Below are 113886 nucleotides of genomic sequence, written 5' to 3'. Positions count from 1 at the left end.
TCACTCGGTCTATCAATTCCATCTGTATGGAACTCCAGCTCGGGAAGTACACGTAAGTCGCTCCGGCGATCGCGTAGAACCGATGCGGACTGTGCGGTATCCAATTGCCGGCGGACTGCGCTCTGATCCAAACGAACACGTACAATTAGCGATCGGACTCGCGTCCATGCTGTTCAAACGCGTTTAACGCTGGAACTAGCCGAACCGACCGAACCATTTTCAAATGATCGAATTTGCCAAGACGCTTTTGCCGGCAAGTTCCGAAATACATTTAGTAATTAACCATGGAATTCGAGTTAACTAACTGGAATTGACAATTTCAACCCGAGAATTTCAACCCTGTCTTGCTATAGAGACATAATGCATCACGGATCTCATATGATCGATTATCAATTGTAAAATACTTCTTTCTCTTTTTACTCGAATAACACAGATCGACGAAAGAAATTAAGAAACCAAACGAAAGATTGCGATCCATGAATATTTATTATTTCTTCTTTTTCGAAATGAAGTTTTACGTTCTTGAAAGTTTCGCTATAGAAATTAATTATTAAGATATTGAACATGTTCGGAGTGCGAAGGTTTCAATTTTGTCGCAAGCAAGATAACGGGAATCTTCGAATCTTAAAGAATACTCTTTTCATATTTTGTGGAGAGTTAATAAGCAAGTCGTTCTAATTGATAGGTAGTTCCAACGTTGAAGCGTTTAGTGAGAAGCCTCGACGTTTACCGATACATAGACAGTGCCGATTCGCGTGGGCCGCTAACAGTAACCGCTCGCCAAGGGATCGATCGCTCTTAACATTTGATACACTCGCAAGATTTCTTCTGATTTTTTTTTAATTCGTTTGTGATCATTGCGTACTTTTTGAAGATTGAAGTTGCTAGAGTGATTCTTGAAAAATATAGAATAATAAACGTTTGAAAATATTTCCAGAAAACCGATCGTCCTTGAGGACTGCCAGAATTCGCAATCGCTTGAATATTAAACACTTCTACTTAAAAAGTAATAACTAATTTCCTGACTGTTCTTTGTTTCGTAAAAAGTACACGCGAGAAACATTGATTTCTCGTATTACCCCTTTCACGGTTGTTAATTACGGAGCTGTAACCGGCAGTTAATTGTAGGATAATCGAAAACGACAGCCATGTCTGGAGCAGCTGCTAATTGACTAGAGAATAGCTACAGGCATTCGTTAACCTTAAGTGGATTAAATTATTTCCAACAACACGTCTCAATTATGATTCTTAGCTTCGAGTTAATTGTCAAAATTCAACTACGAGTTTTATGTATAAACAAAATATACGTAATAGTATGCTCGAAGGAGGTAATAAAATTGATCAATCTCATATTTACGTATTAGCTCGTTTCTCCTCCATCGTTACTGTCCAATATCGTTTTCATCTTTTTATACGCAACTCAGTTTTCGCTTTTCATTGAAAATCTCCCTCTGCCTCTGATTGATTTCATGTTTAAGCTCGTCGATTTGGTCTTAGCACGCGTTAAGCAACAAAGGGAGATACCGCACGGTTGCGTAGAAAAATGTTGAAAATGAAATTAGTGACTGGGAGAGTGTGCAAATATAATTGAATAGAATTGCCAGTAAAGTTCTCCGTTTGTAATAGGAAATTCTCAAATCCTCTGCGTGTAGCGAGCAATCATTGATGTCCCTTGACGAACGATTCCCGTGATCTCATCGCTCCAGCCGTCATCGGTCGATGTTAGCGCAGCTAACCCTTTCACTGCTGATTCCTTGCACCCTGGCACGTACGCTCACTCGCGGATTTGTAAAGTTACAACCGGGGACGCAAATTTCGTTTTATTTCTCTACTATCCAATGAAAAGGAAATCAAACGAAAACATAACATGTACTCTGGCTACATATAACACGCTAACCCACGAATTGATGTTCCTCCCGTGTGTGTACAATTTCGCTTGTTCGCCTTCTTATCACTCGTCGCGTCGAACAACGATATTCAACTAACATCATATTTCTTATTTTTTTTTCTCTTCTTTATCTAGGATTTACTCAACACAGACGTTCTACTCTAGATCGCACGGTTAGCAATCTTGATCCGCGTATCCAACCAGCGAACATATTGGATCTCTTGATTATAACCGTGAATTCTCTCTTGATCACGAATCTCTAATATATTGTTGCTTATCCGAGGAACATTTCAATGTTAGTTTCAAATCAAATTCATGTAAATTTCCATTCGATCAATTCGTAATTAATCCGTAATTCTATGTGTAACTCCTTTCAAACGAGGTCTAAAATATTAATCAAAATACATTTGCAACAAAGGTACATTTTAGAAATTACGAACAGAAACGAGAAAGCTACTGTACCTATGGTTTTAATAAAATTCGATTAATGTTATGCTTGCTCTATTGTTACAAGTTTAATTATAAAAATAGGAACGTATGGTCCGAGAGAGAAGGCAATTCGCGTTAATTAAGAGATTGTTTTTGTTCAGTAGGTGGATACGAGGGACAAGACAATCGCCGAGGTCGTTAATTAATTGATTTAATAATTGAGATTCATAGTCGACGATTTAGCCCTAGGTAGAACCATTCGCTAGTAGATCACAAGTGTTGTGTGGAGAGCGCGCTCGTCGCCGTCTCCACAAAGCAGCATACGTGTTCTATGATAGCAATGAAAGCGCTACGAGCGGAGATTGCCCCGTTACCGTGAAAATGGTAGCTCGCGATCACACGTGACAAAGCGTGTCACGCGACAGCGGAACCTGAAATATTCCGCGCCGCGAAATGGAAACATTTATCAAAGATCAAAATATTTGTCTAAGCTCACGGTTCACGTCAGCATGAAAATTTAGTTCTCGCGCGTCTCAACACTAGAACTATCAATTTGCATTTCAGCTTTTGCAATTCTTACGTGAATAAAGAATGAGTAATTCATTTGCTTATTCGATGGTAAGCAATTTAAAATAAAGTACTTAAAAATAAGTAGTCAGAAAGTATTTGAAGTAACTGAAGTACAAATCAATCGGAATCTTAACGAACGCATTTTTGTAATAACGAATAAATATTTCAATAAATAAGTGTGCACTTAATATCGTCTCGCAACAATAATTTCATCGAACCTCATCTGATTGGTCAATTACACTTGAATTCGTCTTTTTATTGACTCGAACGTTACGTAATGGACAGATGTGAATCCGCTAAAAGAAGGAACGAAGTCGATGATCTTGAAATTTTGGAGAATATAAATTCGAAAGAAACATCTTTTTTACTCCAATATCTTCTACTCTTAAAAAGAGACACATGTTTCTTTTGAAAAGACTTTTCCGTAATCGCTGAAACGAATAAAAATTTGTTCAAACACAACGTTACGTATCACGCTCTGTGTACGCAGCAGTGAATTTATACGCCGTTTATTTGAGACGATATCGTTGTTTTCTATCTACGTTCGTGATAAAAAAAATAACTGCGCGCCGTTTCATCGCACAGCTCGTTTCAACGAACCAGCGGATCCCTTCGTCGCGGTTTGCGAAAAGAAATCGACGCTTCACCGAAATAGTATCAAGTACTTCGGGCAGATCGATTCCAGACATAGACATAAATTATTTCACTTAAGCGGACCAATGAATTTAAATAATCAAAATGATTTGTCTGTTAGCTAGGAACAATTCTTTTTTTAAAGAGCATTGACCTATTTGTTGCGGCACGATAATGGATAATTAAGAATTTGACATGTAGATCTCATGTATTCTTCATTCTAGAATGGATAGACGTATTAATACTCTCATTGCCCTTGATATCGTTCAATATTTGTAATACTCCAATCACGATTATGGAGTGAAATCCGTGTGCAGTTAATTATGGATTTAGAAGATCCATCCAGAGATTAAGGATAGAGTAATCAATTATTGAAGTAAATTAGCTAATCAAACTGAGTTTCGTTCGTTAAGCAGAATATATGAAAAGATCGCGTTCTCATTCGTACGCTACGGTCGCATGATTTAATCGTTAGATCCTGGTTAAGCGGAGTTCAAACGGTACCGTCGGTGAATATGATGTTCCACGTACCATGCTACCATTTTCCGGTGACGAGCGGTCGGCTTGAGAATTTGTTTGCAGTCTTAAAAAACGCACCTGACCATACAATGAGCGGCTGACAAAACGAATCTCGGTGCTATGTAAGTACCTCCGCAGAAATGACTACCGTGTCGCCGTTGGATCGAGACCTACGAGAAATTGACATTGAAAATTCGGTTTCGCCGTCCGCAAACCTTCTGGTACCTTACAAGGTAAAGGTGAATACACATACGACGATCACTCTCAGTATTTTGAGAAATCCGCTCAATAAAACGAACCGTTGTATACGGGTAGCAACATGTTCGGGATGTGCGGGTATCCGAGATTAGGGGTCGATTTCAATGTTTGACGTTTATCGTTTGAATACATCAATCTAAATGTCTAATAGTATATATGCATATTGTTCTCAGTGTTGCGCGGACCATGCATTAGAAAAGTCAATGTTAATTTTTTTAATGAAAAGTTAATTTCAAATATTCAAATATCCAAATATCCAAATATTCAAATATTCAAATATTCAAATATTCAAATATCCAAATATCCAAATATCCAAATATCCGAATATCCAAATATCGGAATATTCAAATATTCAAATATTCAAATATTCAAATATTCAAATATTCAAATATTCAAATACTCAAATATTCAAATATTCAAATATTCAAATATTCACATATTCAAATATTCAAATATTCAAATATTCAAATATTCAAACATTCAAATATTCAACTATTCAAATATTCAAATACTCAGATATTCAGATATTCAAATGTTCAAATGTCCAAATATTCAAGTATTCAAGCATTCAAATACTCAAATAACTAGCTATTGGAACATCCATTCAACCGTTCCCTCGAGCAAACTATTCAAAGACTTCGGTGCACAATAATCCGAACTTCCCACTAAAATTCAGTTTCCCCAAAATCCTGAAGTCCCAATCAAACCTCTCCCGCCTCTCGACCCACGACCGCCGAACACCCGCACCGTTCCGCAAGATATACAAGTACAATCTCCCAGAAAAGAAATCGAAAAGCTTCTTCGTCATTACGCGGTTTCTTCTACGCAGCTAATATCAATCAATTCCATCGATAGGACGCACACGCCACGCGCTCTTTTTTCAGCCCACCGCGTTAAGAAAATAATTCCCAGTCAAGCAATAATTCGCCGTCGTCATACCAGACGTTTAGGAAATATACCGTGAATCAACGTACATATGCGGTTATTGGGTCGTAACGTAAACACGTTCGGGTGTATCGAACGTTGCTTTCTGCATCGGCTTCGCATGACTGTGAAATAACAATGCTCTGGCTTCGAGTTAACCGAAAGTTGCTTCTCGCTCGTCACGTTCATCCGCGTTTCCAATAAATCGCAATCAAATTCTCATAATTGGAACATGCTCGCGCTTCGAACCGAACTTGCTTACGTCACCGCCTAACAAATCTCGATACTCTCGCGTTTCCTCTCTTTCTCGCCCATACAGGCGCGCACGCGATGACACGCAGCCTCTCAAAGATAATCAGAGTGATACGTGTATCGAACTATTACACTGGTAAAACGTCACGGGCGCATTTCACCTACAATGTACGGATAATCCTTTATATTGACGACCTGTCCGCCGACTATTCTCGTGGCGACCATCTTCCGCGGCGGACCCGTCCCGTTCGAGGCGGATAAAGTCTCGTCGCCGTTAACAGCCGCGATCGACCACTCGAGAACGTGCATCAACGTAACCAACAGCATCCCTGTCCCGCGAACTTTCCTCTGACACCGTACACCGTGAACTCACCGCGTCAACCAACGACTCCCGACGCCCTTTTGTTTCACGTTTCACGGCTCGCGTGCGGCCTGCACGCGGGGTGTCTCGGTTTTAGGCCCAATGCACACCAGCGATTACGGAGAAATGACGTAGTTGCGATTCTTTCGGAACAGAGACACAAACCTCGCTTATACTTCTGTTCCAGCGACGAAAAAACATTGTTTATTCTTCCAAAACAATCGGCGCTGCGACGTTTCGCCGCCAAACGCTTGTCCGCGTTTAGCTTCGACATCAGAGCGACGTATTGACTTCTTTGAATTTCTCCGTAGAAACTCCGAGAATGTATTTATTGAGATTTCAATTGATTTACGATCCAGTCTTATTAAATCAGTTTCTTTAGTCATCTGAGAAGAACGCATTTGCAGTGATTGTGTAAGATCTAGGATAGTTCTAGCGTTAAAGAATTAAACTAGTTTATTCTGGAAACAAAGAATAAGTGTCATATGGACACAGACATGATCCTTATGGGAAAGTTACTGAGGAAATATAGAAGTTAATTGTTTTGAGTTAGGTCATTACGTTTGCATTTGATATGCAATTAAAATTGATATCTCTGGGCGATTGAGCTCGTCTTTAGCAATCAATTTGATATTTATCCCGATATGTTATCATCTTAATAATACCACGCGTATTATTACATTATCTTCTGATATGTCAACAATATCCCCATACGTTTCCATACGTTTCGTTCAGCATCCTTAAAGAGACCTCTGCAAACCTAAGTTTACACGTCTTTCTCGATTCCGCTCGCAGAACATGATAATAAAGTTCGATCGTTTAAAACCAAGACACCCTGTACACGTATTTACACACAGAGCACGCCCTGATGCGGCGCGACGCGTTTATCAGCGTTTGTCCATTGTACTCAGGCTATTATCGCACGTATTATCCGCCTTTCGAGCGAGCACAGGCGATCAAGAACCCCGGAGGATTTGAAAATATTAAGTTTCCCCGCGCCAGGTTTAATCCCTCGCCTCATAATATCGTGTTGGAAAAATGTACAGGACAATAGACAGATATAAATGTCCCAGAATTGTTTCAAGTGAGAAATGAATGATTTAATAACATCTTTCTATTGCCAATCGATAATCTTTGGACCAACCGGGCAAAGGATCAGTGTTCGCTACCAGCGTCGTACATTTATAACAATCAATATTTTCTAATTAGCGTGAAGAAAACGTACGCTGGTTTCACGCGAGACTTGCCTTGAAATTTCTGTCCCACAAAGACGATATATGTATTGTGTTTCATGAAATACCGCAGCTTCGAAGACCGCTGCTGAAATGCTGGTAGCGAAACTCGTTAACGCGTTACAATACGCCACCCGACGTGTCGGAAACGTCGGGGCGGTTTAATAAATTCGTTCAGAGAGATGTTCCTTCGTTAAACGAGTCGGATAGGATCAACGATACCCACTCGCTTCTGTCCATATCGAAGTACCTTATAATATTTTCCCTTTCTCCCTTGTAACGTTCCTTAATCGAGTTTAATAACACTTTCGTATTTAAATAGCTCAACATTTTTCTTAACGTTTCCCTCCGCTCGATCAACGGCTCGCTAATTTTCCATACTTTAAATAGCTCGACACTTTCTTCGACGTTTTTCCGCACCCGATCAGTGGCTCGTTAATTTTTAATATCTTTCCCCGCCCCCGATCGACGGCTCGGAATTTCCGCGCGTTGAAACCCGACGCTCGTTACGCGCGCGAGTGTTCCGCATTGTGGAAGAGTTGCCGTGAAATGATGAAACGTTGGTCGAACGCGCTCCTCTCGTCGTATACATTCCGGGAAACGCGTTCCGCGTGTTCATTCGCGATTTCACCGGGATACCCCGAGATGTTCCGCCGAGGAAATTGTAAAATCGTATAAAAAGGCTCGGCGCGCGTCCGGCTGCCTAGAGTTTGAAGCTGAACGAACATTGTCGCGGACTAGATGCGAGGAGATTACGGACGATGAACGGAGGATGTCGAATTCGCGGTAGAATCGATACGCTAGCACGGACGTTATTGTCATCGACGAAGTGACGGTTTATATTAATCAATTTATTTATAGCGACGATGCGTTCAACGCCTACGTTGACGATTCTTTTTTAACTTTTCCATCCTTTACCTGAAAAAAGTCTCTATTTCTACGTTGAATCTAGCGAAACGGAGGAGCGAAGACTATTTCTGCAATCATTTCCACGACACTGTCTACCTCCGTGTAATTATAAAGACAATGCTCGCGATCAACGTGTAATTGCTGGCTGGCAAACCGAGGACGAAAGCCACCGTTCGCGTTTCGTTAAGAATGTACGGTTAATGATGAATTAATGAATCGATCGTCGAATATTGACTCGAATATCTAGATTAAGGGGTGATAGTTACCTTAGAATTCTAGAATCCTCTCTTTTTTTTCCGTTTTTCTACGTTACTCAACGAAAGCCTCTAAGTAAATTCGCATCACAGAAATCCGCTTATCGTTAGTCTCCCTAATTATCTTAGCTACTTGATTGTAAAAGCATTTTGGGACCCGATTTCCTTTGGTCTAGATATAAAGCTGTACATCGACTACCGTAAACCGCTAGTTTTAATTGATTTCCCTCCTATAGTTAACCGGTTTAAATAATTTCCTAGATTCCTATCTAAATTCCTGTGTCCCCCTCTTCCCGCCGTTCAGCAACTTTGACACTGTCGGCTTCCCAGAAGACCGCTACTTCCGCCGCAATTGGCCGTATAAAAAATCCCTGTGTGACCGATACGCGACGATAACTCGCCGCCGTTTTGTCCAAATTACACACGACTTACGATAACGCCTATAAATTACAGCGCGCCGCATATGAAGTTATCGCGACCACGTTGCACCCCGTGTCGATCGGTAATGACCACTTAACTGGCAGGAACGTGGTAATAACGTTTTATACCGGGTCAAATCGCTATGTAAACGAACCCCTCTCTTGGACAGACATTAAAAACGACTTTCAAACTTAGTCTCGTCTCGTTTCTAATTTCGTTCGTGAAAGTTAGCAGCCTTGTCGTTTGCTTTTTAAACAAAATCCTTATTTTGGAGAATACAGTTGTATAAATTATTGATATTTAACTAGGTAACGTTGCAATTATCTTTATAACATTGTGTATTCGAAGTACACCTGAAGAGTTTCTCTTGGTGTAGCCTCATCGGTGTAAAATGAGGTGTAACCTCAAAATAGTGTAATCTCGTCCGAAAAACGAATGGACGATGATTATAAAGGATATTAAATATATTATAAATTCCGAGTTTAATAGGACTTCATTTAATTTCCGTTTCAAACGGAGGAATCCGATTTCATGTGGAAAAGTAAGTCGAACATATGGAATAAAATTGTCTAGTTCCAGCTTCAGTTTCGAAAGAAAAGCCATTTTAACGGTGTAACATCGTCAATTAGCAAACGCAGATGACGTGAAACATTGAGTTTCTCGGGAAAAGAGAACGAAAAGATTTCATTCTGCGTTTCCCACCCATTTTCTCGTACATGAGTAACATCCTGTCGATTACATTATTCTTATCCTCCCGGGTGGAGCGCACGTGCACTCCACATTTTCGCTATTGATCTCGTCGGAAACGGGGCCGCAAATGAACAAATTTTCTTCTACATTTTTGACTCGGTTTTTCTTATAGAACGACTCCCACGTTCTTTATACCACTCGCGTTCGCCTGAGCCGTTCGAGCGCCCCGTGCACCTCGCATTTTCACTATCGATTTTCTCGAAAACGAGGCCGCGAACGGGAAAATTTTATTCCACGTTTTCGACTTACTTCCTCGCGTGGATTCATCCCCTGCGCGTGTCGTTCGAGGTTCCTTTAAACGATAAAGAGACGAACGGATCTCTCAACCCTCCTAATAATGTTCGTTCGAACATTATCGTGTTGTAGGTAAGAAATTATCAAAACCAAGGTGATCGTTCCAGGAAAGTACCATCCATTCGTATAAATAATTTTCTATTGAAACTCTGCTCTTCCAATGAGGTTCTTAAAAACTTGCGTAAAGTTTCGCGATCTAGATATTAACTTTTATTAGTTACCTGTAACCTATTAACAAGTAGCAAATGAGTATCGAAAATGGGACGAGACAAGATGAAAAATAATTGATCCGACCGTGTTTCGTAGTCTGGCAATCAGTTTACATCGATGACTCGATAATCAGGTTTTTGAAATAGCAACTCTGTCCCGGTAAAAAAGCGATACGAATACCAAATGTCTACAAATATCACAAATAAAACAAGAAAATACGAAAACTAACCAAATAGACTCTCAGCTCAACCATCTGACAATCAAGCTACATCGATAACTCAAAAATCACGTTTCTTCAGTTGCAATTCTATCTCAGTAATAGACCGACACGAAAACCATATGTCTATAAATATAGAAAAAATGAGAACTAATTAATCAAACCTATGTTCCTCAACCTAGTTATCAACTAGCCATCAAGCTACACCAACAACTCAAAATTCACGTTTTTAAAGTTGCAACCCAGCGAAACAGCGACACTAGACACGTCCCTACCAGGCGGTCGTCAAGGGGTGAACGAATTGAACGCGATCATCGCGCAGCTCGCGGTGAAATCAGATCGCGCGCGGTTTCGGTGTCGTTGCACACGTGGGTCGGCCCGAGCCGTGTACACAACTTTTATTGATCGGCGTGCGGGGCTCTCTGTGCGTAAACACGGAAATTCTATAATTACACGTGTTGTTTTTCCGCCGGGAATATATATATATATATATATATATATATATATATATATCATTCTTTCCAGCCTTCCAGCGGTGGCAAAAGGAGAAAAAAGCCGCAGTACTCTTCGCTGATAGCGGGGTCGGGGCAAAGGGCGCGCGCTCTCGGAACTTTTCACCGTGTCATTTCGTCGACGTTATCCTTCCGCTTTTCTTCCTTCGTTTTCCCCGCTCGGCCGATAAAAATAGCGGCCGCTGTAACGGCTGTAATGGAAGGGGACACCGTGGCAGACGAATCTAAGCGACCGATAAATTTTCTAGTACCCATTAACCGCCTCGAACGCGAGACACGCCGGCTAGTTTTGCGAACAGTTCTGTAAATTGGTAGACTGCGGACCCTGTCGGCGGCGCAGCGTACGTTCGGTACTAGATTTACGGCGTTTATTATACAATTTGTTCTATTGTTCCTAGAAAAGTTGACGATTTCTTCATCTGGACCTTGGAAATCAAAGGTTTAAATGTAGACAATTAGGATACATATTCGTACAATTGCATCGATCGAGACCGACCTAAACATTTATCAAGTAATGTTTGTAAAATTAAATGTGCGTCAAATTGACGCATCGCGTAAATCTAGTGTTATTGACTTTAAGCTGTAATTTAACGCTCGAACTGACGGACAAGCGAAAATGACCCATTTCATTTCTTCTATATGTATTACACAAGGATACCAATTGTCTTTCTGACACATTATTAACACTAACCGTACCGCGATCTTTAAACGAAACACACTGCAACGTGAAGTTACTCTCCGAGATTTTTTGCAACTTAACGTGCTTCAATTGAACTCTTCTGTTCCTTGCAGGTTATTGTTTTTTTTACGACACAATTAGTTTCCTAATAAAGAAGGATGTTTATGTTTTGTAAATATAATAAAGAGAGTAATAATAAACAAATATTTACATAGACATTTCTGCGACCTATATGGCGACTATCGTTGTTAAGGTTTGCGTTTTCTTTCGTTCATTTAAGTTTACATCAGTGCCCTTATTGTCAGATTAATCAATTTTTCATGTTTGTCTTTGCTTTTGATTCTATTTCCATTAAAAATAACTTGTCATCGAGCTTGTTTACCTTTATGTTGCAACTATTCGACTGGTTATCGGTTAGTGTTAAAGTAGTTTTATAGTGCGCGTTACAAAATATATAGGTGAACCGATCAATCAGGATTTTAATTCAACGTATTCTTGTGATTTATACTTATGGGACAGCGTGAATCAGTTTGGTAGTTTTAGTGTTCATTTAGCAGGTCGACCGCCGTCGTTGACGATGTCTCGTAAATACAGTATACTTATATCATATTTAATGTAAATAAAATCGTCTCCTCGCGGCTAGAACCGCCGAAGTTTCCGCGAACGAGCAGTTTTATGGAGATTTCGAATGGAATTGGTGTTTTTAGCGATTTAATGCTCGTCGAAGGCGGTTGCGGTGAATTAAAAGTCGAGCGAAATCTCATCGGCACGATTTATGCCTGCGGTTTATGCACTATAATTCCTTGGAAAGTTTCATACGCCGCGAAAGCGTAAACTTCCGCGATCTAGCCGTTACAATTGATTACCGATTACAAGTTTGTCCCGCACGATATCGGGAGATTAACTCGTCACTAAGAATCGTTCTTCGTGTGTACAACCAACGTGGCGGTCGATGAATTAAACATTCATTCTTCATTTCGTCTCTGGCGAATTCAGGAAAATAGCGAAACATCGTTTAATATCCATTCTCAAGGATTTCCGGTGGGAAATGCGAGTTTAAGACAGAGATCCGCAGTCTATTAACGAGGGACTTCAACCGAAAATGTAGCAGTCTAGACTGGAATCATCGTGATTTTAGAATACAAGAACAAATTTAGAGTAGAACTGAGTAGAAGCAATTTTAACGGAATCTTGTACTGGTGTATTAACATTAAACAATTAACGAAGAAATCAATGTACTAATAAGAATATTGTTGAATCAGTACCGACGTTCGATATTTTTCGTATTTGAAGTTTTGTAGAAGATACGGATCTCTATTTCGGTGAAAGTCCCTTTTTAAAAATAATATCGGGCCATCGATGATTCACCGAAACGTAAACGTCGGATTATGTTCACGACGAAGCCTGGAAACAATATACAGACGTAAACAAGCGAATAACGGTTCTTAATATAACAACGAATCGTATCTCTCCACGTGTAACAAGGAATAACAGTCTTACTTTGTGATTTGTCGATACAGTGTCTACTTTGAACTATGTTTATGCGAACGCTAGTTAATAAATATACATATACATATACATGTACATATATATATGTATATATGTTCGTTATGTATTCATATAATAGGTATATAAATATCTGATAAAACTTCAGAATAAAACTTACGTGCACACGTTACGAAGCTCTTACAACGTATCGCAATATGTAGTATAGTTCATTTATAGAGGTATGGTATGTATAGTTATCGTAATTTCCGTTTCTTACATTAACTTAATTTCGCGACAGGTTGTCCGGATTCCGTGTGTTTCCACGATGCACGAACTGGGCGTGACAAATGATCGATCACAATGTTTATCTTCGGTTGACGATGATTAAAAAAGTAACGAGCACTTCAATCAAGTTGTTCTTTATATAGTCGTCGATGAAAATAAACAATCTAAGCCGGAGACATGTTTTAAAATAGTTGTTTTTTTTTTTTTTTTAATATCTGGGATCACGCATCTTAATTATGAACGAGAAATTCGATCTACGAATTGACATTTATTATAGCTTCCTTACTTCCGGGGGAGGTCACGTTCGTACGTCGGAATTGGTCGAATGAAACCTGCAGCGATTAGTGGGCTTGATAACACTTGTAACGCTAAATCGTCGGAGACACAAGTTTTCCGTAGATTTTCCTGCCGTCTCGAGAAAGCTTCGATGCGCAGTTCTAATCTGCGAAGTACCTTTAACTTCGTAGCGTTTCAAAAATTGACTTTAAAGTTGAAGAACGGAAGCAGAACTTCTCGAATAGACTCTACTTTCGAATATTGGATTCCAATATTCATATTCAAATTTTCTACAAACTCGTTCTGACTGTGTCCAAACGTTGTCACGTTTATTTTATCCAATTCAGCGTTTCGTGACCTCCCCCGATCAGTGCGATACACCGATTACCAAGTAAATCTATCTATGAAACGCTCGAGATAGAATTTGAGATTGCCACGTTCTCCTTGAAACAATCGAATCGATGACCCTAAAGATCATCGCCGACGAAACCTTCGACTTTCAAAATCATCCCTTAACCCTTTGCAGTCTGAAGTGTCGTCGACTTCTTCTCACGGAACTCGCGTCGACGTTAATTAATTAAATCGTGGTTCAATACAGCATCTTAATAATTAACCCAGACATTCGGAAACCACTGAAATCTCACTGATATCTTATCGTTTACATTTGAAATATATTACAACATTCTGATATCATTCATTTTACTCTTCCATTCACGATCATAATATCACGAACAATTGTAATTAACAACCGGTAATTCATACATCAAATACGACGAAAATCGACAAGAGTACGTAGCAAGTGGCAAAGGGTTAAGTCTCGAGAAAACGTGATCAAAAGTAAGAATCGTCGATCACGAGATCCCAAAGGGGAACGACGCTGAACTGTCGCTCGCTTTTCGCTCTGCCCGACACACCCGACAGGTGGCAACCCAAATTGCTCCTCGCAAATTCAACAACCACGACATACATCGCGACAGTTAAATACAATCCGCCCTTAGGTACAATTATGGATATGTGAACGCAACGCTCAAATGATTCGTGCCGCTCGACCAGCGACTGTCACAATGAAGCACAGCAAGAATTATCCGAGCGACACGCGTCTCAGCCAGACGACTACACGGTGTGCCGCCGGTATCTACGTTTCGCATGGAACAGTGATTCTTAACCTATAGGTGCGAGAAAGCAAGAGATGTTTCAAGATTTTCGAGTGAAATGAAAACAAAAGCGAGAAATCTGAGTGATGTCTTACTTATGGCTCTCTCGGAAAGGAGCCTCGCTTCAAAAGTATTGAAAATAAACTACAACGTAGCCATCGAAAACTGAGATATTAATGCAATAAATAAATTATCTCGCGATAGATGTAACTTCCTCAACAAAGAAATGGAAACACATTTTTCAATGGGGTGCGATCGCTAAGAAGGTTAACCAGTTAGCTATTGCGACCTTTGAAAGTGCCTAAAATGTGTTGCAAGAAGTAACTAACCTACTCCTAGACGAGTATACCCACCAAAACACGAAACCTTGCTATTCCTTCTTGTCGGGTATACTCGTCGAAAACAGTGAACCGGTTAAGAACAACCGTAGAACGTTTCGTCTCGCGCGAAACGTAGACACGGCGAACCGCTGTCGCCGAGCCGCGTACGCAAACGTTACAAGATAACGTTTCCAACGCAATCGTTATTTCATCTAACAGCGTCAACGTGGTTAAAAGGATCTCAACAAGGGCCGGGGGAAAGGAAAAAAACGCGGTTCAATTCGAGAGGAGCGCGCGAGACCGTGAACGCCGCCTAATCCTCGCGTCGACGCGTGAACGATCGGTCGGAAAAATGCGCCCGTGCACAACTACGTTATTCCTTTTTTTTCCTCGGTTCTCCGTTTTTTTTTCGCTCGGGAAAGGAACAGGAACAGAAACACAGAGACAAGAAGAAGAAGAAAGAACGAAAAAATGGCAAACCCCTCTCGCCCTCCGTCTTCGGCGAGAATATTTTAATCTGTCTACCGTTTCTCGCCGTCGTCGCATGGTTCTCTTCCCTCTTCTCTTCTTTGTTCTTTTTTCGAACGTTTCCCTTGTTTTCTTTTCTCTCTCTCTCTCTCTCTCTTTTTTGTGTAATTTTTCAGCTTTTTCTAATCTCGTCTCTTTTTCTGTTCTCATCGTGGCCGTGCTCCGTTGCGGAAAGGCTCCGGGAGGAAATCGGGCGTCCTCGCCGTGAGATTACGTTTCCGCGGGATAGATAACGATCGATACAAGCGACAATCGAAAATAGTTTTGCACGAAGAAGCCGCGTCTATGAGTTTATAAAATTCTTTTTTTTCTGCAAGACAATAAAACCGCTGCCCCCGTGTGTTTCGGTATAATCAAGGAAGACATTGTGATTGTTCGTTCTTTAATATATATATATATATATATTTATATAATATATATGTATATAGATCCCCCCACTCCTTCCCCCTCCCCCCGAAATTCACCCTTTTTCTCCGCTTGTTTCTCCTCGGTTACGTATATTACATGATTACCGTTCTCCCGTTTCGTTCTCGTGTATCCGTTTTTTTTTCTCTCTCTCTCTCTCTCTCTCCCTCTCATTCTCTTGATTTTCCTCCGTTCTCCCTTTTCCTCCGCTTTTTATTTTCTTTTTTAATTATCCTAAAGCAATTGACTTTTATTAAGGAATGATTTTGTGCATCACGCTGAGTATGCACAGCAACGCAGGCAGGGCCCAACCCTGCGTGATATTCAGTGCCGAGGACACGACGATCGGTGCCGGTATAATTTGCACTGGAACAGCCGAGAATAATTTTTTTTTTTTTCGGTTAAACCGGAACGTGGCGCACGCTCAACGGGAAATGCGGGAGCGGTGAGGACCGGTCGCCGGGAATGCTGGGGGTGTTTCATGATGTTTGCGGGCACGAGGAATCGAGGGAGATTTTGGGGGAAAATTGTGCGAGGTATTCAGATGATAGGAATGAAAGTAATTTGAGTGAAAGTAACACCAACGACGGAAATGTAGATGCAACGAACAGATTTTTTAGTCATGTGTTAATATGTGTGAATGGCAATGCTGCGGGTTATATTTTTCAGAATCTGCTGAAAATATTCGTGTCACACATTTTTTATATTCCTCACGAATCTATAGTTTTTGTCTTCGAGATCAGTGTACGTGAATGATACTGTAGCAAATAATTTTGAAGATTCTCAAGTATCGAGTAGAATATAGATGCATTTTAATGTTAATGGATTGCGGATCTGTACGCGAAATCGAATGCTTAAACTATCAATATCAACGGTTATGATGTCAAATGCTGATAAATACTAGAAACAGTATATTTTCATTTCGTATATCTCTTCGTATCGAATTGCATCTTGTGCAACTTTGCATTCTCGGATTTTAAATACATAAAAATCCGCAGTCTGTTAATCACTTTCATAACATCACTTTGTGTTCCCCACAGGCTCGTTTTGCGGTAGGTTCTTCTTGTTTATTTTTAAAAGGGCTACTCACGGAAATGCTTTCAACGGATATCTAAGGCAAAAATCGAGCTTTTAATGTTTTTAATCTATTGCTCGCAGCAACGGCGAGACCTCACTTTCCCCGGTTCCAATTTTCGCGGGATATTCTTTGAAAACACGAATGTTTGATGAAACGTCTTTTCTAATTTCCCGTGAATCTCTTTTCACAACAGATAGCGTTAAGGGCGTTCGCCCGAATGAACCCGGCTCAGCTGTACAGCGAGATGATAATGAAACGACTTCTGCCCGGGTGTATATACGCGGACAGCTTTTATGTAAACATTTCGCGCAGCTTTAGATCCCGAAAGTCGCGAATGACAATTGCCCCGGAGCGGTACACTGTCGGCCCGAGGACCATATTTTGATGAAGCTTCGCGAATATGTACCCAGCTCGGATCGCGAATCGCGGAAATCCCGGTTCTAATTGAGAAACTTCTTTTGCAGCATCCCATTGACTCCTAAAAAGGCGCTAATTAGAAAACTCGTGCGTTCCTCGAAGTCACGCGTCAGATCTTTTTTCCACTTTTCTTCCTTTTCACGTTGCTTCGTGCCTTTTCGCGTGTCGCGCCCGGTATCCGCGAGAATTTCGCCAAAACTCATTGTTAACCCATCGAACGCGAAAGTTTTTCGTCGGAAACATTCAACGTCTTCTGATGAGGTGTACTTAAGATTTTTTGAAACTAACGATATGTCGCGCATGAATTAAAGAATCAAGCTATTTTATTTCAATATTTCACGCATCGATGCATTATGCAAGGTTTAACGCCAAATATCAAATATTATAATTTTGCTCTATTAAATCGTGTGAAAATTCAGTGGCGTCTCTCGTGGGCAAAGGGTTAAAAACTTGAAACCTTGATCCTTTGCGGAATAAAAATATTCAAACTTTAGTTCCGCGTGCAACTGCATTTTACATACTCGCGAAACTGGATAGCGAGCCTTCGGGCGAATTTGTATTTTGAGAGAGGATTTTGCGCGCTTTATTATTTTCACGAGTACCTGACCGGTATGAGTGTCATGAATGCGCGACGCCTGTTGTTCAGAATGAACGGACGAAGTAATTAGTAATGTAATAAAAGAGGCATTTGAACAATGACGAGGAATGTGGTGCGTTGTTCGTCAAAATTAATGGGTTGTGAGTCTGAAAAGAGGGATGACAGTGGTACATAGGAGTTCATATAGTGTTCCGTGCTGTTTATAATGAATGTGTTTCGATAAAAGGATCAGTAAAAAAATGGAATGGAATATCATATTACTTTACGAAATAATATGGGAGCAGTAAAATTCTTTTATAAATAACTCTCCGAGAAGATTCAATTTCTACAATAAAATCCTGCAATGTTCGAACTGGACTTTTTTTTCAGATCCCAGATTTTTACATTTCTAAAAATGTTCCATCAGTCTTTACCGAGTCTATAAAGCAAAAGAGATAAAAGAATGCTTCGTATGAGGTACGTTTCATTTATAAAATAACAGTTCATATTTTAGCGCATACAGGTTCGTGCCTGTGCTTCAGAAATTTATAAGAACGTACATTTTTATAGAATAATTGATACGGCTAATAAGGTTCTACAGATGGACCTACTAAATTCTTTAAAGAACTCTTATAATCCTTGACCTCGGTTTCAGTTATTTTCGTTTCTTTTCAGATATCACCAGAGAATTCTCTTGAGAAACGTCCAATGTAGAAGCTGATATACTTTTTACGATATTCCGGCTCATTTTTACGATCCTGAGTAGACTACGAAATCTCTAGTTCCATGGGACCCAGATCGGTATATACACGTGAATATGTAATTCCCGTGCATACATGTACGCGCACTGGTTCCAATTAACTTGTCAATGACTCGTTGCCAAACGGGAAACTTGCGCGTTAAGCTCTTCAAGACTGATGTATACTTTATAATCCATTAGCTCGAAGAAACTTAGAGATCCAAATTATCCGTCACCTCGAACTTCAGATACAGAATGAAAAATGCGTTTCATCGATAATTTGCAAGCTCTGATAACTTCATTTGATACCCTGCCTTTAACTCATTTGCATCACACGAAAGAATGAAGTATGCCATTGTTATTAAAGTTCATTTTATTACATTCGAATGATTAAAGTAGATATAAATATATAGATCATGATATAAGATCATAATAATATGCAGATGAATTAAATTCAAGCTTCTAACTTACAATAACAGGAACAGCAAGAATTTCAAGAGACTGAATGAAAATACAACAGAAACTCAGGGATGAAGCAATTAATCCCCTATGGGATGGAGTTAGTAAGAAGTTATCGAAGAATTAAATAAATAATTACCCGAGACCGTTTCCTTCCTGATGTCAGCGTACTGCTCGTTCACGGGGTAGCTCGGAATGGTTGAATAGCAGCTGATTTCCAAGTACCCATTCTCGCCGGCATGCAACGCGGACACCTCTATCATTAACTTCGCAGTCGCGGACATCAGTTGGTCATTGTGCCTCGTGTACGGATAATGATTCACCAAAGCGATATCTACCTAATAGAACGAACACAATACGCGCTGAATAAGAATATTGAATTCGGCGCGGAAACTATATTTCCACTGTTAATCAAAATGACCGACGGCTGACTTCTACAAAATGGCTGCCTCCAGACCGCGTGTGACTCAATACTCTTCAGTGGATTATTCGTAACGCAAGGAAACCAAAATATAGATATTATTAAAACAAATGATCTTTTCATTATGTGCACTACCAGTGAAGAACGTGGAATCGATAATCGATTTTCCAATATTTCTTATATTATATATTTGGATTTTGCGCACAGATAGTTTTGTCTTTCAATATTTATAGAATAATACAATTACTTGTTTATTGAATTATCGGATCGCTATATTTAGAATCAATAAAAGGAAGGACAGATGAAGAATTTTCAATTATTCATGTTCACTTAGAGGACAGCAACTGACATTTACGGACAGTTATAGGTCCAGTATACTTTTCAAATGTAAGTGTTGAAATTGAAGAAGTGGAATAATGATAAATCGTTGTTTAAATTTACCTCCTCGCCGTTTATGAACCATGTCAACTGAGGAACTGGATGCGCAGCCGACGAGGTACAATTCGCCTCAAGACTTTCGCCAACCACGTACATGCTTTTCTTGAACGTGATCTTCGGGTTTTCAGTCTGTGGTTCTGTACAATTTCAAAACATCCATTTATAAATGTATAATTATGATTATTCTAGTAACACGTGACGGTGGCCTTCACGGGGCTGGCGACAATTTAAACAGATTCTAATTCCAAATTGGTATTCCGATTAATGATCACGCGTTAGAAATATTCGTATAAACTCTCGCCGAACGAAAATTCGATTGAACTTAACTTCTATCGTGAATCCGGCAATTAATTCTCAGCTTTAATCGTCCGATTCGCACAACACTAAACTGTGCTCGGTAAACAATGGATTATAAGCTTCGACAAACGCGCAGTCGTTGACCTTTACGAATAGATTTCATTCATGAAATTTTGATTAAACCAATGCATAATATTTACTGTTTCGCCGAGCACCGACACCTTTATCGTGTCAGTCGAAATGACTGGAAAATAACTCGCGTTCCGAACAACGGGATTGCACGCTGCATATCTTCCCTTAAATTAGGTTAATGAAACTATTCTTTCCCGGGTGAACGTAAACACACACGCTCGATATATATTCATGCGATCGCAGGAATTTAAGCTGACAAACAGTCCGACAGAAGCGTGGTATTTTATCGCGACTTTTTTTCACGTTACAGTCAGAACGATTGCATAATTAATCGATCGGACAACAAAGAAGTGGGCAGGCTTTATTGCTCGACTTTTTCACCGACCGGTTGATAAATCTTAATTGGATAACTGCGCGGTGCGAACGTCGGAATATTAATTCAGTATTTGAACGTCTTTCTGCTCGCGCAATAAGAAGTCATTTTTATCGTTACACGCCGCAATTCGAATGAAAACATACTGAATCATTTACAAACATCTTTGCATTCTTAGTCCGAGAAATCTTTCGACGGTTGGTGAGAAGGTGGCCTATTTCATAATATACTTGACAATTAATATTCATAGCGATATATGACGACTGTTCATCATTTTGAAAGCTTATCCAACAGTCATCGTGTTACAGACAAGCTACAGTAGAATGTACACAGTCCACGAAGTCCAGTCTGGACTAGCCCACTCGAGACCAATTACACTCCAGGTGACTAATACAACACGTAACCGAAAAGACCAAACACTCACCGTGCATGTAACAATTATTTTCTACTTTCAGTAAAGGACTAGCCACAAAGATCAGATCCTCTCGTGAATAAACTAAAAATTAAAGGTATCCAAAAATGAAAACTAGCGCTGGTTTCAGGATAAAATACCAAGAAATGTCACTCAAAAAACGAATACAAATCAAAATAATGATTCCGAGTGAATTTTGCGTCTTGAGGACCGTCCTCCAGAAGAACCCTGGTCCCAGATGGGCTGGCCTTTACCAGATCCGGACAAGCTTCTCAAGAGTTCGGGACTTTTGAAGGAAAACGGAGCGGCGTGCTACTTACCTATGACTTTCATCGAAACGGGTTCGGATGCCGCGGTATAAATAGGAGTCGACGTCGAGACCTGACAGGAATACGAACCAGACGCCTTGAAGCGAACGTCCGTTAGTTTGATTGTCGTGCCATTTTCCAAGTACTGTAAACAAATAGCGCACCGTTTCAGACGTCGATTGTGTTTAAAGCCGGGTCGTTACCTAACGCCCCTTAAACAACCGCGCCGGCACGCCGCGTACTCTTTCAGAACCGTACCGCCATTGTTCCCCGGGGCTTTATTATTGCCTCCCACATGGCAAAGCGCACTCAAGGGAGGCGTATCGATCCGTCAAAAATGGATCGAACGGATGGCCCGATCGCGTAGGTGTTAGAGGATAGCTGTCCAAGCCTTCTTCAGCTGATCGCGGTAGGTGGGGCTCAAGCGTTACGGTCTCTTCCGACCGATCGCTAGATAGAACTCGGTTCAGTACGTACTTGAGATTCTCAATCGCTTTATTAGGTTACCGGGCAAGTGATTCGCCGATTCTCACTCGAAGCGTTCGACCTGGTGTTATATTAACGCTAGAACTACCGAGCACTCAACCCCTGGCTTCAGAATATTGTGTCAGACTTGTGACGGAGGTTTCAAGTACTGTTTAACAAATGTAAATGGCATTCCTTTGAGTTCTAATGGAATATTATCTTTCTTGTTACTGATTCGTATGGCTTAGAGTAAGTTAGATATAGAAAGAGTATGGAATTTGTTGCTTTCCTAATTGAATCGTAGGGCGAGGGGTTAAATTGACTTTTTAGAATTTCTTTATGGATACTTTAACAGTGTGTTTATTAAGATTCTGAGTGCTTTATATTTCAGTTTGCGTGTTACTGTATCGTATGCTTCAATAACTTTTCGAAAGAGTATGGATACATTTTCAGTAATTGTGAGAGAAATCAGGAATGAGTCATTTTGAATCATCTGGTAGTTCTAGTGTTAATTGCAGGAAGACCAGACGTCTTGTCTACGGAGATAAGCGATTATTTCTGAAGATTTGGTTTCTTTTGCTAGTGTTAGATTATTTATTGAGTTGTTTAGTGAAGGGACTCGGAAGACTATTTCCGTACACAGGGGATACTAACAGCCCCTTGCTGCACCTTTTCCTGCGCAGCACTATGTACACTAAGTATTAGCGGTGTTTACGCTTAATTACCGAGATATTTGACTTCGCGAGTTCGAAAGACGAATCGCTTTTTATAAATTTTTTGAAACGAAAATAACGAGAATATCAAACCTTGCACATGGATTTATTAACGTTCATAGAAAAATACGATAAATATTGGTTATATAATTCCATTGTATACGAAAGTCCACTGTTGCGAGCTACGGTGACGAATAACCGCCATAAAAAGGTTACGCACGGACGGAGAATGAAAGTTCGAAACGTGAGCTATACGCGTTTTTTTTTTGTTCTAGAGTGCACCGCTATTATTCCAACTAAAATAAAATGGACAATCAAAAAATTGTGTGAGTGGCGGCCATTGAAACGAAAAACTTGATAATTCCATAGCTTCATAAATCTTCCTCTTGGTAAATTAACAAAAATAACATACACGTTATTCTAGCCTACACGGTGCAAGGTGTTCACGTGCAAGTTTCATGAAAGATCGATGCTACTAATCGTTTCGAAGAAATCACGGTCGTTGCTTTAAAAAATGCAGCATGTAGAGGAGAGACTGAAGTTTTCACTTAGGCTTAACGACACTCGCATGCCACCAGCGCAAATACCTTTCAACGTCATAGAAACTTCGAATTTTCACGAAATCTTCAAGGAACAACCACATAAATCTTCAAAGATTAAGACAATGCAAACTTTGACTCGCGGCAAGGGTAGCAATGCAGTTTCTCTGCACTCTCCAAAATGTTCACTTTGCATTGCGACATTGACGTCGTCTTGCTGAAATTAACCGTGCAACGTTTATCTGCGAAAATGATCGAGAAAAGGGCAGTAATAGAGTATCGAACGTTCCAAACTAAAATTGTTAAAGAAAGGATATTTCGAAATGCGTCACTGTAAATACAGTATCTTGTTCCTCTGCCCTCCACCGATTCCTAAATAGAAGATGGAGGCCGGGTGGGAACGCACCCTTAAGCTCGCAAAAATAGAAATATTCATCCGGCGGAAATAGGATGTGTCACGAACCACGTGCCCGTTTTTATTATTAACATTGCATGTTACGGCGCACGTGCTCGTCCAGTCAACTCCCCGTCCCAACAGTGTGTCCCGTTGTTATGCCCGGACTACGTCTGTGTCACTCGCAATCCCAATTTTCCTGGTGAAACTCGTTCCCGTCCTCTGCGAGGTATCCTTCTAGTAACTCCAGATTGCTTAGTCTCTTTAATGGAAATCGATGTACTTATCTGATTCCTTATTAGGGGATGTACAGAGTATCTATAAATTCTTCCCTTGACTCATCCGAATCTTACCGTAGAAAGCACGCTGATTTCCGGGGATCCGATAAAATGGAAGCAACACGTCCGCAGGAACGCTTTGCATTACAAGATTAACGTGGTCACCGATGACTAATTTTACTTGAAAACAATTGCAAGAAGAAAACTGATGTATCAAAATATTTAGTTACATAGATACCGTCAATTACTAGCAACCTGGCACTCGTGACGTCATAGGGGCGGAGAGAGTCGCTCCAAGAAATCCAATAGCGGTGGGCGTGAGAGCCTTAGCCAATCAGGCGTGCACCTTCGAATCTGAACACTTAGACGAGAGTGCCAGATTCGCTGCAACGAACTATAGCTAAATAATAGTGTACCTTAAGAGCTATGATAGCAAATCATTGTTAATTAATTCTAATGCGTTTGTTATGGTACGATAAGTGATCTTATACGAAACGCTATAAATTCTCGTGGCGGCCAACGCGTTAAACGGGCACGTTCAGCTTTTCGTTTTGTATTCTGCTTGTGAGATGTACCTCCAAAGTAGTCTGTATTCTTGTGTCATTAACACTAGACCTACCGAGCAGTTAAAACTTTAATCTGAAGTGCTAATTTTAATTTGCGTATCGCCTAATCGACTGCTCTAATTTCTGACAGAAGCATGTACGCGGAAAGAATAAATAATTACGATCGAAGAAATCGGTGAAATAAGTCATTTACACGCATTCAATGGTTCCACCGTTAAAATGCATAGTCTCCGGACGGCGCAACAAATCACCCGAAAGTTTCAAGATAACAACAATAACCGAGTTTTAACCGCGTGGCAATCGGTAAACACAACGTCGGGCGAACGGACGATAATTGAAATAACAGTCACGTAAATGGCGGGGCGCGGTTTAATTGCTGTCGAAACGCCCGACAATTTTAATGAGTAGATCGCAGATTTTACGCGCGTATAATGAACCCGAATCCGCAGGAAGCGGGAGAAATGGGTGCAGTAAAAATATTTTACAATACATGCGACTGTGCGCGCAATTTTATCGCGACCTGTGTGCACGAAGTCGAGCTTCGCGAAATCACGAGAAGCAGCGCGGACCAATGCATTGGAAAAGGAAAACGGTGCGGCGAGGCATACATAATATTACTTATCCGATAAGGGATCGGGCGTGACGTGACGAATTGCGATCGCGGATCCGTTTCGGTCGGCCATGTTTCCGAAACAACCGGGGAACAGAGAGATCTCGCCGCGCAACCGCGACGTCAAAACAAATTTAATATTGCCGTGTAGGTACGCGTCACGGAGCATACATTGCGCGACATAATATTAGATAAGAACACGGTTTAACGCGCGAGGGTAATATAAAGGGAACTCCGCTTTGCAATATCCGCTCGGTGAACCGTAACGCAAACTGAACGTACGAGATCGCAATTTCTGGTAGTAGAAGGCAAAGCCAATGCCGCGGCATTATGAAGTAAGATTGGACAACGCAGAGGAAACAGCCAGTTGTTTATCGTTGCCGGGGATACCAAATTTATTTTACAACCCCGGAACGCGTGGAACTTACATTGGATCGTGGCGAACGGGACGGGAGAGAGATTACGGCGGGAAAAGGAAGAATAACAGCGTTGACTGTAATTATTATATCAAACGCCTGAGAGGGTATTGTGAATAATACAAGATTCAAAGATCATGCGTGGAAATTTGTTACCGAAGAATATAGAACGAGCAATGAAATTGAAATAATCAAAATTGCATTAATGAACTATACCAGAGGGGAGAAACAATTATCGAAAGAAAATTATATTTGCCGATTTCGCAAGGCGAAGTGGAAATTTCGAGAAATGTAGTAATCAAAGTTGCAATATTAAACTTTACATGGTGGACGAATAATTATCGAATAACCTTTGTCAAGCGAAAGAAGATAATTCTATTTATCGATCTCATCTGCCGCAGTGAGAATTTGAAGAAGTTTGAATAAGGATTGGGATTGTACCTGCTGGACAAATAATTATTAGATAAAAACGTTTGTCAAGCGGAAGAGGATAACTCTATTTATCGATTTTACCTACTGGAGTAAGAATTCAACACTAGAACGTTCCAGTTTCCTTATTTCGCAATTACGGATGTCTTCAGAGTGTCAAAAATACGAAATGGTTCTAAAAATAAATAGTTCCGCTTGAATACTATAATGAACACATGACTGTCATAAAAATTACATATTAATCATATCAAGCGCTCGGTAGTTCTAGTATTAAAGAAGATTAAACAGCTGAAACTGAAATAATCGAAGCTGCAACATTAATCCTTAGCACTCCAGATGGTTTTCTAACCTGTCAGCAACTCCAGCCGATCTGTATAGTACCCCTACCGAAAATGAACAATATTATAACATTTCTTAGATCCTTTATTTTCCTTCTCAGTACAACATTTGGATATGCAGAAAATCTAATAATCTTAGGGTAGTTTCTTGCAGATTCATTAAAATATTTAATATTATAACCGGTGCAATATTGGAGTCTACAAAGTGCAAAGAGTTAAACTGTACGAACCGGGCAAATGATTATCGAACGTTCGCCGAGCGGAAAAAGATAATTTTATTCACTGTTGACAGGTCGAACTAGCTGGCACTCGAGTCGCCCGCTGCCGAACCGTGACGTTCACCCGGCCGTATTATCGTCGCCGGACATATGTGTCACGGGGAACAGAATAAACAGAACAGACACGTTTAGCGGACGATAAAGTGTATGCGTCACTTTTTCTAGGTTACTCTTGACGTTCGGGGCGCAACGCGGGTTGTAGCGCAAGGTAAATCGCGCGATACACGGAACCCGCGAAATGCTATTTCTACTCGCAACTCGATACACCGCGTTCCCAGTGCTCCCGTTTTTCTCCCGCGCCGTTGTAGAACGAGCGTGTACACGAAATAATGGAGGAACGCGCGGACAACGCCCGTGCGTCGATGGAAATTACAAGAATGAATCAACCCCCGCGCTATTCCGATTAACTCGTCGATCAACGCGTTGACTGCCACGAGGAATTGCAGTGTTTCATGTATCACTTACGCTTTGGTGGCAAGGATACAAAGGAACAATTGCCAATTATTTGGTACCGCGTTTCTTAGATTGGACCGTTATCTAGTTATTCGCGCCATTGAATATCTGTATTCGACGTCGGTTATCTTACGAATCGTAATTGTTTTCAAGTAATTGCAAGTTCCGCTCGTCGATGACCACCGTGGCAGTCGACGTGTTCACGCGTTGAAACTGGGTCGCGGAAACTTATGGACATTCGGGTTTTCAAGTCGTCGTCACTGTTTCGAAGTTTTCGTTACATTGAAATCTACTTTCATTATTAACCTTTTGCACTGGATAAGTGACTCTCGGCCGTCGCTCGATTTGATACAGCGAAATTATAAAGTTTAATATTGATGTTAATTAATATTGAACTCCGGGTAATGTGTCGATATATGAAATACAGATAGTTCGGTCCCTTAATTTGTGTGTGAATTATCGCTAAGCTATAATCTGAAAATGTTGAATATTTCTAGTGAAACATTGTCGAGTGCAACAGATAAACCCTTAACAAGCGAAACAGACTGCCATTGTCCTCATTAGACGATAGAACCTGTTTGGTTGGGAATAAATTCCAAAATGTTACCAGTAATAAAGAAATTTGAAATGCGTGAGAATTTACGTCGACAGTTAAATAAGTTTATTTTCATCGTTAATCGTGTCAATAAAAAATGGTACGGAAACATCGTTGAGCTTCGCTGAAGTTATTAGTTTATTCTAGCGAGGTGCGCTTGTAATTCCATGTAGTCTGTAGTCTAATTACAAAGTTCCGGAAGGACATTACGAAAAGCGTTACAGCCCGTGAAGTACGGCTGGAGTGCTAAGTAGAAAAGACGCGATATAGTCCGACATCGCCGTTAATGGTACACACATGTAGAACGGGTGAGCGAGTAAACTGTCAAGTAGAACAAGTGCGTAAGCCGTTAAGCGAGGAGAATGGGTCGATGATTTGGCTGACCAGTAGAATGACCGTGTAATCGATCAGACGTCTCGATACGATACCTGTTTTCGCGTGAGAATAAAGTCTGTTGTCGATCGGATAATGGACAATCCCTTCACGAGTTGAATCACGTCGTTCAGACTTTTCACTGTTGCCTGTAAAACCTTCAATATTATCCAAGTTCAATTTAAATAACTGGAACTGAATACAAATACTTATTCATAATTGTAACATTCTGAACAAAGTCTCTTTCCTACTACTTCGAAATTGTTCAATACTTATATTCGTAGACACCCTTTGCACTCCAGAAATTTGTCACCAGAAATATTTATTTTTATGAGATATAGATGACGTTTTTTTAAACTAACTTAACGAGGAATCTATTCACAAAATAAGGGGAACAGTGGTATTTTATTCCCACAGTTCACGTATCGACAGATTACTCAAGACTTAATGTTAAATACGGAAGTTTACAATTTTGATGCACCAATCGAGTGGTGACTGAGGCACCTTTGGAGTGCAAAGGGTTAAAGAATAGAAACACGTTTGGTTATTCAAATAGTCAACAAGAAATAGGATTTTCTTTATGCCTGACTGTTAGTTCTCAGCTATTAAAAAGAGGGTGAAAAACGGTAAAACTTTCTCGTCTTTTGTGTTACATCGCGCACTTGTCGTTCACGAGAGAAGTGGGCAAGATAGTAACCGCTCGAACACCCTGTATAAAAGCGAGACCCTAGACCGGCGGGATACAAGCGTGACTGGCCGGACAATCAAGCTGAACCGATTCCGCGATGGATAAGTAAACCGGGACGGAAGATGACAGGATAGGTAAAATGAAGGGTAATTAGTCACAGCAATACCCTGTTCCGTTGACCGTAGAGACGGGCAAAACGTGACAGCGACCGATCAGATAAGCAGAAGGGAACAGCGACGAGTAGCACTCCGAGTGCAACGGAATGGTGTATATTTAGCTAAATGGAATGAGATCTCAATCAAGTGAAGCACGGCAATGACTGGCGACCGCGATTACACGGATCAGCGGAACGAGTGGAAAGAACCGAGGGTACTTACAACTGCAGCGGGTATCTGGCAGCCAGGCAAGTGACTTTATATTTTTATGAAGCCGTTCGATTCTTTACGACCGTCCCACCAGATAACTTGCAAGGGAAGTTATCGAACCCGGAAATTCGGAAAATTGTAAAACTTTGTGTGCAAGAAGAGTGAGTGGAGGCAATTTTTATTTCATGCCGAATTTCACTTTTAATGGGTGACACCACCCCTTGAAAGAAATGCGAATTCTTCTTTCTCACAGATTATCTCGATTGCAAAATAAAATTTTATAGACGCGAAAGAACGATGTAGTTTTTCTTTAAACTTTTCTCGCTGTCTTTTATCGTTCTCAAGATAATCCACGGGAAAGTGAAATTCGGTACGACAAAAATTACAATGCATCGGGTTTGACTTACTCTATTTAGATAAAGTTTTATAAGTTTCTGAATTTCCGGGTTCGATAACTTTCCTTGTTAATTTAGAATTTCTGCGTGATGCATACTTAGTGAACCAAATGATTTAATAGTAGCTGGGTCTAGTAACAACTATATGAGTCGCAATGATGAATTCTTTGTTTTCTTAGCGAAATTACCGAGGTAAGTGATTTGATAGCTGAATTGATTTAAAATCTTGACGAACCTTAGAGTTTCTGCAGAGAAATGAAAAGAATCGATTTGACTTCTTGATGATTCTTGTGGTAAGAAGAAGGGGTTAAGGAGAATATTAGATCGTATTTTTAATTGAATTAATATATGAGTGATAAAAGACGGCTTTTTACGAGGAAAGATTTATGTGGGACAAAGTTACCGGGTTAAAAGCGACGCCGCTTCACAAATGAAACGTTTAAACACACGGCATCCGTTCGGTAGATCGAACTTTAAAGGAGGCAACCAGCAATTTGCTCGGATCGTACGAATTCCAGGGGCACGAACGATTATCGAACTTTTCTGAAATATTAATTTCGTCACGAGTCCAATTTCTGCGATTCCGCTGAGAACGAGGAGCGACAGCCACGATTTTTCAAGCTTTTCATCCACTTAAGGGCACTTTGAAAGCTATTACGAAAGATCAAGCCGAAATTCACGCGGCAGTATATTACATTGATCCTCGAAACGAAGTACAGCCAAAAAGAGTTCAACGGAATCGTAAGTAGAATTCATTAAAACGGAAACAAATTGTCTGTGCGCATCGTTCGTTACCAACTTTCGCGTGAACTGTGTCAATTTAACGACTCGAACTTCCGGAATTATTTCGGAATATTTGTAAACATTTATAACACGAAGCGCCGTCGAGACCCGAATTCCCAAAATTGGTTCGAAACGAAACTGTTCTCGCGAGTAGGCACTCGTCGATCGTCATAAACGGTAACGAACAGCCAAACTTCTCGCCATTAACACATTGAATGCCTGGGGGTCACCTGTGACCTCCAACCAAATCGAATCGCTATAGTTCATTCGATTAAACGACGATTATGTGAAAACATTTCTATATTATAAATAATTCTACCTAATGCGATGGCGTTCAGCTACACGAACGTGCCACAATAATAATGCAATTCAATCGAACGTTTCAATATCGTATTTTTTCCGTTCCGTGTATTTTGTTCTATGAAATCGTGCCATTCAACATGTTAAAAGCTTCGAACACGAGGCTCGAAATCGCCGACAGAGTGAATTCGAATGTTACAATCGATATATACGCCGGGGCTTTATATTATTGGGAAAGAATGAAAAACGAAATTGAGTGGCGCGGATAATGCGATGCACGCGCGCAACGAGTCACGTAGACGAATGAACTTCGGGTGTATAACACATTTTCAACACGTCGTAAAAACTTCCAGAGCCGCGATATGAAGCACGAATACGCGGAAACGCCACGTAATTCAGCCACGCGACAATCTATGGCGGAATCGTTGAACGACCACGGATCGATGAATCGCTTTTTCGTGCGGAACGTTCATAACCAACGAAATAGTGCGTTCCGAAACCTTATCGTTCAACGTCCGCCCGTTATTATCACAGTATTAATCCCGACCTTCTACGTTAAAGACAAAGTCGCGAAACTCGGATCAAACCGATCCATCTTGGTCTAACGAGAAACGGATTCGTTCGTGTCAAACGGTGTTCCCTTCGGAAACGAAACATCGCACGAAAGATTTCTACAATTTTTCGACGATTCGTTTCCGTCCAAAGAAACACCGATTCACTCATTTCGAGGGGAATTCCCTTGGGAAACAGAGCCTGGAACGAAGGGTTTTTCACCTTTTCAAATCGCCTTTGCTTTACTCTCGATTCGGCAGTTCCGTCGGTTTCACTGTAACTTTTCCTGCCGCCTAGTAAATCATCCATTTTTTCGCCGCCGCATGAAAATTCGAAACCTTTTCTCCCTCGTAACGAACAATCCCGGATTTCCGTGGGCCGGGGTGACTTTTATTTTCGGTGCGAAACTCGCGCGGCGGTGTTCGATCGTTGTAACGCATTTCGGCCGAAAAAAGCGCGACGAAGGCGGCGCGCGGCGATCGTTTGAAAGGCGTGATAATTAAAACAGAACCGGCCCGATTGTGCGCGTTAATTGCGCGCGGGACTCACCTGCATGTTCGCGCCGTCCACCCGCCATTCGACGAACGGCGGATTTCTGTCCTTTATGTATTGCAGTATCTTCTTGTCGTCTTTCATGAATTCCACTTTGTGCAAGTAATCATCATGTACGCTGTGGTTGCAATGGAGAGTGGCCTCGCTGCCATGCGTCACGTACGACGGCGCTATCAATTGCACGTGCACCGTGGAAGTTGCATCTGGAAGTCACCGATAATAATATCCTGTTAAAGAACTTCGTTTCCTGAATTCTCGATGGATTGCCGCGGGTCACGGTGGGTTGGAATCGTCGAACACTAGACGTTTGACAGAAAAATAATCTTTGCATCTTGGTTTCTGTACTGTTGTACTGCTTTTATTATTTTCTTATTATTGCAAACTATAATGTGCCAGAAAACTAATTTTTTGTTTCTATACTGTTGCACTGCGCTTGTAATTTTATTCTTACTAAAAACGATAATTTAATAAATTATTTTCTGTTTCTGTACCGTGTACTATGCTTCTACTGTACCCAATCTAACTATTGATAAGATGATCTAACAATTTCTCTTTGCAGAACAATAACAGTAAAATTATAGTAAATGTGTCTGTACTATTACAGAATAACCGTACAGAAAGAAAAGATTGTTTGTCCATCAATTGCTTTGTTTCTTACGATTTCGACCCACTGTGTTACCCCTATATTTTCTGCGCGACTTTAATCGTGTCTTTTCGGTTTCAGTATCTACGCAGCGCAACGTGGCGCGCGAGATAATCTTCATCGATGCACCTCGTGCTCCATGTTCCATTCAAATAGGTAAATCGCTTGTTACTTTACAAGCTATTGTTCCGAATTGTGGAAAAAGCAGCAGTGTTTTTGCAAAGGAATAACAGATCGCGAAACAGACCCGCAAAATTTCGCACCGGATTATGCTGTTGCGCCCCGAATATTAAGCGAACAAACGGAAACTCGCGATCGACTGTCACCGCGGGTAACATTGTTAACCGACCAACCAACCAACGGAATAGTAATATCCCACGGACACCGATTCGTTCGCGCTGACATTGAAAATATCGAGAATATACAATGAATATCAGATAATTGCGACATCGCCATCCCTACCACATCCCCATTTTTAACATACCATCGCGCTCGACGACAGGTCGCGGTTGAAAGGTGTAACATGATCCGACTATTGTCGAACTCGACGATTTCAATGTCCCTTTCTTCTCTATTCGCACTCCTTTTCTATATCGGAAACATGAATCGCTTATTATACAAGCAATTATGATCGTAATTCTATCGTACTTGTTGTCATTTTAATCAGAAAAACAAGAAACACGATGGCGAAAGTTTCATTCATCAAAAATCAAGAATGAAACAGTTCGATTTTCGAGTTAAAGGTCTCAAGCTCATCGCGAGCCTTCAATGTACCGAACGTTTCGACTTTGTCTTTCTCTTTCCTTCATCCGCGCTGTCCTTTTCTACGTTCGCCATGCTAGAATCTTTGTTTCTTGGTACGGATTCGATTCTACCTCTTCATAATTGCAACCTTCCGGTCCCGTTAAGTGCTGCAGTTATCCAATGTTCATTGTACCCGTTATCGTCCCGCGAAGGACGCGCGACGCGAGAAGACAATGAAGCGCCGGAATTGAATTCCAGCCGAATCAACAGGATTCGCACTCTTTTACTTCGACCCTGCATTTTAATTTCGATTCGCGTGCTCGCCAGGAGTTCCGCGACGGTTCTCGTTCCGCGAAAACACGGACGCGAGAATATAAAAAAAGGAAATTTTCCACGGGGAACGAAATCTGGATGAAACGCGGCGAAAAGTTGGTGAAAAATGAATGAGCTCCGTGCCGGGAATACGGGATTCGTCGATAACAGAGGGGGGGAAAAATAAGAGGGTTGCAGTTAATTGGTTCATTAATCGGCGCTGTGTAAAACGAAAATAATAACCGTTTTTCACCGGTTCCACGTAAATGGCATTCCCCTAATTACGAACGGACGGGACGACGGTCCGCGGTGTTTGACGACGACGATTAGCCTGTTGAAATATCGTCGACGGATAAGCGCGAAAGTTGCTGCGAAGCAATAAATTACTTCGCCATTTATGTAACGCCGCCGCCTATAAAATTGTTAATTAATTCATCCGCCGAGATAAGCTCCGTCTGTTGACGCGGGGAGGACGTAAACATCATTAAATGTAGTGGGCCCCGTGTTCACTTTAATGCGAATAACCAATGAATCAACTAATCGAGACACTTGAACGGAGCGCACGCAGATTATATCCGCGAGCTGTTTTATCCGCGTGCACTCGTGTACGCGCTCGCGCACGTTTCATCCGGTTAAACTTAATTCGGTGAATAATTTTGCTTTGATTGCGCCGTATTGTCCGCGGCACACCGTTCGCCGATCTGACTTTTAAATAGATCGTTTCGGGCCAACAGACTTAAGAAAGGAAAACGGAATTTTAATTGGACGCAGTATTGCTGCAGCGGGGTAAGAATAAATCGACCGCGGGCGAACTGAACACGTCGAAAATAAATCAACTGATTGTGTTACAATGTGATTTCACTTGATCGCTGTTTTGATCGCATATTCGGACGTTCCTCAAATCAATCTTCGTCTTCCTAAATGCCTGTAATGCATTTCAGGTATTTTACACGTCGGTCGAATGCTCTACAGTTTGAATATTTTACGAAACATTCGATAAATTAATTAGATAGAAAGCGAGGCGGGGAGAGTACGAGTGAACAGTTGGTGTAAATGTATAATTGTAAGTGGAACGACGGAATCCGTTGCAAGGCAAATACCATGAGCAGATATTAATCATATTAATCGTGTAAAATAAGATCGTCGCCGCGAACGCAAATTGTACATAATAACGGGAGTAATAACGGTGTTTAATTAACCGATCGCGATGCAGCGTGATACGGTGCAACGATATTGTGAAATCGAACACAGGAAACCGAATTAATATACTTCGTCTGCGGTTGCATTACCTCGATGAATTGAACGTTAACTTCGACGGTTTGTTCGGGAAAAGTTCTGAAATGTGAGCCGTTTTAATCTCCATAGACAAATGATTATTTCGCGTTCGACGATTCAAATAAAAGAATTACTACCACAAAGGAATACGAAACGAGATGTTAATAAAAAGTGACGCAGCTGGAGAACGTGAAGCGTGCATATTGTTCCATACAATATATGGATCCCCGTATGAAACGGGAACAAAGGGAGATTTCTTTCCTTCCGAGCCGGGGACGTTCATTATTGCATTATAATTTCAACCGGCGAGGAGCTTTCCGCGTTTTAGGAATGACAAAAATTGTCCGTCCAGAAAGGACATTATATTTAATGTGATAATCGTGTCTTCTTTATTCGTTCCACGTTCCTCAGTCGGTCCGCGCATGGAAACGTTCCGAATTGGGCCGTGCAATCATATCGAGATTAAATGCTCGGCTAGTTCGACTGTAATTATTGAATATACACCGGCACAAACTAGTGCGTTAACGTCTATTAATTCGACGAATTTCTAGACGGGAAACTGGGTCGCCTGGGACGATCAACATTTACGCGTTAGCCTGCCGCGCTCCTCGAGATCCATATTATTTTAGTTAACTGCCACACCTTTGTAATGAATTAATTCGGAACGGAAAGGTCGCCGGAAATTAAATTATTCTGCCACCGCTTCTAGACCGTCTTGTTCCTCGTCGAAACACAATTTGGATCTTCCGTGCATTGATTTTCACCGAACACCGCCCGTTCGTTCGTCTGTTCGGGAAGGAAAAATTAAATACCGTAACTATTGTTGTCGTTGCCTATTGACAACGTTCCTTCGGTAATGAGATTTTCATTTTTCCCTATGTTAACGGGGAACTCACAGTATTATATTTCCTGTCACCTTTCGCTTACGATATTATCGTAATTTGTCAGCGTCAGCGAGCTTCGCGCGAAATCGAAGATAGATAGTGAGGCGGCGTTCAGCCATTGAAGGATTTATGATCGGTTTTCAGCGATCGTGAAAGAGCATGAATCAGACTAGACACAGCTGTCGTCGGGTAATGGCCGGTGACCACGTTGAATCATTCAGTTGTCAGTTGTCAGGCTTTCGCTGGTGCTTATTTGAATGAGACCAGTCGCAATCGGGGCTCGAGGTGTCCTTAAAAATAAGGACATTGATCCTAGAGGTTCTAGCTACAGGTTGAGGAAAGCGAGAGGGTAAAAGGACTACGACAACCGACACGAGACTTGTACTAAAATCTTCGAAGAATTTTCAACCTCTTTACAAAATGTTTGAAGCATTTTTAAAAATCCATAGTTGCTTTTAATTTCAATGTATATAAGAGGAAAAATTAAGTACTGAATGGAATAGAAACGGAATTTTTATTTAACGTTACTGCTTATTGACCCTTTTATTGAAAGAAAACAAACGGTTTCGCGTGTCACATTATTTTCGTGTCGGAGAAAACTTTAGACTAAACCTTCCTACGCTTCAAGCATTTATTACCCTATTGTAATTAGTTGGTTGAAACTTCCCGACGGAACTTCAAACGAAACTTTCCAACTTGTTAGAGGCAACAAAATTCTTCCGTGTTTCCAAAAACTTCCGTGCTCGGCGTGTTCAGCTGTTTTTTTAATCGCGCCGTGTAAATTAGCGTGAAATACGTGAATGAGAATTCGCGAGTGCACTGACTCGCCGACCTTCTGTGGTAATCGATAAAAGGATAAGTTTGGTAATCGATAAAAGGATACTTCCCAGTATACCGGGGCCAGCGAAACGTACAAACAAGAAGAATTTGCCAAAACGACGCAACGGTAAATTTTTCAAACGATTTCTCCTCGTGACGGGAGCAGACGTTTCGAATACCTTTCATGCTTCTGAGGGAAAAGAGTCAGAGAGGCAGTAAAAAGGGGGAGCAAAAACTAATGGCTACACTCTGCCTAGAGAACCCTAAAGCAAAATGTAAAAGTCCGGAAGAATGGAGTAAATACTGGTTAGGTGTGGATAAGAGGGAGTACGCGATGTGCAGACGTAAGTGTGAAGGATTATAGCGTTTAATAGGGGATGTCGTAAAGTTAGAGACAGCACTGTTAAAGCAAAACGAGTACTAAATTGTTACGGGCGGATTAGCTTTCGAGATATCAGCAATACGATACGCAAAAATTCGTTTCGAATTTCACGTGTAGTTTTTACGTATAAAAATAACCGTACACGCAACTTCTACTGTACCTCGTATCATTAATACCAGAGGCAGAAACAAAAATATTCTAAAATTTATTCTCTATCGTCCCATCCAGACGTCTGTAGAAATTCACGAACGATTCGAGTGCATAATATTCATTAATTCTATTAATCACTCAAATAGATACGAAAATGTGAACGGATTCGATCAGCTCTCAATTTTTCCATGTTTAATATCCGCGCGATCCAGCTCGCGAAGGGGAGCTTTCTATTAAATCGGGGATTCCTGGGCTGGAAACTAGGTCGTCTAGGACGATCAACGTTTTCGTGTCAAGACTCCGTGTTAATTCGATTCGGGGCGGACACGGCGATTAACTCGGGCCATGCATGGCCTCTCCAGGTGCGATTCAGAGAACGTTCGAACGACCCCGTCAAAAATACGACGTGAGCTAATGAAACCGTGTACGGAAGAATGGAGAGGTTTCGGTCGGCTGTAACTACTTGTGGCAGTACCCTGTTGCTGGGAGGTGTTACTGTATCGATCACTGGAAGCGCGTGTTACCAACACGCGCGCACGGCGTTCGAGGCTTTCAAGACGTTCCGAAAGCACCCCATGGTGCTCGAGGGGCAACGAAATCGTAGAAAATAAAATTGCCCCGCGCAAGCCGTTGCCCGCTATACACCACGGCCGGGTCGGTTTCCTGTCGCACGGCGGCTGTCCCCTCGATGAACTCGAAGACGGAAAAGCAAGGGGTGAATGAGAGAGAAATCGAGGAAAATGAGACGACGAAAGAAATTCGATATTGGTTGTTTACTTACGTTTCGGCCGACAAAGCGATTTTCGAAAAATAAAATGCACTTAGGTTGATGCGTGTCCATGTGAAAGAATATTAATTTATTAAGACATATATCAACGAAACAAAAGTATATAATAAGTATGAATAAAATGTATTACACTTGTCCGATGGCTATTCGACGTTGTGTACAGAGTGTGAAAATGAAAAACTGTATTTAAGTAAGGTTCTCGCTGAAAGACTCGTAGCATGTAGCGTTGAGAGGTCTTTGAACGGATTACACGTTCCTAAAAAAAAAGAATGCAGTATACATAAACATAAAATAAATTGAACTTAAAATGTACAGTGGAAATTATAGTAACATAGATTTTCGTGATACCGTGATACGCTTAGACGTGTTAAGCATGAAGGATTGGTTAAGGACCGCGAAAAATGTAAATGTCCGATTATACGCGTAAGTCGACTGACTGTCGCGATTAGCACGATGATCTTCTTAATAAGAGTATTTAATGCGTCTCTTAAAAAAAAATGTTCAATCACATTCCTGTCTGTTTGAAGAGTACAATTTTGCAAATAAATTTCTTTCAATCTGTTATTAGGTGTTACGTTGTACATTTCAATGGCCTGTCTTTTCATCTACGTTTTATCAATGAAGCAGCAGTCGTTGCGATGGCTTTCATTCAAATCATGACACACACACACACACATATAAGTTTTACAACGGAACACTTTTATATACAAAAAGGAATAAAACCGGAGCGATAAGCTTATCAAGATTGAAAGTACTCTTCGAGAGAAAGGTTACACTGCGTACAAAGAACGATGACATATAAAACACGAATAGAAAATAATCAGTTATTGCACGTAGTCTGAGAGTAAAATGAACTGGCCGGGTGGGTGTTTACGATTGCGTGCGACTTACATGAAAATAATTGGAAAATATATACGAGTACGATTTTTCCCCAGTGTGCTGGCTGGTGCGACATTGCCATACGGATTCGTCGCGACGTATCTACGTAACTGTTACCGCCTCTACGCTACTTAAATTACAGAAAAAAACGTGCTTCTATTTTGTACAGTGACGTGCCTTTAAACTACACAACTTCGAGCCGAGTCGGCGCTACAACTGACCAAGCTTTTCGATCGTTCCGACCAACTCCCATAGAATATGAAACATAGAGTGGAGGCTCACCTGGTTTCCGGTTTATCGCGCGATCTTCGAAATCGGATTTGCTAATGGGTCTGGCATGAAATAAGCGACACAGAGCCGCGACCTGAGTCGATGCTGAACTGATGTCTTTATGGCACACCGCAGCAATAAATTTGAACCTGCATTGAACACGTTTATCCGCAATATTTTGGATATGCCGGGAAAGCTGTAATTGTCTTGACGACTTCATATAACTTTTTATATCTTTTCTTTGCATTTGTTTCAATACGTAAAGAAAAATCTTTTTTAGTTTGAAATATTGCATTACAGAAAATTAATTACTCAGAGCTATTTATAAAACTACGAGATTATGAAACATATGCGTGAACATAGGATCATACAATTTAATTTTTTTTTTAATTATTATTTACTGGAATACTTAAGTCGAATTTCTGTACACTAAAAATCATTGTATGTTTGTTTTGATATAGTATTATTTATCCTTTGTATATACATGTGAAAACAATATAATAATTATTACATAGCATATGTTTTTAAATAAATAACAACTTTGTAGTACGAACATGATTAGTTTCATATGTTGTAAGCCTGAACTGCATTTCTATAAACATATTTTGAACGTGGCTTTTGACGTCTTGTATGCTACATGAACGATGTGTGGAAAGAAGTACGCATGAATTACGGTGTCAAATAAATTGAAGCTTAGGCAAAAATGGAAGGACACGAAGAAGATGATTTAGAAGATTTAAATTCAACTATTTGTACACTTCCGCCAAATGTACAAAATGTAATTGAACAGGTTAGGAATGTAATAAAACTTTCAAACTGTTTACAGCTGTCACTTTAATCAGTATTTAATATATTCTTGTCAGTTATAGTCTTTTTTATTGCTTATGAGTTTTTATCTAGACTTTCCTAATAAAATGAAATCACATAAACAATCTTCATAGATTGTGGTTAATTAAATTGGAAAACTATTATTTACTGACATCCAATAGTTTTAAGATTTATTTTTATGACAGTTTGTATTATTTAGGCTTATGTATATAAAAATTTATACCTATTTTTAATCATTAGGTTCTACCTAGTACGGATCCATTGGACCAACCAAATTTTAATGTAGTAGATTACATAAATTCATTGTTCCCGACAGAACAATCTTTGTCGAACATAGATGACGTGGTGAATAATATGGAATTAAAAATACGTAATATTGACAAAGAGATCCGTTCTGTAGTAAGGGGTCAAACAAATGTAGGTCAAGATGGTAGAGCAGCATTAGAAAATGCGCAGAAGGTCATAAAACAATTATTTGTACATATCAAAGATATAAAGGATAAAGCGGAACAGTCTGAAGAAGTAGTTAAGGAAATAACAAGGGATATTAAGCAAATGGATTTTGCGAAAAGAAATCTTACTGCCTCTATAACTGCTTTAAATCATCTTCACATGCTTGTAGAGGGTGTAGATACTTTAAAGTACAGTATCTTGATTTTTATTGTAGAATATGTACTTATTATAATCGGACAAATTAAATATTATTTCACATATTTGTTTTCTCAGAGTATTAACACAAAAGAAACAATATGGGGAAATTATTTTGCCATTACAAGCTGTAATGGAAGTAATGCAACATTTTAATAGTTATATGGATATTCCTCAAGTGAAACAGTTATCTGATGAAGTATGTATATTTTAGTTGAACAAATTCATGCAAAGATGGATATACATTCTTTCTAACAAATATTTTAATTTAAAGGTACGTCAAATACATGTTGAACTAGCTCAACAAATTACAGCAGATTTTAAGCAAGCGTTTTCTGGTCAAAACCCAAAATATTTTAATCAGTTAACAGAGGGCTGTTTAGTGCTGTCCATATTAGATCCAAAAGTCAAGTATGTATAATTACAATGTTATATTGTATGAAAAAAGTTCTTAGGTGACTATAATATTTCATCTTTTTTCATAAGGAAGGATTTGCTTACATGGTTTGTGGGTATACAATTGCAAGAATATGCCCATCTGTTTGATGAGAATCAAGACTTTGCATGGTTGGATAAAATCGATCGGCGATATGCATGGATAAAAAAGCATTTACTTGACTTCGAATCAAAATTTGGGACAATCTTTCCACAAGATTGGGAAATTTCAGAACGAATCGCTGTACAATTTTGTCATGTTACACGAGAAAATCTGACAAAATTAATGCATAAAAGACGTTCTGAGATAGATGTGAAATTATTACTGAATGCAATTCAACGAACTAGTAACTTTGAATCGTTATTAGCAAAACGATTTAGCGGCATTACTTTGGAAAGTTCTGAAACAACAAACAAAAAAAGTACTGCTAGTACAGATACTACAGATAAAGTTCCAGGCAATCCTTTCGAAGAAAATGAGCAGGTAACGTATTTTTGATACATTCTGTAAAATAAATTTACATACAACATTTATAATCATGCACTTACACATTAGGTACATAATGAAAAACCAAAACCATCGCCGTTTTCCAATCTCATTGGAACCTGTTTCGAACCATATTTAAGTATTTATATAGAAAGTTTAGATCGTAATTTATCAGATTTAATGGAAAAATTTGTATCGGATTCTAAAACACAACCACCAGGTGCTAGAGAATTTGATGGTATTGAGGGACCCAGTAGTGTCCTATCCTCATGTGCAGATTTGTTTGTATTTTATAAAAAATGCATGTTGCAATGTACACAACTTAGTACAGGTGCAATAATGTTGAGTTTGTCTGAAACCTTTCAAAAATATTTACGTGAATATGCTCTTAAAATACTTCAAAATAATTTACCTAAGTAAGTACAATACATAATGTGAATATCATTCAAAATTATTACTTTATGAAGTTTAATTCTGTCTAATCTACTGTAGAATTGGAGGTAGTGTAGGACTTGCCACGAGTATGAGTAGTATAACCCGTGACTTCAGAGATCTCTCAACATCTGGTTTTATACAAAATTTTCAAAGTTTTTTAAAAGAAGGCGAAAGTACTAGATTCAGTAAAGAAGAGCAGTCACGTATATGCTGGTAAATATTTATTACTGAATGTCAGTAACGAAACAAATAAAATACATTATCTGTATATACATTACAGCATATTAACAACAGCTGAATACTGCTTAGAAACAACACAGCAATTAGAAGAAAAATTACGTGAAAAAACAGATAAATGTTATGCTGAAAAAATTAATTTATCTCAAGAGCAAGACATTTTTCACAAGTATTTATTTTATATTACATATTGCATTTGTTAATGTTCTTTTCATTCAAAATGAGATAATTTTTTTCAGTGTTATATCAAACTGTATTCAATTACTGGTTCAAGACCTAGAATCGGCATGTGAATCTGCATTAACTGCAATGACAAAGGTATTCAAATTTGAAATTTTCTTAGTTTATTATAAAATATGCGATATATGTCTGTTAATTCAGGTTCAATGGAGTGCCATTGAAGTTGTTGGAGATCAAAGCAATTATGTTAATACCATTGTGGCACATCTTCGACAAACGATACCTACTATTAGAGATAGATTATCTTCTTGCAGAAAATATTTTACACAACTCTGTGTAAAATTTGCAAGGTAATGTGCATTTCTGTTCAATTATATATAAACATATTAATGATCTCACTTCTTTGCAGCTCATTTATAGTAAAGTTAGTACAACAATTATATAAATGCAAACCTTTAAATACTGTGGGTGCTGAACAATTATTGTTAGATGTACACATGTTAAAAACTGCTCTCTTGGATCTTCCATTAACTGGTTATCAAATTGTAAGGAAGGCACCAGCGACGTATACTAAGGTAAAGTTTTTTTTATTAATAATATACTTATATCAATATTAATACACTTTTTATGTTATGAATAGGTAGTAGTAAAAGGCATGGCAAGTGTTGAAATGATTCTCAAAATCGTAATGTCTCCAATTGAATCTCCAAAAGATTTTGTAAAACAATGTAGAATGCGTTTACCGGATCTCCAGGCGCCAGAGTTTCAAAAAATTTTAGATATGAAAGTAAATATCTAATTCTATCTTCTAACAGTTATAACTTTTAAGTAACGTATCATAACTATAAATAATTTATAGGGTTTAAAGAAAACAGAACAAGTCCTATTATTGGAACAGTTTAAGCAACCTGAAAATGTGACAATCTCCCATGACACCAAAAGTCATATTGTTCAAGATAGTCCAGAACACGAGGCTGGACGAATAAAAAGACTAGAAAAACTAATAAAGAAAAGAATATGAACATTTTTCATAGTAAAACTGATATTACATTGTATATACTGAATTGAAATATACCTATATAAAATATAAATAATTTTTAAGTACTGTACATCTAAATATTCAAGTACCTTATGCCTTACCTCCACATGTATACATCTTATTTATCATAAATGTATGAAAAATTATTCAAAGGACATTCACCACTTAGGACACAGAATATTTGCTTTTTTTATAGTTTATTGTTTTACAGTGTAAACAATACCCGATTAACAGGATGATGTTAACCCTGTTTCTGCGCAAGTTCTTTCGCCTTAGCTTTCTCTAACTTAGCTATCCTAGCAGCAGATTTGCTGCCCAACAGACCACCACCCCAGTGACGTCTGATTTCATCGTATCTATCATTGAAGTTCACCTTTACAGCTTCAACCAATTTGGCAAAGTTAGCTCTGTCACCAGAATCCACCTGAAAAGCAAAAAAAAGATTGTTATAAAAAAATCAAAACTATGATGAAAGTAGAAATATTGATAAAAATATATCAGATACTGGGGTACTTTTATATCATGTACATTATCATTGGATTGGCTCTATTTGTACTCATCATATTCTAAATTATTATCTATCATGAATAACATTATTACCATAAATTATTCTTACCATTTTTATAGCTACTGTAGAACAAGTTTTACGCCTCACCAGACGTCCCAAACGTGCTTTGCCCTTTATAATGCAGTAAGGCACACCCATTTTACGACAGAGGGCCGGTAGGAAAAGAACAATCTGCATATAAAATCAGTGTGATGAATACAGAAAAATAAATTATTTAAATTATGAAACTGTTTATATATGTAACTCAGAATGTCAGTAGTCATCTTTGAACAATATGTATTATATTAAATATATTCTCAGGTGAAGAAATTCGCGCATCATTGTTAAACTAAACTTATTAAAAAATTAGAACTGTAAATAAAATATTTATTACCTCAATTGGATCCACATCATGTGCAACGACAACAAGTTGAGCTTTCTTTTGTTCAACAAGTGTTGTGACTGTGTTTATTCCACTGTACACCACATTAGGTCTTTTGGTTGGTGTATCTTCCTTCTTTGCAACTTTTTGTTCAGCTCTAGCCTTCAATCTCATTTTTTTCATTGCTGCTGACTCAGGCCTGTATTTTTCCATCATTTTAAATAATTGTGTTGCTGTAATAAATGAAAAATGTTAATACCCATCTTTTAATTATTTAATTGGTTCTTATACTTTTTAATTGCAAACCTGTTTGTTTGTCCAATGTCTGTGTGAACTGATTGATTGGTGGTGGAACTTTCAACCTCTTTTGCAGCACTGCTCTTTGACGTTGGATTCGGATGTATTTGGGCCATTTTACAAAGCGGCTAAGGTCACGAGCAGGTTGAATATCCTGTCCTAAGTATCAAATTTTGTTTATCAATGTAATAAATAAACATGATTTAAAAACTGTACATATAAAATAATATTTTTCCTCACCAATTCCAAAATTGCGGGTACGTTTCTCAAACAGAGGATTGGTCTGTTTCTTCGGTTCAACTTTCTTCACTGCTAATGGAGGAGCAGCTACTTTCTTTCCTACCTTCTTCTTAGGCTATATGATAATAAAAATGCATATGTGAAAATACAAAATTAGAGATCACTAAAATAAACTCACTACTTTTGTGTAATGTTAAACAGGTTGACAAGGTTTTGGTTAGGTATATAGGTTTCAAAAATACTGTTATTATAGTTTAAAACAGTTGTATTTTTCACAATCCAAAAAATGATTTTGTTCACAACAATTCATGCACTTAATAAACGGGTAAACGTACTACATAAGAAAAACATACTTATTTAGTTGTAACGACCCAAAACATGCCGAATTCTAACCATTACAATACATAGTAATAACATGTTTCGGTTAGGAATATTATTTGTATTTGGTAATTTAGTTGATTTACCTTCTTCTGGACCATTTTTTAAAGTGGAAATTTAACGGATCTTTTATATCACAATGGATATAAAAGTTTGTACTACAGAGCACGACGCGAGTACGAACGTCGAAAATGTAAAGAAAGATTCCTCGTGCAGCGCCACCTCATGCAACAACAGCGCCATTTCACAAACATTATCATAGAATTATTCTTTCTAGAGAAAGAATATAGTGATTTTAATTTCTCTTTGCAGCATCTAAAAATGTTGTTAATAATTATGTCTAAAAAATCGTTTTGGTACGTTGATTTGAATAATCTGGAAATAACCACGCCTTGATTATATTTCTTTCATCATAAATATGCACTGAAGAACAAACACATGACTTTATCATTTAAAAATTACATTTTATCTTTAAGCATGATAAAACTGTACTTTTAAAAGTAAATAAAATTCAAATAACAAAATTTAAAACAAGTTATTAACACAAATAAGCGTTACTTTTTAAGATTTTATTTTATACAAAAATATATTTTGAAAGCAAGTTAAAATATGAATAGAATAATTAAAGATTTTTCATAATATTTCTCTTCTTTATCGCAAGAATTTTATGAATTTGAATAATACAACAAGAAATTATAAATTTTTAAAATACGCATGCGCCAGTTAACTCAGGGTATAGGCGTCAGAAGGGGCCGCGCGTGCGACCTATGCGCCTCCAGTTTAGACTATTTTACGATGGGAGACGCTTGGTATCCCAGCTACGTCAGTATTTTGTAGTGTGTCGACGATTCGTCTGCATTACGGTCCTGTCCGGTATTTTAAAAACTTTCGTTGGTCAACGTGCTCGTGATGGTATGTGACTTGGCTGGTTAGTGATCGCTGATTTATCGTAGCATTTACTTCCGTCCATCCGTCGATTTCAAGAAGCCTCACATTTTCTATTAGAGCATACATTTAGAAGCTTTAGCTACAGGTAACGACAGCATGTCAAGAATGATCTTATTACTTTATTTCAAATATTAATGATATTCGAGACACGTTCATTCAAACTTTCTAAAACTATAGAGTGTTTCATAGACTGTTCATTGTTTGCATTGCATGCTGCAGCCGTCATCCGGCATTCTAATGACGGTCACCGACAAAACTTGACAAACTATGACATTTACAATCTATATTGAATTTCTATCCGATAATCCATATACGAATTTAGACTTGAAGAGTTGAATGCAATGAAATATTATAATAGACATAATATAAAATAAGATATTCAATATTGTTTTATATTGCGCGTGAAAACTGATACAAGCGGGGGTGAATTCTCTTCTAGCAATGTAGACTTTCATATCACTTGTTCAGTACCTAAGATATTGCGCGAATGAAATAATATTCTCATTACATTAAAACATTCAAACTTATAAACCAATTGAAAATTGTTTCGAAAACAAAATTATTCAATTAAAACGACTTATTTATACATTATTAATTTATTCTATGAAATCCATTGTGCACTAAGATAATTGATGCTGTAATACAATACTATTGAAGATCACGTTTTCCGGAAGTTCTAACATCTTCACAGTATAAACAACATACCCTTCGATACATTAAATAGTATTTGAAATATTCGTGAAATTTTGCCGGCCTCCAGTTAGCAAACGAATAATCGAATTATTGGTTGGACAGAGCGTTCGGGTCGTTAGAAATGACGATCCGAAAAATTTGCTGTATCGGTGCTGGATACGTAGGAGGTCCTACCTGCAGCGTTATTGCCTTGAAGTGTCCAGAGATCCAAGTGACCGTTGTAGACAAGAGCAAAGAAAAGATTGGCCAATGGAATTCAGACAAACTCCCGATCTACGAGCCCGGTCTGTACGAGGTGGTGAAGATCTGCCGCGGGCAGAACTTATTCTTCTCCACTGACATGGACACCGCGATCAAGGAGGCAGATCTGATATTCATTTCCGTGAACACGCCGACGAAGACGTTCGGTAACGGGAAAGGAAGGGCGGCAGATTTAAAGTATGTCGAGAGCGCGGCCAGAATGATCGCAGAAATTGCGACCGGGGACAAAATCGTTGTCGAGAAGAGTACTGTGCCGGTCAGAGCGGCTGAGAGCATTATGAACATTCTGCGGGCTAATCACAAGCCGGGCGTTTCGTATCAGGTAACGAAATATTTAATATAAATGTCTTTCCGAAGCAGGACCGTATCATAATGTTTGCAGACCCTGAGCACGTCTATACTTTTTCCCCAATTTTTAATTTTTTTTGTTGTTCATTGAGGGGTACTAGTAGTAAACCCTGTACGTGCCGAACATTAAATGTTTCAGGAGGAAAGATAGAGGTAACTACCGTTAAGTCGGACGTTCCAATGATGTCATCTTTTAGCACTATTAGTCACTAGTCAGGGAAAGGGAATTGAACTTCAATTTTATACTAGCGTTTCCGTTGACTCGTAGGGCATTCTCTACTAATGAAACAAAATTTGTTCGAATTTGGTACTTATACTGTTTTTTACAAGAACTATTCGATTTTGTTTTATTCATAGGCTTTACGGTGTTTTCGTAGGCCCTGGGTACGTGAGTACCTAAAGTAAGTAGATATTAGATAAGATCCAAGACTCTGTTCTACAAAACGATTTTTCTGTTCACGTTCATGGAATATATTCCCTGCGTTTTTGCTGGCGGACCATATGGCGCACGTCGTATAAACATTTATTTTTAGAATAACCTATTATTCGTGCATGTTGTTCGACACAATTGGCCCTCGCGGTTGATCAGTGTTGCTCTGTGCGGATACGCTCATGGGCGTTTAAGCACACGTGCTTTCCAAATGGGGCTACGGGATTTCCGCACATGATGTATGCCAAGCGTTTCAAATCTCGGCATCGAGATATTCAAGGACTGACATGGATATATCTGTTCGATTGAAAATAATTGGAAAGAGAGTCAATATTCGTGGTAATAGTATTCAGTCGACCGACGAATGATTTCCATTTTCCTTAGTTTCCATTTAAATGAACTCATTATATTCAGTGTTAATTTATTAGTTATTTATTTTATTTATGTCTGCGTCTATTACGCAGTGTCAACCATTGGTAAATTTAACAATTATTATTCGAATGAGAAGTACATTTGTTATTATAATTTCTTTACTATAAAAAAGCCCAAAGAATTAAGCATTCAGAATAGGAGGTGTGAAGATATATAGTTTATTGAGCCGTCGGAAATTAGATTCAACGATAACAAATGTCAGACATATTTGTCTTTTGATACCTAATCACGTGATAGATATTGTTGCAACGCGAATACACTATTTTAGTGATTTCACGTTAACATTGTTATATCGCGTCCAACAATACGCGATAAGAATTCTGAGAACACCGTACAAAAGCAGTGAAATGAATTAAATATTCATCATTTTGAGGAACAAGAATAGCTAATCAATTACCAAGAAAAATAATTTTTCTAATACGAAACTATTTTGCGCGCCCTTATGATATGTTATCGGATTAACATATTAATTACATTGATATCCAAAGTAAATAGTACGTTGTATTGCAATTTAATTGGATTTTCTAGTAAGCGGAAAACTTCTTTGAACAAGAGATTTTCTGATAATCATCAGCGGTATAAATTCGAAATCTAAGATAGTACCCATTCCTGGGCAACAGTGGATATCGTTTCACACGAATATTGGAATGATTAACTTAACGGTTTGTCAGTTTTGGAGTAGTTGCTCAACAAACTGACGGAAGTAATTACTTTAGTACCCTTTTCTACGTCAGCTATTGATAGAGAAACGGCCAGGCAATTATCTGATATAAGAAAGTTAAAATGGCAACAAAGTTTTCACTGTTTATGTAATACCAATGACATTTTAAACAGAAAACTACGAAATTTGTCTAGCTATCTGTCTAACATTTCTATCTACATTGAACGTTACATAAACTATACAATCAGTTAAGACAACTTTTTAAACGATGCATAATATAAATAGTAAATGTAGTTAGAAATTGTGGAAAGCATACTTAATGTGCAATGCAGCATATAAGTTCTTGGATATTTAACAGAACGCTTTCGCAATTTACCGTTTACAGTGTATACTGTTTTGAATATAATCTGTTGAGAAAGGCGCATTCTAACTCTCGCGTATTGTAATGCACCGTTTATGCTAATGTCTTGTAATGAGATGTAAACAACTTGATAGTGGCAATTTCGGTGCAAATTCAGTCATGTATCACTATCGGACCATTAAACTACAAAATTTTCAAGCTTTTGTCTCCGATAACGTAGAATAAATATTTTTTTGTTATCATAATGACGTTCCATATGTTTCTCGTGACCTTACGAATTATTCGTAAGACATGTCTTTTTAATTTTATTTTTGGCTGCAGAACGCACTAGCTAAATCTGTTCAGAAACGCCGAGTTCGAGTCAATGTCGGAGAGTAAGAGGTTGAATACCTGTTGAATTAACGCCGGCCGTTCGAGCCATTTCTTTCGATGCGCTGGTCGCGCGATCATGACCCTTTTTTCTCTTTCCGGCCGCCTTTTCCATTTATCACGCGTCAGCCGATTATCATTCGTCCACGCTGCAGCGACCACGTATTGTAACGGAGCAAATGTTTGTCCGTTTCCAGATTCTGTCGAACCCAGAATTTTTAGCGGAAGGGACCGCGATCGAGGACCTGATGAACGCGGATCGCGTTTTAATCGGCGGCGAAGATTCCGCAGAAGGTCAAGCTGCCATGGAAGAATTGTGCAAGGTCTACGAGCATTGGATCCCACGGAAAAACATATTAACGACGAACACGTGGAGCTCAGAGCTCTCGAAGCTGGTGAGAAAATTCGTTGAAACGTGGAAACATGGAAAATACCGACACTTTCAGAGCCGTATTCTTCCGTAGGAATTAGCGAACAACATTATTATTTTAACTATCAGATATTATATCAATTATATTCTGAAATACGTTTTGTCAAACAACGTTTATTATAAATTAGTATTGTGACACGGATACTAAGTACCAGAGAAATCGTGGAAAAATTGAACTGAGTTTGAAGAGTTGACAAGGTTGATATGTTGACTAATTAGCTTCTATTGTTCAAGTATTTTTATCGGGACGTGTGTCGAACGAACCTGCTGTCGGAGCACGTGTCTGTTGGCGTCACGCGTTACGATTTTGACTACGTTTCGTAACGTGACGGCACGATTTTTATCGTCGAATCTACTGTTTGGCAAATTCCCGGCGACGATGCAAATGGTTTGCGTAATTAGGTGAAAATTTAATTACGATTTTAGGCCGCCAATGCCTTCTTGGCACAGCGTATATCCAGCATCAATTCTCTGTCGGCGGTGTGCGAGGCGACTGGTGCGGACGTCTCCGAAGTGGCTCGGGCGGTCGGCCTTGACTCCCGAATAGGATCGAAGTTCCTTCACGCATCGGTGGGGTTCGGAGGCTCCTGCTTCCAAAAGGACATATTGAATTTGGTGTACATATGCGAGTGCCTAAACCTGCCCGAAGTGGCTGCCTACTGGCAACAGGTCATAGACATGAATGAATACCAGAAGTCAAGGTTCACCGTGAAAGTGATCGAGTCGCTGTTCAACACCGTTACGGACAAACGGATCTCTATGCTAGGGTTCGCCTTCAAGAAGAACACCGGCGACACGCGTGAGTCACCGGCCATTCATGTCGCGAAGACTTTGCTCGACGAGGGTGCAATGCTTCACATATACGATCCCAAGGTGATTTTCTTTAATGACTGCTTAAAGTGGTATCCTTGCTACAGGCATCCTCACGATATGCGGACGTTCGATTTGCGACGAGAAGTATACCAATATTCTGCGCTCCTTGTATAGGGTATTAATCTGTAGCGAAAGTATGTCTTAAGCAAAAATTAGTTTAGTACGGACTGTGTGAACGCTCAGAAATGTAGGCCACATTCCGTTTAACAGATTGAAATTATCTTTTGTTTCTTAGACTTTGAGCGATGTTGAGTATTATTGTCTGTGTAGTATGAAAGACCCTTTTATATAGTGAAGCGGTAAATATCGGCTTGTGACGTGCATTGGGAAACAATCAGTATATATTTGAAGCTTGATACAATTGAAATTGTCACATCTGTCGTATTGTATGTTCATAGACTCTTGAAGTTGCATGTGTATCTTGTGAAACATCCTGTATAGAATCCTTTCGTTTACCTTCAAGGATTGAGGACATATCGAAAAACTGTTTATGTGTATAGTATTCGAAGGGGATAGCCTGTAGTATGAGCAAGTATTTTTTATATAGATGCATAAGAAATTTCAAGGTTGACTTCAGTTCTTTAATTGAATGACTCGTCGTATAGTCGTAAAGTTTATTCAAACTCTTCTATTTATTGAATAAGGTTGCGGCAATTACATCGTGACATTTCATAAGTTTCTGTTTAGAAATTTATCGAAAGAAATTTATTGAAGGAAGGTATTAATGTAAATTTTGGATTTATTCGTGCAGGTGGAGGAAAGTCAAATTATCGAAGATCTAACACATCCAAGTGTAACAAGTGATCCTGAGAATATAAAAAGTAGGATCAATATTTACAAAGACGCTTATAGCGCTACAAAAGACACGCACGCTATTGTTGTCTGCACAGAATGGGATGAATTTATAGTAAGTGACAATAAACGTTGAAGAAACAACACGAGTGCAATTTTATTCTTCATTTTGATGTATTTTTCTATTTCTTTTTTAGGAATTGGATTATAAACAAATCTATTTTAATATGATGAAACCAGCATACATTTTCGATGGACGGAAAATTTTAGACCATGATATGTTGCAAGAGATTGGATTTATTGTTCAAACTATTGGAAAGAGGATTACAAAAATGGCGATGTCGAGGACTTGGGGAAGTCAGACTCAAATGTAGATGAAGTTGCGCGAAAGGTTATAAAAAATTTAAATTTTATAATTCAACGAATTCTCGTTTCAGTAACAATTACGCGAATGTTTTACTTTTAAAACTTGGTAAATATATAATATACTCTACGTTGCCTCTACACGAAGTAGTTACCCAAGCGGCAATAATTGTATAAAATATTTTTTTATTTAATAAGTTCGTGAGAATTTAAAATTTACAAGGTTTTCAGAGTAAAACATTTGCATTAGGACCGAAGAATTGTGGAACAAGAATAATTAAGCGAAAGTTAATTAGTTCGTAATGTTAATGATCAGGGACAAATACGTTTTATCGACGTATACAATAACGCGCAACGGAAGCAGCGTCATACATTTGTATAAATTTTTTTCAGAATTTGGTAGAGCGGAATAAAATAATTTCCCCTTTATTTTAATTGGAACAATACAAATTGTAACATTATTTGTAACTCTCTATTAAAAGTATGTTGCAATTTCTATTGTAAACTTGTCGATCATGGGCATTTACACGGTGAAATGAAATAGTATTGAAAAGAAAACAAAATTTTAAAAATTTGTTCTGCTGTGCAATATTGTGTACATGCCAAAACCTTCACAATCATAACACCCAAAATACAGTACATTCCTGCAAAATTGTACTTGTTTAGAAATATTTTCATTTTATTTATCAAATACTGCGATAGGTAGTTTCAAGTTTTATATATGTTATTATTGTAATTAAAATATTTTATATCAATAATTCTTCTCTCGCATCTTGCGAGAAATTTCATATAAGGTTCCACTAAGATATGCGAACCTTTTTAGATAATATTTTTACACATTTGAATGATTCCTATGAAATGGTTCCGCCATTTTTTATAATGCGACGAAATTATTACTAAAGTGACTCATTGTTCAGCGATGGAAAACACTTTAGTGTTTAAAGTATTATATTTTTCTTTATAAGAATAGTATTAAGGACGAAATGATAAACATAGCAATAATGTAATTGTTATCATTGAAAATTGTTAACGAAAACAGTTTTATGGAACTAAACGAATGATTATATTATTCATAGAAATTTTACGAATATTAATTCGTATGATTATTAATCTCATTTTACCAAGTTCACGAAATTGTTACAAATTACATCCGACCCTACATTTATTTCATACAATGTATCTTTAATTTTGCGGTTATGTGCGCATAAAATTTATAAATAAATGTTGATATAAATTACATAAAATACAACATTTACTTCTATTCCATTCCCTGCCCTCCGTGTACGAACACGAAAGTATATGTTCTATAATTTCAGACAATATATCCTACATTAGAAACGTTCTACAAAAACAAATTCTGGGAAATACAAATAAATCAATACCAGCGTTACTCTGGACGCATTACCTTCATCAAATTCACCGATTTAAACGTTATAGAGTACCGAGAAGAGAGTTAACGTATCGATAAAAAAAAATCTCCGATTTGTCAAGGACTCGTGGGAATTGTTTACGGCCCTGGTGCAGAAAAGAGCGATGGCGCCGCTGAAGAAACTACTGGATGCAGAAGCGGAGGCAGCAGCAGCGGCGGCAGCGGTGACGGCCAGTAGCGGCAGCAGTAGCAACAGTATGAGTCGCTCGCTCCGCATTCATCGTGAAAACTCGCGAGTGTTCCGCGTGCGTGACAGTGGTGTATTGACAGTGGTTTCGTTTCGGCAAGTGTGAAAACGAGGATGCCGGACCGTTGGCAGCGTGCGATCTCTGCTAGACCGAGCCAGTGATCGTGGTACCAGTGAATCGTTTCGAGGGCCGTTATTTTTTTCCCTTGTCGCGCGCGTGTCCTCTCTTTCTGTTGGCCGAGAGGGATAATAGGCCGGGCCTATCAGCACAGTAGGAAAATGGCGGCTCGCCTTGCGCGAAGTAGACGACCAGGGGCAACGACAGTGTTCTTCGCGTGACGCGCGCACTGTACGCACAAACCTGAGGGAAAAGAAAATAACCTCTTTACGCGATCGGGTCGTGTACTCTGTCAAAGTGTGCGCACGGTAGTGAGTGTGTCTCTGTTCGATCGCGTTGTCGGCGCGGTGAAGGAACGGAGCTGTCGCGAGAGTGATAGAGAGGGATAGAGTGACAGACTGAGAGCCGCGGGCGAGGAAGAGGGAGGGAAAGACATTGTTAACGCATATGCATTATATACAACGCGAGTTGCGATGAGAGCGGGACGCGAGGAACGAAGGAAAGACAACACGGGAACCGAGTAACGAAGAACCACTGTGCGTCCCGTTTGTGCACGCTCGTTGTGTGCGCTCGTATGAGAGCGAGCGGCGATCACACCGGTGACAAGTGTTCCGTCGACGGGGAACTTCGCCTTATCCCCGTGTCGACAAGAAGATGATATTACAAGGCCCGCAGGAGGACCGTCGTGCGTACGTCGATCGCGATCCTCGTGCCGCCGTTTCCTGTCGTCGCCATTGAGCTACAGCCGTTTTTGCGAGAGGAGAGTGGAGGCCGTGAACGGCGGGACGATCACGACGAAAAGCCTCAGGGAAGATGAGAGGCGCGTGCGACGGCGGCATAGCGAGCTTTCTCGCTCTGGCGCTCCTCTGTTTATTCCACACGTCATACCTTGTGGACGGTATGTAATGCTTTTACTGCCCATTCCTTCTCTCTCTCTCTTTCTTTCTCTCTGTTTCTCTCTCGCGCCAATCTGCCGTCTGTCTGTTCCTTTTTCAAGTTTCCCTCCCCCTTCATCTCCTTTCCCTTTTCCTATCCGTCTGTTCCTCTACCTGTCTGTCATTCTTTCTACCGGCGTTGGGGTATAATTTCGAGAATAAACGTTTCGAATACCATTGCCAATATTAACTCTTAGGCAGTTTGAATGAAATTATATTTAAGATAAAATGCAAAATTATGAGATAAAATTATAAAATCTGAAATATAAAATGAAAATTTTAACCTCGTCGAATGTGTACTTTGAAATATATTTCTTTACAGCGATAGTAAACTGTAGGCATTATTGCGGGGAATTATACTATTTGCAAGGTGAATGCTTTTTTAGGTTAAGTAGGATTTTTATGTCGACGAAATGTTCTATTTAGGTTATTCCTACGTGAACACATTGAAACTCAACAGAGATATTTCGCCATAAATATTTTCGATGTCTTTCAAATCACGTATCGTTTTAAACATTTAATTCGAATAGATTGTTTTCTATGTACTATATAAAGTAATTTTTTACCCACCACTGCTTATTTTTAGTGCCTTTAGTTCGACCAGTGTTCCCGCTCTTTTCATCTTTCTTTTCCTTCATTTTCCGAAATGTGTAATGTTGTGTAAGCAACGCGACACTGTGCGCTAAACAGCCGATTAATCTTGTGTGCACGAGATTCTACAAGTACACGAAAAGTATTAACCGTTGCAGTCCATATGAACTCGTACCTCGGACGATTGATACGGTTGTCAATATTTTCCTCCTTTTCCTTGACAGGCTTGCCATGGATTCCTTTTCTTCGCGTTCTCTCCGCGTTAACCGAAACGTCATACTAAACTGAGCAAAGTGGTCGCGACCTGAAACTCGCGAATCTTTCTTGCACGTTGCTCTTAACGAGCTTCTCCATCGGCTGCGTGTCAACCGGTCGTTATGATCGTTTTATAACGATTGTATTAACCCTCGTGCACCGTGTTGTTTTTAATTTACATTGCATTTAAGACATAATCGGATCTATTATACGTATTGGCCCGATAATTGATATTTTATATCTTAAATTCGTTCTTCACGACATTCACGTGCAATTTGTTTAATAGTCGAGTAACTTACAAACACCTTTATACTATTATACTAAACATTAAACGTGAAATGTGGCTTTTTGTCCGTGAAATTTGATACAATATGTTTCCGTGAATTATTGAAAGACGTTACTTGACCAGAGTAGTCACCGTTGCTGGTGCACGTTTCATGGACGCCATTAATTTCAACTGTTCAAATATTCAAATCCTCGAGTATTGAAAATACACCCGGAATATTAAGCGATATTTCGATGAAAGTCTCGACGTTGTTACGTTTAAATTAAATAATTCGACTCAGTGTTTTGCTATATTCGAACGTTCTAGGTGTTCTAGTATTAAAAATAGTTTCGGTTTCTTTTTTTTTTTAAAGATATAATACAAGGTTTTTCGACGCCAATTATTTGTTACGAAAACGCGTGTCTTGTGCAGCTTCGACTTTTTTTTTCATTAACGAAGCCGACGATAAGCGTTATCTCGCGATTCTGAAATCCAATCGTTTTTGACCGATACGTAATCTTTTGTCAATACATTGCAAATGTATGTATGCAATTGATTCTTTTATGAAACACATTCGGGACCGAGTCTCGAACTGATTATTGCGAACATATCCTCGCCAGCTGTTCTTTTATTTCTGCTTTCTGTCGGTCGTTAAGTAAGACACTTTCTGGTTAGCATTTTTCCTCCTGCTTGCGGCTTACTGACCTTTCTCTGACATAATTTACAAATAAACAACACCGTGCAAAAAAACCCAGTAGAATGCTAAACCTGATCAGACTCTTCTCGATGTGAAAAAGGTTTCTTCAATAAAAGTTCATCTGTTTACAGACGTTTTGTAAACATTATTTATGAAACATGTTTTTAACTGTTTGTCGATTTGTTTCTTCAAAATTGGAGTTACTTCTACTTTTTAGGGATACCGTTTTATCTACTCTGAAATGTAGGTCCTCATGTATATTTATCCTAAAGTGGCGCTGTTCAATTCAACCTCTCCAACTACTTGAAATGCATTCACATTGTTCCAAATTCTGCTCGCGCTTTTGCGGCCATCTTAACACCACACAATTATTTTCGTACAAGTGTCTGATATAAGGAGCACGTATCATTTAACAAGCTTTCGGACCTCTAGGGATGTAAGGAACTTCTTGTTCGCCATTTATAACTCATAATGCCATAAACTGGTGTATAAAACGAGCGACAAGGAAAAGTAGCAAAATACTATTGACTATTGTATATTCATTCTTTTGTGCGATAGATCATAACAAATTACAGTAATTAGCTTACAGGGATCATGTTCGAATTTCTTTTGTATGTTTCTTCGAGTAAGATTTTTCAATCTTGAATTATTCAATGATAATTATGTACAACCGCGTGTACTTACATCTTCGTTGACAGAAAAAAAGAAAAACTTCTTTAATAAATCATAAAATTGATCTGGAGGCAATATAGGACCGCTGACACGTGTTTAATAACCGAAATGCAGAAAGGTGGATGACATTAGTCCAATGCAATATCGATCTGAAGAGACAATGTGCGGCTCAAGTTCTACCGGCGGTACAGTTTTATCGCGGTTATCGAACACCCCCCTAACTAGCAACGTTTATTGCGCGTTGACGCCTCGGTATCGTCCTCAGAACTTATCAGCATTCTCGGCAAGGGAGGGCACCGTGGCAAACAATGACTTTCATCTTCGGCATCGCGTCGGAAAGATTTTCCCGCGGCCGTGATCCGTCATACGTCTGACGCTCCTTGTTAAGCTTTCGTAATGGATTCATCATTCACCCTTTACAGAGTAGAACTTCGAACGCTCCACCTACCGGCGGTTATTCAACAATCTCTCTTTTAAACGTAGGAATAAGTTTTTCAATGGCAACAGCAATTTGAATCGCGCATCGTCGTGGCCCTTTCAAATAGGACAACGTAATTTTCTTCTTAGAGTGACTATTTAAAAGAAAATCATTAAGTTATTCACGTAAGAACCGTCAACACGATTAAGCTACAACCTACGATAAGTTACTAAGATTATTCAGTAAAAAAGTAATTTAACTGTACGCTATGATAAGCTATTAAAATTATTCAGTAAAAAAGTAATCCAACCGTTAAAGAAACAAGCTGCTTCTTTAGTTCGCACGATGACCAATGAATTGTTTTTACATTTGCCTGCAACTTTCATGAAGTGCAACGTACGCTTTTTTTCTAGGCATGCGTTTAGTTGTTGCGTTAAGTACGGAATTACCGGTCGCGCAAAAATCTTGTTGACAATCGTCGCTCGTTTCGTGCCAGCCATTACCCAGTTTCCACAGGGTCGAGTCGCTCGAGTCACGTCTTCGAATCCGCAGTTCTTGTTTCACGGGTTCTTACGACTATTAGCGTTCGCAGATAAAACGGTCGTAGGTTGGGGAAAAAGGCTGTTGGCATCGCGGCAACGACCTTAACGAGACGCTGTCTGCCACCAATGACGAGCGAACCGCGGACTGCGAGTACGTGATCCTCCGCGATCCGTGACGCGAATCGGTTCCAATAGAAACACGATTTTCGCCCTTAACGCCATCACTTCGCGACATGCGTTCAACGGTAGGAATTAATTCGATGCTCTCCCGTTTAACCGATTGCAAATCCACTTTTAAATGTCACTTCAGAGATATCAGGAAGTCGTTGAAGGTAGCGTCGACAGTTTCGGCATCCTTTTCCTCTATAAATTGTAAATCTTACAACTTAACACGTTGAACGCAGCGAGAGCACCGGTGAGCCACAATCGAATTGTATTACTGTATTTCATTCAGTTAAATCACGACTATTTGACAACATTTCTATATTATAAATAATGCTACCCAATACGGTGACATTCAGCTAGATGAACGTGCAACAAAAATAATGCAATTCAATCGAATGATTTAACCCTCCGACAAGAATGTTTTACACTTTTCGAAAGCTTTTCCATAAGACAGCTCAATTATGCATCAAAGTCTCACATACTAGACAAATGAAACTACATATCAATCTCTCATTACTTGAATAATTAAATTATTCGTTTGCAGTTTTCGAAATTATAAGTCAAAGCTTGAAGGCTCCATTATAGTGGCATTCGGCGGCAAAGGGTTAATATTACGCGTATGATACTCTATGAAATCGTGCGGCATTTAACGTGCTAATCGTAAATTCGTCATTTCCGATGAATAAGAAAACAGGTCGAAGAACGAGCACCTATGTTCGGCACAGAAAAGAAAGGAAGAAGAGAAGAAACGGTGGCCTTTATGAATCCTTTATCGAAGCTGCCCGTTCGAGGCTGACTCGATTCTTGGGCAGCAACGTGTTCGGCGCGAGGCTATAGTGCAAGGGGGTTTCAGCTTCGCGAAAGACCGATTCACGGCAATAAACAAACCTCACAACAATGTATCCGGCGGCTTAAGTGAGGTTGATAATAACAAGAATTTATATTTAGCGAATCGAGTTTCCAATCTGCGCGACGTGGGTGTATCTCTCTCTCTCTCTCTCTTTCGCCCTCTCTCTTTTACTCTCTCTCTCTTTCTCCCTCTCTCTCCCCCTTTCTCTCTTTCTCTCTCTCTCTCTCGAATCGCGGAGGAAACACTCGTGTAATCTCCCGCGCCTAACAATACGCGCCCGACTGGGTACAGATTTATCCCGTTGGATAATAAATTCCGTGGTTGAATTAACACGTGTTACACGGGCACTTCGTGAATTACAATTTCGCATTTCGCCAGCGTGGGTGTTATACGCTTCCTCCGCTTTCCATTTCTCCGGTGTAGGCGTGTCTTTCCCCGTTCCTCGAGAGGAAACGCTCGTGTAATCTTCTTAATCCGCCGCGTACGTTTAACGCCTCCTCTGTTTCTTTTTTCCTCTTTTAGTTTTGTACTTGCTGCCAGTACACTATAAATTACACGGTATTACCGCACACGGCAATTAACTCGTTACCCGAGAAATTAACGCGTTCGGGCCGTCTGGCGTCCACCGGGATAAAGGTCTGGGACACTTGTCTCTATTTTAACACGTTCGACGCTAATAATAACGCGACTGGGTGTCCTGTGGACGGCAATTCGAACGGGAAGGATGTGATTCCACGTGAAAGAATGAATTCGATAGAAGTACAGTGAAATTTCATTGTTTTCCACGTTCGCCGTGTCGTTTTCTATGATTTTTGGGTACATTAGAACCCGCTTCGCCCGTTGTGACTCGTGATTTTCGATTCGCTGGATTTCATGTGATCCTTAACTCCTTGTAATTTGCAGATTTTCGCTTGACAGGACGGGAAACGATAAGTAAGAAATCGTTAAACGGTACGAGAAGGAAAGATATTCGGAGTCTCGGGACTCGTTCGAACCGAATGCTCGATCGGATTACATGAAATGCAGATTGCACCGTCATTATCGTATTTATCATTTTATATAATATTCGCGCATACAAAAGGAGATCGACCAAGATGTCATAAAAGAGGCAAGTCTTGAGAAGTTATTACGAGATAATTGTTTTGTTTATGATGGGAAAAAATCGGCGAATCAATAATTTATAACCAGCTTGCGTTGATGTTATATCGGTTTTGCATTTGCTAATCGGAAACCAAGGAAATCTATTTCCCTTCCGCATCGCTGATCGCAAATTACACGGAAAACGAGCTGTATTCTGGGATTTTCTTTTATTGTCGGCATCAGCGGACGATTCTTGATCTTTAGAACGGTTATATACAAGACTTCTCAGTGTATCGATAAACTTTAACGAAGATTTCTTTATCGGGCAGAGGAGTTTATGGTTTCAACGATTTTTGCTGTTGTTCCCATGGTTTCTCGACGGCTTGCGATCGTATCGTCTGTAATAAACTTCGATCGCCGGTATAAATTACATTCCGTCTCAGCCGTTCGGACGAATAGTTGCCGCAACCTCGATTATTTTTAATATTATGCGAGCCGCTAAATCAAGCCCGTTGTTTACAGTTAGGAACGATTACCATCTCATTTCTGGTTACACCGTTAGGTAGAATTTGCATGCTAAAAATAGACTATGACGAAAAATCGCTCTTTTGCGTGTCCACGAATCCCTCGCCCGTTTTTTCTTTCTTTCTTTTCTGTTCTTTTTTCTTAATTAAATTACCCTCTGTTATCGGTTTCGCGTATCATTGAAAGATTACCGAGAAAATTGTCCCTCGGGCTTTGTTCTCGTTCGCAGTAGGACGTCGATTTTTCGTTTTCACTTTCCTCGCGCGACGAGTCCCGATCGCGACTCAATTATTTATTTAAATGAACTTAGACAGTATTGCCCGAACGATCGATTGCCGTTCTAAATATGACTCATCGTGGCGAGTTCTTAATTTTCTCTTGCGCGGCTGCCGACGACCGCAAGAACCTCTTTCCGATCGTTTCTTCGGTAGATAATTGAAAAACGAGTCCGTGGGACGAAGACAAATGACTAGTTTCTAGTGGGAAGTTTAGGAGAGAGCGTAATAAATAAGAAAACAAATACAAATGTCTGAAAATAATATAGAAACATCGAAGAAAATCTGAACGGAACATGAATGTTCTGAGAAATGCGTATATAAAAGTTTCAGAGATAGTAAACACATAAAAATGTCAATAATCAAGTAAATGCTTGGAAAAAATTGCGAACATGCGAGACAGTATTTTTTAGAAAAAGTCCCTGGCGACTATTGATTCACCCTATAAGTAGGTCGCGTCGGTGCCGACCGAGTTCGCGATCGGGAATCGCCGATCCTTGACGATATCCTCTATCAACCACCGTCCGGAGATTATCTTTCAAGGAATTGTCGGACTGGAGCAATGACGCTGGAACGCGTACCGTCCGCCGTGTAATGTATTCCGTGGCGCAGATTCGTGATTGGCCGTGTAACCATCGCGCGATTCGTATTTAGAGCTGCGATCCAACAGCGAGTCGAATGGGGACTGGACTGATCTCGAAATTTGCGCTCGTTACACCGATGGGATCTAAACACGACACGCAGTACGCCCGAAATTCTTAATAGCGGCATGATATCGAAAATTCAGCACATGACGTGCAAACCATTCCGAACAGGAAATCCTTTCAGCGTTGACCCAGCTTCTCGTCGAAGAGACGTTTAACCTTTCCACTTAAAGGTTTACTTCGAAAATCGTTAGAGTAATGAATTTAATTTTAGTGGTCTTTGCCACATGCTTCAGAAAGCAACGCATATCTTTCGGCCCGAAGGAATAGAAAATGAAACTTTGGATAACACAAATGGAATTCGATGTCCTTATAAAATAAACTAACAGTCAATTTATAAGAAAATTATATATCTTTAGATTCTTCGAATCTGAGTAACTCTGGATGATTTTCTTCGCGTTCGTGGAGACAAGGAATCCCAAAATTGCGAAGAGATATTTCAGGTTAAGATAAATAAGTATCTGTAATTGAATTAAGGAAGATTAGAATGTATTCTGTTGTGTAATTCGAGCAACGAATCAATTTTTGCGCGATCGGAATATCTCGCCGAGGTTGACTGTTCGATCCCACAAGGAAATTACATGGAACAGCGGCGAGCATTGAATGGCGAAGGTTCGCCGGCTACTTTGCGCGAGACCGAGCTCCTGTTTCGTTAACGTTTTGTTAGCCGTTCGCCGTTCAACTCGATTATAGTTGCTCGGTTCTGAGCGCTTTCGTATCGCGGTCGCTCGACAAAAGCTGTTTGCGAGGGAAGTTTACCCGCGGCAACGACACGTAACTTTTATCTGTATCTGCCTCGCCTCGGGACAATGCTGTAAAACGATGTCACTGTAATCCGTCGGATGTTACGGTGAGCCACACCGCGGTCGACAGAATTTAATCGCGTCATTGCTGCATCTTTTCGTCGTGGATAGCAGCTTCTTGCGCGTGATCCAAACGAACGTTTCCGAGATAATACGTACCCATTAGGCTGGTCTCTTCTCACTTCATTTACAGAAGTATGTAGAGTTGCCGGGGGCGAATCGGATCGCCTTTCTTTTGGCACTAAAGGAATAAAGACACTTGAACGTTAAAAATAGAAAGTGAACATGAATTTTTCAATCTTTCTGTGGAAATAAGAAATGGGAAATGTGAAATGATAAATACAATTTTGTATTCTTATTTATAATTTAATATTATTTCGAATTTTCTTGGTTTAAAAGTGTTTCGAAGGAATCTTCGGAACAACTTTCCTTATGAAACAAAGGAGGAAAAGGTTTACGAATTCTTGCAGTATGCGAATCGAAGGGTCCGCCGCGAACAGCCCGCGAAGCATCGAGTTCTAGCTGAGACAAGGCCCCGAATAGCGTCTTTCGTAGTCCTCGCGCACAGAAAAAAGAAAAAGGGAACGTCCTACAGGCCCGGTATGCGGCGAATCTCTTGTACAGGTATTTCCTCGGGTTTCGGAGCCCTTTTAGCTGGCCGAGCGCACGGGTTCTTCGGGTTCCCGGGATATAGAGGGGCAAAGAGGGACCAAACATCCGATGTGGGCGTGCGCTAATGACTTGAATTAAACTCGTTTCGTCAAGTCGTACACCACGGCCCGAAACCGTGTATCCTGGCGGCCCGACGACGGACGAGATGTATTACCGCTCGGCATTCTTCTGTGAGAATCGAACACTGCGAGTCGCACGGATTCAGGAATGAAAATACAACTTTCAATTCGGTTGCAGGTTATCGTCATTGTTGCAGGTTACAATTACTGATTAGTGGTACTCACTCTAATCGTCTCGGTTTCAGTTGCAGATTAGCAACAATTGACGATTGTAACAGATCAAATTATCGATGATCACCTTGAAAAGGAAATTAAAAAATGTGAATGTCTATACATTGTCATCTTTTTCTTTTTTCTTTCACAAGTTGATACTGTGCCTCGTTAGAATTCTCAAATTACAGACTACATTTGTTTTTATAATAGGATGTTTAGGAATTGTAAATGAATTGTTGATTTCTGTGCAGAGATTAGTGTTGGCTAGTTTCGCGTATCAACATCTTTTTATTTACGTAGGAAGGTTCGTTATATTAGTTTTAAATTAGCGATATTAATATGTATTTGAAGATCGTGCAGAATCCTTGTTTTGCGTGTATATGTAGATAGATTGTGTAGAAGAAGGATCGAATATTTGAAACATCGGGGAGACCCCTAATTAGGTACTGTTTGATGTGCAGATAAGCAAGCAATCAGTTTCCTTGATAAAGCGCTTGTTAGTTTGAATTGGAAATCTCGTGTTCATGTTTTGCTGCGCGAGATGATTCGAGGAAGGCTGGCAGAATAGATTTGCTCGGGAATACTGATTTAATACGAATTTAATTAATTGCTCCGCGTTGTACGCAAACAAAATGGACGAAGAAAAATGCAATAAATGATCTAAATATTCTATTGCATATTGCATGATTAAGCGGTACGTAGAGGAGTAGCTGTTTATGCAAACACAGATATTTATCGGTATGAATAATTGAAATTGGAACGAAGGAAAGATCTTGTTTACTCTGCAGGAACGTCGGTTAGGATTAAACTGATATCGGTGTAGCATAAAAAGATCGTAAGCTGTATTAACAATTTCGTTCCTCGTACCGAACTTTGAGCGGTTATGTACATCACGAATGTATTCAAATTCGCTAATCATAATAATAACTGGATTGTTTGCGAGTATGCAAATTCACGCGTCTCATTTTAACTTCGGCACGACTTACGTCATTATCGGAGTGATAAGTTATTGAGAAAATGCTGGGCGTCATAATTCTCTGTAAATCGTGGCATATTCAAGCCTGAAGGTACACTTTTTCTTAAGCTTCTCGAGTCTGTCAAGGTTAAGATTACTTTCAAATGCTCAAAGAAATTAACTTCTTGCGTCAAATAAAAGACTGATCGTATATAGGTACATATATTACTTGGATGTACAATACAAAAAACAAAATTGCTCTTTCGCTTTTTATCGTAGATCTGAAAGTTCTTCGGCACCAGTGGGCTCGATAAAAACAATTCTGTACAAAAACAAACTCCTGGTTGACTATCAAAGACACGATCGGTATCACCATACAACAAGTTCCATTTTTTATCGCGGTACATGCTCGGTATACAGTCGAAAGTAGTTGCCTAAGCGTTTGAAAATATTCCACACAGCGAATACAGAACTTTTGTTCGTCTAAGTTAACTATCAGCGATAGAATAGTTTGATCATTGCTAGCCTACAGGATCCTCTAGACTGTTCCCAAACTGATCGATTCACACTTTTTGAACTTCTACACCTGCTTACGATAGTCAAGACCTGTTTTACATCAAAAGTTGCCCGATCTATCAACATATATCCTGTCCTATCATCTTTTATCTGCCGTTTATACTACTTTTCCACTGCGAGTTCCATTACGTTCCCAGAATATCAATTACATTTATCACTCCTAATTATGTCGCGTAATCTGCAAACATTTCATTAAGAATCATGGCTCATGAACGTGTCCTAAGTGACTCTGATCGTGATAAGTGTTCGTTTTAAGGTCCGCTAAATATCTGTCATGTTTTTTTCCAGGACTGTTGAAGTGTCACTGCGATATTTGCACGGATACCAATCACACGTGCGAGACCGACGGCTATTGTTTTGCCAGCACCAGCTTGGAGAACGATGTTATCACGTACGCTCGGAGGTAACGTATTACGTGCATGCGTGGTGGCGCTATGAGAGAGCAATTCCACTGACAAAAATTCTCTTCGCCGTCGATTCGTCGTCGTATTACAGCCGAGTGTACTCTGACCATCAGATCGATCGCCTGTGAACTCACTCACTCACCCCGACCCCACCGACCCCCAACCCCACACTATTCTACATCCTTCAAATACCTATTTTCATAAACCGTAGAAATTTGCAACGCTCGAATCGCGATAAAGGCGTGATTATTTAACCTAGCCGATACACTGACACGTTTCGCGTGCGACTTTATCGTTATTGTATAATTTAATTATGTAACTTAATGACCGGTTATGTAAAGCAATTTATTGGATTATTCCGTGATTGATAACTTCTTGTCTAACTCTCAATAAACGTATTAGTATAATAGCGTTTCAAAAATAGATAACAATGTTGACATAGTGATCGACAGAGAAGTCTCCACTGAAAGGCTTGAAGGGAACTACTTTTCAAATATTAGGGTCGAAATTAAAAGCGATACATGATTGTTTCCTTCAATTCTCCCATCTCTACCGCGACAAATTTCTTTTTTTGTCAAAAGTCAACATCGAAATTAATCGGATCGCGAAATTCGTTGGGCACAATCGTTCGATTCGCAATACGTACCCGGTCAGACGTGTCCCGATCTGTCCGAAGCTCGCACTTGGAAGTATCCGTATAGCGAATTGTGCAATAACTGTTGTCGCGAATAACGTTATGCCGCGTGCCGCTGAAAAACGCGTTTGTTTTGATCGTACTGTCGCAGCCACTGGAGAAGAAAAGAAAAGAAACGAAAACATTGGTCGTTTCGCGATTATTGCGCGCAGGGAAAGAGAAAACCAACGTATTCGCAAGAATTCAGCCGCGACTCGGACGTGACGCCGCCATTTAAGCTGTTCATTCACCTAAATGATCGACCCCGCGAAACAAAACGCTGGAAAATTTAATGAAACTACATTCATTCAGACCCAACGAAGTGTGGCCAACCAGATTAATGCTCAGTCGATAATAAATAAATAAATAAATAAACAAATATAAATATTAAATATGTCGAACAGTAACAAGTTAAGCGATATTTTAAACGATAAAATAGCTGAAAGAAGAGCTGTTCGCTTGATGAAATAGTCGAATGTTTGAACGTCAACGGTAAAAGTTCCCTGTCGAGCCGTATCAGGCCTTTGTTTGGAAAGGGTTACCACTCGAAAGTATTGAAAAAATAAAATCGATCACTTTATTAAACAAACAAGCTCATTTTCTACGATGAGACCCATTCGATATACTCTATCCAAAGTTAACGATCGTCTCTCTCTTTTTGGTTCTCCATTGGAACGATAAACAGAACAAAATCGGCTGCCACCGTTGGAATTTGATTTTATCGTTCCCCGGTTAAATGGGCCGCATGAAAACTAGATTAGCCGTTATCGTTCTTACATAATTCCGATACTGTTCCGAGTCGCGAGCGTTTTATCGAGACGGATCCGACAATTTCGAGACAGGTTGCGCCGGGATTATCCGTTTAAGGATCTCGGGAGAACTTTCGCTGGGACGTGTGTTCGATAATCGATCGGATATTTCCAGTGTTTCGGGTAACACGCGTGGATCGGGAAATGCTTCGTTTTTTAATGAATCTTTCGTATTTGCTTGAAATCGAGCGTTATCCCGTTTTCACACCGCGCCCGAATATTTCGAGCAACCCCGTTAATTCCCACCGCTTCGATCGTGTCCACCGCGAAAGGAAGTTGAACAGTCACGTTCTGTTACCGATCGATTCCCCACTCCCCCGCACACCTCCGCAATCCCCGATTCCCCCGCTCCGTTGTAGTTTCCAGGAACGTTTAGCCGCTTTTTTCCAGTCAGCCCTGCGGGGCATGATTAGCGACTGGTTCGGGAGTTTCGACGGAAACGAATTATTGTTGTCGGCCGGTGGTCGCGTTGGTAACGCTTCGCGGGCACGCCGGGTTTTCAGATTTCTCGCCGGAGACCGGCGGGATTGGGATTCAACTGATCAGCGAGAACCGTCTCCGATCCACCGGCACAAACTTCCAGTATTGCTTCTCTTATCCCTACGTTACGGTCTCTTTTCCTCTTTTTTTTTTGTTTCTTTCTGTTTGGTGAACGCGTGGGGGTAGCCACAACGAACACGAACAGTCCTCGAACAAACGGGGAAGCGAGTTGAATCGGATCGAAAAGGCTTCGTGTACTTGTAATCTGTCGTCGGTGATCGTTGCTGGTCGACTTTATCGTCAACGACGTCGCGACGATAGGCAAATGAGAATTTATTCTACCGTTGAAGAAGTCACGTTTTTCGGTGCCCCGTTGGAATACACGAAATCTTGAAGTATTCCAGAACCTCGCGACTAAGACTACCTGTTACTTATGCAAGAAATTTGTATCCGAATATCATTGGTCGTTCCTCAATAACTTCCTCTACAAGAAGGAGTCCTTTTCATTATTTAGAGCGAGCATAGTGTAAGTCTTCTTTAGAAAGATCTTCATTGCTGCGTAATCTCGATCAGCGATCACCATAATTTCCTCGTTCCCAGTGAACAGCGTGATTTCTTCGAACGAAGATTTGCTTACTGGGTCACAGGAAAACGCTGGGTGGCAAGAGTTCACCATTCGCTGGTCTGCCACCGTAACCGATAATAGTCGGGCCACGATGTACGCGGTCTCGGAATCGAACGAAATCGACCGGGACGACGAACGCGACGGTCTCAGGTCGCAGACGTACGGGCGGAGTTTAAATGTTTAATGCCCCAGACAGATAATTCGGATAATTCAGTCGGAGATCGCATCGAAAATAGCGCGGCCGGGATTACTTGATTGGTCGAAACGCGAAAGCGGCGCGGTAGGATTTCCTACTATCGAGTGATCGCGACGCGGCGCGCAGCTTCGGGGACCCCCGAGGATTCTTGCCTTGGCCCCCGTTCGTCGACGAAACCGATCGTCGGTCCATCCAGTCCACGCCACAGACCTGGCGAGAATTTAAAACAAATCCGATGTTGTGCAAAAGGTGTCTGAACCGGTCGCTCTGGCTACCGCCGGAAGCTCCGCTGGTGTGCTTCGGTAAACCGGGTATCTATCGGTCCAGGAGCTGCTGCGACACAGACTTCTGCAACGTGAATTTATATCCGACCTTACAGCCGTCCGACTCGCCTAAATTGTCTCCAGGTATTCTACTCTCAGCCGAACCGGTTAGTTTGAACCTTTGCAACCCTGGAAACGTTCTTGACCCCTCGCACTCGAGAGTTCTTCATCAGAAGTATTCAACATTTTCCGATGAGGCATAGACGACATTCTTCGAAACCAATCAGAAAACGTAATACCTAACTGAAGAAACAAAGCTATGTTATTTCAATATTAATATTAATATATAGGAGTTTATAATTTATATCAGTTCTACTGACGATTTATAGTCACCTCTCGACTGCGAAGGATTAACATTTTCTTTCCGGCGACTCGAAGAATTTACGTAAGACGATTCAACATCGATCGTTTTTTATAGATTGGCAATGAAGACAAAATTCTGTCGTTCACGCGTTGATACGTTCATGTAAATGTATTTTTTGTGATCTTCGAAGGTGTGCGATGTCTTTCGAGACAATTGCAGCTCAGATGTGTCGTCTGGCCAAGATGTTTGTATTCGTTCGCCAACGCGCACCGATCGCTGGCAAAATCTATTGAGACAAATGCATCTTGCCCTCGTGCAATTACGTATAATGAGAGAGTGCGAAAGTATTCGTGCCGGCGCAACTGGCGATCTGAGTTGTCGGAAAGAATGTACAATGCTAGCGCAGCTGGCGTTCCGGGTACGCAAGGTTAAGCCGCGTGCACGCCTAGCGAGCAAGCGAGAGCAAGCGAGAATGAACTGTTCGTTTGCTGTACGAACAGGTTAATATTCGTACCTTTAAACTCTAGTTCATGTTGCATTGTATTCATTCTGGCTCGACCGAGCTCGCTCGTTAAGCCATGTCCGATCCGTTTCGACTTTTGGCGTACTTCGCTGCTCCGGTAAAGAAGCTTGCCACACCAATTGAACTAGCAGTTTTCCAGGCCACATGGTTTCTCCTATTAGCTCGTCAGACTATATAACAAAGTCTTACACCAAAGTCTAACCGTTGAGGATGTGTCTTTAAGTTACATCCCCACCGTCTTAACTTCTGGCGTACAACTTTGCTACTTGGTTTCTCAGATCTTATAGTTTTTTCTATCTACATCCCAAATTGTTACACCGAAACCAAAGTCGATTCAACGATGGCATTTAAAACGTTGTCCTCGCTGTTCCAACTTAAAGCTCGAGACATTGTCATTTATTTCAGTTTTCCTAATCACGTGGTCCTTAGCAGCTAATTCACCGACACGACAAATCTTAGATTTGAAGAACAGTTCATCGTCGCGTAACTTGATCATTTCGTTTCTGTCGAAACTGCTTCTCGCGGACTCGGCAACCTGTGCCGCGAAGTCGAACGCCAAAGTCGAGGCGGTGGGAACGCGGCTTGAGGCGCGGACGCGGCTACGACCGCAGTCCGTCGTCGTGTTGTCCCAAACCTAATGCAAACATTAATCTGTTGTTTAATAATTCCTGGTTTCTGTGTATTTGGCGCCAGCGATTCCGAGGCGTCCGTTTAATATTCAGGGATCGGACGTGGTATTTGTGCGTGTGTGTGCGTGTGATGGGTGGCGTGTAACCCGAAGGCAACACACTAATCCGTGGCCGGCCCGGTCGGAGGAAGGCATGCGCAGAATATTCCCGTGCTAGGCGAGTTTTCTGAATCGATGCGGGCAGAAATTGCAAAATGATTCGCGTAATGCTCGTTTCGGGTGTGGTTTATACCGGCCGGCGAAAATACACCGGCCGGCTTCCTCCTTGCGCCCGCGAACCGTGCGCGCCGCCATCATTTCGCGATCGGAAAAGAGACTACGAGCGAAGAGAAGATTTATTTCTTTTTTTTTTTCAACGATGAAACGTCAAACGATCGTACGAATAAAAATTCTCCCTCTTTGTCGCGAGAAAATTATCGAGCAATCACGCGATCGGTTCGAAATGGAAATTCCAGCCGCTTTATGGACGCTGATTGCCCGAGGATATTGCTATTGCGCTGTATCATTAGACTGTGGCGATTTTCTCGAAATAAAATTTGTTTACGACACCATCGCGTTCTCGTTAAACGTTATATAGTATTATTCGACGGCTGTTCCCCTACAAGCTTGCGTTATCGGACTCTTAATTGAAAATAATGTATCCATGTTGCGGAACGAGATCACGGCAAAACGTTTTTACCTGCCCTACAGTCCACGATTAACGCTGGAAATTTGATTCACTCGAATCGTAAATCGAATGTAATAACGCAAATTAGTGTCGTTTCGTTATTGTTCACGCAAATTTAGATTTCCATGTGAATAACGCTCGAAAGTCGAGATTCGCGGTTTCCATTAACAGTTCAATGTAATATAAACCGAATTAGTTTATTGCCCTATATTGTTCGAGTTATTATCTCGGTCGGTGTTACGCGAATTTTCCGTGTTCCGCGCGATGTACACCGATTTTATTCGTGGCAGGGATAAATGTTGCAAACAACGGTGATTAATTATGCAGTGCCGCTGTTTTCGTTTAGCATTGTTACGTGGAACATTATTAAACGTTTTATTCATTCCGATAGCGATTTCACGCAGCGAACCTATTATCGCGATTGCATTTTCTTTTCCAATTGGGCTCAGAAATTATTATCATTAGGGCGATTCGAAATTTTAAGGTTCAGATTCAATTACTGAAATCACAAGTGCATTTTTGTCGAGGAATCGTTGAATAAATTAATTCCTCTGCATGAGCAAAACACCAAGAATCGCAGTGAATTTAAAAAAATGCGCTTCGGTGATCCGTAGAAAGAATTGGCAATGAATTTCTTCGACTGCTGCGTAAATTCAGTATTCACTGATGCCCTTAGCGTTACGAGTTAGTCACTGCCACGAAAATGTTAGGTTGGTGCATATGAAATGTCGGATTTTGCAGAAAGAGGAAGCTTACACAAGCAACAAACTCTTCATAATAAAACAATAATTAAACGGATTTGGACCTATGTGATCGCACTATGTGGCATGACAGCCAAAAGCCACAGCAAAAATAGAAGCATTGCAATTCATCGTACTAAGAACTATACTAAACGCTCCCTGATACGTCAGGAACGAATAAATACGTAACGATCTTATGATCAGATCTGTAGAAGGGGAAATCAAACGCAGAAAACATCTCAACAATCTTCTCCCCATAACATAAGGGGCGACCATAATACAGATGCAGTCTGTTGAGAAAGCATCTACGCACTACATCCGTAAATACTGATCAAATAATTTACCAAATGTCCATTCTGGACACATTGTAAAGTGTTTTAGAGATATTAAACAAAAAGAAACAATTCCGAAAAATTTTTTTGCGTAAAGTTACTCTGATAGTCGACAATGAAACTGTTCAATAGGTTATATGAAAGACAAAGGAATAACAAAGACGAGAGTACAAACATTTGTGAGTAAGAAAAATCTGACATTTTATATTACATCACTTAATATTTCCATTGCCGATCGCACGCTCGTGTAAACGCGGCATGCGAACGCGCCAAGCTAAGCTCTCCCGAGCACACGCTCGCTCTTTATAGCTAACCGTGAAAACAGGCGTGATAACGAACTTCTTAATGAGATCATTAACTGCGTTCCTTGAAATGGTCGAGTGTCGTGGCCACTCGTGTTTGATTCTTCTTTTTTCCACCTTCCTGTCTATTCTGTTTTTTTTTCCCATTTCTATCTTATATTCCTCTCGTTTCGGCTGTTTCGCGTTCGCCTCTCTTAATTTGCGGAAGCTGCTGGCAATGGGACCGAGTACTTACGTCGCGAGCAGTGTTGAAACTTCATTACACAGTTTATGCGCCAAGAACTGTTATGAGTTTTATAATAGGTGCTCGAGGTTAAAGTTTGGACCCCGGTTCCGAAGGAAGTAGAGGGAAATAAAATGAAAGTAAACTAATCTGGTTGTCAACTAGTTGATTGCACTATATGCTCATTGGAAAAGTCGGGGAAAAGCTACGGGAGAGGTGAAATCTGTCGTGGAATAATATTCTTTATCCGCGAGACTCGATCTTTGATTATGTTCGATAACGATTGCATGGGGCAACGATAATTAATTATAGTCTTTAGTATTCGATTTCATCAGTGCTTACGACGTATATCTATCCCAAATAGAAAACAAAATATTCAAATTTCAGAATTGGAATTATTTAACCAGTTAGCTGTTATACTGAGTATACTCGTCATGAAGAAATGGCAAGGTTTTGCGTCATGACGAGTATGATCGTCTTACTTTTCGCGATCGGATTTCAGATACACACTTTTCAAAGAGGTCGCAACCGCTAACTAGTTAAAATTCTTAAAAATATCTTTCATATTTCAACCAGCATTACGAAGGATCTTTTCTGATTTCTTCCTCTTTCAGTTAAAGGGTTTATTCGCGGGAGATTCGAAAAGACAAAGGGACACTTCTTATTAGGGAAGTGGAAAGCGTCGTCGTATTTTTGAACGTTAACGACACGATGTCCAGTTTATTTTCCACCGGTCCGCCGTTTCACGTGCGCGAAATTGACGTTTAATGCAGGTGCGAACGAGCGGTTAGGGTAAACCGCACGTAAACGCACCTCCGGACGATTAGTTTGTTCCTCCTCTCTGACCTTCGCCGCTCTTTTACGCGTTCCCCGGCGCTCACGAGAATACCGAACTTATTATTCTTTCGGCGAACCGTCGTATTTTTCAGGGAACCCGCCGATTCCGCTCGGGTCCAGAGGGTATTATGCAACGAGAAGATTTTTACATCAGCGTTACGAATCCGTAACGAAAATATCCTGTCGAGTTTCGTCAATATTTTTCTGTTTCGACGATTCTCGGAAATGAGTCTGATGAAACGCACTCGCTACGTTCTCCGGAATATTCTTCTTCGCGTTTTTATTTTCGCATTTCAATGGGATAAACGATTATCTTACTTCTATGGTTATTTCCTTACATATAGGGTAACAGCGCCTAATATGGAGCAGCTCTTAATATAGAATACCACAATATTTCAGAAAATAAATTAATTTCTTTATGTTTTGATGCAAGTTTCGTTGAGAAAAGTGCATGTCTCTCGTTTTGTCAAGCTCTCTAAATCTGATGTTCCATATTGGGTGCCGTTACGTTATAAAGTGAAGCAAATGTTTCCCCTTTCATCAAAGCGAATTCCAGTTTACGTTTTCCAATCGTGATAAACAATAGCGAAGCGTTTCCGTGATAATTCGAGTCGAAACTTTAACATTTTCGTACGTAAATAAATCTTCCAACGGAAGTATCGTTCTGCTGCATTAACAAGATCGATGTATTTATTTTCTGGGGAAACGATAGAAATTTGTGAAAGTCTCGTTTCAGTTGTTTCAAGCAACAAAACATGAATATTCTCGTCCATTTTTCGGTTAAATGATATATTTCTCGTGCGTGATCGCCGAAGAACGCGTCAAGAACGCTTAAGGTCGATCCATGGTAACGCAGGAGAGGAAGAAAAAAAAGTTTCCTTCGAATCGAACAAAGTAATTAGCCGATTACGTGCTGATCGTTATCCACTTCGCGGCGTGTGCGAACGTAAATGTGATCGCGCACGCGAATCCGAGATTAATCTAAGTTTTCTGGGTTATAAAAACGTGGCTAATTATCGGATGTTATTTCTCTTCTTTAATTCGTCTTCGTCTTTCCTTCATTTTTTTTTCTTCCTTCCTTCCTTCCTTCCTTCCTTCCTTCCTTCCTTCCTTCCTTCCTCCTTTTCTTTCTTTCTCTCTTTCTTTCGAGGTTTCGCGGGGCAACGCAGCCGCCATTGCTACGAATCGGTGATCGATTGGACGCAAACCCCTTGGTGCTCGACTCGAGAGGGTGTACAGGGTGTATTCTAATACGCGGGTGACGCGTTTCGAGGTTATTTTCAGGACACAAAAACACTCAAGGAACAAATGAAATTTCATCAACATATCATCGGAATTGAAACTTGCATGTCCATTTTACAAGAGAACCATTCAAATCTTTCTCGAAGTCGCGCGGAGAAATATCATTATAGTAAATGATCTTCCTTATATTGCTTTTATCGGAAAATGAAGTCGAACAGTTAAAAGTCCGGTACTAATTTAGAACTAAAATTATATACGGTTGATAAAATAGCTAATTACATGAATTTAATTCGTCGACGTATTGAACCTAATAAGGAAACCCGAACATTGATTTCACGCATTAATCAACTTCACTCGACTATCGAAGTCTCGAGAAAGTTATTTGGCTCGTGAGAATCGCGATGCTGTCGATCGATCGAAGGATCGTTACAAAGTAACACACAGATGTCACCGGCAGCTTCCATTGAAAATAAATTTCGCGTTTACCATGTCTCCGAGTCGACGCTTTATTAAAATTCCCAATGTATCGCTGTGAAGTGCAATAAATATCCTCCGTTCGCGTCTCTCAGAATAAAAATGGACGCTGTTGCGACGATCCTCGGCGTTGCTCGATTTATTACCGACTTTTAAAGGATTAAACTTCTCGGATTGCAAAAAAGTTGCGGCAAGTCCAAGGTAACCGAGGAAATGAAGTTGCCAGCGAGCAACCTTTAGACGCGCGTTCGCGAAACCGCAATTGTGCGGTGTCGATTTTCTTCCTTTCCTATTTTCGTTTCTCTTTTATTCGACAAGCACCGAGCCGAACGACTTTCTCACGATTTCGATGCGTCCAGCGATAATTGAGTTTATTAAATGCGTACCGCGCGTCGATCTCTCCCGCGATGTATCCGCGTATTCGGCTCGGATTACCGTCGTCGTTCTGGATCACCTTGACTCGCGTCGAGTCGCAATTTCCTCGGGCTTGCGTATCGTTTTATCCACTTTTTTTCTTCCTCTCCTCCCACATCCCCTTCTTTTTACCGTTCGTCGTAAAAAAACTTGTAACGTCGCGAATACACCCGCTGTTCATCCGTGAAAATGGAGATTCTCTCTATCGTCGCTGTTCAACGGCGCAAAAGAGATACGCCTCCGAAATGGACGCGATCTCGTTGAATGTCTTGTCCTTGGACTTTCGATTCGTCCCGTTTGTATAAGAAGTAGAACGTGGCCCAATTTATCGGCAGTAATTTCGCGCATTTCGAATCGTCATGGAATATATCTACACCTCCTCGGTTTACACGAGAATTCATTCCACGCGATGAAAACCGCGTGAATAGTTTCCGTCGACGAGAAAACAAACTATTGGAAAGAAAAGTTGGTATAACCTTTGGAAATACAGATTTATTTCATGTAGCCAAACAAAAGAAATAATAATGACATTTCAGAAGAGATAACTAGATTTTATTCGGTGTTATTAAATTCAGATCACGCGTGAAAACTACCGCGTAAATCCAGGATCAGGTGTAGATTTATGAAAGTTTCGTTTGTTCCAATTGTAACGCGCATCGATCAGTAATTCCGTAATTATAACACGTACGGGCCAGGAAGTCCACAGCAACTTGCGAAACACGGTTGCTAAACAAGATGGCGGTTGCGAGCGTATCGCCGAAAGTTCCGTCGCTGGTCTAGCAGAGCGAGGAACGTTACGGGCCAGTAATTTATCGCGTGATTCGAGCCTACGAACCAAACCGGAGACACACGTTCGCGAACGGCAACGCGAATGAAGATCGTTGAAGAACTTTTCTACGTATGGCCGACCGAATTCGCTCATTTGAACGACCTCCACTAACCAATTACCCATCTCACTGCATCCGCAATGATGCTCGTTTGCTCCTAACTACCATGTTTTCGTGACTCTTTTTTTTTAATTTTATCCTGGTTTTCTTCTGATTTTCCTTTACAGGAATACACGTTGTACGTTTATTTTTCTTTTTTTTTTTTTGTTGTATCGATTTGGTGTGACGAGTTCGGTTTGTCAGATTTTGTGCCTGCTTGAGCTCAGCCCAGGATGGGACTCGGGAGGATATCTCGAGTGAAGAAACCTCCTCTCGATCCTCGCCGAGAAGTTAATTAATCGGACGAACGAATCGGGGAACGAGGAAAGATGAGAGATAGGCACACCGTTTCCCGTTTTCCTATTTTATTTTGATTTTCGATCTCTGTACGACGTCGGGAGCAATAACCGGGAGAGGACGATCCGCTGGCTACCCCCACTGTCAGGTATCGCAAAACGAGTGTTGAGTTGCACGGTGTTGAACAGATTTTTTTTTTGCCTCTTTCCCCTTTTCTCCCTTTGAATCTTTTTTCCCTTTAACAGTGCCGCCAACCCTTCATTTTTCCATGAAAGTTTGAGTTTCTTGATTTTGACGAGCCTTTTCTACTTTTCTTGTTCTTTCTTTCCCCCCCCTTTTTTTTTTGATTTCACGTTTGTTTGACCAGTGAATCCCCAGTTGCGATACGTTCCTCGCGTTGTAGTTTGACTAATATTCGAAGGATAAGAAAGAGAATACAGGGAATAGTTTCTTTTAGCGTACGACGCTTGAATATCGAAGTGTAAGTATGACGAGGAACACGTGACCTACACGCGGCTAAGGTAATTCCGAAGTTGCCACCTTTGGGGAATGTCTCTTTGAAACTCATCGCGACTGTTCCGTGGTAGCTCGAACTGTTTTGTTCCCGAGACGACGAAGTCATTTTGAAATTCTAGTTTCCCCGGATCTTCCTCGAAAGTCAGTACTGTCGGAGTTACCTAGTCATTTCGGAGTGATCATTTATTCTTACGGTGGATTCAGAAAAAGTATAAAAATCATTTTAAGAACCTTCGATATACACGTGTAGCTATTAACGCAATCGCAAGACCTTCCAAAGTAGAAGCTAAAAGTTAACCCTTAACAGACCAATGCCGCAATACACGCGGCATTGCACTTTTACTTACTGGGTCGAATGCCGCGTATATAGCTGCAGAAATGATTTTATTTTATATAGCTTGGACCTGTCGGTAAGTAACCTTGAAATACAGCAGGTCCGTTAAGGGTTAAATTCAACTTCAGCGCGTCGGTTAAGAATCATCCGTATAAATGGTCACTCCGAACGAACTGCGACCCTCAGTTTCGCCACGCGTTCCGACGAATTAGACCGAACGCAAACGAGCGGTTTCCGAGAAAATGTCGCAACAGCGATTGTTTCGGAAGAATAAAGACGCGAAGTTCCTTCGTGTTGCGAAAAAGGAGAACAAGAGAACGTTGTATCTCTCTATTCTTCTAAAACAATCAACGCTGCCACATCTCTCCGCAAACCGCTGGTGTGCATTTAGGTCTTAGCTGAACAAACGTTCGAACGTACGAACCGAACAAGACCAAAGAGGGGTCTCTTTCACCGAACGGTTCCACCGAATGAAAAATCGATAGACGGACAAGTTCCATCCCCCGGTGCGCTACGTTAGCCGCAGCCGCGGCCATTTTTCTTGGCGCGGCTTGCGGGAAACCTTCGAAAATCGGTCGAAGGAACGGCGGACGGTTCTAGGGAACCGTTTGGAACCGTTTCGCAGTTGCAAGAACACGATCGTCATCCCCTTAGTCCCTTAAAAACATCCCGCGCCCAAAAGCTAACCCTCCCGAACGACAAATTGGTTTTTTTTGTGGCACTTTTATCTGAAACTGGTGAAAAACTCGGCTTGAAGGTGCGTGAATAAACAGCTGTCGCCGTCACAGCCCGAGCCGCTCATCTTCTGCATGACGAGCGACTCGCGGAACACGACCTTCGTCATCGAGTGCTGCAAAGAGGATTTTTGCAATCGGGATCTGAAACCTCAGCTGCACCCCCGCAACAAAGAAGGTACAGTCTCCTTTCGCCGACCTGGAAGTAGCGAGACACTCTGCAGGTGGCTCAGGCTTTTGCTGCAGCTCTCTCTCTCTCTCTCTTTCTTTTTTTTTTTTTATCTATCACTGCCCTGTATCTCTGTCTCTATTTATCTCACTATCTATTCTCCTTGATCTCTCTCTATATGTATATACACATATATTTACTTATCTTTCCTTGAATCGATAGATTACACGTCCACTTCAGAGTAAACGTTTAATCCTTGCAATTAGCACGTTCTCTTAGATTCTACTGTTGTTTTAATACACGGATGATTATTTGTGAAACTAATAAATAGAATTCTTGTGTGCTATTCAAAATAAACAGAAGATATTATTTAACGTTCCTAAGAAATCGGTGTTCGTTGAAGATTCGTTTGAATGATTCTAGATGGTGCAATATTCTCCAGAAATTCTGGTCCTAGCGTTAATCTTCTTGTTCACCGTTCGAATGATTATTTTAATTGTATCGCATTAAACTACTCTGTTTTAGAAGCATTCCAGGAACGTAAATAGAATTAAAGTTAATAGAAGAGTAACGTGAATGTAATCAAATATTCAAGTTGAAGCTTTTACATTTATGAATGAAAATTCACTGGTCTGTGATTATCTTATCCTGACGCGATAACGGGGTATACAATTTTCGACGGTTGCTTTTAAGTGGACGCGTAGCGTTAGCTTTAAATTCTACCTTCCTTCTCCGGCCACTGATCTTCTGGTAGATTGAGAGCCACTGTACATATTACCGGAGAGCGTCTAGTTAGTTAGAGTAGTGATTATATTGTTATCGCTGTTGTCGAATATCCAACTTTCTTTGTAGATGCTTCTTCTCGGTACTTATTATTTATCGTTCCACTTGTTTAACCGATACCGATTGGACTCAGTGTATTATTACCCGTTCCGCAAAACTCCAGTCCTTCCATTTCATACCTAATGGCTCAAGTGAATGGGATTATACCGGGTGTTTCGCTAAATAAAGTGGACGATTCTGTAAGCTGAAACAAGACGATGATCAAGAGTAAAGAAGTAGACGTTGCAGCTTCAGTTTTGAATGATTAACGATCGAAATCCACCAATAGTTCTAGATATAATTCACACAAGTTTTCAGTCGCGAATAATTTGAAAACGAAGCCGAAATTATAATTTCCTCACTCTCGATCTTCGTTTTATTCCAGCTTCCAGAATCCGTTCTCAAAGTATCTCATATATTTAGTCGAATAAGATGCTCCACGACTGTTCCTCGATTGCAAATTGATCAAAGTGCAAAACGATAGGTCCATTTGCTAATGATTCATCCAAACATTTCGCAAGTGCTCGGATTCTTTATTCGTTTCGTATTCGTTTCATGGTTACGTTTTTTACGAGATCGGATTACATTTCAACTCGATTATTTCGATGAAGTTCCACGAAACAATTGCAAACAGATCTCCCGAAACGAAATTTTCGAAGGTTTTCATTTCCCTTCCCTTGGATGTGTAAAGTATCTCGAAATCAATTTAATCGAAACTTCATTCCCCAGAGACCCTACGATTCATCGATGCAATTATGGTTTAGCGGAAGATCCCTTTCAAAAACGAATATCCGTTACGTTCAAACGACATTCGAAGGGCAGCGTCAGCCCGCCCATCCCTCCGGCAGTTTTTTTCAATTTGCAACCGAGGAGAAGGGTGGAGGAACGGTACACCCGAGAGATGAAACACCGAGACCTGTGCACAACACCGCCCCACGCATACACCTCGTGCCGTTGAAATCTCCTGCAGACGCGACCGCTGTGTACGCAAACGCAAACGAATATGATCGTTCTCACGATGTTGTGCGTCCAGCCGAAGTTAACCGACGTTAACTGAAGTTCGTTGTTACGATTTTGTACTATATTCGAATCATTCACGCGTCGAGAACGACTAACTCCCTTCAGATAGAAGAGACTTCCAAATTTATTCGCCATCCACTACCGTATAAAAATCCAAATTAATATTTAAAGGCTATCGCATTGATAAACAATCCGTTAACACGTTGACCGCCATTATGGTCACCTATGAGCATAGCTTGCAAACTGCTTGAAAGGAATTACAGTGGAAGAATTGATGACGAATGAAAATATTTAGTCACGCGACTAAATAATAGTCTAACTTAAGAACTATGGTATCAAATCATTAATAATTGATTTTAATAGTACCCTCGTTACGAAAGAATGAGTAATATTATACAAAACACACGAAACTCTCGTGGCAGTCAACGCGTTAAGCCTTGAACGATTTTTCAAACTTCAAGATTGAATCACTAGGTTCGGCTCTTCGCGAAATTTCCTGAATACCTCGACTTTCAGCGGAGTTAATCGCTTCGATAAATGAATGGCTCGTCTATTATTGTCGACACGCCCCCGCTGCATCGTAACCGTTTCTCTATCTTCTCGCCACCGGTATCAACTCCCCCTTCCTCGGCCCACTTCACTTTACTATGCAGAATTGTGCGTTGTACGGCCTCCAGTAACGTACTCGCTGGCGTCTTCCTATCGCGCGCGCTGAAAACCCGCTGACACCCTCCAGCTGTCTGCATTCTTTCTCTTTTACACACAGTTCCCTCCCCTTCCCGCCCTACCGATCACTTTGTTTCTTGTCTCTTTCTCTCTCACACACACACTCTCTCTCTCTCTCTCTGTCTCTCTCTATCTCTATGTCTCTGTCTCTCTGTCGCGCTCGACTCTATTATCTGTGTCTAGATGTGTACAGTACCGTTCACAATTATTCGAACGACTGAGATTTTACGTGTTACACCGTGTTTTGGAAGGTAAGTATGAATCGTCGTCGTGTCGCGCCGATGAATAAGCGCGCAAGCGACACTTCAGTTTCATTTGTAGTGGAAGATGCGAGTCGCTGAATACAAAAAACGAATTCTTGCCAGTTGGACAGTTGAGAGTTGACCAAATTGACTGGGAAAATTTGAAGTTGAACTTAAGCAGAAACTGAATAATTTATTTTCCTTGGATTCGTTTCTGTATATCATGCATAAAGTTTTGTGGTTGTAAGTCCATTGACAATTTTGGGGTTCGTCGGTTGGCGGCTTTTGTCTTTTAACTAGCGACGCTTTTATTAAGAAAGTAAATCTATGGTAGAATATCATGTTTTACCAGATGTTATAGAGAACGCTGTAATTCGGGTGTGTTTCACATGTTTCTGCTACGCGTACTTTCTACGACTTTGCATTTTTACATGCTACAAGAACCCACCGAAATCTGCGGTCTGTTTGCTACTGTCATCGCGATGTAGTCTGTGATACCGTATTTATTACAGTATTGTTTTGTATAATTATTTGTTGCGCATATATTTGCAATTGTCTTATAAAATAATATTATAAAAGGTAACTCTAAAGTTGTGTGGTATCTCCGTTAGAAGAATTCTGAGCGGTACTGTGTATCAATGTTTCACGGAATATCACAACGCGCGACAATAGTGGCGTTAGAACCGACGCGAAAAGAAACGAGATCGAACCTTTAACAATACGCTTCCGAGGGACATCGTGATTTTTATTTTTTAAATGTCATAATTTAAATCGGTTTTCCTTCCAACGAGAACTATTAAGAGTAGCGGAAAATCCTTCTCGTTGTTATTATCAAACTCCATGAAAATAATGAAAACAATAAGTACATTTACTCAATAACATAATTATTACAATTAGTCAACAACCGTCATTTCCAGTGACCTTAAATACCAATTTAAATTGCACATCAAAAATAAGAATTCATATTATAACCATGACAATTATAGTGCTTAAAACACGAAAAGATTTTCTGGTATTTCTAGTAGAAGCGTTTTCGCGCGAGGTGTATGGCGGCAAGATTAATTATCAGACTGCTAAAATGTTGTCACAGTGTTCGTGCCAAAAAATGTATTTTTTTAACTACTTTGAAAACACTCGAAGTCGAACCACGAATTTCTATAATTCGTTCCATTCAGCTCATAATAACAGTCAAACTTTTCAGACAATGCGTCTGCTGCTCGCGAACAAAATCAGCAGTCTCGCGATGACTCTCAATGTTGTCCTTAATCACATATACGAGGACGATCCGAATCAACCCTCGATCATCTAATTCAACGATACTCGTCGACGATGTCGTAGCATTCTCTCATTTCCACCCATTCACGGCCTTCCATTTATCAACTCCCTCCCGTTCCATGCAGCTTAGCAGCATAGCCAATTAAAACAATGCAATAATCACCCCTATTTCTCTTCGATTACACGACGACAACGTTCTAACCTTTAAATTGAGAATACTTTAAAAGATCGATATAAAGTCAGAAAATTCCAAATTCGGACAGTTGACTTCAAAAATTTTGGAACCGTAATAGCAAACATTCGAATCTTCAAACTAGAATTTTCGTGAAGAATGATTATCTTTTCATCAGTTTGAAAGAAAATTGTTTGAGAAAGACTATTAAAGTGTCGAGTAAAATGAATAGAGTAACGGGGAAAATATTTGCCACCTATGGAGGTGCTAGTTACTTCATGGTACCCTCCTCCTCAGTTTATTTATTTATTCGTTTCGCTGGCAAGTGCTCGGGGACCGGAAGTCCTCCCGAGCGGACTTGTAAGGCGCCGGTAGCATGTTGCCGTATATCTCTTTCTCCTCTCTGCACTCTCTAGCGAAAGTAGACACCGTAGTGACATTGGTAAACAGATTCTTAGAGAAGGGACATCTTTTGTAAATATTTTCCTTCGATTCCCTTTAGAAGAAGATTGTTGGTAGCGTCGCTACGCGAGCCTTTCTCAGCCCTCTTCCTCCACGTCCTCCTTCTTTCGTCCCTCTGTATACAAATCCAGATAGATTACGCGTGTTAACCTTTCCCCGTAGTCGTCGATATTGTCTGCAACGCCGGAAAGTCGATGCAAGAGACGTTTCGAGTGTGATCGACAATTTAACCTTCCGTAGGCTCGTATGACTTTGAAGTCACATACCAATATACAGGCATCTCGTTGATTTATTTGATTTTGCAAAATGGAGTAATTATTTAATTTAAACTGTTATACGCTCGGCCGTGAGAGTTCAACGTCATTGTAATTTCAAAATTTCAAGGTACATTCCTTTTAAAACTATTGAATACATTGGAAGTCTGTACTTACAGATTGATATTTGTTAATTTTATACTACATACATTCTTTTATAGCCACGAGATATTGAAAGCGTACATGTATTTATGTGTTTACTGATCGATGTTTTTGCACCAGTATTTTCTTGCTGAAGATGAAGAAACGATCATAGACTTAAATTGTCGATAAATAACGGAAACATAAAAAGTATGCTTGTATTTGGTTGTTCATCTATCGATCTTCTAAGAACAGCTTTGTTCTTATTGAAGACGAGGTAATTTCAAATTAAATCGCACATTGAACATTTGGAAGTTTGAAAAGCAATGAAACTGACGTATGAAGATCCTCTTCGTTCAGAGAAATTTTGGTTCGTTCGATTTCGAAAGTAACCGGTCACGACAGTGTTCGATAAAATTGTCCCGTGACGTTACAGGCACACGAACGCCCGTTTAATATTCTGGTTGCATAAAATTGAATATTAAAATAATATCGGATTACATTTCGATCTTCATGGTTGCGTCACGAATTCGGAAACGGAATCTTGAAAGCGATTTAATGACGAATTGAAAGATACGGGACGAAGAGAGGAAGAAAAAAAATGGAGTACCAAAAAACAACGACTAAGAAAGAATGTAATCTTGCATCAACGTTTCGTTTATGCCAACCGCAGCTATTATAATTCCCGTTTCTGCACGTCCTTCCAGTTTAATCCGTCCATCTTCTTCGCTGTCGCGACGGCATCGTCCTCGCGGACAGCAAAGGGCCAGCGAAATGGTTAGACTCGATCGTTGTTTTTCTATTTTCCGTGAAATTCCCTGTTGTAACGAACCCAACTCTCGCTGGCTTTTAACGGAGACAAAAGAGAACACTTCTGTATATAATGCTACGGTTCACGTAATAAATCCGATTAGTATTAATACAATTACCGGCTAATATACATTAACACATTGAGCGCCGGCCCCGTGAAAACGCGGGATTCTGAGTCTATCGCTTGAGCGCCGATCCCGCAATAATGCGGATTTTTGGATTTCCGTTAAATTGTATATGGCGAATATGCAATTAAAATGTATAATGTTTCGAATATCTTTTTTTGCTACTCATTGATCAGATACAAGCGAATGAGGCCGGCGTTTGGGCTAAGTGGCCGATACGTTGCCGGCGCTCAGGCTTTAAATGTCTCTTAGGTCGCCGGCGCTCAATGTGTTAATAATAACCGCGTCCTTTAGTCAATCTAATTACAATAATATCGCGTGATAATCACATTTACCGACTGAATATTAATAATCAGCAGTTTCATAATTATTATCACTTCATCGATTATTATCAAAATTACTTTCCACTGAAAGTTATCACATTTACACTTGTGTAATTGTGAATTTCAATTCTTATGAATGATTCATTTTAATTTCTCTGTTCGGTTATTATTGATATTGTCCGGTTATCGTTAATGTAAACGTTGATTGATCACTTGAACCGTAACATGTACACGAATACCCGTGTATGTAAATGGTCAGCTCTCCTCGTGGACTAAAACAGCTTCTTTTCAGTAGCCGGCGTGTTCCGGATAAATAATCGTCGATCTTGAACAGCTTCGAGCAGCCGATTAATCGCTTTAATCGATAAGTGTAAGCCCGGCAGCTTATTAAATGCGCTTAATGGTATCTTGTTGCACGGTTGTTTGCGGAATAGATAATTATCGGGCGGAGCGTAATTAGCGTCGAGTGCTTCGACAATTTCACGAGCCGGCGAATCAAAGTCGGTCGGAGGCGACGATAATCGGGCACCGCGCGTTACCGATAGACGCAAGTCACTTATTTCACGCTAGAACTACCGATCAGTCGAATTCTCTTCGTCCTGTTCTTTTTATACAAGTCCCAAGATCCTGAATATTAAAATTTCAATTGATTTGCATTGCATTAGGTTCTCATACAAGTGACTGTTTCGAATGAATTTTTTAATGGAAAGCCACATTCACTTTCAGAGAATGACATTAAGCAATTACTCAAAAAATGGGAAAGGTCGAACTTCGAGAATTAACAAATAAAGGGAATACTGTTTACAGTAGAAGTTCGTACAAAAACAACAAGATTGCTTGTGGGATGACCTAATACCTTGCGTGTTACGACATTAACTTATCCAATGATTTCTCAGAAAAACATTCGTGTGCTTTTTATAGTCGCTAAATAAGAAATCAAGAATATATCATCACGATCCATTCGGTAGTTCCAGCGTCAAGCAAATTCGCTCCGAGCATCCGGACGATTCGCGAGTCGTCGACAGTGACAGGAAAAAGAAAAGAATAACTCCGCCGAGATGGCTTCGAGTGTCATCTTCGGGTCATCAAGTGTTTTTCTCAGCATTAACACCTTGTTTTCGCAACGAGCTGTGGCGAGACAGCTTCGTCTGCAACCTCGAAACGACCAGAAAAAGAACAATTTCAAATTGAAGCGATAAGAGTGAAAATGACTAGGCTACTAAAAACATCGTGCCGCGTCCGATGTGTCCGCTTTGATCATGCTCGAAGAGATAAGTGTGTAACTTATTCTTCCAAAAACAATCGCGCCGATCCCGTTCGAGAAACAAATAAAACAGGAAACAAATGAAACGAAGAAGAGAAATTACGAAATGCCGTCGACAAGATACCGTTAACACTAGAACAACCGCACTCGTCAAAACGCCGTCATTCAGTTTTCTAATTTCACAATGACCGAACAAACATCTCGAAAGCGTTAAATATCCGACACGATTTGAACAATAAATAATTTCGTTTCAATACTACAATCAAGATACATAGAAACTGCAAAAGGTCTATTGTTACAAGTTTCATAATACCACTAAAACTGCCAGACAAGTCAAAGCGAAACATCCCAGGTTTCCTCTTTGTGCAATTATCAGAAATATAAACAATGTTTCTCGGAGAAATTATTAAACAAATCGTTTCAACAATACGCAAATCGTGAATCGATTAAAGTTTCAATACCTGCACTCTCCGAGTTTCTACGAAGGAATTTCGAAGACTCAACACAATTACTCGGCAGTTTCATTGTTTATATAACACAACATTAACCCTTTGCAATCGAAAGTTTTCCACTAGAAACATTCCGCATTTTTCAATGACATAAACAACATTCCTTAAAACTAACTAATCAAAAAACGTGCATAAATTAAGAAACAAAGCTATTTGATTTCAATACTTCGCTAATTAATGCGTTGTACAAAGCATAATATTCCTCTCATTATAGCCTCTCGAGCGCAAGGGGTTAATCGTATTAAAAGTTCGGTTGTTCTAGTTCAAGTCTAGCTCTCAGGATTACGCGTTCCGTCCGCGAACATGGCGCGTTTTCCGTTTCCGCGGCCCGGACGCAGCCGTGAATTGTGAAATTGTTTTCTCAGGTGTTACGATAAGGATCGCTTCTTCCCGGCGCCCGAGTACTCGGTCTGGTGCAGCATGAACGGCACGCTACGCGGCCCAGGCGACATGGAGTACGTGGTCGCCTGCTGCAACCACACCGACTACTGCAATCGCGACCTAAGGCCCTCTTTTCCCCCTCGCGAGGCCGAAGGTGGGCCATACTCTCGAGTCGCCGATTACCTCGGACGAGGTACAGCTTCCGCGCGCACGCGTTCCTCCCTTACCAAGGTCGGCCCTCGTTCTCCGACGAAGGAGAACCGCGGTTTCATCGAGTCGGATCGAAAAGAGCTTTTTCACCTCGATTTTCAAGTACTCGCAGCAATATTTGCGATGCCAACGTTAGGATATTGAATTAGGAACATGGTAAATGGTTGCTAACTGTCGATTTTCGTTGATACGCGAATATGGAATTGTGCCTCTTTAAACTGGGATTTTTAAGATCTGAAAGAACGAAGGTCAGTTTTTCTGGGAACTATAGAATGAATTGTAGAATGAATGTTTGTGAACCTAGTATTAAACATTGTTGAGTTCAATGGAGTTATAGATTCGAGGATTAACCCCTTGCTCTATGATTTACTTCTTGAGTATAATTGCAATTACTTTTCCGTAGTCGTTAGAGAAAGAATTATGATGCTTGTTCCTTGCCCATGTTTGCTCCAAAGGTTAACGATTTATAATAGGAAAGTAATATTTAATTTATACTTCAAATAAATTACTAATACTCTAGTTTGTAAAATCTGGATTGAAATTTTCGTTGCGAGACTGAGATGATATTGTAGGTCAAGGGGTTAAAGGATTAGTGCAGCTGTTAAAATGCTTCGTTCCTTATTCATTCCGTTGCGATTATCGAATGTAGCTGATTTTCGGAAATACTCTTAAATGAATTGATACAATGACCGCGAAGCGAAGTAAGTTGATTAAAGTTTCTGAAATTTTCGGATCGACGTCTGAGAAGGTGAGCACAATACCGCTGTGAAACTCTATTCGTCCGATCGGTGGTAACTCTCGTTCACGTCACAAATCAAAACAATCGAGAAACAAATAAGAACAATTACCCCGCGAGACGAAGGAAAAACGTGTACACTAAACCTCTGTCGCGCAAGACTCAACACGATACGACTCGATACGATACAATATCGCGATGAATCATTACACGAAGCTCGAAAATCCAAAAAACACGTAAATACCACAACGTTCAGCAAAGAACCGGAGACAAACGTGTGCGTATCAATCTTACACTCCGAGACCCGTAGAAATTACATTCGCGCGATATTCGATGTACGGAGAGACGCGAAAATTCAATTGTCCAGCACCTATTGTTCCTCTTCTCCTCGAGAAGGGAAGAACAGACCAGAAGAGGAAATTACTGAATAAAATGATCGTAAAACAGAAACCGAGCCTCCCGATCGACAGGAAATTCCTCGTAGACGACCTTGGCAAGGCGAACGCGATAAGAATAAGAAAGAAGATCGGGCTTTTTCAGATCATCGACTTCCCCGATGCTTTTTGTGAATTGTCTGGGGCGATCATCTCTGTCGCATATGTTTCTCTGTCTCTTCCGTCCCCTGTATACTCACGTCGTCTGTGTTCATCCCGACTCGCTTCTACCCGCGCCGACATCGAACGAACTCGAACGATGATGCGGGAGCGGCGGGGAGCTGAAAATCGAGATTCTTTTCTCCTTTCGCCCGGCGTCATGCCGGACCGTTGTTCTATTGCATAACGGCCGCGTCGCATTCCCGTTCATGCGTTTCGCAATTGTATCGGCCGATTTATCTGTATTTATTCGACGGCCCGTTGTTTTTTTTAATCCGTTATCTCGCGACTCCGCTGAATCGGGACTGTGGCGAAACCGGCCGCTCGAAAATAATGAGAGCAGATTTTCCGATGACTTTTTCCTTTCGAGATCCGCGGCGCCGATTCATTCGATCAGTGTCGGAACCGGCTCGATCGACGCGCGCGTCGTATCTTTCGTTCTCTTTATCCGGAAACGGTTGATTTCCCTCCGACGAAGACGGTTTGGAAAGGAACGACGACGAAATGTTCCTCGCGCGGACGTTCTCGAAAGAAAATTGAATTTACACGTTCGACGACACTCAAACGACATTTTATTTCCGGTAGCTGGAGGAGCGAAGATGAAAAATTGACGAAGACGACGGGGAAAAAGCTTCGCGAAGGTTATTGAACTTTTTACTGGTCGATTAACACGTTCGCGAGCACGGTCGATTTTGAAACGCGTTTATCGCGGATCGTGTTCTTCTTGTAATTGTTCCGCGCGATGTGTTATTCCTATAATTTTTACGTATTCGGAATGTAGTAAATAAACCGAACAAAGCGTTTTACATAGACGTCGTATGTGTATATTTTGATAAAACAAAGCCAAAGAGATAGGGTATATCATAGGTTAAATATATGTTAATATCATCATAGCAATGGTAATCAACGGCGCGACACATGTGTCGCGTGGTCGCGAACGTGTTAAGACAATGAGAAATTCTGTTCTAGTATTTTTAAGCGGTCAGCAGCCGGCTGTGGAACTAAAATAAGACCCTAGATTCCACGGCGGTCTTATGATTTTTAACTATTTAACTCTGAACGTACCGCGAACGTTCAAGTGACTGGTTTTGAAATGTGATTTGAAATTCTCCGTTTTTCTTCGTTCACTTAACATTAACTCTTTGTACTCGAAAGTTTGTCACTTGAAATATTCAATGCTTTCCAATTAGATGTAGACAAGATTTTTGAAAATTAATTTATCAAGAGATCACACATAAATTAGGGCGCAAAGCTGTTTTCTATCAATATGCCACGTATTAATGCAGTACACAAAGGTTAATGGTAAATGTCAAAGTTTATAATTTTGCTGTATGAAATCATCTGGCGATTGGGAGTCGCCTCTCGAGTGCTAAGGGTTAAATCAATTCCCATATTACTCATTTAATCAGTTCTCAATTTTTATCTTTACTTTTGTTTCTGTTTCCAGTAAGAAATATTTATCGTTTAGTTTGTTTACCTTTATTTAATAACTAGTTACTTGACCAGTTACAGTAGGTATAAGTACATACAAAGTGTCGATACGTTTAGTGTTAAACGAGTTGTTGAATAGAGCTCGACACTGGTGTCCGTTTATTGACTGCCGTTTCTACTTGATACGGACTCGCGCGTGTGCATCGTGCGAACTTTCGAAGACAGTCTTACGGAACACGTTGCCCAGCACGGGAAATCATCGTTCCACATTTTCGACTTGTTTCGGTACAATGAATCGCTTACTTTCTAATTATTAATAGCTTGATCTCAGCGTGCTCGCTGTTGAAAGCGTAGACAGAAAACTGAACGGAGTAGAGAATAGGACATAGAAAATTGAGATAGAATGTAGGATGAAACAGATAATAAAATAAACTACACGGTAAAGTGGAAAACGAAATAGAAGCTAGGAGAAATCAGAAAAGAAAGTGAAGAATAAAGTAAACACTGGAATCAACTAAAGAGTAGAGAATAAAGTACACGGTAGCGAAGATCGAATTATAACGTACAATAAACTATTGAACAAAAGAGAGATGGGAAGGGTTAGAATAAACTGGAACAGAGTATCTATAGAAATGAAAAGAGAAAGAGAACGATAAGTAAAACGCGAGGATAAGAAGGTACAACCAAGAAAAATGGTCACCGAGTAACCTGATCGTAGCGAGGCCAGCGAATTTCCCGATAAAAATCGAGCACGATCCGCGCCAATGGCGATCGAGCGCGTATCATTGAAACATTTTATCGCGAGGCGCACGGCAAACATGTTTTCCCGGGGCACGATGCTCAAATTAATCGCAGCCGCGTCAACTGTACCATTCCGAATCGATTCCGACGTATCGAACAACACCGCTACCACTCCGTCTTTCGTTCTCCCTTCCATCGGTCGATAAAACGGGCAGATAGCCGCGCGTTTTGCGACCGATAGGCGGCTTTATCGGCCACGCGTAATATTTCAGGGGGCACACCACCTGGAGACGTCCTAAACATTTAGGAATTCTTTTGTTAATAACTGCTCAGTGAAAACTTCTGATTTTATTTAAGCGTGCAACTCTAACCTTCCATTGTGTACTTATATTTTTACTAAGCCAAAATCTTACAAAATGGCAGGATTATTCGCTAGCTTTAGAATACCTTTTCCAGGTAAGATACAAAATACCCGGAAAGAAATACCGCTTCCAGAACCACCGAAACATTCGAAGAAAATTTCTGTGAATGCATAAAATGAAAATATAATTATTATAGAAACAGCAAGCGTTTGAAGTGCAGAAACCTGGTTTTACCCCAAAGGATTAGCTTCAAATGTTGATAAAATATTAAATGATTGAGAAATCTCTCATTGGGCACACAATGAAATCAAACAATGAAGTGTATAGTATATATATTCTAACGAAACGCTAAAGCGAAACGAAGGAAAATTACATGTTTACGCGAGAGAAATAAATAATTCATCGTTGAATGAATTAATATTAGATATTTCGAGTTCTAAGATGACGCGTATACTCGTCAAACGCGGTTAACTGGCTAAGCGGCCGCGGGGTTTCGCGGATCGAGCGTAATTTTATGATGTCACGATCTGCCCCGCCGGATTCTGTATCGTCCGCATCTGTTTACAGAACCGGAGAGGGCTCGCGTCAAGATAGCACGAACGCGTCGCGGACGCGCTCGCTCGCTCGCGGATAAGATAATGCCGAATTTATATTCTTGCGGCCGGGTAATCGCATTCTACCGCGGCTAGCCTCGGAAACGCCAGATAAAACCGAGGTGCCCGGTTCTCTCGATCTCGTGCGAGAGAAACGACCCGCGAGCGAGTCGACCCCGCGTGTTCTTGCACACGCTGCACCGTTATCTCGTCGAATATGTAACATTCGGGACGCTCGACGGGAATACTGACTCGTCGATCCCTCGTCCTGCGATTTCTTTGGCAATTATGCTTGCTAGAATTATTTTATCGTTAACCTCTTGCGCTGGGAAGAACTGCTACGCACGTCGAGATGTTTTTCTTAGAAAATCGTTAACACGTTAAGCGTCATGTCAGTCACCGATGGCTGACGCTTCTGAGTTACTTGAAAACAATCGTAACATGCACGATAACCGATGTCGAATGAAGTTTAATAACGTAACGAAGTTGACGATAGTGCACAGCAAGGATTGCAAAGCCAAACAATTAATAATTGCCCTTGCTCTTCTTTGCTACAAACGAATAACTTTATGAAAAAACGGCCAAAATTTTCGCTTCACGCGTTGATGACATCTTATACACATCGATGGGCTTGTGTTACAGTTGCTGGATTCTTTTCAAATGTATCACTCTGCACGAAATGATTAATAAACGAAATTGGTGTATGCATCTGTGTAAAATGGGCGAGAACAAAATTCGTCGCGCAAGGTCTGCTGAATCTCTGAATTAATTTCCAGCGCAAGGGATTAATATGTTGAATATATAGGTAACCGGTGACCCGTTCGCTTAATGGTGATTCTTTGAAAACATTTCTATATTATGAATAAGACTAACTAATCCGGTGATATTCAGCTAGATGAACGTGCAATAATAATCGTTCGATTCAATCAAATGATTTAATATGATATTCTTTCCATTTTGTGTATTTTGTTCTATGAAATCACAGTATTAGCTGCGAAGCTATCTGTACAGTAAGATTTCATGCGGTCTGCATATCATAAATGTAATATCACTGAGATTCGAGACTGATAGAATTTCCCACTGTGCAATTACGTTAGATTAGACTATAATCTGCACAACTATCGATGACAGAAAAAACAATTGTGCCGCTATAGTGGCATACTATTCAAAAAGATGATACACAAGAAAGCAACAATAGTGGCGTGCGATAGATAAAAATTTAATGGTTTAAATGAAAGCAAGAAGATTAACGATCGATCATAGAGACATTCCATTTAATTTCGATTGGGATATAATCCTTTATACTACAAGGAAGAAGGGAACAGAAAGTTGCAACATTCGTAAAGTATAACGTTGGTCTTTCTAGCTACCGATCGAGAGGTTTTTCAGTGTAAATGATTTTAACTGGAGATTAAGCGATTTCTCTTTAAACACACACGTCTCGTGGCGGATATACATAAATTAATCGAACGTCGACGATTTATGCGCGCAACGTTTGCAGGATGTTACCGGTTTCTCGTTTCCAGATGTCGCGGCACGGCGAATTTCAATTGGCGAGCGAATCGCTCCTGTTCTCGTATCTGGAATATTCAGGCTCGCGATACTTTCTAAGCAGATTAGAAAGTATGCGATCGCGGTAATCCGCGATCGAGCGGGAATCGATTCGAGAGGCTTTTCGAACGAAAGATGATTCTCCGGACGATCGATTTCGTCGGAATCTCTCGCGATTCGAAGAATTCTGGAGAAGCATACTTTTCATACTGTTCATGTTAATTTTGTATTATTTTTAATATGCGTTTCGAGCGATGACTCAATACGTTCGAATATTTCGGGTTGGTGCAAATCATTCTAGTAGTTCGCTTGAAAATCAGTTCAATATCTAAAATTTGTAGGATACACTGTACGTTTACTTGTCGAGCGACTGTTTTGTGTTGTATATGACAGCTCAATTTTGACTGACTGGTCTTTAGATTGATAACGCAATAAAAATGAGAAAAAACCAGTTGCTGAAGAATAAAAATTTTATTTTTAAATTATATAAAAGATTATATAAATTTAATTCAAATGATAAATATATATAGTTTTTAGCCTTTTGCACTTGAGCGGCGCCTTTCGATCGCCATTTGATTTGACCGAGCAAAATGATGAAATTTAGAATTCAATATCAAATTTTCTATAATGCATCAACACATGGAGCATCGAAATAAAATAGTTCTGTCGCTTAATTAATGCAAGGTATCTCTTTATGTTCGTTGTAAAACATATTGATATATTTCATCAGAAAATAATGAATATTTGTTGAGAAAAATATTCTCGAGTGCAAAGGGTTGATCCTTTGCCTTCGTCTTGACGCAGCAAAATCTTAAAGTCTGATATTCAATTCGAAACATATATTCTACTGAGATCCCAGAGTGAATTGCCCCGTTCCTCGAGTTCTGCGGTTAAGTTTATATTCACTTCTGAGAAATTCGAAAGTGTAAAGTCACAGTTTTTCTAATCGTATCATTGAAAACTTTCATTTGCATAATCCGGGTAATAACGATGAATATGCATTAAAGTATTCACAAGCGAGAAGGCCTTCGGCAGCAGAAGGCCGAGGACTATCGCGAGCGACGAACCGTTCGAACGTGACGTTCCCGTTAAAAGAAACATATTGGAGTATCGAGCGGGGCGAAATTGAAAAACGAAAGGGAGGCCGACGTAAAAGCGCGGAAATATCACCGTTTCGTCGGGACGGGACGAACGTATACGCGTCGCATAAGTTTATACGGGACTCTTATTACGAGAACGTCGTTGTAAAACCGTTCCGCCGGTGGAACGGTAGAATCCCCGGGCCTGAACTCGATCGCTCGCCCGTTTAGATCCAACTGCACCGGGCCGGAGAGAATTGATCGTAACCGTACGCTCGCGCCGATATTATTCGAGTAAGGTTTCTCCAAAGACGATTATCCTTTTAATAAGCTATCGCGTTTCGCCGGGAATAATCGTGGGACGTTCCTTTAACACTAAACAACGCGACAGTTTCCGATGGACTCATTCTGCAATCGCTTCTCGTACAGAAATACAAATGGTTCAACCTTTCTAGGGTTGAATTCTTTTTGACACGTTGAATGCCGCACGATTTTATAGAGCAAAATAGAGAAAATGAAAAAATATGATATTAACGCTTTGGATGCCATGGGGGTCACCGGTGACCTCAACCAAATCGAATTACTGTAATTTATTCAATTAAACGATGATTATTTCGAAACTTTTCTGTGTTATTAGTAATACTGCCTAATGCAGTAACACTGAACAAGATAAACCTTCAATAATAATAACGCATTTCAATTGCATAATTTGATATTACATTATTTTCATTTTGTATATTTTTCTCGGCAAAATCGTGCGGCACTCAACGTGTTGAATCATTTGTTATTATCGCACGTTCTTCCAGTTAAATGTAATACAGAAATGTTTCGAAATAATCGTCGTTTAATCGAGTGAATTATAGTAATTGAATTTGGTTGGGGGTCACCGGTGACCCCCTCGGCATTCAACGTACTAAAACTGATACGAATTGAATAATATAGAGTTCTTGTTTCTTAAATTGTCTTGCAAAAATGTTCTAAAAGGAATTTCGTTTGAACAATTTTGTAGGGATTAACCGTAATACAGAAATACAATGGATTGTTGAGGGTTAAACTCGATCGTCGAATCGATAAACGATCATCACACATCGGAAATAATTGTAGAAATCGCTTGATTTCCTCGAAAATCAATGATTCCTTCCGCGATCCGTCTCACTTGAGCAGAAACAATAAACTTCGAACGAAGTTCCCTTTAAAATAGATTGTTCGTTGCAAATTGTTCCATTCGAAGGGAAACAATAATAGGATACCTATACTTCGGAATAGTTCAGCAATTCTCGAGTGCGTTCGTCGATGATCAATCCCGTCGAAGAAAAGGAAACATCCGTGACAGGATTCTTTATTTGCCTAGAATTTTCGTTCTCGCTTAACACTTTCGTAGACGTGAATGCTGTATCATTCATTTCCATTGTGATGCACGATCACGTGAATGCTATAACATTCAAATTTATAAGCCACATTATCATGCATTTAATTCCGTGTAATCTGAATCTTTATAAATTATTATGCCCCTTTAACCCGTGGAGCACTACATTTGCATTTTGTCCACTTCTGCAGCTCATTAAAATTTTCACTGTCCGCGAACGTGTTAAAGAGACATTGACTTTTCCGAGATTTTGTTGCTGGATCGCTGCTGCTCTTCGGCTCGTGTAATTGCGCGCTGGTTGGAGGCCACCCTATAGAACGGCAAAGGAGCGTCGCGTCGCTGGCGTGAATAAAATGGACGACAGCGCGGCGTTGTACAGAGTAACGAGGCGTATTCGCACGGTATTGACAGAGGGATGATGGGACGTATCGGAAGCGGTATCCATCGATTGTACGGGCTCTTCTAAATCCCGGGGGAGAGGCGGCTAGTTACCGATGCGCGTTCTCGCCGCGATGATTCGTCCCGGTACGGCGTTTAAGGGGATGTTTTTAGAACACTGCAAATTCTCATCGGCGTTTTGCAAAAAGTTTCATCAGACTTTAACACTGGACAAGTTACCGTTAACCGGAATAACCGAATTTGTCAAAATGCCGTGTTTGTTTTCTTATTTCGCAATGACTGAGCTAACATTTTAACACTAGAACTACTGGACGTGTCGAAATGACCCAATCCTAATTTCATATTTTCAGTTATTCGACGGATAACAGATGATTCTCTGAAAAAGTACTAGAGAAACTGATTTAGCTATACACAAACCGAATTGCAAACCAACTGAAGTCTTAATGATTGCACTGTTGAGGTCTCTATAGAACAATTAGAAAGACAATTTAACTGCTCGGTAGCTTTAGTGTTATGAAACACGTTAATATAGTTCGTTGTGAACGTTGGATGCAAATTGTACGATATTTAACGAACGCTTTATAAACAATCAAAGCGTGGTAACAGTTCGTTGCGACACCCTGTATTTTACGAATTCTTTCGACATCCGCATTTCCTCTTGAACAGACGGTGAACCCGAAAACGAAAGTCAATTCGTTACGTAATTACCGATTCGCAGTTGTAACTGATATTAGGAAATTGATCAAGATTCAGAGTTCGCAGCACCGAATGTAATTGGTGGACGTTAAGATAAAGACAATACGCTATGTCACTATATTTTTGTTGTACCTTCTTATCCAGGAGTGTAATCGAAAGTACGCGTGATAAAGAAAAGGTATTCAATTTTCCTTAAGTATCATCAGATAGTTGAATGAAGTTATAGTTACAGAAGTTACATATTCTCCAATGAGAACTCGGAACACGATTTATTCTACACGGGAAATCAGTACATAATTTTACCGATCTCTCTACTCGACGCAATAGAACAATGGTTCCGCATTATTTGATTATCGCCCGGGAAGAAAGCGCAAGATCGAAGGGATTAAAACGAAATGTGACAATCGTCACGCCACTTGATCACTGTTTAAACAACAGAACGCTTCATCGTTCTCAAACGTAACGAGTCTGCGTACTTAAATGGGTATGCGTGTTCCCGGTCCTCCCCGATTCTTCCGGGGCTTTTCATGGGCGCGCGAAATCACTCGCCGGATGTTTGATCCTCACAGATTTGTTCGTCCGTTGCCTCGTCAAATTCCTCGTGGGCGAACGAAGAACCAAATGGGAAATAAAAAACCACGCGATCTTCGCGTAGACCCTAGTAGCGATCTTGACCCCATCTCACGGACAGTCGTTTCAAGGATCCAACCGAAGGAGGAGGACCAATGATCTGGATCGAGATTTTCGTTTCATCCTCCGGCGAACCCAGGACAATATGGACGTCTCTCTCAAATGCCTCTTTTCAACGCTTCGGCCTGCGCGTCTTCAGTTTCTCAAGTTCCGCGAGAAACAGCGAGAAGTCGCTAAACCGCAACGTTTTAGGCCTAACGCAGGCGAATGGTTTCTAGCAACAGTCCCTGCTGCGATTGTTTCGAAAGCACAGAGGCACATAGCAGTTTCTGTCTCATAAGCAGAACAGAAGAACTTCTCTATTCTTCGAAAACAATCGCTGCTGCATTTTGCCGCAAACCGTTCGTCTGCATTCAGTCTTAGCCCCAATACACATCATCGGTCAGGTCTCGATCCGCTCTCGGTTCGATCAAGTGTTCTGTTTTGTTTATAACGCGCTATTTACATACGTTCACACTGTGAATCCCGATTCTGTCTTCATCTTCGTTCATCGAAAGCGACAGACAAGCAAAGAATTTTGAGCGAACCGAGTACGGTTCGCCTCTTCCAAGCTGAGCGTCGATCTTAGAGCTAAATGGGTAGCGGAGCTAAGGAAGATGTCCAATCGCCGCCGACCCGGTTATTAGTTTCGGCACGTCCTTGTTTTTAGCCCAGTCGGCCGTTTCCCCTTGGCCACCTGTCCACGTAGCCGCTGAAATCGAGGCTCAGCTCGGAAAAGGAGAACCGCGACGTGTATCGAGCCCTGCCATTTCATCTAAACGACTAAAAACGTCACGTACCCTGCTCGTTAACGATTCTGTGTGGTTTTGCCGAGGACCGTAACCCGATTAACAGCATCCGCGTGATATCACGGACGGTATAGGCGTGCGAAACCGAGCGAGGGGCCAGGTAAGTCGATCTTTCGGGCGGCGCTCTCGATCGGCCTCGATCCCCAGAGCGATTCGCGAGAGAAGCGTGTCCCGTGCCCGCACGATGACTCACGGGCGGGTTGCATCACCGTTTCTGTACACGCACTAACCAGACAGGTAAAAGAATATCGTTCATTTCTCTTAACGATCCCGACGGAGGAGGTGAATCATCGAGACGCCGTTGTTGTACGTTCACTTGTATTGCCGAATTTCGCTTCTTTTTTTTTTCTAACCGTTTTTGCTCTTTCTCTCTCCCTTTTATATGTTTACTTGCTTGTTTCCGTTTCATTCTCGTTGGTGTCGCATCGGTGTGCATGAAAGCTGCGAGAAGCATGGCCGTAGATCATCGTCGCTTCGCGCGAGTTCGAGGGTCCCTTCGTCGATCCTCGAATCGCTGTTTTCGTCCCCCGACGCGTCCCGTTCCGGTGTGCATTGTCTAACGGCAAGCTGCACGCGCTGCTAACATCCGAAACCTGTCTTTCACGCATGCCCGGTGAATGGTTTTCGTTCGGCACGTTCCCGTTCAAGAGTTGTTTCCGCATGTCGCTCGTCCTGGAAGCTTCGCTGCTCCTCCCTTTGATCTCCTCTTTGAAATTGGCTTCGCCGCTTCTCCTTCTTTTCGCGTCGGGTGGCGCGGGGAGGATGGGGGCGGGGGCGAGTCCATTCGATCCACGGGAATCGCGCGAGCCTCGCGCCGGATATTGCCGAGCGAGCAAGGGACACGCGAAATTTTAAGTCAGCCGCGTTGAAGACCGACCGAGGTCCAGCGAACGAGACTTCGTTCTGTGATCTGTGCAATGTTTGCTCTAAAGTAGAATGGTTGGGGAAGAATGATGTGTAATTTGGATTCGAAAGGATCGAGCGATGTATGCGTTCGTTATATTTCGCTCGAATCTTTCGTCGCGTGTTTCAGCACGATGTTATAAGGGAAGGGGTTGATGTTCGCGATATCCAGCGCGTACAAACGAAATTCACTGTGGCCTTTCGTTGCTCGCAGAATGGGACGTTCGGAGAGTGTTGCCGAAGAAACGCTAGCCGAGATTTCCGTGGATAAAATGTTCCCGCCCTGTTATTCCCTCGATTCTCCGAGCGGTTTCACGCATGCGAGACCGTTTCCTTTGCGTGGGATTCCATTTAATCGATGGTTTTGTTGGAAAAGTGTCCCCGGGCGGCAATGACGCGACGTGGGTCACTTGGAAAATGGCGTTGACGATAGCGATGCCGATATGCGCGATCTGCGTGATCGTCATGGTCATCTATCACATCCACATGACCAAGAGGAGACCGCCCGGACATTTCCCGGACGACTCGATGGAGGCGCCGGACCGGCCCATCCTCGGCGCGGTCACCATTAGGGACATGCTGGAGATGACGACCAGCGGCAGTGGTTCAGGTAGGTCGAAATAAAGTTCCCCAATTGCTCAGTTCTGTCGCACTTTCAGTGGCGTAGTAACTTAGGGCTACGGTTGCTGATTATCATGATACAAAGTCGTAAATTAAACTTCTAAGGTAGACTCTTAACTCTCCTAAACTCCTAAACTCTTTAGGATTGGTAGCGAACGATGTTGCAGGGTCTAAGATCTTATCAAAGGTGACTTTTATAGTTCCTAGTCCTAAGATCATATTTCCTATTGACCCATTGACCTATATCTTAGCAAGATACCCTTTTGGTTACCTATTAAACAATTGACATTAGAGTCAGTTCAAACAGGACAAGCTTATTACCAAGAAACGCAGACTTCTTGATACCTCGGTATAAGGATAAAGACATTCGATGTAACATATTCACTTGATTGTTTGATTATTTATAGCAGAAACGTAAATTATACTGTAGACATCCCCAAGTAACACGAGTAGCATGCCCTAGGCGAAATCGCTTTCAGCGTCGGGGAACATTAGTTTTACGGACACCGAGAGTCGTCTTCAATCATACTGAAATTCGTGTTCTTCAATGCCCATCCTCTCCCAAGTAGGTCTGCCGCTTCTGGTACAGCGGAGTATAGCCCGCCAGATCCAGCTCGTGGAAACGATCGGAAAGGGTCGCTTCGGCGAGGTCTGGCGTGGTCGTTGGAGGGGCGAGAATGTCGCTGTCAAGATTTTCAGCTCGCGCGAGGAGAGGTCCTGGTTCAGGGAGGCCGAAATTTACCAGACGGTGATGCTGAGGCACGATAACATCCTTGGGTTTATCGCTGCTGATAATAAAGGTACGAGACACAGCTCGATAATAGAGTCTTTATACCTCGGCTAACATTAAGACTATCGGATGGTTCACAACGACCCACTTTCGATCTATTCTTTCGCAGTTACTGAAAATATACGAATGCTTCTCGGAGAAACTACCGAGGAAGTTGGTTTTGGAATACGCGAACTGAAACATTAGTCGAGATCTCAGTTTTGACCGTGGTCACGAACCCTATTAACCCTTTGCACTCGAGAGGTGACTCTCAGTCACCATTTCATTTGATATGGCAAAGTTCTCGATGTTTAACATTAAGTTTTGCATAATGCATCGATGTGTTAAATATTGAATAAAATATCTTCGTTTCTCAGTTTATGCGTCATTTCTCGATAAGTTAGTCTCAAAAATGTTGTGTACTTCTTATGAGAAAACGTTGGACATTTCTAGTGAAAAGCTTTCGAATGCAAAAGGTTAACCCTTTGAACTCTGAGTTTCTTTTGCAGTTTTTCCTCGACAACCCTGTATTATTACGATATTTTATTTGAAATGCACTTTAAAAAATAGATAGTTTATAAAGAGCAGTGTAAACGATTCTTCTTACTAATGATATTGACAATAATACAATAATATAATCTATTTCAACACGTTGACTGCCACGAGAAACATCAGCGGTTTATGTGTCACTTATCCTTTCTATAGCAAGGATGCAAAGCAAGGATTATTAATTCTTCCATATGAAAATTCTTATATTACTCTATTATCTAGTTACTTGCGTTACGGAAATTTTGTATAAAATCAATTATCTTCCAAGTCATAATTATTTCCTTGCGATTTGAAAGCTCCGGTCATCGGTGGCGTAGCAGTCAAAGTGTTAAAAGTATCTCGACAAAGGAGCACATCTTTGAATAAAACTGATGTCGCGTCGAAGGGTTAAAATCGGTTCGCGGCTGGGTTACGGGCCGCGAAAGATCGAGATCCCGGGAATGAGTTCGATCGGTTTCTCCCTTGATTTTCAGATAACGGCACGTGGACTCAGTTGTGGTTGATCACGGATTACCACGAGAAGGGCTCGCTGTTCGATTATCTGAACAGATCGACCGTGGACACGAACGGCATGATCAGGATGGCGTTGTCGATCGCCACCGGGCTGGCGCATCTTCACATGGAGATCGTCGGCACGCAGGGGAAACCGGCGATCGCCCACCGTGATCTCAAGTCGAAGAATATCCTCGTGAAGACGAATGGTACATGCGCGATCGGCGATCTTGGATTGGCCGTCAGGCATGACGTAATTACAGACACCGTCGATATCCAGCTCAATAATCGGGTCGGCACCAAACGGTACATGGCACCCGAGGTAATTTAAAAGTAAAAACGCTGATCTACAATTCCGAAACGATTAATACGTTCGCCGGCTGGCTAATATTCATGAAGATGCACTCGTTTCGGAAAGCCTCATTCGAAATCAGTGACGGCTCGTAGCTGCAATTAGTGGGGGTGCTGCTTCAGAAAATGTTTAGCCTTTGTCTCAAAATGTTCGTAACTTTTCCACGAACTGGGGGACAGCTGCTGACATTAAGCTTAACGCATTGAACGCCGGCTAAATTTCAGCTACTAAAAACGCAAGCGTCGGTGATTATATTGATACATTCTTAAACATCGATTAAACCAAAATTTCCGACTTACGGAAGAGAATAAGGAATTCGATTTTGTAAATTTTACTTTGGATTTGTGTTATACATATCGAAAATGTTACATGAACGTAGGATTAGCAGTTAAACGATAGACTAAAAGTGTTAAGGATTATATATTGTACAAGTATAACGAAAGGATTAAAGAAAAATGGACTCATTACATTGAATGTTATCGATAATATCAAGTGGAAATTGGGGGTGCAGTTCCACATTACCTATACGCGAGCTGCCACTGTTCGAAATGCATTCGCTGTTCTTATTTGTTTAAACGACTGTGTTCGACTACTTGAATGCTTTTATCAGACATACGAATCTTGTTGCTTAGTTTGATATAATTTGAAATTGCAAGTTAGGCGTGAATTATTTTTTAGACGTAAAAGAAGAGAAGTTAGGCTCGTGCATCGATGAAATCGCGTGGAGATCGACCAGCGACTTGTTTCTCATGCTATTCATTTATTTATAGATTGGGAAATGCTTATAAGCTTGTTTATTTTTCGATACTTTGCGCGTTCGATCTTTCGGTCCGCGGTTAGATTCGTTTTACTTGTTCCCGACGATTGATGTTTCGAGAGGTACAAAAGTAATCGAGTCTTTAACTCGACGGGAAGAAACATTGTGACTGTAGAACGTTCCTTTCAACTTTTCGTAATTATTCGATGCCGGCGATCCTCGATTGTTTCGAGGCATTAAACTTCGCGAGATTTCCAAGACTCCCGCCGGACTTTTAAGCGATTCATTTATTTTTAAATTATTCAAGAGTTTCGAGAGCCGCAACGGCTGCTAGATTATTCGAGCGTTTCGAGATTTTCGAAACTTTTGTCGGAGGATTAACCCTTCTGTACCGTTCCGGTCGATTCGATCCGAAAATAGACATTTGTTTATTAATCAACCGCCCATTATACGTTGCGAATCGATTTATGAATAAATATATTCTCTTAATTGGACGTCAACTTTGAGCCAATTTCATTCATCGAATATTCATGCAACAATCAACCGAGAAATGTTCTTAAGGTTAAACACCGCGAAGCCATTCGAGTGTCCCAAAAATAAATCGTCCAAAGTTTCGAAAGGTTCGAACGATGAAACGTTTTCATAGCTTGATCGATTCGGGGTCATCGAAGTGTCCCCGATGGCAGGTAGTAAATAATCGCAACAGTCGCTTGTAACGTTTCTTTTTATTTAATTAACAGTTTTCTATTCCAGATACTTTTATACACGTTCAATCAACCGTACGTCTGGACAGACCAGATTTCCTTCCTATCAACTCAATGTTTTTAACACAATGTTTACCGTTCACGGGTTAACTCGTGTTTGCACTTGCATTAGCTATTTCAATTTTTGCGATATAGAGTATTGCAAATATTGCAAAAGCAGCATATTCAAAGTTACATAAAAGATATGTCCAAAGTCTCAGTTCAGTTCATTACGTATAAATAAAGTATATTGAAATTTATTTAGATTGTCTCACTTTCATATTTAATTAACTTTCACATTTAGTCAACTGTAATTCGTAGCGCAACCTAATTATAATCACCGTATCATACCGAAGTCTTTATCGTTAGCACTACCAAGCATTTAATATGATTGATATGTAATCCCTACAAAATTCTAATAAATTATTTTCCGTTTCTTTATACATTCATTATAGTATTCAAGTGAAACTATTTATTTCCAAAATCATTTCGAAAATTCAATGCTTTGAAGATATCAATAATTGCGAAATAAAAAACCGAACCAGTCATTTCGATTGATGCGTAGTTCTAGTGTAAAGTTTTTTGGTTCGATTATCCACATACGTGTTTGCCCTTTATGTCATACGCACTTCGTTTTCTAATCTTCCTTTTTGTTCCTTATACACTACCAAATAACGTTAGCCCTTTGCAAACGAGGATTTCTGAAATGATTGAATACTAGATGAAATATTATATCATATACTAGAACAGTAGAATTCCAAATGACAGCTTATCAGTATGATAACGTTCATTCTCAAAGGGTTAACCCGTTGACCGCCACGGTGGTCACCGATGACCGGAGCGTCCAAATGACTAGAAGAAAATTACAAGAAGAAAACTGTTTCGAATCAAAATAGTATAACTTAAGAACTATGATACCAAACTATTAACACTATTTCTGAAGTTTTCACTTAAAATTACTTTCCCAGTCAAATCATTTGACCTCCATTGAATTTTGGACATTTCCTACAATTACTTTCATAATCGTTACTAAAAAAGTTGAATAGTCAGTTGAGAATATACGACTAAACTCGGAAAATAATTTTAGTTTAAAAATTCCAAAGCTTTCCACACGTTCGGTAGAAATAGTGTTAATAACTAATTCTAGTATCATTTGCCTTTCTCGCGATACGATAAGTAATGTCACGCGAAACGCTCTAAATTTTGCCAGTCAACGTGTTAACCGTACAGACGAACAAACGAATGAACAAACCGTCACGATACGCGTATCGTTACGCACGCGCGTTCAAGATTGTGATTGAAAACTGAACGCGAACCGATCGCTGGCGGGCGAGCCCGCGGCGATGGCCGCGTTCGCGAAGCCTTCGAACCGCGGCCACGACTCCTTAGAATTGTCGGTTCTGCTTTCAGGTTCTCGAAGAGACGATAAACATGAGCCACTTTGATTCCTTCAAGAGGGCTGACGTGTACGCTCTCGGGCTGATCCTCTGGGAGATCGCCAGGCGGTGCAACGTCGGCGGAATCCACGACGAATATCAGTTACCGTTTTACGACCTGGTGCCTTCTGATCCGACGATCGAGGAGATACGTAAAGTTGTCTGCACCGACCGGCAAAGGCCGTCGATACCGAATCGGTGGCAGTCGATAGAGGTACGCGATCACGATCACGCGTCGACACCGAAGACCACTACCGAAAGTTCTCTACCATTAACACTAGAACTGCCAGTTGGGACAAAACGACACGATGATGAAAGGGCACACGTGATCTGAGAAATTATTCAATAAATCGAATCAGACAGACTAGAATACGAGCAAACGAAAATCTGAGTAAATGTTTTTGTCGATTTGATAGAGAAATACAAAAGTCAATGTCACTCGGTGGTTCTAGTGTTAACCCCTTGCCTTATAATATCGTGTCAGACTCGTGGTGAAGATTTAAAACGGAATTTAACAAACATAAATATTACTCAATTGTTGTGACTTTAAATGAAATATTCTTCCGTTATTAATTGTTATATACAGCAAAGGTGGGCGTAGAATATGCATGGAACTTTTCTCTTTTGCCCGTAAATTATTAATGACAAAGTTGTATCGATCACGGTTCAGAAATAGATTATAGCGCAAGGGGTTAACCTTCAGAGGACCACTATAAAATATTTACGTTTTAATATACATCAGTCTTTGGTTAAACTCCGGTAGGCTTTAGAGGCTAGGCACTCGCAAATAATCCACTTTTTCCAACTGTTTATGCACGCGTACAACGTTGAAGCGTCGTGGAAGTTGAAAGTTTTAGTCGAACGTGCCTTCGGTTTAAAGACGAATTACGCGACGGTCCAGTTTAACCGCAAAACTTCTTTCATCGTTGCAGGCACTGCAGGTGATGTCGAAGGTGATGAAGGAGTGCTGGTACCACAACGCGGCAGCTAGATTAACCGCGCTTAGGATTAAGAAGTCTCTCGGGAATTACGGCGCGACGGAGGACCTGAAGTAAACCGGAAGAAAGATAACGGAAGAAGAAACGAACAATCGAGAAAACAGCTGGTTGCCGACCGTCGAGACTAGGAATGAAAACGGTAGTGCTTAAGAACACGCATGGACACACTCGTACCGTAATGCTTATCGCAATAAAACGTTTTATGTGTCGTGTTACCACTTACGTGCGCGCGCAACAGAGAGAAATAGAAAGGAAGAAAGTGAGCGAGCGAGAAAGAGAGAAAGAGAGAGAGAGAGAGAGAAAGAGAGAAAGAAAGAAAGAGAGAGAGAGAGAGAGAGAAAGAGAGAGAATGAATAGACAGATAGGTGTAGCAAGAGGAAGAAAAAGAGACGCTGAACGGTTCCCGTGAATTTTAATATGAGAAGCAGAGAGCCTAACGATGAAAGACTGGTCGAGAAATCGAGACGACGTTCCTTTAACCGCGTTGATTTCGGGTCATACCCCCAAAAGAAAGAATCTTTAGTTACACGAGCTCGGAGCAAACTTGTTTTTCGTTGCGAACGTTTCACGAGAACGGTGTTGTCCATTTGTAAAAGCGCTAACGAAGTCTGGCGGATCGTCGAACGTTGCAGAATGATATTTGCCGGTCTTCACCCAGTGATGCGCGAGAAAAACGGCAGGAATCATTCCGGCAGCGAACCCGACGAGGATCTAGCTGTCCGGTTCTATAATGTTCGGTTCATCGAGTAAAACGACGGGACGCCCGGTCGCGCGTCACACTACCGCTGTATATTTATTAAATAGTAATGGATAAGGATAATGAGGTATACAAATTGATTATAATAGCGACGTTTATTGAGTAATATTAAGGTGTAAACGATAAATTTGTACATTAATGTATACACACGTACAACACAGGCACACTCACGCTGAAAGAGAGAGAGAGAGAGGGACATATACAGACACACGTACACGTGTAATCGCGTATATTCGTAGCCGGGCGAACCGACCATTTCGATTAACCGAACCGTTGGCGCGATGTTATTTCATTCCAGTCGACGCGTCCGTTAATTAATTATGATTAATCGCGTCGGCCAATCGATAGAACGCGTTGCTGCCGGATAAACGAAACCGCCATTCGCGGTTCTCCGTTCACCGTGACGTTGGACGATTCGACGGGAACACGGCCTCGATCATCATAATTATTGTAATATACGATACATTCTCTTCTTCCTTTTTGTTTGCCTTTTGTTTTCGTACTTCTGCGAAACACGTGTAGAGAGCTCGTTAGTTTACCGGTGCATGCAGAGACTGGATCGTTTTTCATTCCGGGAGTATATACCATACTCACACCGTGTTACAAGAGAAATGCATATCTTCGTATCTCATTTATATGCGAGTACAAGGCTGCAGTTCGTCGATAGTATAAACATACAGGGTAGATAGGAAATGAGAAAAAGAGACGAGCAGCGGGATATGGCGAGCGCGGGCTTTCCTTTATCGTTCGAACAGAAACGACAGTTCTACTAATTCGCTTTTCGTGAAATCGGATCCGTTGCTTTTCGACCTGGATACGTAAATACCGGCGGAACCTCGACTATTCGAATTCATTCGGTCGTCGATTCGACTTTGGAATCGTGGAAACGCGGACAGCTATTTTTCATAGGGATTTTTATAACCGACTGAACGTAACGAACAACATTTTATGGCTGTTCCTCCACTGCCAATTAAGTGTTTATAACGTCTGTTTTATTGTTAGATGAAGTTAAGTAGTTCCATCGACTGAGATTAAAATACCATGTTTCAATCACAATTTCTAATCACAATCTTCTCTGGGTAGCTTCGTTTTCTACTTGATTGCGAACGCATCGGAACTAACACTTGCAGCTGATTTATTTTAAAAAGATTTTACCAATGGATATCCGTTTTTCTTATACAGTCATATTATGTGTAATTCATCCAAGTCTCTATAAACAGAACTGCAAAGGCACAGCGATAGGGAATTAATCGAATCGACTAAAGTGTGTACAGGATTTTCATACTGCAACTTTATAAGCTTTTTTATCATCGTTTTTATACATATTTCAATCGCTTACATTGATATAAGGAAGAGAAACCTCGAACAAAGTAGTAGGTAACTAAAAATCGACTAACGAACAAAGATGACCAGCTTAGACGAATAATAATAAACTTTTGAAACAAGGGTAGTTGGATGAACCAACGAATCGGTGATTGGGAAATCGAATAGTATCAAATAACTCTGAATAATCGAGGTTCCGCCGTACTCTTTTCCCGGCCATCAATTTTTCAGCACATGATTACCCACACAATGAAGTTTCTCGGCAACTTCCAGGCTTCATTTGTCGATCGTGTCTTTTTATACATAATACGTATTCTTAGTCTGTAGACATACCCAGATATTTTGCTCAAGACGAACTATTTTCGCGTGTTCACTGAACGCGGTGCGTCGCGATACGCGGGACTTGTTGGAGCGTGTTTCCTTTGTAACACAGGAAGGCTGAAATTGAAGGGTGCTAAGCTCAAGGATGATTGTAATACAGTTTCGCGTGTGCGAGAGAGGAAGGCCGTGTGTGTGCGTGGTTACGAAAGGAAGGAGCCGAGAGAGAAAGGAAAAAGAGATGAAGGAATGCGAAAAGAAAATTCATGGAGACACGAATGTGCGGGAGAGAATGCAAGAGAGACTGAGCTAGGAGAGAAAGCGAGGCAAACAGAATGCGAAAGAGATCGAGAAAACGAGCTGACGTGAAGAAACATTGGAGAAACTATATTTTCGGGAATTTTTTTTGCGGACGGAAGGAGACGATTCGGAAAATAAAATGATATACAACGCGTGCCTCGATTCGAACGACCTCGACCTTCGCCCCCACGTTTCTGCGAGTGATATTTTATACGTTCCCCATGGAATGTCCCAACTCTCGAGGCGAACGGTCCTGGGCGTTCCGACGAGTAGCGGTGGGATCAAATTCTTCAAAGAAAACATATATAAAATATCTCTCTTGTTTGCTCAATATTCGAAAACAAGTCTCAAATCATGCCCATCGATTAACACTAGATTCACAGAACGAGTCAATTTGACTCATATTGAATTTTATAAGCATTATTTGGTAAACATTTGGTTCGATTTTTATGAACGCAATTATGCAAACATGTATCCTAATTATCTACTCTTAAACCTCCAATTTCTAAGATCTAAATGAACGGATAACAATTTTTCTGAGAATAACAGAACAAACTACAGTAAATGTCGGTAAATCTAGTGTTAACGTTGAGGACCTAAGAAAACGGGCTGTAACGTTAGTTCCTCGTTTCTCTAACCGCATTTCACTTTACAAAGACGAACGATTATCAGCTGCAAAATTGTAAACCTCTAGAGAGTGCATCTCTCTTGAAGCGTTTCTATACCATCAGACAGAATTGTAAATGAACGGTTCTTCGTTATAGCTGCGATGAAATTTTTCGTCGCGAGACGCTTGGTCCCGTCGCTAACAACGAGGCACGCGTTCCAACGTGTGTTGCGGTCTCGCGCGACGAAAGGCAATCGCGGTGGACGTGGGGTTGCATGCGTTTTGCGCCGGGTATGCGAGAATTCGTATGGTATGTCTCTCTGCGAAGCTCGACCGTGTCCGGGGGACCGTTCCTGGGCCCGAGCCACGTGTTGTAATCGGTAACGTTACAATAAGCGGTTCACTTCCTCGGCGAAGCTGAATGCGTATCACGAGATATCGGCGGGTTAGATTCCGAGGAACGATAACGATCCACGAACGGGAACGAGTGAAAGGAACAAAGTCAGTGAGAAGAGAAGAGAAGAAAAGAGAAGAGAAGAGAAATCTTTGTCATCCAATAGTCAACGTAAAAGTCTGCGAACATACAATTATTACTATATAAAGGAACGGAGGGTCCTTCGAACCATATAATTGTATTTTTATATTGTTTTTTACCAACCGACGCCCGCCGGGCGTCTCTACTGATTTTTCTCTTCCGTTTTCTAAATGCTCGAACTACATTCGAAACCCAGCTGGCCGCGATCCATCCTCGATCGAACCCATTCGCTGCAGCCATTTTGTCGTGCGTCGGCTTGTGAATCGTATATACGATGCAGAGTGTGTATTCGTTATATATAGAAATTAATTCGGCGTTTCTTTTTCAAAATTTTCCATCCATTTCAATGTTCAAGGTGTTCGATAACTTCGTTCCATCCTCGAACACACGTGTCAAGTTGAAATGGATTCACGATCGGTCGAATGAAAACAAAGAATCAATTTCTGATTAGATTACGAAACTGTTTGCACACGTTTTTAACTTCGTGGACGCCTGGGTCTATCTGGCTTTAGATTTATCAATTTGTCTATATAATTCTCTTAAACGTACTTCTCGAAAGTACGTTGATCTTCCTAAATCTAATAATCAATCAGCAACTTAAATAGAACGCGGATCATCGACATTAGAACTACCGAGTAGCTAAGAGTACGTCTATTAAGATTCTGATTGACTTAGAATTCTGCTATCTTTCCAATAATTCTACAAAAATTCAGAACCAGCTCATTTCGGCTCATCCGATAGTCCCAGTGTTAAATGAGGCTTCAGTCGAACAGATGTCAAAGCTTCATCATCGGTGAACACGTTGAATGCACGATTTCATAAAGCAAAATACACGAAATGCACAAAATGAAAGAAATACGATATTAAGCCGTCTGATTGAATTGCATTATTATTGCACGTTCTTCTAGCCGAATGTCACGAAGTTAACATTATTTGTAATATAGAAATGTTTCCGACTAATCGCCGTTTCATTGAGTGTAAACTATAGTAATTGAATTCAGCCACCGGTCCACGGCATTCAACGTGTCGATCAACGCGTGACGCAGCGAATCGGTTGGATCAGCGTGAAATCGCGTGACGTACGAAATCGAAATTCGTATCCAGACGAATCCATTGAATCACGTGTCCGCGCCTTCGCCCTCGGCGTTCCCCGATGAGATTCTCCGACGCAATGGTTCCCCGCGCCGCCGACCGTCCGCGTGCACGTCCCCGTCGCGAAATATATCGCAGATACTGCAACCCACCAAAAGACTGAGCGATCTTAAATGTTCGACTAAGTAGGTAAATAATCGAAAGTTAAATAGCCGACCGGCGGTCTGTACGACCGGCGGCCATTCTTTTTAATGGATCAACGCCTCGCTCGGGGGCACGATGTCACACGGACACAGACACGTTACACACACATGCATACACACAGGTGTCGTCGTTTCCCCCGGCCGGTTTTTCTCGTACATTCCTATTACGACGTAGGTTAATTTTACGATACGTACACATACGATATAGTTAACGCCGTCGACGAGGTTTCACGGACTCAGCTTAGAAGCGATCCAGAGATGTCTAAAGAAACTGTTTAACGCGTTCGCTACCAGCGTCGCATATCTGTGACAACTGTAATCCTATATTTTACGTACTGAAAATGAAATTAATCCTCTAGATATTGTTATTAGAAATTACAAACTACGACATTATATTTAGAAACCTCATGACTCGTTTTAGTTTCATCGTTCTAATATTTTGTTCAGATTTATTGGATCGAAGGAAATATTATTGAGAAGGCTATCACTGAAATAAGCGCTGGTAGCGAACGTGTTGAAGCACGGGTGTCCAGCTTTGTCTTGTTTACGGTGCATTTCTCGCGTCCAAGCTTATGGCTCGAAAGTGAAGAGGAGCAAGGGGAGACGTCCACTCGCGCTCGATCTAATGGCGAAATTAGTTTCGGCATATCTTTGCTACCGAGCTGGAGTGGATCAAATTCCTTTGGCTTTTTTCACTTTTGAGCAACAAACCGGCTTGGTTCACGAGTAACGCACTGCAGGCCGCGTTGAGAGGAAAGAAAGCTGTCTTGGTCCGCGTGTAACAAGCGTTCGCAAAGGTTTCCAGGACCTTTCGCTTTTGTCGATCGAATCTGCGGTGCCTGTATGTAGTACTGAGTGGCTTATATGTAATTACGTATAAACTGTATGACCTCGCGAGGTTTCAATATCACTTATCGCAGGCCACACGCTGGGCATGCCTGGTTTAGAGAAACGTCCAATTCGAATTTCCACGAAAATCACGGATTGGATTCATTTCCCAACGGTGTGAGTCGAATGCAATTCCATTGTGTACTGGCATCGAACGTCTCGCTGTTCGACTGTCAACGCATTTTCGTGTTCGACGACGAGTAGTCGGACGCCAACCGTGAAACAGCGTCGGCGATCATGTCCCGCAGGTATTTCCATATTAACTAGTACAATTTTGTGCCAATAACAGATCGAATGTTAACTAAAGCGAGAGACCAGTTATGATAATATACAGAGTATTCTCACAAGCATACACGTACACGTTCTCACGTATTAACACGTCATCCGGGGGAAAAATATCTTTCACGCGCGTCCCTCGGACTTGTACCTGAAACGCTTCTACTGGAATCGTCTGCGTTTCTTGCCGCGCCAGATCCCGTGAAACGAGCTTCGTTTCTAAACGATCGCAACGGATAACGATTGATCCTTCCGCGACGGACTATCCCCGGGGACATCGTTAAACGTTGAGAAAATCAGCGTGCATTGAAAATAGAAATATCGACGTCGTGTTGACACTTCGCGCACCGGTTGATTTTCGGAAAACTGAATTGCGACTGGCAATTTTCAGTGAGATCAATTCACATCAGTATACGTAGAGAAACTCAGATATATTGTTATGTAATATATTTCAAATAGATAATCAATTCGAATCAAATTGAATATTCCTTTAAATGCTCTGGTAATTAGCAAAGTTGCACAGCTAAGTGTCTTTATTGAAAACGAGATTTCTCGTTACCAGTAGGCAATGCGTTAAATGTCGCAAGCAACACGTTTCAATTTCTGTAACCGAAGAAATGATTTCCGACGACCTCAGACGTAACGTCAACGTCATAAGCTAATGCCTCTTAGCTGAAGTAATGTCTGACCGAAATTTTCTGTTTCAATCCGTATCAGATTTCAACCAGCAGGCAAAATTACCGTGGCATCTTGCGAACCGATTATAAAGAGACTCTCGTCGAAGATGAACGACTCGCGCTCGATGTAAGTGATCGTCGTATACGAACGCGCAGCCTCGAAAGATATTTTTCCTCCCGTGGCCGAATATCATATCTACCGCCGTCACATTTCCAGGCGACGTCACGCGCGCCGCTCGTATTCCCCCCGAAGGTCGGCGGCGCTCGAGCCGAGGTCGAAGGGCACAACCACCGTCACCTAGGTTTCGAAGCACAGAACAGTCTGACTCATATCCGACGAATGCCGAACTGCCAAATAATATATTTCATCCCTCTATAGCTCTTCTTCGCTCCCTTACGGTGTAAGCCCCACTTGTACAAACAGAATACGTGAAAAGAAAACAAACAAACAAACAAACAAACAAACAAACAAAAAAAAAGTGAGTAAAAGGAAGAAAGGCGTGCGTGAAACGATGATGACGCGCCCCGAGCACTCGTGGCGCGTGTATACCTGCGTCGTGTTTAGAAAGCGAGAAACCTGTACCTTTCGAGGCGACGCGACGTCGCGCGTCGTCTGCTTTTAGTTTAGAAACGGGACAAAGAAAATAGAAGGAAAACGAAAAAAGAAAAAAACGAGAGACGCGCGTTTGGCTTTCCGTTCGCTTAACCGCGGAAATGCTCGGACGCGCGGCCGGGATATCCGGGGCGTTGCGTTGCTTCGACACGCGGGATCTAAGCACGCGCCGATTCACTGATCGATTCCTCAATACCCCGGGAAACCACTCTTTTGTTCTGGTCTTAATCAGTTCACTGTGTTCGGCGAGTATACACGTCACCTTGATACCCAGAGTAATGCTAATTTCCTCGGCAATTTATTTATTTGTTCAAATAAACGTGTGATGCTCGTTCATTTTGTGTTGGTTCTTTAGTTTGACGATACATTCTCCCTGCGTTCGACGTATATACCCGTCGTCGGTTCATTCTGTTACGCTCAATGAGGGATTTGGGAAATTCCACAGTTGACTGGTTAATCGAGACAGAGGCGAGAAGAATATAATCAGGATGTCGGTCATTCTTGAGTTATAATTGGATCAAAGTCAAAAACAAGGTATTTACGATTCAGTTCAAAGCGTAAAAGAGTAATTTTCAAGAAATTGATCTTAAAATGTTGATCGATGTCCTTTTTCACGTTGATAGCATCATTTCATGTTTGATTTCCGTATTTGGGATCGGTACGTTACTCGACGCGTGAACGACACATTTTAGAATGTTAACTGTAATTTTTAAGAGTTTAGCAAGCCGCCGTTGAAGCCACGCAGCGGTCCCGGTTGCTTTTAGGATTACGTTGTGCACCAACCATTGCACGTTAGTCAGCGATCGCTAAGTATTATATTAGCGAAGTTCTTTTAACGATCGGATTTGTTTTACAATTAATTGGCATGTACCTTGCGAATGGGAATTTGTTCTTCGGTTTCCTGTTTCTTTTTTTTTTCTCATTTGTCGAGTCGCTTGCCACCGTCGACGTACGCTGTCG

At 40.7% G+C, this 113886-nt stretch overlaps 6 protein-coding genes across 17 annotated transcripts in view; 3 read left to right on the top strand and 3 right to left on the bottom strand.

Moving 5' to 3' along the window:
* LOC116429834 (trypsin-1) overlaps window positions 1-22 on the bottom strand; it is a 3969-nt gene extending 3947 nt beyond the window's left edge. Inside the window, exon 1 of the mRNA XM_076371537.1 lies at window positions 1-22. This exon is cut by the window's left edge and continues 125 nt beyond it. Within this exon, the coding sequence (XP_076227652.1) occupies window positions 1-22 (22 nt within the window).
* A 15424-nt stretch (window positions 23-15446) lies between these two features.
* LOC116429832 (cell adhesion molecule 1) lies at window positions 15447-38737 on the bottom strand. 2 transcript variants are annotated; one of them, XM_076371378.1, is made up of 6 exons: window positions 38387-38643; window positions 31497-31702; window positions 21431-21563; window positions 19900-20033; window positions 19177-19375; window positions 15447-16133 (listed from the first exon to the last, which is right to left on the bottom strand). In XM_076371378.1, exons 1-6 carry the CDS (start codon window positions 38454-38456, stop codon window positions 16021-16023), a joined length of 855 nt encoding a protein of 284 aa, XP_076227493.1. In that variant the 5' UTR covers window positions 38457-38643; the 3' UTR covers window positions 15447-16020. The 2 variants fall into 2 exon arrangements, 1 of the variants encoding a protein (XP_076227493.1); XR_004235566.2 differs by lacking the exons at window positions 15447-16133; window positions 19177-19375; window positions 19900-20033; window positions 21431-21563; window positions 31497-31702 and adding an exon at window positions 37545-37751 and having other exon boundaries at window positions 38387-38737.
* Window positions 38738-39026: 289 nt separating this feature from the next.
* On the top strand, window positions 39027-42998 carry Vps53 (vacuolar protein sorting 53). Its single transcript, XM_031983193.2, has 13 exons — window positions 39027-39434; window positions 39713-40113; window positions 40199-40319; window positions 40395-40531; window positions 40607-41039; window positions 41112-41458; window positions 41535-41690; window positions 41758-41883; window positions 41954-42032; window positions 42096-42244; window positions 42304-42469; window positions 42535-42681; window positions 42754-42998. The coding sequence occupies exons 1-13, from the start codon at window positions 39348-39350 to the stop codon at window positions 42913-42915; spliced, it is 2511 nt and encodes an 836-aa protein (XP_031839053.1). The 5' UTR covers window positions 39027-39347; the 3' UTR covers window positions 42916-42998.
* A 115-nt stretch (window positions 42999-43113) lies between these two features.
* On the bottom strand, window positions 43114-45034 carry RpL7A (ribosomal protein L7A). Its single transcript, XM_031983206.2, has 6 exons — window positions 44864-45034; window positions 44400-44514; window positions 44169-44318; window positions 43875-44095; window positions 43550-43672; window positions 43114-43357 (listed from the first exon to the last, which is right to left on the bottom strand). Exons 1-6 carry the CDS (start codon window positions 44876-44878, stop codon window positions 43175-43177), a joined length of 807 nt encoding a protein of 268 aa, XP_031839066.1. The 5' UTR covers window positions 44879-45034; the 3' UTR covers window positions 43114-43174.
* A 487-nt stretch (window positions 45035-45521) lies between these two features.
* Window positions 45522-52990, top strand: sgl (UDP-glucose 6-dehydrogenase sgl). 6 transcript variants are annotated; one of them, XM_031983198.2, is made up of 6 exons: window positions 45522-45689; window positions 46583-47001; window positions 49478-49675; window positions 50137-50583; window positions 51335-51490; window positions 51573-52990. In XM_031983198.2, exons 1-6 carry the CDS (start codon window positions 45545-45547, stop codon window positions 51747-51749), a joined length of 1542 nt encoding a protein of 513 aa, XP_031839058.1. In that variant the 5' UTR covers window positions 45522-45544; the 3' UTR covers window positions 51750-52990. The 6 variants fall into 6 exon arrangements, with proteins under 6 accessions (XP_031839058.1, XP_031839062.1, XP_031839060.1 ...); XM_031983202.2 differs by having other exon boundaries at window positions 45539-45705; window positions 51573-52984; XM_031983200.2 differs by having other exon boundaries at window positions 45556-45705; window positions 46521-47001; window positions 51573-52978.
* A 283-nt stretch (window positions 52991-53273) lies between these two features.
* On the top strand, window positions 53274-113262 carry babo (TGF-beta receptor type-1 babo). 6 transcript variants are annotated; one of them, XM_031983196.2, is made up of 8 exons: window positions 53274-54370; window positions 65013-65127; window positions 86467-86675; window positions 98997-99230; window positions 99811-100041; window positions 101033-101373; window positions 104314-104553; window positions 105272-113262. In XM_031983196.2, the coding sequence occupies exons 1-8, from the start codon at window positions 54286-54288 to the stop codon at window positions 105392-105394; spliced, it is 1578 nt and encodes a 525-aa protein (XP_031839056.1). In that variant the 5' UTR covers window positions 53274-54285; the 3' UTR covers window positions 105395-113262. The 6 variants fall into 6 exon arrangements, with proteins under 6 accessions (XP_031839056.1, XP_031839055.1, XP_031839057.1 ...); XM_031983195.2 differs by having other exon boundaries at window positions 99808-100041; XM_031983197.2 differs by having other exon boundaries at window positions 53275-54370; window positions 86467-86636; window positions 99808-100041.
* The last annotated feature ends 624 nt before the right edge of the window (window positions 113263-113886 follow it).

Source organism: Nomia melanderi, chromosome 10 (assembly GCF_051020985.1).
Source record: "Nomia melanderi isolate GNS246 chromosome 10, iyNomMela1, whole genome shotgun sequence".
Lineage (NCBI taxonomy): Eukaryota > Metazoa > Arthropoda > Insecta > Hymenoptera > Halictidae > Nomia > Nomia melanderi.
The sequence above is the reverse complement of the archived record's forward strand: the minus strand, read 5'-3'. Positions and strand labels throughout refer to the sequence as shown.

Excerpts from the sequence above, each read along its gene's own strand:
- LOC116429832 (XM_076371378.1), bottom strand. The coding sequence starts at position 38,456 with ATGGCAATGTCGCACCAGCCAGCACACTGGGGAAAAATCGTACTCGTA. Across the intron at positions 21,564-31,496 it reads TGGACGGCGCGAACATGCAG|TACTTGGAAAATGGCACGAC; the intron begins GTGAGTCCCGCG and ends ATTTGTTTACAG. Across the intron at positions 19,376-19,899 it reads GGTTCATAAACGGCGAGGAG|GTAGATATCGCTTTGGTGAA; the intron begins GTAAATTTAAAC and ends TCGTTCTATTAG.
- Vps53 (XM_031983193.2), top strand. The coding sequence starts at position 39,348 with ATGGAAGGACACGAAGAAGATGATTTAGAAGATTTAAATTCAACTATT. Across the intron at positions 40,320-40,394 it reads TGAAACAGTTATCTGATGAA|GTACGTCAAATACATGTTGA; the intron begins GTATGTATATTT and ends TTTAATTTAAAG. Across the intron at positions 42,682-42,753 it reads AAAAAATTTTAGATATGAAA|GGTTTAAAGAAAACAGAACA; the intron begins GTAAATATCTAA and ends AATAATTTATAG.
- RpL7A (XM_031983206.2), bottom strand. Across the intron at positions 44,319-44,399 it reads TACCCGCAATTTTGGAATTG|GACAGGATATTCAACCTGCT; the intron begins GTGAGGAAAAAT and ends TTTGATACTTAG. Across the intron at positions 43,358-43,549 it reads CTACAGTAGCTATAAAAATG|GTGGATTCTGGTGACAGAGC; the intron begins GTAAGAATAATT and ends TTTGCTTTTCAG.
- sgl (XM_031983198.2), top strand. The coding sequence starts at position 45,545 with ATGCGCCTCCAGTTTAGACTATTTTACGATGGGAGACGCTTGGTATCC. Across the intron at positions 47,002-49,477 it reads AGCCGGGCGTTTCGTATCAG|ATTCTGTCGAACCCAGAATT; the intron begins GTAACGAAATAT and ends GTCCGTTTCCAG. Across the intron at positions 49,676-50,136 it reads GCTCAGAGCTCTCGAAGCTG|GCCGCCAATGCCTTCTTGGC; the intron begins GTGAGAAAATTC and ends TTACGATTTTAG.
- babo (XM_031983195.2), top strand. The coding sequence starts at position 54,286 with ATGAGAGGCGCGTGCGACGGCGGCATAGCGAGCTTTCTCGCTCTGGCG. Across the intron at positions 65,128-86,466 it reads GTTATCACGTACGCTCGGAG|GTGTTACGATAAGGATCGCT; the intron begins GTAACGTATTAC and ends TTGTTTTCTCAG. Across the intron at positions 100,042-101,032 it reads TATCGCTGCTGATAATAAAG|ATAACGGCACGTGGACTCAG; the intron begins GTACGAGACACA and ends CTTGATTTTCAG.